General features: G+C 44.8%; 3 protein-coding genes across 3 annotated transcripts; all 3 read left to right on the top strand.

Moving 5' to 3' along the window:
- Positions 1-27413: 27413 nt before the first annotated feature.
- LOC140724082 (uncharacterized) lies at positions 27414-29927 on the top strand (the record flags this gene model as incomplete). Its single annotated transcript, XM_073038564.1, has 1 exon — positions 27414-29927. A coding segment is annotated over one exon (1359 nt), but the record flags the coding sequence as incomplete, so codon positions are not given.
- A 1798-nt stretch (positions 29928-31725) lies between these two features.
- Positions 31726-92682, top strand: LOC140724080 (zinc-binding protein A33-like). The gene is made up of 5 exons (XM_073038563.1): positions 31726-31740; positions 80344-80577; positions 82266-82288; positions 82376-82494; positions 92132-92682. Exons 1-5 carry the CDS (start codon positions 31726-31728, stop codon positions 92680-92682), a joined length of 942 nt encoding a protein of 313 aa, XP_072894664.1.
- A 21702-nt stretch (positions 92683-114384) lies between these two features.
- LOC140724079 (modulator of apoptosis 1-like) lies at positions 114385-115341 on the top strand. The gene has a single exon (XM_073038562.1). The coding sequence runs from the start codon at positions 114385-114387 to the stop codon at positions 115339-115341; it is 957 nt and encodes a 318-aa protein (XP_072894663.1).
- Positions 115342-141055: the final 25714 nt, after the last annotated feature.

Here is a 141055-nt window from a genome sequence, read left to right as displayed (position 1 = left end):
GCGCCAAATGGCCTGTTTTCTGTGCTGTAGTGTTCTATGGTTCTATGGAGTGAAATAAACACGACATGAGAATTGTCGATCGATTAATTTTAACTCGTTCACCGCGTCCGTCAACCGAACAGAAACACCGGGGATTCAGCAGCAGCTGCGGGCGGCGGGTCCTGAGCTCCCCCGGGTCCTAAAGTCCACCCGTAATGAGACAGGTTAAATGGGACAAGTGGGGGCGGTGCTGACCGGAAAAGACAGTGAAGATTGTTCATTAAGTTCATCTGCCATTTCTTTGTCCCCCATTACTACTTCACCAGCATCATTTTCCAGTGGTCCAGTATCAACTCTCCTCTCCCTTTCACTCTTCATGTAACTGAAAAGTAAACTTTTAGTATCCTGATTTATATTATTGGCCAGTTTTCCCTCATATTTCGTCTTGACCATTCTTGTGGCTTTTTTCGTTACATTTTGTTGGATTTTAAGACCATCCCAATAATCCAACATCCCACTCACCTTTCCTAGCTTATATGCCATTTCCTTAGGTTTAACACAATTATTACATGCCTTTTCCAGCTCAAACTGTGAATTAATTTAAAGTCAGTCCCATAATTTAATAAAGTTTTTACCTGAAAACTATCTACCCCCCCAAAGATTGTACTGAAGACTGCATTTGATTTTTCTTCAGCCTTATACGCTTCACATTGAAATAGTATGTGCTTCGACAGTTTCATAATGACAAAATGTACACGACACAGAATGAAGTTTTCCAATTTGATGCAAGGCATAATTAAGCACAGTGTGGGCATTTCTATGTCATGTCAATACCATACCTTCCCTTCTTTTAAGCCCTTCTTCTATAAACCAAATGTCCTTATGTCCATTATCCTACGTCTTGCCATAAGCCCCTAATTCTTAACACTACCAACCCTTTAGCTTCTAATCTGCTAAGTGGAAGGTCTATATCCACAGCTTAACATTTAACAGCTTTTGGTGCTAAACAGTCAACCCCATCATTTCCCTCAACAGTGTGATGTGCAGGGCCCATAATGTGCAGACATATAAATCAAACTTTATACATGAAATACCGTTTGACAAGTTTCCAACAGTCAATCTGACCGACTACCAGAATGACCTGTTTAAGACTCATCAAAACCGAAATGTATTCTGCGCAAATTATAAGGACCAATTTCCTCCACCCACTGTAAGCCTAAGCTGTTGGCAAAGAATTCTGCTTCTTCTGCTGATAAATGGCTCTAAGTCATTTCTTTATCATTACCTGCAATTCAGGCACACAAAAACAGCCACAGCAACATCCCCAGTTAACTTATCTTTTGATTCATCTGTAAAAATGTGTTACTGTATGATAATAACGTTCATTAATATACTGATGAACCAACAGACTCTCAGGCAGAACCGAATCGGATCGTGTAACCTAAAATCAACTGAAGTCATTGGAAAAAACAAGGTGGGGTTACAGAGAAAGCTACAGTGGGACATATTGTATCATCAAATACACCCATATTTCCAGCGTGATAAGAACCCAGTCACCCAAAACAAAAAAAACACTCTTCTTGTGATGTCCCCAACTGTCCGCCAGCACACCTTTAACAGGATGATCATTTCCTTGCCCCCGCAAATTAATCCAGTATGTTGACATCAACTTGAACCTCTGTTACTTTGAGGGCAATTGTCCCATTGCAATCAGTAAAGCCAAAACAGGAGACAACATTACTGCACTAGAAAACAATCTTAAAGTCTGTAATTGTATCACATAAAAACATTTTTAATTTGAAGATGAAGCTGATCCATAAGCCACACAGACATAATCAAGAACAGATCAAATTAAACAAATATAATTGGTCAACAAAGATTTTCATGTTGCACCCAAGAATACAAACAAAGATGTCTGAGGAGATTTAAAGCTCCTTTACATTTATCAATTATTTTACTGATAGGTGCTTCCATGTCAGCTTATTATCCATCCACATACTGAGAAATCTTACCACTGACGCTTCCTCAAGACATTAATCATATAATTTAAAATCTAGTGCAAGGCTATTAATCCTGTTTGTAATACACACAATGTGTTTTAGCGACTGAAAGCTTAAAATCCTCATCAATCTGCCCACTGTTTGACCTATTAATTGTAAATTGCAATTACTACCTCTAATCTATAAAGCTACATCATCTGTATATTGTGATTTATCCAGGGTATCCCATTTTCCCATCTCACAGAAAATATCATTAATCATAATATTAAATAATGAAGGGCTACAAATACTGCCTTGTGGGATCCCATTCTCTATCTCATAGAAACACAAACATAACATGCCGACCGGTACTTGCACAGTCCGTCCAAAAAAAACTCAGAAAAATTATACAATCTCCCGTCACTCCTAATTTCCATAATTTAATCAAAAGTCCTTTCTTCCATATCATTTCCCTTTTCAGTATCAAGAAATACTGCTATTACAACATCTTTATTTAATTGTGCTTTCCGAATATCATCTTCCAAACCTAAAACTGAATCTAATGTCATTTCACCCTTCCAAAATCCACTCTAATAAAACACTTTATCACCGCTCTTTCCAAAATATAACTCAAGCGCTTGTGTTATATATATTCCATAAGTTTACATAAATGAGACATTCACGATATAGGCCCTTAACTAGAAGGATCAAATGGGGATCTGCCAGGTTTCAGAATAGGCACTACTATTTCCATTTTCCATGAGGAAAGTAGACGCACAATTCAAACATTTAATATTTTCACAAAAGAGAAATATATACAATTACAATTTCAAATATCACTCTTTCCTGGGGACACCTGACCTGCATTATTAATAGACATCTTAAATTCATACAAAGAAATCTCTCCATCAGTGATACTATCATTGCTACAGCTGATTTCCAGCACATCAGGGTAATCACCGGAAAATATATCCTTACATTGTTTAATTTCTTCACTTAAATTATCCTGATTGTGAATCTCAGCAAATAACCCAGCCAGTAACACAACCTTCCCTGTTTCAGTAGCAATCTTGCCCTCATTAATCAACACTGGAAATATTACGATCCCCACAAATCCCCCCGCACCGTTTTCTAAATCATATCCCAAACAATTCCAAGTTTGATATCCCTTGCAATATTATCTCCATATAACTACCAGTAAATCACCTACTTCCTCACCACGGCCTTTGCCCATTTATTGTTAATAATGTAACTCGGAGACTGATGCACCATCACATAAAGACTCACATTTCTCCCAATTTGCTTCCTGTCCCGTTATAAATCCAAATCCAAACTCATAAAGACAGGAAGGCTGACTGACGTTCACATAAACTAATCACCCACCGAGTTCCCATTTGGGCGACAGGCCCGGCAGCCAATGATAGCAGGGGTCAGTGTTAAGTCTGAGCTACGATAGGCTGGAGGAAATCGGCCCATGATCAGCCCCTCCTCTTCCGCTCCATCGCCATGGCGGATATCAGCGATTCGCTTCTGTCGGTGCGCCGGCCTCGGCGCCCAAAAGGACGGGTGTGATTCCCCTTCGCGCCTCGGTGGGTCTGTTTCGGTGACGTCTGTGGTGGCTGACGAAACATGCTTTGACAGGGAGCGAGCGAGGACAAATGACTACAACTCCTAGAAGGCCCCACTGATGACATTGTGGTGTTGTTTAGGGGTAAGGTATCAAAGCAAAATGGAGGAAAATGTAATGCATTACGTTTTCTGTACTGTGTCATGCCTTCAATAAAAAATTAAATTAAAAGAGAGATTCCAGCGAGAAATAGATAGAACATAGAACAATACAGCAGAGTACAGGCCCTTCGGCCCACAGTGTTGTGCCGACCCTTAAACTCTGCCTCCCTAAGCTTAAATTCCTCCATATACCTGTCTAGTAATCTCTTAAACTTCACTAGTGTATCTGCCTCCACCACTGACTCGGGCAGTGCATTCCACGCACCAACCACACTCTGAGTATAAAATCTTCCTCTAATATCCCCCTTGAACTTTCCTCCCCTTACCTTAAAGTCATGTCCTCTTGTATTGAGCAGTGGTGCCCTGGGGAAGAGGCGCTGGCTGTCCACTCGATCTATTCCCCTTAGTATCAACTATATCTCTATCATTTCTCCTCTCATCCTCCTTCTCTCCAGAGAGTAAAGCCCTAGCTCCCTTAATCTCTGATCATAATCCATACTCTCTGAACCAGGCAGCATGATGGTAAATCGCCTCTGTACCCTTTCCAATGCTTCCACATCCTTCCTATAGTGAGGTGACCAGAACTGGACACAGTACTCCAAGTGTGGCCCAACCAGAGTTTTATAGAGCTGCATCATTACATCGCGACTCTTAAATTCTATCCCTGGACTTATGAAAGCTAACAACCCATAAGCTTTCTTAACTACTCTGTCTACCTGTGAGGCAACTTTCAGGGATCTGTGGACATGTAGCCCCAGATCCCTCTGCTCCTCCACACTTCCAAGTATCCTGCCATTTATTTGTACTCTGTCTTGGAGTTTGTCCTTCCAAAGTGTACCACCTCACCCTTCTCCAGGTTGAACTCTATCTGCCACTTTTCTGCCCACTCAATGTCTCAATGTTCAATGTCTCTCTGCAATCTTTGACAATCCTCTGCACTATCCACAACACCACCAACTTTTGTTTCTTCCGCAAACTTGCCAACCTATCCTTCTACCCCCACATCCAGGTCATTAATAAAATTCACGAAAAGTAGGGGTCCCAGAACTGATCCTTGTGGGACACCACTAGTCACAACCCTCCAATCTGAATGTACTTCCTCCACCACAACTCTCTGCTTTCCGCAGGCAAGCCAATTCTGAATCCACCTGGTCAAACATCCCTGGATCCCATGCCTACTGACTTTCTGACATCAAATGCATTACTAAAATCCATGTAGATCACATCCACTGCACTACCCTCATCTATATGCCTGGTCACCTCCTAAAAGAACTCCATCAGGCTTATTAGACACGATCTGCCCTTCAGAAAGCCATGCTGACTGTCACTGATCAGACCATGATTCTCTAAATGCCAATAGATCCTATCTTTGTGAATCTTTTCCAACAGCTTTCCCACCACAGATGAATGGCTCAATGGTCTATAATTATCCGGTCAATGGTCTATATAACCCTACTACCCTTTTTGATCAAGGGGACAACATTCGCCTCCCTCCAATCCTCCGGTACCATTCCCGTGGACAATGAGGACGTAATGATCCTATCCAGAGGCTCAGCAATCTATTTCCTCACCTCGGATGCAGAACTGGGAAGTGGCAGATGGAGTTCAACAGAAATGAAGAGATTCATTTCTGCAGGTCAAATTTGAACACAGAATATAATATTAATGGAAAGACTCTTGGCAGTGTGGAGGGTCAGAGAGATCCTGGGGTCCATGTCCATACGACACTCAAAGCTGCTGTGGAAGTTGGCAGTGTTGTTAGGAAGACGTCTGGTGTGATGGCCTTCATCAACCGTGGGATTGAGTTCAAGAGCTGTGAGGTGATGTTGAAGCTATATTTCTCCTAACCTGTACATAAGTAATTGTAATAAGATGATGCGAGGCTTTGACCATGTGGATAACCAGAGGCATTTTCAAAGGCTTGAAGTGACTAACACGAGGGGACGTAGTATTAAGCTGATTGGAAGTCGGTACTGAGGGAATGTCAGGGGTAAGTTTCTTACAGAGAGTGGTGGGTGCATGGAATGCACTGCCTGCAGCGATGGTGGAGGTGGATACAATAGGATATTTTAAGAGACTCTTAGATAAGTTCATGGAGCTTAGAAACATAGAGGGATATACGATAAGGAAATCCGAGGCAGTCTCTAGAGTAGGTTACATGGTCGGTACAATATTGTGGGCTGAAGAGCCTGTAATGTGCTGTAGATTTCTGTGTTCTGTGTCAAAGACAGGCAGAGGGATTAGTTTAAATGGACAGGAGGACAGCATGGAAAGATTGGGCCAAAGGGCCTGTGTTAGTGCCGTAAGGGAGGGGTTCTGTCCCAACCATCGACTCTATTCCCCTCAACAGGTGCTGCCTGACTTGACAACGTTCTTGAAAAGTTGCATTCAGTTCCGCCTAGCATTCTGTACAAAGGATGTTTTGTGCTGGAAGAGTGCAGAGGAGATTCATCATGATTGAGGGGGCTTGTGTTCATAAGTCCATAAGGCATAGGAACAGAATTAGGCCATTCAGCCCATTGAGTCAGCCACCTTACCATCATGGCTGATCCCAGATCGCACTCAATTCCAGATATCTGACCTCCCGCCATATCCTTTGATGCCCTGACCGATCAGGAAACGATCAACTTCCGCCTTGAATATACCCACACACTCGGCCTCCACCGCAGTCTGTGGCAGAACATTCCACAGATCCAATACACCTTGGCTAATAAAAAAAATAAGCTGCTTGCCTCTGTTTGAAAAGGTGGCCCCTCAACTTTGTGGCTGTGTCCCACCACAGGAAATATCTTCTCCACATCCACCTTATCCAGTCATTTCAACATTCGGTAGGTTTCAATGAGATGCCCCCGCATTTATTTGAGTTCCAGTGAGCACAGGGTCAAAGCTGCCAAGTGCTCCTCATATTTTAACCCCTTCATTCCCAAAATCATCCTAGTGAACCTCCTCTGGACTCTCTCCAATGACAACACATCCTGTCTGAGATTTGGGGCCCAACACTGTTGACAATACTCCGTGCGGCCTGACTCGTGTCTTATAAAGCCTCAGCATTATCTCGTTGCTGTTATATTCATGGGGCGAGATTGGACTGTGTTGATCTACAGGGAGATCTTGGAATCCGAGTTCATAACTCTCAGATAGTGGTTCCATTGTGAGGCAGTTATGTTGAAGTTGTATAAATCTCCAGTTTAACCACATCTGGAGAATTGCTTTCGAATACAGGAATAATGCGGAGGTTTTGGATGGTGAGTGGAAGAGGCTTAACAGGATGCTGCCTGGATAAAGTGAGACCGGACAATCTCGGGGAATTTTCTCCGGAGTGGCAGAGGCTGAGGGAGGTCTGACAGACATTTACAGGAATGTGAGAGGCACAGACAGAGTGGACAGCCGGGATTTTTTCTCTAAGGAGGAAATGTCCAATGCCAGTGGGCATGCACTTCAGGAGAAAGTGGGAACACATCCTCATTGGTCCTTTTTGCACTATTGAAGTATTTTTTAATTTAGTGTAATTTTGTATCTTTTCTCTGCATAGCTGCTGTTGAAAAAAAACAATTAGAAAAGACAATGATGTTAAAAACCTGACTGAGGATGTTTAAAGGAGATTTGCGTTTCAAGTTTTGGTTTTCATTCCTATAGTGGTGGGTGTCTGGAGTGAATATCGGGTGGTGGTGGAGGCAGATGTGAAAGAGGCTATTAGATACCACGTGGATGTGAGGAGAATGGAGGGATGTGTTCCTTGTGTAGGCAGAAGGGATTGGTTTAGTAAGGCATGAAGTGACCAGTTCAATTGGTTCAGAACAACACAGTGAGCAGAAGGGCCTGTTCAAGGACAAGTACAGCAAGCAGAGCAGGTAAACTGGATAAAGTGATCCCACTCAGAGAACAGACTGTGACGTCAGTGGATATATGCCGGCATCACAGTTCTCTCACCAAAGATACTTCACTGCTGGATAAAATGATGTTTGTGATGTTTATAACCGATGTGGTGAATTGTACTGCTCAGACATCTCATCCTACTGAGGAAATTAAAATTATTGTGAAAGCTGCAGAAAGGTATCTTGGTGTAACTGGTGTTTTGTGGGAAGCTTTAAATGAAGTTTTGTTGGGTGGGGTATCTGTATCCCAATCTACTTGTGAACATACATAATCAGATTACAATATTGAATGAAATGCAAGAACTCTGTTTTATAATGGCCAATACTTTAAGAAGTTTATTTCTGATTTGTCAGATTCTTCCGATGTTATATCGTTCAGGAAACCTGCACATTTTAAGTTTTTATTCCTGTGGAGGATTATATTCTCGTTAGGCTTGACAGGTTAGTTCATATATGTCAAACTCAAGGCCCGCGGGCCAAATCCGGCCCGCGGTGGAATTATCTTTAGCCCGCGAGATAATATCTAATTACTATAAAAGCTGGCCCCAGTAATCGAAGCGCCTATGGCGTATGATATGGCTAATGCTGAGTTTATTCAGGTACCAGGTTTTCAGGGTTTTTAGTGTTTATTCGGCAGTCTTGCTCGGCAGTCTTCTTCATAAGAAACGGAATTTGTAAAGTGAAACACTTTGTAGTTATAGCAGAGACTGAGACACATGAGAGCAGGCTGAAAAAACGGAGGCAACAAAAGCTGCATTCGCACACGTCCTACTGATCCGGCCCGCATGAAGCTGCATTTTGCTCAATCCGGCCCGTGACCTAAAATGAGTTTGACACCCCTGGTTGGTAGAGGGGTGGTGTTGCCAGTTTTATAAGAAAAGGGGCAGGGTATAGAGTTGTGAATGGCAATAAAATGTTTGAGGGAATTGTAGTAGAAATTCTTGATTCAACAAGTATGTATGTAATTTTCTTTTGTGAAAATATTAACTTTTTGAATCGTATTTGGAGGTTTGGCCATCCACTTTCCTGATGGAAAATGGTTGTAGTAGTGTCCATTCTAAAACCTGCAGCTCCCCGTCTGATCCTCCTTGTTATAGGCCAATATCATGAATGTCTCTTTTATGAATACTTCTGGAATGTGTGGTAATCGAGCGTTTGAATTATATTTTCGATAAAAGAGCTGATTTCACATTTTATCAGAGGGGAATTCAGAAGGGTAGAATAACATTGGAATCAGTTTTGGGTTTGGAAGATCATTTTAGGAAAGCACAGTTAAATGAAGATGTTGTAATAGCAATATTTTGTGATATTGAAAAGGCAAATGATATTTATTGCAGGATGGACTTCTGATTAATTTTTGGAAATGCAATTGAGGGGGCTATTGTACATTTTTTCTGATTGTTTTTATTTGGACGCTTTGCAAAGGTATGGATGGGCAAGTATGACATTGAATTCATTTTTATGTTTGGAAGATGATATTAGGAAAGCAGTTAAATATAGATGTTGTAATAGCAGTTCTTTTACTATTTAAAAGGCAGATGGTGTTTATGGTAGGAAAGACTTCTTATGAAATTGTGGAAATGAGGATGGAGGAGGTGATTATCGAACTTTTTCTCAGTTTTTTTTAATTGAGCATCTTGGCTCAGGTACAGGTGGGCAAGTTATATTCAGGTTGGTATGAGATAGAGATTGGGATCCTAACAAAGCAGTATTTATTACTTCACAATATAATTAATGATACTTCTTCTGAAATAGGTTTTGGAATGTGTAAATCACTGTATGCAGATGATGGAGCTTTGTGGATTAGAGGTAGGAATTTTGATTTCACTATACAAGGGGTGATTGATAAGTTTGTGGCCTACGGTAGAAGGAGTCAATTTTAGACAACCTCGCACATTTATTTTTCAACATAGTCCCCTCCTACATTTACACAGTCCAGCGGTCGTGGAACATACGGATGCCTTCTTTGTAAAAGTTGGCATCTCCAGAAAGTGGTCCGCAACAGCAGTGATTGATGAGTTCGTGGCCTAAGGTAGCAGGAGATGAGTTATACAGTTCTCGTTACATGCAAGTGCAGGTCAACTCCTTGAGTGATTATGCAGAAAGTTTGAAGTTTATAATTTTTGTGGTATTTCTGTTTCAGATAATTGAAAATTGCAAGTAAGCACTGTCTGAGAAAATGGACATCGGCCTCTGTGCAGTCATCTGCTACCTCAGTCTCAAGGGCTTATCACCCAAGGAGGTCCACAAGGACGTGGTGGCAACACTAGGAGAGGGTGAAAAATAAATGTGCTAGGTTGTCTAAAATTGACTCCTTCTACCTTAGGCCACCAATTTATCAATCACCCCTTGTATAAAGGATGGACTCGCAATTAATAAGCTCAAACAGTTGGCAAATTAGATGGGATTTAAACTTTTACTAGCTACAAGACAAGTTATGTTATTTACAAACAGGATGAACAGACCTGCACTTGATTGGAAATGATCTGGTCAAACTCCTTAAAAGGTGTCAGTGGTAAGATTTCCAGGCATGTGGACGGATAATAAGCTGACATGGAAGCATCGGATCAGAAAATAATTGACAAATGTAAAGAAACATTAAATATTCTCAGTTATCTCTGTGGGTAGTCTATGGTGTTACATGAAAATATTTGTTGACCAAATTTATTTGTTTAATTGGATCTGTTCTTGATTATGGTTGTGGTTTGTAGATCAGCTCCAGACAACAGGCCCCGATCCTCGGTGGGGAAAGGCCGGGCGCCCTCCGTGCAGCTGAAACATCTCAGGGTCTCTTCACCTCTGCTATCGGAAGGAATCAAACCCCCGGCCGGTGTTGCAGCCTTTACTCAAGATGCAACTCGCAATCTGCCGCCTCTCCCCGGATCCACTCGCTCCCGGTTCCATGTTCGGCAGCTCCGAGCGTTCAGCCCACCTACACTCCTCCACCAATGGGAACATGTGTCTCCCAGCGTCCCGCCCACCTACACTCCTCCGCCAATGAGAACATGTTTCTCCCAGCGCTCAGCGTCCCACCCACCTACACTCCTCCGCCAATGAGAACATGCTGCTCCCAGCGCTCAGCGTCCCACCCACCTACACTCCTCCGCCAATGAGAACATGCTGCTCCCAGCGCTCAGCGTCCCGCCCACCTACACTCCTCCGCCAATGAGAACATGTTTCTCCCAGCGCTCAGCGTCCCACCCACCTACACTCCTCCGCCAATGAGAACATGCTGCTCCCAGCGCTCAGCGTCCCGCCCACCTGCACTCTCCCGCCAATGAGAACATGTCAGTCAGTCAGTCAGCTGGAGTGGGTGGGTCAGAGTAATTGGAAAGTCTCCGGGATTAGCCATTAGCCAGCGCCACGGGCTCTTTGTGGCGCTGTGGAACATGGCCACTGATCTGGGCAGGAATCTTTCTGCATGGACTGAACACTGCACGGCACTTGCAATGAAAGGAAATTCCATCAGTGCCGCACCGACTGCGATCCGCGTGGGAGTGTTTCAGATACTGTAACACCAATGAGAGAATGAAATTGTGGTTCGTCACAGGCTGTCGTTTACGGTTAGTCCAGAGGCTACAAATCCCACAGATTCGCGACTCTCTTGGGAAAGAAATTCCTCCTCATCTCCTCTCTAAAAGGACGTCGCTCTATTCTGAGCCTCTGTCCTCTGGGTCACCACAGGAAACATCCTCTCCACATCGATTCCATAGAGACATTTCAACACCTGATAGGTTTTCAATGAGGTCCGCCTCATTCTTCGGATTTCCAGTGAGAGAGGCCCAGAGTAATCGAATGCTCCTCATATGACAAGACTTTAATTCCCGGAATCATTTTTGTGAGCAACACACACAAAATGCCAGAGGAACTCAGCAGGCCAGTCAGCGTCTATGGAGAGAAAGAACAGTCGACCTTTCGGGTCGAAACCCTTTGGCAGGACTGGAGATTTAAAAGAATCTCAGAGTAGATTTAAAAGGTTTGAGGAGCGGGGAGTGAAACAGCGTGATTGGTGAAATCGGGAGGGGGGATGGGGTGTGAAGGTGATTGGAGAAGGCATTAGAAGAAAAAAATAGGGAGTGGAACACCAGATGGGAGGGCAAGGAGATAACATGAGAGAGGAAAAAAGGAATGGGAAATGGTGAATGAGGGACATCACCGGAACTTTGAGAAATCGTTGTTCATGCCACCAGGTCGCAGTCTGTCCAAACGGGATATAAGGCGTTGGTTCTCCAGTGTAAGTGTGGCGTGATTATGACAGTGGGGGAGGCCATGGATTGACATATCAGAATGGGAATGGAAAGTGGAAATCAGGAAATCAGATAATCTTTTACTCGCTTAGCTATTCATAGTAACAGAATTTCTGAGCGGGGTGCCCAAACTTTTGCATGCCGCTGTAGGTAGGGAGAGACTGAACCGTGGGGGATTGGGGATAAGACAGAGTCGGGGTATGCTATGTGTTCATTGGGGAGGAACAAGCTGGAACAATGGGTCTACCTGGACACGGGGTGTTTAGGATTTTGCGGAGGAGGCAGAAACAGGAGCTTCGGGGTCCGGGAAGTATTGTCAAGTCAAGTCAAGTCACTTTTATTGTCATTTCAACCATAACTGCTGTGTACAGTACATAGTAAAAATGAGACGACGTTTTTCAGGACCATGGTGTTACTGTGTCATGTCACAAAAACTGGACTGAACTATGTAAAAAAAACAACACAGAGAGAAAAAAGAAACAACTACACTAGACTACAGACCGACCCAGGACTGTATAAAGTGCACAGAAACAGTGCAAGCATTACAATAAATAATAAACAGGACAGTAGGGCAAGGTATCAGTCCAGGCTCTGGCTATTGAGGAGTCTGATAGCTTGGGGGAAGAAACTGTTACATAGTCTGGTCGTGAGAGCCCGAAAGCTTTGGTGCCTTTTCCCAGACAGCAGGAGGGAGAAGAGTTTGTATGAGGGGTGCATACAAGGGGTCCTTCATAATTCTGTTTGCTTTGTGGATGCAGCGTGTAGTGTAAATGTCCGTGATGGCGGGAAGAGAGACCCCGATGATCTTCTCAGCTGTCCTCACTATCCACTGCAGGGTCTTGCGATCTGAGACGGTGCAATTTCCGAACCAGGCAGTGATGCAGCTGCTCAGGATGCTCTCAATACAACCCCTGTAGAATGTGATGAGGATGGGGGGTGGGAGATGGACTTTCCTCAGCCTTCGCAGAAAGTGGAGACGCTGCTGGGCTTTCTTTGCTATGAAGCTGATGTTCAGGGACCAGGTGAGATTCTCCACCAGGTGAACACCAAGAAATTTGGTGCTCTTTACGATCTCTACCAAGGAGCCGTCGATGTTAAGCGGGGAGTGATCGCTCTGTGCCCTCCTGAAGTCAACAACCATCTCTTTTATTTTGTTCACATTAAGAGACAGGTTGTTGGCTCTGCACCAGTCCGTTAGCCGCTGCACCTCCTCTCTGTAAGCTGACTCGTCGTACTTGCTGATGAGACCCACCACGGTCGTTTCATCGGCGAACTTGATGATATGGTTCGAGCTATGTGTTGCAGCACAGTCGTGGGTCAGCAGAGTGAACAGCAGTGGACTGAGCACGCAGCCCTGGGGGACCCCCGTGCTCAGTGTGATGGTGTTGGAGATGCTGCCTCCCGATTCGGACTGACTGAGGTCTCCCAGTCAGGAAATCTTGGATCCAGTTGCAGAGGGAGGTGTTCAGGCCCAGCAGGCTCAGCTACTCTATGAGGTTGGTGGTGGTGTGGGAGATCCCCAGAGTCAAAATGGTTGGTGACGGTGTGGGAGACGATGTCCTGGTGTTCCTTACTGGGGTCCTGTTCGAGGGGTCAGTAAGAGGAGGTGTCCGAGAGTTGGCGATGGGCCTCAGCAAGGTAGGGGTCAGTCCGACAGACAACTACAGCACCTCCCCTATCTGCGGGTTTGATGGTGAGGTTAGGATCAGTGCAGTGGGAGTGCAGAGTCCAACGTTCAGAAGGAGTGACGCTGGAATTGGAGAGAGGACTGTTGAAGTCCAGACGGTGAATGTCCCGTCAACAGACTTAGTGGGATGCTGTTCAAATTCCTGTGGCTCCTTTGAGCCCCTTCCGAGGTCAGCACATCTTTTCTTGGATATGGGGCCGGAAACTGCTCACAATGCTCCAAGTGAGGTCTCTTTGTAAAGCCTCACCAATGCATCCTTGCTTTTCCTCTCGAAGTGAATGTCAACATCACAGAGAACTTCCTCAACAGCGACTCAACCTGCAAATTATCCTTCAGGGAATCCTACACGAGGATTCAGAAGGCCCTTTAATTTTGAATGTTTTCTAATATTTTTTCCAGTTACAAAACAGTCTGCCCTTTTATTTCTTCTACCAAAGTACACGACCATGCCGTCCCCGAAATTCAGTCCTTCATCCATTGATGTCTTCTGTAAATCTTTCTACAGGAAAGAAACAGCAATTTGTGTCCGGGAATTCTCAAATACAACACACCTCTGTCCGGATATTTAAGGAGTGACCAGATGTTTCCATTGAAACACCGATATATCAGTTGTTGATCCTCGGGGATGAAGTAGTGTCTCATCTCAGCCGGAAACGTGACTGAAATATTTTCGATGTCACTCAATGAAATCCACTGGAACCGGGCGCTGAGAACACAAGTAACAGAAGTAAGGCTGTTCACAAGAAGGGGATGAGCGGTCTCCATTTTCTAAGGTAGCCGAGATCCTTGAATGTGTCAGGCAGGATGCTGGAGATGTTTTACCAGTCTGTTGTAGCGACTGCAGTTTTCTTTGCCGCTTTACGTTGGGGGAGCAGCATCGATGCAAAATAAACTCATCAGAAAGGTTGGAACCGTCCTTGGCCACAACCGGGGATCTTTGGAGTGAGTGGTGGAGAGGAGTGGTGTCACTAAACAAATGGACACCCATTACGGACAATCGGGCACATCCTCTCCATGAACGACTGCACAGGCAGCGGAGCACCCTTTCGAACAGACTCACTCAGCACCGCTGTCACAAGGACCGTTACAGAAGCTCTCTCCTATCAGATGTAATAACCACATACAACAGTCCATCTGCTAACCGGCCACCCACAGCTCCAATCTCTTCATTAAATTTGCCGACAGCACCACATTGATTGGCCCAATCTCAAACAATAATGAGGTGGCCTGCAAGGAAGAAGTCATCTCTCTGACACAATGGTGTCGAGAAAACAACCTCTCCTTCAATGTCGGAAAATCAAGGGAGCTGGTTGTGAATTACAGGAATGGAGACGAGCTAACCCCTATTGACATCAATGGATCTGGGGTTGAGAGGGTAAACAGCTTTACGTTCCTCGGGATCCTCATCACTGAGGACCTCACCTGGTCTGTACACACAAGCTGTGCGGTGAAAAAGGCACAGCAGCACCTCTTTCACCTCAGACGGTTGATGAAGTTTGGTATGGGCCCCCAAATCCGAAGATCTTTCTACAGGAGCATAATTGAGAGCATCCTGACTGGCTGCATCACTGCCTGGTATGGGAACTTTACCTCCCTTAATCGAAGGATTCTGCAGAGAGTGGTGCGGACAGCCCAGCGCAGTTGTGAACTTCCCATGATTCAGGAAATTTTCAGAGACAGGTGTGTAAAAATGGTCCGCAGGATCATGGGGCACCTGAGTCACGGTAATCACAATATATTCCAGCTGCTACCATCGGGGCAACGCTACGGCAACAGAAAAGCCAGGACCAACAGGCTCCGGGACAGCTTCTTCCACCAGGAATCAGACTGCTTAACTCACGCTGATTTGAGTGCATTTCTATGTTACCTTGACTGTTCTGTTTATTATAAATTACTATGAAATACTACGATTGCACATTGCACATTTAGACGGAGGCATAACGTAAACAGTTTTACTCCACATGTATGGGAAGGATGTAAATAATAAAGTCAATTCAATACATCTTTCTGCGACAGATCATAGTTCAATAGTCTCTGCAATATTGTTTCATACATTATTATTGCACATTGGTACAGTAATATTGTGTATGTTATTATTCTCTATTTTTAGTAAAGTCTTCACACTGCTAAGTGCGATTTTAAATATTGCTGCTGTAACGAAAGAATTCCCCACTCGGGACCAATAAAGTATTTATTATTATTATTATTATTATTCTCCAGCCCTATATCTCTTTCAGCGACTTCACCGCTCTTGACTTTACGCCTCCCCCTTTCCCGTTTTCACCTATCACCTCATGTCGCCCCACAGTCTGACTCCCTCCCTTCCTTTCCAGTCCTGAAGAGGGGTCTCGGTCTGAAACGCCGACTGTTCACTCCTCTCCATAGTCGCCGCCTGCCCCCCTGAGATCCTCCAGCATCTTGTCTGTGTTGCTTTGCGTTTCCGTATCTGCAGATTCTCGCCTGATAAATCATTGCGCATGCGTGGTCGGCGCCACCAATCCCGAGTATCGCGCATGCGCTGAGTAGCCCGGAGGCCGAAAACGACCGGACAAAGGTAAGAGCGGGTTCCGGGCGGGTTCGAATTCACCGGCGTCTGAAACGCGACCGAAGGACAATTACTGTGATTTCCAGCAACACTGGTGCTGCACCCCACGGCGGTCCTGGTCCTCTCCCGCTGTCGCAGCCCCACGATCCGTACCCGGCCCCAAAGCATGCTTACCGGCGCATGCGCATTCTTGGGCCTTTCGATGCGGCCAGGGAGGTCTCTCTCTCTCTCTCCCTCTCCCTCTCCCTGTCCCTCTCCCTCTCCCTCTCCCTCTCCCTCTCCCTCTCCCCCTCTCCCTCTCCCTCTCCCTCTCCCTCTCTCCCTCTCTCCCTCTCCCTCTTCCCCTCCCCCCTCTCTCCCCCTCCCTCTTCCCCTCCCCCCTCTCTCCCCCTCCCTCTTCCCCTCCCCCCTCTCTCCCCCTCCCTCTCTCTCCCCCTCCCTCTCTTGTTTTACAGCGGTTGGCACCCAGCTTAATGGTGCATTACCGTCACCTTCTGCTCCGGAGTATGCGATGGACTCACATTCTAAATCCCTTCATCCAATCGGACACATACACATAACCTACACTTTATCCTCCCCATCCTAGTACCCTATTTCTGTGTATCCATCATATCCTATAAAAAACCCCTGTACCCCTTAAGAAAGCTAAAAATACCCTGACCTGTGTTCTCTCACCCATGCCCAGCAACCCTTTTAATGTGAATTCCTGCACCCCCAGTTCCCTTAGATTAATTCTCATCATCTCTCTCTGTATCCCATACTTCCTGCAACTCAGAACTACATGCTCTACTGACTCCTCTTCCTGACATTCCCCACACAGTCCTGCCTGGTGTTTCCCTATCAATTTCAGTGTTTGGTTTAGTGCACAGTGCCCCAGCCTTAACCTAGTCCACACAATTTCCTCTATTCTGTATCTACTTCCTACCCTAGTACCTGCAACACTTTTTTGTATTTGATATAAATGCCTCCCTTTCCCCTCCCTGTCCCATCTTTCTTGCCACATTTGGTTAATTTTTTCCCAGATTACACACTTAACCTCTGCTTTACTAATACTAATGTGCATTTCTATATTTTCTTTCTTTATTGCCCTCTTTGCCAACTCATCCACCCTTTCATTGCCCTTCACCCCTACATGAGCTGGAACCCATAGAAATTTAACCTGACCTCCCTGATTTGCAACTCTTGTGACTGACTGAAGGACTTCATGAAGTACATCTTGCCAGCTGTTTGAGTGAGAAGACCTTAAACTTGCTAGTACTGAAGATGAATCTGAGCATATCAACGCTTTGACTAGTTTATTTTTCTCCACCCAACACAACACAACCAACACTGCCATCATCTCCACTGTATACACAGCTAACTTATCAGATGTTCTTCTGCTGATTGCAATTGCTTTTGCTGGTATTGCCACCCCAAACCCTGTCACTACTGTCTCAGGTTCCTTAGCACCATCTGTATAGACCTGAGTATAATCACTATACATTTCCATCACATAACAGTTAAATGCACTTACCAAATCAGTTTTATACTTTCCTTTCCTTTTTACCTCTAACAAATGCCAGTCTACGTCAGGCCATACCAGCTTCCATGGAGCTACAACCAGATAAACTACTGAAGGACTTATCCTTAGATCAAACACTCCACATGATCTAGCAATATCATTCCCTACCCGACTAAAGTTTTCCCTCTGAAACCTCCCATTTTCCCAGGACTCCGGCAACACTCCTTTAGCAGGGTGGGAATCATTGTGTCCCTGCAAATTAACCCAGTAGTTTGTCATCAATTGCATCCTTCATAATTCCAAAGGCATTGTTCCCATTTCTACCTGCAGGGCTGATACTGGTGATGTTTTAAAAGCCCCACTGCACACTCTCAAAACCTGAGCCTGAATCACATCCAGTTTCCTTATAAGAGACCTAGCTGCTGATCCATATGCTACACTTCCATAATCCAACACAGATCTTACTAAAGCCACATACATTCTCTTCAACGCTGAACAACTTGCTCTCCATTCCCTACCAGTCAAACATCTCATCACATTTATTACTTTTTTACATTTCTCCTCAACTTTCCTGATATGGTCTGCCCATGTTAATCGTGAATCAAATATAACTCCCAGAAATTTAAATGATCCAACCCTTTCTAAATCAATCCCATACATCCTTAACTTCTTCCCTACTTCAATTCTTTTCCTAGTGGAAAATACAGTTTGAGTTTTTTCCACTGAAAATCTACATCCCCAATCATAACCCCACTCTACCACTTCATCAATTGCTCCTTGTCGTTTCCTGATTATATGCTCCGTGTTCCTGCCTTTTTTCCACAAGGCCCCATCACCCGCAAACAGTGACCTACCTATATCCACTGGTACCTTTGTGAAGACATCATTGATCATAATGATGAAAAGTAAGGGGCTAATCACACTACCCTGAGGTGTGCCATTTCCCACTATGTACTGTTTTGATAATTCTGATCCAATCCGAACTTGAATTTGTCTACCAAACAAAAAATCTTTAATCCAATTAAAAACTCTCCCCCAACCCCCATGTGTGCAGTTTAATTAATAATCCTTCCTTCCACATCATATCATAGGCTTTTTCAATTTTCATAGGCTACTGCTTCTATATTTGCCTGGGCCTTTCTTATTTCAGTCTCTAACCTTATCACTGAGTCCATGGAATTCCTTCCCTTCCTAAAACCACTCTGATAACTTGCCAGCATTCCTCTCTTCTCAAGATCATATGATAACCTTTCAGTTATCATCCTTTCCATTACCTTACATATATTTGATGTTAGTGCTATTGGCCTGTAGCTAGTGGGTTTTGACGGATCCTTGCCAGGTTTCCTTATTGGAATTACTACTGCTTCTTTCCATGCACTTGGCAATCTTCCCTCCTCCCACACTGTTGTAAAAATGCAGTAACTTCAAGAGCGCTCCTTCTCCTAGATTTTTTAGCATAAAGTAGCATATTAGATCTTTCCCTGGTCTCGATCTCTTTATTGCTCTCACCATTTCTGCCAAAGTAAATGGATCATCAATTATATCATCTGTTTCTTCCCTCCTGTTTAACACACCTGGGTATTGACTCATTGTTCTTTCCCTTCTCCTTCTCCCTTCTTCAGACAAATTTTCTGAACTATATATCTTTACAAATGACTTGGCCATGATCTCAGCCTTTTCCCTGCTGGAAACTGCTGTTTCCTCCTCAGACATCATTATTGCATACTCCCAATCCTTTCTATCTCCCCGCATCCTCTTAATCATTCCCCATACCTCTCCCACAGGCGTTGTTCTTCCTATTTTGTTGCAAAAACTCCTCCAACTTGCCCTTTTAGCTTGACGTATAGTTCTTCTCACCACTGCTTGTGCCTTCTCATATTGAATCAAATGCTGCATATTATGGGTTCTTTTAACTAGCCTGATTGCTCTATTTCTGGTTTTTACAGCCTGACAACATTCCTCTGACCACCATGGCACTATTTTTCTATTCATCCTATTTTTACTCCTGGGTATAGATCCTTCTGCTGCCATAATAATTGCTGAAGTCACCTGACTGTTTAATTCATCTGTATCTTCAGAAATGTCAATCTTTGGCAATGCTTCTTCACTTAACTTCTGGAACTTACCCCAATTTGCTTTTCCAAACACCCACTTTGGGACTCCCCCACCTGGTCTTATTTCAACTCTTTCACCCACTGAACATAAAACTGGGTAGTGATCACTGCCTACTGTTGAAGCAGTCCAAACTCCCCAGTTACTGATGCCAGCTAAGACATTAGACACTAACGTAATATCTAATACCGACTCAGTTCCTGTTGTTATGTTTATCCTTGTTCCTCTACCATCACTCATACATACCAAATCCCTTTCTTCCATCAAATCTTCAATTACCGTTCCATTTGAATCTGTAATCGGATCCCCTCATATTGTGCTGTGAGCATTGAAATCTGAACACCACACTACTTTGTGTCTATTTTGTCCTTGTATCCTTAGTAGGCTGTCCAAATCCAACCTTTTACATGGATTGTAGTAGTTAATTATAACCACTCCCTCCCCTCTCTCCCATATTTCCACCACTATGTACTCCTGATCGACTCCTTTTTCCAGTTCTCTCTACGGTGTACTTTGCTTGATTAACATAGCACAACCTCCTCCTCCCCCTAGATTTCTATCTTTCCTTATCATTGTATACCCATGTACCACAAAGTCTAAAACTGGTTTCAACCAAGTTTCCTGAATACACACTACATCCGGTTTTACAACCATTTCCTTAATAAATTCCTTAAATTCCTGGCCATTGGCCAGTAAACTCCTTGCATTCCATTGCAAAAGAATCACCATAATGAGTACTAACTAACCTATGACACTTCCTGGCTTGACTGATTTGTGAGGTTCTCCCTCACTTCTTCCCATGTCAGTCCTGCTAACCCTAAATGGTTTACTGCTGCTTTGACCACCAGCTGAATTTTGTCACTTTTTGACTTTACCTCTGCCGTACTAATAATGACTCCTGCAATGAATGTTACTACAGCTTTTTTCCCCCACATTAATCCTGTCATTTACTCTTCGCTGCATCTCTTGCATCCCTATTGCTCTCTGGTCGTTAGGAGCATTATTCTGTTCTCTTGACATTCTTACAGCTTCTGCATAACGGATCTTTCTTTTCACTCTTATTTCTTGAATTTTATTCTCCCGTCTCATAACTTCACACTCACTATACGCCACATTATGAACTCCTCCACAATTACAGCATTTTGGATTTTGGTTGCACTCCTGTTCCGCACTTTCCATATTCATGATCATCCCCACATCTAGCACATCTCCTCTGCCTTTTACAGTTTTTAGCTATGTGTCCAAACCTTTGACAATTATAGCACCTCAGTGGCTTTGGCACATATACACTTACTGGGTAAGTCATGAAACCCTGGAACACTTTCCTTGGCATTCTTTCTTCTTTAAATTCAATCAATACTATTTCACTTTCCTTTTTCATTCCCTCCTTTATTGTTTTCAGTCTCAGAAAATTAATTACTTTCCCCCCTTTGATATTCCTCTTCAGCTCCTCCATGTTTATACTCATTGGTACACCCGTGATCACTCCTTTACAACCACCATTTCATGCTCCCACCTTCCCTGTATATTCCACCTTGCATTTTTCTATCTCTTTTAGCTTGAGTGCTTTCTCAAGTTGTTCCTCATTCGCACATCTTACTAATAGATTGCCATCATTAAGGACTTTTGCAAATACTATTTCCATTATCTTATTTGCCAGAGTTTTTGTTAGCACAAACGGGTTAATTATCTTCATGTGTCCTTGCACCTTCTCATTAAACCTAATTATGACAACACCTCCTCTCTGAACTTCTTCATCTTCCTCACTTTCAGAACTCTCTGCATTGTCATTTCTTATTCTTTTATTCCCTTTTTCATCCATCCCCTCAATATCTCCTTATTCCCTTTATTTCTCCCTTCACAATAATCCATTTCTCCACAGCTACCTACCTCTGATCCCAAATCCATATCCCGCTCCTTCTCCACTCTCTTTCCCTCAGCCCCTCCTCTCACCTTGTCTGCCATTACCAGACCCAGGCAATCCCCTCCCAGCAATTCCCTCTCCTTCCCGACTCTCTTTCCCTCAACAAGTTCCAAACCACATTCACACATGCACCACCACCTTCCAAACTCTCAGCCCAGCCCACGACCAGCCCAACAATACCGGGAGGTTTCTCTTCGTGAGGGTTTCTGGGTAAAGAGGCAGCCATGGGCGGTATTGCCGGTGTTGTTCCGTACAGTCGAAGGAAGTGCGAGCGGATGTATCTCCTAAACATTGCCGAGCTCCACTATGTAAATCCGAGGATTATGAACCCGAACGAAAATATAATTCCCAGTTAAGCTCGGTTGAAAAGTTTACCTTCCAGTCAGTGAAAATGTCAATTAGTGCTGTATGGAAATAAAACCTTTCATCAGATTTTGTTCTCTCTGGGTTAATAACGATATAAAACAGCTTTGCCTCGATGACAAGTGACTTCTGGCTTTCAGATCACAAAGGTGCCGCACTCCAATGAGAATAACCACTGCCCTCCACTATATATTCATTGGCATTGCCATCGATGGGTTCATCACTGTCAATCAGCAGATGGGGGGGGGGGGGGGGCGATCCAAGTAATTAGTAAATCTCCAGGATCGTACATGCAGTAACAAGTGATCTTTGTAGTATTGTGGAACATGACCAGAACTTGAAATAATACCAAAGGACAGAGACAGATTGAGCCAAGTCACAGGTTGATTGAAGTCAGAAACAGCCCATTCTCATAAAGACAGGGATATAGTCAGATAATTTGATGGTCAGTCAGAATGTCTGATCCGTGCCTTGTTAGAAGATGAGTGCATATGGAAACATAGAAATCTACAATATAATACAGGCCCTTCGGCCCACAGTGTTGTGCCGTCCGTGTAATCTATTCTAGAAACTGCCTCGTATTTCCCAACTGCATTGCACTCTGTGTATTCTAAGCTCCATGAAATTATTTGAGTCTCTCAAAAGACTGCATGGTATCTGCCTGTACTGTCATCGTTGGCTGTGTATTCCATACACCTGCTACTCTCTGTGTGAGAAACCTACCTCTGACATCCCCATCGACCCTACTTCCAAGCACCTTAAAAGAATTCCCCTTGTTTTTGCCAATTCAGCCCCAGGAAAAAGCCTCTGGCTGTCCACACGATCAATGCCTCTCATCATCTTATACACATCTATCAGGTCACCTCTCATCTTCCGTCACTCTAAAGTTCACTCAACCTATTCTCATAAGGCATGTTCTCCAATCCATGCAACATCCTTGTAAATCTCCTCTGCACTCTTTCTATAGTATCCACAACCTTCCTGTAATGAGGTAATAGAATGCTCTAAGTGGGGTATAAATCAGGTCTTATATAGCTGCAACATTACCTCACCACTCTTGGACTCAGTTCCATGGTTGATGAAGGCCTTCTTAACAACAATGTCAATCAGTGCTGCAGCTTTAAGTGTAACATTGACATGGACCCCAAGATCTAGCTGATCCTCCACACTGCCAAGAGTCCTAACATAATATTACATTCTGTCTTTAAATCTGATGTACTGAAATAAACCACAGCACACTTATCTGGGTTGAACTCCATCTGCATCCTATCGATGTCCTGCTGTAACCTCTGGAGAACTGTCCAGACTGCTCACAACACCCTCAGCTTTTGTGTCATCAGCAAACTTACTGACCCACCCTTCTACTTCCTCATCAAGATCATTTATAAAGATCACAAAGAGAAGGAGTCTCAGAACACATCCCTGTGGAACACCACTGGGCACCGTCCTCCATGCAGAATACGAACCATCTACAGCCACATTTTGGTTTCTGTGGGCAAGCCAATTCCGGATCCACAAAGCAAGGTCTACTTGGATCCTCGCGTCATTACTTCCTGAATGAGCCTTGCATGAGGAATCTTATCAAAAGCCTTACTGAAAGCCATGCATACTACACCCAATGCTCTACCTTCATCAGTGTGTTTTGTTACATCCTCAAATAAATCAATCAGGTTCATAAGGCACGATCTGCCCTAGACAGAGCCACGCTGACTATCCCACATCAGATGATGCTTCTCCAAATGCTCAGAAATGCTGCCTCTCAGGAGCTTCTCCAACAGCATGCCCTCCTCTGAGGTAAGAACCACTGGTCTGTAATTTCCTGGCGTATCTGGCTTACCTGAAAAGAGAACAATGTCTCCTCATCCTCTGGTACTTTTCCCCTCCCTACTGATGGTGCAAAGATCATCACCAGACGTCCAGCATTTTCCTCCCTCACTTCCCACAGTAGCCTGGGGTATATCCCAAGATGAGTACCCCCAACTTGAGTTGAAATTGGTAAAATTGTGATGCCAGAGCTCTCATTCAGAGGAGAACATATAGAAACGTGTAAAATTATGACAGGAATAGATAACATAGAGGTAGGAAAGTTTTTTCCACTGGTGGATGAGGCTAGAACTAGAGGATGTCACCTCAAGATTTGGGGGAAATTGGGATGGAGATGAGGAGGAACTGTTTTTCCCAGAGGGTGGTGAATCTGTGGATTTCTCTGCTCAATGAAGGAGTGGAGACTACCTCAGTGAATATATTTAAGACCAGGTTGGATAGATTTTGGCATAGTAGAGGAATTAAGGGTTATGGGGAAAAGGCAGGTAGGTGGAGATGTCCATCGCCAGATCAGCCACGTTCTTATTAAATGGCAGAGCAGGCTCGACGAGCCAGATGGCCGACTCCTGCTCCTATTTCTTATGTTCTCACCACAGACTATAATCTCTCCTGAAATACTGTCCTTCACCCATTGATGTATTTTGCAAATATTTTTACAGGTTTGAAATGACAGAACACTTGTGCACGGGAATCTCAAACACAACAACACATCAGTTTTGCTGACTCTGGATACTTAAGGAGTGACCAAATATTTTCTTTGCAACACCAACACATCTGTTGTCAATCCATTGAGATGAAGCATTATCTCATACCATCTGGTAATGTGTTCTGTCTCTGAAATCAAGTTTTCTGTTGTAACTCAGTGAAATCCACTGGAACCGGAGTGCTGTGAACACACCAGCATTTGTTCACTGGAGATCAGTTCTTCAACTGCATTCAAAACTTCAAAACTACAAGGGATTCAAAACTTCTGACTTTCTGAATTGCCAGAGAATTGATCGTAGTCAGGTATCATTCTCCTTCTCTCAGTGTGGTAAGGGATTCACTCACAGCCTACCCACAGACAGGCCAGTGAGTTCACCGTGGGGAGATATCATTCTCCTTCTATCAGTGTGGGAAGGGATTCACTCACAGCCTACCCACAGACAGGCCAGTGAGTTCACCGTGGGGAGATATCATTCTCCTTCTCTCAGTGTGGGAAGGAATTCACTCACAGCCTACCCACAGACAGGCCAGTGAGTTCACCGTGGGGAGATATCATTCTCCTTCTCTCAGTGTGGGAAGGGATTCACTCACAGCCTCCCCACAGACAGGCCAGTGAGTTCACCGTGGGGAGATATCATTCTCCTTCTCTCAGTGTGGTAAGGGATTCCCTCACAGCCTACCCGCAGACTGGCCGGTGAGTTCACCGTGGGGAGATACCATTCTCCTTCTCTCAGTGTGGGAAGGGATTCACTCACAGCCTACCCACCCACAGACAGGCCAGTGAGTTCACCGTGGGAAGATATCATTCTCCTTCTCTCAGTGTGGGAAGGGATTCACTCACAGCCTACCCGCAGACTGGCCAGTGAGTTCACCGTGGGGAGATATCATTCTCCTTCTCTCAGTGTGGGAAGGGATTCACTCACAGCCTCCCCACAGACAGGCCAGTGAGTTCACCGTGGGGAGATACCATTCTCCTTCTCTCAGTGTGGGAAGGGATTCACTCACAGCCTACCCACAGACACGCCAGTGAGTTCACCGGAGGGAGATATCATTCTCCTTCTCTCAGTGTGGGAAGGGATTCACTCACAGCCTACCCACAGACACGCCAGTGAGTTCACCGTGGGGAGATATCATTCTCCTTCTCTCAGTGTGGGAAGGGATTCACTCACAGCCTACCCACAGACACGCCAGTGAGTTCACCGTGGGGAGATATCATTCTCCTTCTCTCAGTGTGGGAAGGGATTCACTCACAGCCTACCCACAGACTGGCCAGTGAGTTCACCGTGGGGAGATACCATTCTCCTTCTCTCAGTGTGGGAAGGGATTCACTCACAGCCTACCCACAGACTGGCCAGTGAGTTCACCGTGGGGAGATATCATTCTCCTTCTCTCAGTGTGGGAGGGGATTCACTCACAGCCTATCCACAGACAGGCCAGTGAGTTCACCGTGGGGAGATATCATTCTCCTTCTCTCAGTGTGGGAGGGGATTCACTCACAGCCTACCCACAGACAGGCCAGTGAGTTCACCGTGGGGAGATATCATTCTCCTTCTCTCAGTGTGGGAGGGGATTCACTCACAGCCTACCCACAGACTGGCCAGTGAGTTCACCGTGGGGAGAGGCCATTCACCTGCTCTGTGTGAGGGAGGGGAACTACTCAGTCATCCAGCCTGAAGATACATCAGCAAGTTCACACCACAGTGAGATGCTCCACCTATTCTGCAAGTGGGAAGCCATTCCTTCCATTGTCGATGCTGAAGATATATCCTAAAGTTCACCAGTGAGAGGACATTGACCTGCTCGGATGGTGGGAAGACATTCACACGCTCAGCCAGACCACAGTGACACCAATGAGTTCACACTGGGGAGAAGCCGTTCACATGCTCTGAATGTGGGAAACGATTCACCCAGTCATCTCAACTGAAGGTACATCAGCGAATCCACACTGGAGAGAAGCCGTTCACATGCTCTGAATGTGGGAAAGGATTCACCCAGTCAACTAAACTGAAGTTACATCAGAGAGTCCACACCGGGGAGAAGCCATTCACTTGCTCAGAATGTGGGAAAGGATTCATTCGTTCATCTCAACTCCTGAGACACCAGCAAATTCACACTGGGGAGAAACCATTCATCTGCTCAGACTGTGGGAAGGGATTCACTCACTCGTCCAGCCTACAGAGACACCAGCGAGTTCACACTGGGGAGAAGCCGTTCACATGCTCTGAATGTGGGAAAGGATTCACCCAGTCATCTCAACTGAAGGTACATCAGCGAATCCACACTGGAGAGAAGCCGTTCACATGCTCTGACTGTGGGAAGGGATTCACTCACTCGTCCAGCCTACTGAAACACCAGCGAGTTCACACTGGGGAGAAGCCGTTCACATGCTCAGACTGTGGGAAAGGATTCACTCGGCGTTTTAATCTAATAACGCACCAGTTAGATCACAGTGAGGAGAAACCATTCACATGCTCTGAATGTGGGAAAGGATTCACTCAGTCATCTCAACTGAAGTCACATCAGCGAGTTCACACTAGTGAGAGGCCGTTCACCTGCTCTGAGTGTGGGAAGGGATTTGTTCGGTCATCTGAACTGAAGTCCCATCAGCGAGTTCATACTGCGGAGAAGCCGTTCACCTGCTCTGAATGTGGGAAAGGATTTGTTCGGTCATCTGAACTGAAGGTACATCAGCGAGTTCACACTGGGGAGAGGCCGTTCACCTGCTCTGTGTGAGGGAGGGGAACTACTCAGTCATCCAGCCTGAAGATACATCAGCAAGTTCACACCACAGTGAGATGCTCCACCTATTCTGCAAGTGGGAAGCCATTCCTTCCATTGTCGATGCTGAAGATATATCCTAAAGTTCACCAGTGAGAGGACATTGACCTGCTCGGATGGTGGGAAGACATTCACACGCTCAGCCAGACCACAGTGACACCAATGAGTTCACACTGGGGAGAAGCCGTTCACATGCTCTGAATGTGGGAAACGATTCACCCAGTCATCTCAACTGAAGGTACATCAGCGAATCCACACTGGAGAGAAGCCGTTCACATGCTCTGAATGTGGGAAAGGATTCACCCAGTCAACTAAACTGAAGTTACATCAGAGAGTCCACACCGGGGAGAAGCCATTCACTTGCTCAGAATGTGGGAAAGGATTCATTCGTTCATCTCAACTCCTGAGACACCAGCAAATTCACACTGGGGAGAAACCATTCATCTGCTCAGACTGTGGGAAGGGATTCACTCACTCGTCCAGCCTACAGAGACACCAGCGAGTTCACACTGGGGAGAAGCCGTTCACATGCTCTGAATGTGGGAAAGGATTCACCCAGTCATCTCAACTGAAGGTACATCAGCGAATCCACACTGGAGAGAAGCCGTTCACATGCTCTGACTGTGGGAAGGGATTCACTCACTCGTCCAGCCTACTGAAACACCAGCGAGTTCACACTGGGGAGAAGCCGTTCACATGCTCAGACTGTGGGAAAGGATTCACTCGGCGTTTTAATCTAATAACGCACCAGTTAGATCACAGTGAGGAGAAACCATTCACATGCTCTGAATGTGGGAAAGGATTCACTCAGTCATCTCAACTGAAGTCACATCAGCGAGTTCACACTAGTGAGAGGCCGTTCACCTGCTCTGAGTGTGGGAAGGGATTTGTTCGGTCATCTGAACTGAAGTCCCATCAGCGAGTTCATACTGCGGAGAAGCCGTTCACCTGCTCTGACTGTGGGAAGGGATTCACTCACTCGTCCAGCCTACAGAAACACCAGCGAGTTCACACTGCGGAGAAGCCGTTCACATGCTCTGAATGTGTGAAAGGATTCACCCAGTCAGCTCAACTGAAGTTACATCAGAGAGTCCACACCGGGGAGAAGCCATTCACTCGCTCAGAATGTGGGAAAGGATTCATTCGTTCATCTCAACTCCTGGGACACCAGCAAATTCACACTGGGGAGAAACCATTCATCTGCTCAGAATGTGGGAAGGGATTTACTCACTCGTCCAGCCTACAGAGACATCAGCGAGTTCACACTGGGGAGAAGCCGTTCGTCTGCTCTGAATGTGGGAAAGGATTCACCCAGTCAGCTCAACTGAAGGTACATCAGAGAGTCCACACCGGGGAGAAGCCGTTCACCTGCTCTGAATGTGGGAAAGGATTCATTTGTTCATCTCAACTCCTGGGACACCAGCAAATTCACACTGGGGAGAAACCATTCATCTGCTCAGAATGTGGGAAGGGATTTACTCACTCGTCCAGCCTACAGAGACACCAGCGAGTTCACACTGGGTAGAAGCCGTTCGTCTGCTCTGAATGTGGGAAAGGATTCACCCAGTCAGCTCAACTGAAGGTACATCAGAGAGTCCACACCGGGGAGAAGCCGTTCACCTGCTCTGAATGTGGGAAAGGATTCATTTGTTCATCTCAACTCCTGAGACACCAGCAAATTCACACTGGGGAGAAACCATTCATCTGCTCAGAATGTGGGAAGGGATTCACTCACTCGTCCAGCCTACAGAGACACCAGCGAGTTCACACCGGGGAGAAGCCGTTCGTCTGCTCTGAATGTGGGAAAGGATTCACCCAGTCAGCTCAACTGAAGGTACATCAGAGAGTCCACACCGGGGAGAAGCCGTTCGTCTGCTCTGAATGTGGGAAAGGATTCGCTCAGTCAGCTCAACTGAAGGTACATCAGCGAATCCACACTGGAGAGAAACCATTCATCTGCCCAGAATGTGGGAAGGGATTCACCGATTCAGCTCAGCTGAAAGAACATCAGCTTGTTCACACTGGGGAGAGGCCGTTCACCTGCTCTGAATGTGGGAAAGGATTCAGTCGTTCATCTCAGCTCTCGAGACATCAGCAAACTCACACTGGGGAGAAACCATTGTGAGGAAATGCGGATATATAAAAAATCATTTTGAACCCAAGTAACCTCTAGCTAAAAGAATACGTGGGTCTGAAAAGGAATTTTTGAACAAAAGTAAACTCTGTCTTCAGCAGTTAAGAAAGTAAACGGCTTATACTGGTTTCCTTTTAATTGTCAGAGGGACATCGAGAATTTGATAATGTATATTGTACCCGTGTTTGAGTAAGCACTCATTGATAAGGACAGCAATGAACATCTGTCTGGAATGAAGTCAGGACCTTGCAAAGGGAATAGCTGATAAGGACTGGACTGTATATCCATCTATATTCAAGCCGTGAGTTAGTGCACTCTGTTATCTAAGACCTTAAGTTTTGCACCAACAGACTTGGTGGGTGTACCAGTTCTAATAGCAGCTTGCAACAGTGATGTATGGGACTTACTATGTATAAATATACTGCTGTAACCTGACTGAGAGAGTCCACTTGTCAGATGGTTGGCAGCACTGACATGCCTTCCCTTTGTTAACTGGGTCTCAAACTCTTGCAAGAGAATCCAATAAACTGTGGTGCCGAGAGGAAACTGGTCTCCCGAGTTTTATTCAGATTCGACTTTAACATTGGGCGTCACGAACAGGATGCCAATACAGAGAGTGCGAAGCAGACAGACTGAGTAAGCGGCCGGACCACTACGGGGACTGCGGAGACTGACCGGGCGCCCAACGGGTATTTCACCTTTTGTCGCTCTCCGGTAGTTCCTTTGGAGGCACGGTTCCTCGCCGAGGGCTGCTTGCATATCTTGACAGGATCGGGAAAGTATCTGTCGGAAGACTTGTAGAAGCTAGGCAAATTTTATTAATTGAGTAGGAGTCGGATCCTGGTAAATATATTAATTGAGCAGAAGAAGGTACCAGGTAAATTTTACTAACTGGGCAGGAGACAGACGGGCTGGGTAAATTTATCAATTGAGCACGTGGTGCCTGCTGGGTGAATTTATCTGATTGTTAATCGAGCAGGAGGCTTTGTGCCGGGTAAATTACTTAGAGAGAATGGAGTCGAGTGATACGAGTGGGCCGAGAGCAGCCCTACACAATGTGTGTGAGAGTTTTCCAGACAAGGAAACAGATTTGTGAATGTTGACCGCAGCGCTGAATAAAAAGATTGGGGGGGGGGGGGGGGGAATGTGGCCACTGAGCGGGAGCCTGCGATATCACCTCTTGAGAACAAGCAGTAAATTTGATATGGAAGATGAACTGTGGGAAGAAGTGGAAATTGTTGAAAAGGCAGTGGAAGGATAAGGCAGATGCAAAGTGGAACAGTACATGATTAGCAAGTTGGAGGGATAATGCGTGTGACAAAGGGAGAGGGGTACGTACTGCAGAAGACGCTAAAGGCGGAGTGTGAATGGGTGAATGGGCGCCGAAAGCGAGAGCAGGAAAAACAACGTCAGCAAACCAAGGCCAGCCTAGATAGGAGAGAAGGGCAGGAACGTCAGTCTAAAGTTCGAACTGACAGGGAAACAAGGGATCCCGAACCCATGTCTGGGATACCGATCCTGTTTGAGGACGGTGACCGTGATGAGGAGTGGGCACACACCGTACTCCCCCCACCTTACCAGGGGCCGAGTGCACCCAGTGCTCCCGAACCCCAATCCTCCCAGTACTCAGATACGGTGACCACTCGGGTAAAACAGCGGCAGCGGGGAAGGGGAGGCTGTCTATATCCTCAGATCCAGAAAGGGAATACCGAGGATTATTCCGAGACAGGGAGGGGAGAATCCACTGAAACCCCAGAGTTAATGGCTCCACAGAGACAATTGCCCACCCGAATGCTGCCTAATCCATGAGCAGCGTAGGAGGGACAGCTCTCAGTGATTCCTGTGTATGCACCCTGGAAGCCTCAAAAGATGACTGGAGAGGTTAAAGGAAAAAGAGGGCAGTGCATTACTGGCCGAAGTTCCAGGTTTCCTTTGGTGGCAGACAGGATTGGTGCTTCCCCATACCACCGTTAGGGTTTGCCCGGGGTTCAAGCTAAAGAGCGTGGGTTTCTTGCCTACACCCTGACGAGACAGGCCTCTAGCACCAAGGGAGACTGGCAAGACTTGGCCAACTCCGATGCTGGAAGGAGTCAGAGGTGAAGACGGGACATCTTGTAAGACACTCTTAATATTGACCGAACCCAAGACGTTGTACCACATCTCCGGATAATTTCGGTCCATGAAGTCGGCCGCACCAAATTCACCCCACTGTTTGGATCACCGTGAACGAAGGACAGACTCTCCCACCCCTTCCGCATTACCCCCTCAAGCCCAAGGCAACGTTTTATGAGGATGGAAGGTCTCTGGTAATCCAGCGAGGAAACAATGTTCTGGCTATTCGATAATGACGGACAGTGACGTAAGCCTCTTTCAAAACAGCTGTTTCCGCCCAGAAGGCTGAGCTGCTCACTCTGACTCGTGCCTGTATCCTAGCAACAGATTTAAATGAGAACTTTTACACAGACTCCCGTTATGCAAAGACTACGGAGCTTTGAGGGTTTCCTGACTTGTTTTGGCTACCCCATTTTAACCTACCTTTGCAAACAACTTACTCAGCACTCTACAGCTACCTCGAGTTTTGGCTATTATAGAATGTGCAGCCCACACTGGGGAATCTGATGAGATATCTATTGCCAATGCCAGGGCTGATGCAGCAGCTAGACAGGCAGCCTCGAATCCCACACGTTTAGACCCCTCGGGAACCCAGCAAGCTCCTATTAGACACAATCGAAGGACGGGCATGCCAGACATGGGGGAGATACGTACGTTTCAGGAGGACGCCCCTGAAGGAGAGCGTGAACTATGGTCCCACATGGTTTGCCACCTTGAACCTCGGACTAATTTATGGGTGACCTCTGCAGGTCAGGTCTGTGTTCCTTCTGTGTTCTTACCTATTTTGATAGATTATGTACACGCCTGGGCAAGGAGGGAATGGTTGAATGGTTAATACATTATTACAATCTTGCTGGCACCCTGATTTCCAGAAAGCAGCTGCAAAGCGTGCACACGCCCAGCTAATCCACAGCCACTTCCAGGACAGCGGCGACACGAGGCGCATGTGGAAGGGCATCCAGGACATCACCAATTACAGGACAACATCACCTGCAGACCAGCTAGCAGATGTTCTCACTGACATCTTCAACATCTCCCTGAGCAGCGCCACCGTTCCAACGTGCTTCAAGGCCGCCACCATCGTCCCCGTGCCGAAGAAGTCTTCAGTGTCCTGCCTGAATGACTACCGTCCCGTTGCACTCACATCCATCATCATGAAGTGCTTCGAGAGGCTCGTCATGAGGCATATCAAGACCCTGCTGCCCCCCTCACTGGACCCCCTGCAGTTTGCGTGCCGTCCCAACCGCTCAACAGATGCTGCCATTGCTACCTCCCTCCACCTGGCCCTAACCCACCTGGACAAAAAAGACACATGCGTTCAGATGCTGTTCATAGACATCAGTTCAGCATTCAACACAATCATCCCTCAGAAACTGATTGGAAAGCTGAGCCTGCTGGGCCTCCCTCTGCAACTGGATCCTAGACTTCCTGACTGGGAGACCTCAGTCAGTCCGCATCGGGAACAGCATCTCCAACACCATCACACTGAGCACGGGGGTCCCCCAGGGTTGCGTGCTCATTCCACTGCTGTTCACTCTGCTGACCCACGACTGTGCTGCAACACACAGCTCAAACCATATCATCAAGTTCGCCGATGACACCATCGTGGTGGGTCTCATCAGCAAGAACAACGAGTCAGCTTACAGAGAGGAAGTGCAGCAGCTAACGGACTGGTGCAGAGCCAACAACCTGTCTCTTAATGTGAACAAAAACAAAAGAGATGGTTGTTGACTTCAGGAGGGCACAGATCGACCACTCCAAGCTGAACATCGACGGCTCCTCGGTAGAGATCGTAAAGAGCAACAAATTTCTTGGTGTTCACCTGACGGAGAATCTCACCGGATCCCTCAACACCGGCTCCATAGCAAAGAAGCCTGGCAACGTCTCTACTTTCTGCGAAGGCTGAGTAAAGTCCGTCTCCCACCCCCATCCTCATCACATTCTACAGGGGTTGTATTGAAAGCATCCTGAGCAGCTGCATCACTGCCTGGTTCGGAAATTGCACCATCTCGGATCGCAAGACCCTGCAGCGGATATTGGGGTCAGCTGAGAGGATCATCGGGGTCTCTCTTCCGGCATTCACCGATATTTACACTACACGCTGCATCCGCAAAGGAAACAACATTATGAAGGAACCCTCATACAATCTCTTCTCCCTCCTGCCGTCTGGGAAAAGGCTCCGAAGCATTCGGGCTCTCACGACCTGACGATGTAGCAGTTTCTTCCTCCAAGCCACCAGGCTCCACAATACCCGAAGCCTGGACTGACACCTTGCCCTATTGTCCTGTTTATTATTTATTGTAATGCCTGCACTGTTTTTGTGCACTTTATGCAGTCCTGTGTAGCTCTGTAGTCTAGTGTAGCTTTCCCTGTGTTGTTTTTTACATAGTTCAGTCTAGTTTTTGTACTGTGTGATGTAACACCATGGTCCTGAAAAACGTTGCTCATTTTAACTATGCACTGTACTAGCAGTTATGGTCGAAATGACAATAAAAGTGACTTGACGTCTTGAAAAGCGAGCTAAAGCATGTTTAATTTGTAAAAGAATGAATGCTGGAAAGAAAGTGCCTTTTGTTTCCGGAACTGTCCCCTTGCCTGGCGGGCCTTTTTTCTTGTTTACAGCTTGGTTTTATAGAATTTCCTAGAGTACATTGTTATCAGTATTGCTTAGTGACAGTAGATTGATTTAACAGATGAATTGACGCTGTTCCTACAACTAATAATACCACTATGACTGTTGTGAAAATATTTCTAAAATAAGTAATTCCTCGCTGTGGACTTCCAGAAATGATAAACTCGGTCAATGGGCCACATTTTATAGCCAAAATAAATGCGGAAGTCTGTAAAGAACTTGCTATAAAACAGCAGTTCCACTGCACCTGCCTTCCGAAAGCAGCCGGCATAGTGGAACCAGCCAATAGTACCGTGAATGTTCAGCTGCCCAAACTTACACCAGAAACTGGACTGACCTGGTTGAAGGTTTTACCCTTAGCCCTAGGTTGCCGACATCATGCCCCACGATGTGACGTCATTGATCTATGTTCCCACCTTTGTCTGTTGAAGTTTTACTGATGAAGCTAGAATTTGTCTGTAAGTAAAGCCTGTGATTTAGTGTACACTCTTATCTAATTAATTAAGTTTTGCTGTAACTGATTTGGTGGGAATATCCATGGAACGGAATGTTCTTTGTTCCGCCAGTTCTATAAATTGTCATGTTTCTGAGTGTTAGACAGAAAGCTCGTTGCGAGCTGCCGGGGAGAGAGAGAGAGAGAGATACTCAGTCTTCCTGATGATCGGCTCCGAGTCCTTTCTCGCCGGCTGAGTTCGAACAAATAAATGGGTGAAAGATTAAATAAAGACTTGTTTGTGGTGTAGTTATTTGGTCTGGTAAATTTCAGTTTACACTCACATCCAAGACTTCCATCCGGACCATCGGGACAAGCCTGGAGGATCGCCTGGAGGCTCCCGCTGAAGGGGGGGGGGGTTCGGTACTATCATGGACCCGTCTGGCAATTCCCCATCTTGCTATTACCTCCTTAATTGGGCATTAATCCCCTCGTCTGATTTCCGATCATTCTCAGTTCTACTAATTACAGAACACATGGTTCACATTAGCGAAAATAGGGTAAAACTCGGGCGTCACGGCCTTGCTTTGCCAGTTCGTTGTTCGACTCTCGTGTGAGTAAACCTCGTTTCCTGATTCCTCAGGACTGCCAGTTCTAAGCTCCGCATCAGTTCCTGGATACTCTACGTAAACACTGTCTCCGTGTAAAGACTCTGCTGGATACCGGTTCCCCGTTTGCCACGGTGCTAATGCCTCACAACTCTGCCTCCGCGCCTCTGTCCTGCGCTAGGGTTCATCCTCAGCTTCGTCCTTGCAGCCATAGCAGGGAGATAAAGAAAATAAATCAACAGCACTGGAAGCGTGGTTCCACAATAACAACCTGTTACCCAAGGAGCTGGTTATTGGTTTCAGGAGGAAGAAACCAGAGGTTCAGACGCCAGACTGCATCGGAGGTGAACGAAGTCAGGAACTTTCTGTGCATCTGGTTTTCGGTGCGGTGTATTTGGTAGAATCAAGAGCTTCGATGCGATCAGTCACTTCTCCTACGCCCGAGAATACAACATTATTTAGCTATGCTTGATTGTACAGAGAAGCACTGCTTCACTCACCAACTTAATTTCTGATAAGAACTCCACGGAGTCAGACTGCTAAACATGTCCATTTACCGGTGTTATGAGTGCTGAACAGACCTGATGGAAATGGGGTGTAGAGTTAACCTTTTGAGAGCTATGAACTATTGCTATTGCTATGCTGCTAATGAGAGAGAGAGATGAAGCACAGAGGCAGGAACATCTGCTACAGATAAGAGAGAGACACACATTTGATTTATGTATTATGGCTTCTTCCTGGATTGTAATACCTTTCGCTACAAGGACGTTACTTTGCTCCTTAACATTCCTAAGGAGACAGCAGGTGTGGCCTGATTTGATGGACATGGTCATTTTGAGTTGACGGATGGCTGATACCCCGTCAATGGAGATAAAAGGCAGATGTGGGGTGACACTCTCAGAAACACCAGAAGATCGGTCAACAAAGCTTACAGTGTGACGGCAGGGCCGGTGGGGACTTGTGTGTGTGTCCACTCATGCCAGAGTGATGAGTCCAGTACAGAAGAACGGTCTGGCCGAGAACGGAGGGTCATAACCGAATGACCACAACGGTACAACGGAATCAAAATACAACAGAAGGTTTGCTGGCTGCAGCTGCTCAATCTCTTGCTCTCTCTCTCTCTCTCTCTCTCTCTCTCTCTCTCTCTCTCTCTCTCTCTCTCTCTCTCTCTCTCTCTCTCTCTCTCTCTCTCTCTCTCTCTCTCTCGATTGCAACACAACCATAACTACCTCAGCACACATGGACTGAACTGAACTTTATATTCTTCTATGACAATTCATTTACTCCTAGACATTGATAGAGCTTGTTTATTATTGTTGATTATTATTCCTACACTTCTATGTTTATTATTGCTAACCTGTTTTATATGTATATTTGTATTTTTGATACTGTATTGTGTAGTTTACTAATAAACACCTTTAGTTTTTTGGTACCACCAGACTCCAACGGATCCTTCTATTTCTGCTGGTCTGTAAACCCAGTTACTGGGTACGTAACACAGGTCAAATGAGAGTTTCGTTTACCAGACATTTTAAACCAGTTTTCATAAAGAGCCGCGTGCTTCCTAAGCGAAACAACATTACAAATATCACTTTCACCAATAGAATCAAACCAATCGGGAATAAATCTGTAGTGACAACCATTAAATGTTCTTTATTTGATAAGCCATTCAATCCTGGACCATTTTAGTAACCGCCTTTGAACCGTCTCCAGTTTCAGCACATCCTTCCAAAGAGAAGCGGCTCTGATCTTAGAATTACCATGGTTCTAGATTGTGTATAAGCACCAAACCTCAGTGGAAGACAAACCGGCTTGCATTTACACGCCGCAGCTGCATAACAACCCAGAGAAGTCAGCTGCTAAGCATGTCCATTTATGGGTCGTTATTAAACTTCCGTTTATGTAAAGGACCACGCGTTTCCAGAACGAAAAGGCATTCGAAAAGCACCAATGCATTGGATGTTACAATCATTCTAGCTCACTTTAATCCTCATAGAGGGATCAGAGGTGGGTGTCAAGATCTCTGAGGATCTAACCTGGTCCAACATATCGATGCAGTTATAAAGAAGGCAATACAGCAGCTATACTTCATCAGGTGTTTGAAGAGATTTTGTACATCAAAAAACAACTTCTATAGATGTACCATGGAGAGCATGCCAACTGGCTGCATCACTGTCTGGTCTGGGGGGGGGGGTGGTGGGGGAGTCTTATTAAGAATGATCTTTCGAGGTACTTGGAGACGGATGATAAAATAAGTCAAAGTGAGCATGGATTCTGTCAAAGGAATCTTCCCTGATGAACCTGTTCGAATTCTTTGAGGAAGTAACAAGCTGTGTGGATAAAGGAGAGGCAGAGGTTGTCACTGACTTGGATTTTCAGAAGTCATTTGATGAGGGGCCGCACATTAGACTACGTAACAAGATGAAATCCAATGGCGTTACGGGAAAGATACTGACACGGACAGCGGAATGGCTAACAGGCAGGAGGCAGCGTGTGAATGAAATCCAATGGTGTTGCGGGAAAGTTACTGACACGGACAGCGGAATGGCTAACAGGCAGGAGGCAACGTCTGTGAATTAAACGGGCCTTTTCTGGTTGGTTTCCAGAGACTTCCAGAATGCGCTCTCACCCAAATATGTTGAAGGAAAGGCAATTAAAAATATTGGGCATTTTCCCACTGTGTTGTAAATTTATTCAGCAGATTATTCTTGATTTAAAAATCTTTTTGAAACTGACTGATTAAATTCTACAGCCAAATTAACCAAATTACCGTGAAAATTTACAATTTCAACTGAGATTTAACAAACGACATAATATAAATGCATGGTAATACAATATTTCAATTTTTCTTGTCATACACATTTGCTAAAAACTACCAAAAATGAAACAAAATTGATTTTTTTTTCCTCGCTAAATTGACAACATTGACGGGGAAATGGTTTAGGAAGGCTGTTTAAAAGCTTATGAATCGGGAATGAGCGCGCGAAATATAGATACATTACTGACAAAAATGCTGTCATCCAGACCTAGGGATTATTCGGTGACGTCATATGCAGTAATAAACACTTTTCACAACCTACCTTAACGTATAATACATCCAAACACATATACATTAAAGTTAACAGGGAGAAATTAAGCCTAGCAAGACACGCAGATCTTCGGAGAATGAAGCGCGGCGATAATGGATGCGAGAACCCTTGATTGAATATGTTGACCGGTGCAGTCTGATTCGCGACTGACTCTGAAGTGAGGCTGTGTGGGCGGAGCTTAAACAATGAATGTACCAGTTGTACCGAATTCAAACGGTGTGTTGGAAAGATATTATAAATAGGAGGGAAACTATTGACTCCAATGAAGTTTGATGTTTCGGTATTTCATCGGTTCAGTTACCAGGGCCCCCATAAACCCTCGGGGCTCCCCTTCTTACAGTTTTCAGTCGGTGGCCCCCTTCAAATATGCCAAGGCCCCCAAGGGAGCCATATGGCCCCCATTGAGAATCGCTGATGTACACGATTTATAGGTGCCTTTGAGCTAGATATTCGCGATCAGCTGACTGCAGGGAACTCTCACTCGATAATTTCCAAATTGAATTCTACGCAGAGAGGAGGAATTTCAAATATGGGTGTCTTGGGAATGATTAGGACACACAGTAACGATACCACTGTGGTCAGTCTGAAGGCTCCAGAGGCAACATTATCATCATGGTCAACGGTGCGCATGGAATAGTAATGACTTCGGCAGCTTGGCCTGCAGTGATATCATCATCTCAGTTCAGTGAGCTGAGATCCAGAGAAGCAATGACGACATCAGAGTGGTCAGTGACGTGCTTTGAAAGTACAGACCATTTTGCATATTGACTACAAGAGCCCGTAACCGTTCTGACGTTCCCTCTTCACACGCAATGTGTCTGTTCGTGTCCGCTGTCTTGCAGTTCCAATCCAGGAAGAGGTTTTCCAGGAGGTCAGAGAGAAGAGTCTGAATGTGACTAATGGAGAATTTGGGCGGATTCATCAAGTCTGTGTTTCACATCCTTCCCCATCTGCAGAGAAATCTTCGTTGGAATGTTTACTCCTATCAGAGCAACAAATATAATTATTACAAAACCTTTAATAATAATGTGTCCTATATGAATTTTATACCAACATGTGGTATATCCCGTATTTCAGCATGTGCTGAACTACAACGGGTTAAGAACATCTATTTCTGACTGTAATTAATCAGATTTGTGATGCGCAATAATTCTCTTTGTTGTGCACAGCCTGCTCGGAACAACATCAACCTGAACGTTTATTTGCAGCACTATTCACAATATTTTTGAGTGTTTAACTACGTTATACGTATGTTTACCTCCATGCGGGATGTTTTAACAATTATATTTATTTATTCTGTTCTTGGCAGTTTGCGAGATCAGAAAAAGAAGCAGCTGTGTAAAGCTGTAAGTGACGGAGACTCGATATTTTTATGTTCCCCAGTGTGTTTCATTATCTGCATCATTGAACCCAAGCTGCACCTCTTTTCATATTGTAGGTTCTTTTCCCACTACTCCACGGACAATGTCCGGAATTATTTCTGTGTAGGTAGACCTAATAGAATAGACGTGAGGCGCTCCATCCCACCACTAGCCTGCAGGTTACACCTGAGCATGCTGTCGCCCCTGCTCACTGATGTACACTGGATATGGTGGAAGACCTTATAGCAGAGTCACAGACTGACTGTGTTGCCTGCCTCTGCCCGGGTTCGGGACGCCTTATCTGCCCTGTAGAGGAACTTGCAGTGGGAGGTGCATGTGGGTACGAACAACATAGGTAGAACGAGGAAAGAGGATGTTTGCATTACCACCTGAGCGACATGCAAATTGGCATAGAGAGTTAAACACCAGTTCATGAAGGCTATTATAGATTACAGGGAGACCCTGACCATTTGGGGAAGAGGGCCACAGAGTGACAAATGGATTACAATACAGATATGTACTTTCTGATGAGGCTGATGAGAGCTGGACTGTGCACATCTCTACACACATCATTCTACAGGGACACAGTCGGGTACACCAAGCCCCAGTGTGTCCCTCAACATGTATTGCTGCAGCCTGAAATGTGGTAGTAGGAGACAGGGGGAAAAGGGCTAGTTTGATGTTTCGCGGGATATTAACACAGAGCACTTTAACGGCGGTATGCAGAAAGATAGCAGAAAGTGCTTAAACAGGTGATTAGAAAAGCCAAAACGGGACATAAACTGTCCTTGGTGAGCAGAATCAAGAAAAATCTCAAGGCATTTTAACCTTATTCCTTGGAGCGTATGAGAATGAGGGGAGATTAAACAGTGGTATACAAAATTATGAAGGGTATAGATAGGGTGAATGAATGCGTTGTATTGTGAGAAACGTGTTGGATCTTACAGCTCTTTAGGGAGATGGTTGCAGGCTGACCGGGAGAGGGACCTCAGTGTTCGAACATATTCAGTGTACCAGCACTGTCCAAAGCCCGGATGCAAATGGAGTAGAGTTAAACATCCTAACTCCAGCAAACCAATCCCACAAAAACCCGGAGCCACAGAAGCTCCAAAGTCTTCATCTCTGAGAAAGGATGTATCCACCACGAAGACTGGCTGCACCTGGGGACAGCTTGAACGACTGGCACAGCACTGAGAACTCGGGGCAGTGGTCTGTGCCCCAGTGGGCATGATGTGCGAAACTGACCACCGTCTGACTGAGAGATATAGAGCAACAGATTCCTGTTTAATCTCTGCCCTCTCGCAATCTGGTGCCCTGTAGTTGCGGATTCCACATCCCTGTTTTTCTATGTGGTGTCTCTATGCATCCACACTATCTGCGAACTTCCTTGATTCATACACCTCTATAATATTGCCCCTCGTTCTCCCACATTCCAAGAAACACAATCCTAAACTGCTCATAACTCAGTCATTTGTGACCCAACAATGACCTTGCAAACTTCCCCTTCCTTATTTCCAGCTTAATGACATCTTTCCTGTGACAGTGTGACCAAAACTAAACACGATATTTCAATGGAAACTCACATCTTATACAACTACAACATAACACCCCGACAACTATCCTCGGTGCATTGACTGATGAAGGCCAGTGTCCAAATGTTTCATCATCAACTTCCCAGACTTTCACCCAATTTGAGACCCTGTCACCTCAGTGAGTGAAAGGCAACTCATGTTTGATCAACATGAAAAAAGTTTGTCTAGCTGCTAGAAAGGATCCTATAGACGTGGTTGGGTTTTCAGAATGCATCTAACAAGGTGCCACATGAAAGGCTGGTGCACAACACCAGATATCACAAGACGAGTTCACAAGAATAGAAGACTGGTTTTTACATAGAAGACAGAAACTCAGTTATCAGGTTTGTTTCAGGATTGGAGGATGTAACCACTGGAATATCCATGGATAAAAACCACCCTCAATTACATACTATCAATATTAAAATTTTGGTGGAGTAGGCGGAGGCTGGGTTGGTATTGGATTTTCTAAGGGAGCAGGGGTAAGTTGAGGGCCGTCAATTATTCACAATCGATATTATTCACCCGGACGAGGGGACAGAGTGTGAGGTGTCCAAGGGTGTCTGTCAATGACATAGAATGTGGTGGGGGTAATGTTGTGATGGGACATTTGGTCTCTGCCACAGGATATAGAGACGCTGGGTAAAAGAGAGAATACTTGGAAAATGGTGTTTAATGTGGTAAACAGCGATGGCGTGTTCAGTGATGGAAAGAATCAAAACGCGGACTATTATTTATATGGAGAGAAACAGCACATGATTCAAGTACAGAGGGGTCCAAGTGTTCTCTTGTACAAGTTACACACAAACAGCAGACAGGTGCATAGAACGGTTGATGGACATTTATCTCTGTGTGATCTGTGCAGAGAGACGGAGAAGTGTTGTTACAGTGTCAGACAAGTACACAGCGATGGAGTTTGGGAAGGTAAAGCAGGCCAGGACATACACAATGTCCTGTGAAGTGTTAGTGAACAGAGAGATCTTGGGATACAGGTACATAGTTCCCGAAAAGTCACAACACAGATTGTCATGGTTGTGAAGTAGGTGAACAGCATGCCTCCCTTTGGCAGCAGAGGAGTTGCATTACAGTTGCACAAAATATTAATTACATCACAGCTGCAGTAACCTGTGCAATTCTGGTCAGCAAAATAAGGAAGAAGTGATTAAGCTGGAAAGGTGAAGAAAAGATTCACAGAAATGTTACCTGGACTGGGGTCTTGTGTTACAGGTAAAGATCAGACACTCTCGGGCTGCTTTTGCTGGAGTGAAGGAGGCTGAGGGGGGACCTGACCGAAGTTTATAAAACTATGCAGTTGTAGATAAGGGAAACAGTCAGAGTCATTTTCCCAGAGTGGAAATGTCAAATTCAAGAAGGCTGCCTTTACAGTGACAGGGTGATCATTTAAAGATGGTGAACAGGGCAAGAGATAGATCAGTTTTATTTACAGAGTGGTGGGGCCCGGTATGGGCTGCCATGGGGAGTGATGGAAGCAGATATGATAGTGACATTGAAGGGAGAGAAGAGATTCCGTTTAATGTGGCATTGTGTTCAGCACAGACATGGTGGGAAGAAGGATCTGTTCCTATACCGCACTGTTCAGTGTTCTGACTGAGCCCCAGTGACAGAAAACTATTTAACAGGGGGAACCGACAGGGGTATCTGTGGCAGCTAGTCAGATCTTCAAGAGTGTTGGAGAGCAGGCAGAACAAGGATTACAAGCACATAGTGCTCTGGAAGCGTAGGTAAGGTGGTGAAGAAGGCATTCATCAGTTAGAGTTTGGGGTACAGGAGATGGGACTTCATGTTGTGACAGTACAGGTCATTGGTGAGACCACAATGTATTGTGGGCAGTTCTGGTGTCTCATTTATAGGATAAAAATCACTGAGCTGGGAAAGGGCAGAATGTTTTGAAAGGGGAAAGATCAAAAGGGACACTCGGCAACTTCTTCCACACAGTGAGTGGTGGGTGTATGGTACGAGCTGCCAGGAGAAGCTGCAGAGGAGACACAATCACAATGTTTAGCAGACATTCGGACAGGTGAATGGATCGGAGAGGTTGAGAGGGATATGGGCCAAACACAGGTTAAATGGAACACTAGGGTACACACCTTGTTTAAGTTTTAGATGTTGTGAAAGAGACTGTAGCCATTCACTTTATCAGCCATGTCCCTCAGAGTTTATACACTTCTATACGCTCCACACTCAGCTTTCTACATTCCGGGAACAAAGACCGAGGCTTTCCAGTCTCTCCTTGTAACTCAGTCCCAGTCGCTCCTTGTGAATATTTACTGCACCCTCTCCAGCTGAATCGCATCCTTTCTGTTGCTGAGCAACAATCCAACTACAGTCTCAACGAAATACTGTATAGTTGTGAGGATACATCCTAACTCTTGTATTCAGTACCCTGACTGATGAAGGATTAATGTCAGAGGATCTCCTCACCACCCTGTGTACACTGCCACTACTTTCAAAGACCCACAGACTCTGAAAAAATAAATTAAGAAGTATAATCCTTTGGTGTTATTAATTTAATTGTATACTCTTATCTAGATTTAGGATATTGGTGATAAGATCACATTTAGATCATATTTATGCAGAAATAGAGAAAATCCTACAGGATTCACAAATTTCTCTCTCATCTCCATCTCTGTTGTGAGCCATTTGTCACTCTGGCCCTTTCCCCTAACTGATCAGGATCTCCCTGTAATCTATGCGAACATTCCTCACTGTAACCAACATGTCCGGACTTACTGATGAAGTCTTCTACATTTGTATGCAAATACATACTTAAAATAATGAACGACAAGAGTCTCAGCTCTGCCCGCTGGAGCACATCACTATTCCCCAGTCTGCTTTCTGCGAAACTGTTTTATTTATCTCTTCAAAAACATCTGTAGATCCATCAACCACAACTTCCCGCAAACAAAGCCACGCTGACTCCTGCTAATCAGACACTGTCCATCCAGATACAGGTGATTCCTGTTCCCCAGAATCCCCTCCAGTAGCGTCCGAACTACTGAAGTCAGGCCAACTGACCTGCAGTTCCCAGGCTTGTCGTTGACAGCTCTTTAAACAGTAAAACAACATTAGCCACTCTTCAGTCATTGAGGCAACCTTCAGTGGACCTCAATAATTTTCTCTGTCCTCCCACAAAGCAGTGGGTCAAGCCCTGATGATTCCCTCACCTTAATGCAGTGTAGGCTGCTAATAACTGCTCGCTGGTAATATGAATGCCCTCCAAATCAACTCCACGAGTTTGCATTATCCATTGAGCAACCATGATATTGTACTCAGTAAACACAAAGTAGAAATCATGGATCGATTCATGATCCCACCCATTCCCTGTGGCTCAAGACATGGAGACCCTGCTGTTCTCCATGGGGCCTCTCTCTCCCAATCCACACTGTTACTCCTAACAGAGCTACAGAACCTCTTGGTATTTTCCTGAATACCTGATCAATCACATAACATTGGCCTGTCCTCCTGGTTTCCCTCTTAAGAGTATTCTTAATCAATTTTATTTTTATCAGGTAATTTGCCCGAATCTGACCTACTACACCCAGTGTATGCTTCCTTTATTTCTAAACCCGACCTTTATGTCTCTCATTGGCCAAGGTTCCCTCAACTTGCCAGGTTATCCTTCACTCTAAAAGGAACATGCTTCTTCTGCACAGCTGCAATCACACTCATATAAAAAAAAACTCCCACTTGCCATCTGTTCATTTTCTGTCATAGAGATTCTCTCACTCCACCTCTGCTAGATCCAGTCAAATCCATTAAAATTCACCTTTTCTCCAGAATAGATCCCTAAACTGTGAACTTGACCATAGATTCCCATCACTATCTTCAAACCAATAGAAAGAATGAAGGTATTAACTAATACAAGGGTAAGACGTGGGAACACAAAACAATCCTCATAGAGGAATCAGAATAGGAGAGAGTGAGCAGTTTCAAGTTCCTGGGAGTTAGGATCTCTGAGAATCTATCCTTGTCCCAAAATAACAATGTAACTGTAAAGAAGACAAGACAGCAGCTATATTCCATTAGAGTTTGAAAGGATGTAATTTCTCAATGTGCTTTACAAAATGCTCACCAGCCGCAGCCCTGAAGACCTTCGCGCCATGCTGCTTTCATCTTATGAGAGACGGCGCACCACACGATCAAATTTATCTGTGCCTGCTCATGCCTTTTCTATGCCCAATGCGAGAATCTGCTCACTGGATAGAAACTTCCTTCACTGTGCTATCAGAATTGGGATCAGCCTTCCAGATGCTGTGATTGGAAACATCTCCGACGATGGGGTCCAAGCCTTCAAGAGTTGAGCGCACAAACACCTATCATCTCTGGGAGGGAAGTCACATGCTTCTTCATAAGCTATCATGAAGGGGACCAGGATGGCAATGCTTGGTTGTTGGGAGGTAGGGGTTAATACTTGACTTTCAAGAATACTTGTGAGTTATGTTCCGACTGGACTCAGTCCTTAAACTGCTGGAGAACAGTGCTGAAAGAACGGGTGCTGTTTTCTCCCGGTCGGGATTTGTTTTTCTTTCCAAGTGCTCCTGCCACGTTTTGTCACCCTGCAACCTTATCCTTCAATCTCTTTGAATTATTGAGGACAGAATGTGTATAAACGTCTCTATCCAGCAGACATCATCATGATCATCATGACTCCAGTATTTCTACTATTCTTTAATGTTTCTGAATAGTGCACATGATGTTTTTGTATTTTATCACTGAGCAGCAGTGAACCATCTGATTGGCCTACCAGAGTTCTCTTTGAGAACTAGTAATGGAAGTCGCTCAAAAACCTCTCTCAATGTACAGTGAAGGATATTCTAACAGGCTGATTCACTCTTTGGTAGGGATGGGGGCAGTTACTGCGCAGGACCAAAAGAGGCTTCCAGAATTAGTCAAATTAGTCAGATCCATCTTGGGCCCGAGCCTCCGTAGTATCCAAGACATCGTCAAGTAGCGGTGCATCAGAAAATCGACATCAACAATGAAGGACTTCCATCACCCAGGACATGCCCTCTTCTCATTGTTAAAGGCAAGAAAGAAATACAGAAGCCTGAAGGCGCACACTCAGTGATTCAGGAACAGCTTCTTCCCCTCTGCCATCCGATTCCTAAATGGACATTGTATCCATGAACACCACCTCACTTTTATAATATATATTATTTTTGTATTTGCAGCATATTTCATCATTTAAATATGCATATATACTTACTGTTATTGTTTTACTTGTTTTGTTTTTTCCCTTTCTATGTTTTCATGTATTGGATGAAACTGCTGCTGGTAAGTTAACAAATCAGAATCAGGTTTATTACCGCTGGCATGTGTCGTGGAATTTGTTAGCTTAGCAGCTGCAGTTCACTGCGATACATAGTATGGAAGGAGAAAACAAAATAAAATAATAATAACAATTACAGTGTCCAAGGTTTCAATGCCCGTTCAGGAATCGGATTGCAGAGGGTAAAAAGCCGTTCCTGAATCGATGAGTGTTTGCCTTTAGGCTTCTGTACCTCCTACCTGATGGTAACAGTTTCCAAATTTCACAACACATACAGGTGATAAAAAAACCCGGTTCTGATTCTGATACAAGTGACTCTTGATCAGCTTGTTGAGTAGGCTGAGGAATGGCAAATGGTGTTCAGTCCAGATCAGTGAGGTGTGGCAATTTGTGAAGTCATGTCAGAGAAGGACTTTGTGATCTCAGCACTGTCTGTCACAGAAACATTACTCCCCTCCATTGACTCCAGCTGCATTTCTAGCTGCCCCTGGAAAGCAGTTAACATAAACAAAGACCCTTTCCACCCCGTCACTCTGTCTTCTCACACCTTCCATTGGGCAGCAGACATAAAGGAGTGAGAACACACAGCACCAGGATCAAGGACAACATCGGTCCTAATGTTTCTTAATTGTACGCAGGATGTTTTGTATTTTACAGCACTTTAAGAAGTATTCATACCCACTTTGGAAGTTTTCATGTTTTATCGTTTTACAACATTAATCCACAGTGGTTTTATTTGGCTTTTTGACACTGAATAACAGAAAGACGATTTCGTGTCAAAATGAAAGTGATGTCTAAAAAGTGATATTCACCCCTTTAATATGACAAACCAAATAGTCACTGGTGCAGTCAATCTGTTTTAGAACTCATATAATTAGTTAAATGGAAATCACGGTGTGCAGTCTGGATGCTTCAATCAACTGTCGTAAAAATGTCAATTGCTGTTGCGTCAGTGTCTGATGTTCTCTTCCATTTTTATACTCCATGAGCACCTCATTTGTTCCGGTCTGCTTATACCTGCAGTGAACCTCCTTTTATATCTTCACCAGGGCCTCAACATCTAAAAGGACCGAAGATGCCTACATCTTTCAACTTTACCTTTTATTCAGTCAGACATATATAAGAATTTTACTCCCAAAGTTACACTTTTTGAAGTTTCCCACTTCCCAAGTTCACATTCGCCAGAAAACAGCCTGTCTTAATCCACACTTGACAGATTACTTCTGATTCCATTAAAATTGACCTTTCTCCAAGTTAGAATCTCACCCCGCACACCAGACCTAACTTTATGCGTATTTACCCTGAAACAAATGACCTTGTGATCACTAGATGCAAAGTGTTCTCTACACAAACCTTTGCCACCGCCCTCTCTCATTCTCTAATCGCAGATCAAGTATCGCACTCTCTCCAGTTGCAGTTATTTCCATGTTCATAACAAAATTGAATCTTACTCAGATCCTCAATGGCCTGCTAAATGTCAGTCAAAGAACTATTTCGGAATGCCACCGAATAATGGGTCTCTGGATATGTCCATCTATTCCCATTCATGCACAGTGACCTCATAGTCTGACGATTCTGGCCACAAACCCATCAAATGCGTCATCCAAGTCACTGAGAGAGAGGTTAAAAAGAAATACTCCCAGCACAGGCACTACTGGAAGTCAACCAGAAAGGTTTTAGTTTGTTCCCAGTCTCTGTGATAGATAGCAGCTGACAGATGTGTGTAAGGGAACATTTTGAGACCTGCACAGAAGGGACGATTTGCACCTGAATTGCAAGGGAACTAATATCCCACGATAACACCAACCTTATGTTTCTTGCGATCTACGATCTCTCTGCAGATATGTTCCTCTAAATCCGTCGGGGTGTTGAGTTCTCTGTAATACAGCCCCATGAACGAGGTCATAGCTTTTTTTTATTCATCGGTTCCACGCAAAACGCATCATTAGACGATTTTTCCAGTCTGGCCTGATTGCATTGCCATAGACTCCAATCTTGCTAGGAATTTCCAAATACACCATATCTACTGCATCTCTTTTGTCTATGAGCTTGTAATTACCTCAGAAATTGTAGTAGGTCTTTATCAGGCTGGATTTTCCTTTCAGGAACCCATGCTGCCTTTGGCCTATCTCGTCATGTGCCTCCAGGTACTCCATGATCTTATCCCTAACAATCGTTCCCAACAAGTTTCTAAACACTGGTGTCAGGCTAACGGGTCTATAGTTTCATTTATGCCGCCTTCCACCCTTCTTAAATAGCAGAGTAACATTTGCAATTTTCCAGTCATCTGGTACTTCGCCAGAACCTACCGATTCTGGAAAGATCATTATTAACGCCTCCGCAATCTCTCAGCTGCTTGTTTCAGATCCCGAGGGTGACAAGGTGCCGGACATGAGGCTGCTTAACAAACAAGGAGGATTCCAGCATTGTCTGAGTAGCAGAATGCAAAGTGTCTGAAGTGAGAGAGCATTTTCTCGTTTGGCTTCCGTGACTGGTGTTGTTCCACAGACGTCTGTGTTGGGACCGATCACTGTTACATTATATGTCAGCGAATTGGATGATGGCATATGGTCGGTGAAGGGGCAGGTAGCCTTGTCATAGGGTTTACGGACGATATGAATGTCGGTGAAGGGGCTGGTAGCTTTGTGGAAGCAGAGAAGCCTCTCTCAATAATCTGCAGTATATCCTACCAGGCTCTGAGTAAATAATCCACCTTACTGCTCGATAAGAGACTAAACACTACCTCCTTTGTGGTCCTGTACTGATACAAATTTAAAAAGCATTGTGATTAAGTATACAATAAGAAAGGTTTAGTTAAAGACTCCTGCAGCAGGGAAAATAAACTTTCAGCACCTGTGCCCATGTGACTATTCAAGCTGACTCATGTCCAGAGGAAATGGCTCACACGCAGGCAGATGGGATAATTTTGGTGGGCACCAGTGCAGCCTGGAAGGGCCACTCTCAATGCTGAAACTGCAGGGTTTTATCCAAACCTTCGACATTATTCCTCTCAGGAGATTGTGCCTGACCTGGTATGTTTCTTAAACTGTTGCATTCTATACAAAGTATATTTTGTGCAGGAGGTCTCCACAGGAGATTCACCAGGAGTGTGGAGGATCGTAGTTCATAACTCCCAGAGTGCCTGCTGCCGGCTGCTGGCGCAATTTTCTCTGCATCGGCGGAGGCTGAGGGAGGTCTGACAAACATCGCCGGAACAGACACTCGGAGGTGTGGACGGAGAGCCACGCCCGTCCCTGTAGATGCCGCGGCCGGCGACCACCGACATCAGCATCGCTGAACTCCGCCGTAGCGATAGAGCAGACGAGGAGGGTCTAAGTTTGGGGCAGATTTCCACCAGGCCTATCGTAGTTCAGACCCTTCACTGTCCCCTGCTGTCACTGGCAGAGGAACCTGTCGGTCAAATGAGATAATTAGTTAATGTGAATTTCAGTCATGGAGAGAGGTGGGAATGTGAAAACAGCAACTATGTTGCCTCAGGAAAATTGAGGCGGATCAGTTCAGCAGGTTAAAGTACAGTTGGGTGTGTCTTATGCAGAGACCTTGCAAAAAGTTAAACCTGACTCTGACTGCTAAACTTAATAAAGTGTTCCGAGTCAGAGAATAGACTAGAGGGTCAGTGGATATATGTCCGCATCACAGTTCTCTCAGTAAAGATACTGTACAATGGATACAATGGAGTTTGTGATGTTTATAATGGATGTGGTGAATTGCACTGATCAGACATCTCGTCCTACTGGCAAAAAATAAAATGATTGTGAAAGCTGCAGAAAGGTATCTCGGTGTAACCGGTGTTATGATGGAAGCTGTAAATGAAGATCTGATGGGTGGAGTATCTGCATCCTAGTCTATCCCAGCCTGATTTTTCATCGACAACACATTGAGAAGTCTCTTGCTCATTTGTCAGAATCCCCCGATGGTTTGAGTATTCAGGAAAAGAGATTATTTTCACAGTTAAGTTTTTTTCTGTGCAGGATTGTATTGTCGTTTGGCGTGATTGGTCATTTGATAGAGAGGTAGTGCTGACAGTTTTATAAGGAAGGAGGCAGGGTGTAGAGTTGTGAATGTGAATGAACCGTATGTGGGATTTGCCTTAGAAATATTTGATTCAGCAGATAGTTGTATTAAACTGAATGTGGTTTACAACGCTTGTGGAAAACTTTCTACTGAGTTGTGAGAAAGTATATTTTGTTCTCGCTCAGGAAGAGTTGTCTGCTGCTGAGATTTTAACGCAGTTCACTGAGGGTTTGTTTGCGGAATGATGGTAATGGTTTGATTAAAGAACAGTTTTTCAACTTGTGTGTCTGAATGGGTACGAGATTTAATAATCACAGTAGTTCTAAAACTGCTGCAGAATATTGACGAAGATGTGTATTTTTACAATGAAAGGTTATGTCACGTTATTCAGCAAACTGCGATGGAAGTGATTCCCATTACAAACGGAATTAATAGGAGAAAGACTGTACCACTGTGGACTGAGGAGTGTGCAGAGGCGATTAGGGAGTGGGACAAGGCGTTTAGGAAAGTGAAAATGTATCAGTGTCCCAGTAACCTTATTAAGTATAAAAGGGCAGAAGCCGTGGTGAGGAAAGTGGTGAAGATTGCGAAAAAGATTTTCTGGGGACATACTGTGACAATATTGCAGGGGATTGGTAGGTCAGACGTCACCAGGACAGGATGATACGTGTTATTGTTTGGTCAGATAAATGGGGATGCAGGCTTATTTCTGGGTTTGCCAGTGAATCTAGTGGAGCGGGCGGGTATGGCGGAGCATCCAGCTTTGCGGATGTGCTCAGCTTCAGGGGTATGTCAGCGAATGTGTGAGTGCACAAGGATTTCGTGGTGTCGGAGGCTTTGGGGTGGACACTGATTTGAAGGTTCATTGAGGGTTTTCTGGTGAGCACAGATTTGTGGATGCACGCTGATCTGCACAGAGTTGCGTGTGGATTTGTGGATTTGGGAGTGAACACTAACTTGGGTGAGCCGGAGCATTTGGAGTGTGTCGAATCTCAAGGGTTTTCCGTTTATCCAAACTTATATGGATATAAATGCAATATCAACTTTGACCTTTGTTCTTGCTATGTTTTAAATGGAGACGAACTTCTTGTGAACTCTTTGAAATGATTCTTGCTTTGGGATAATTTAATGTGCATGTGGGGGTGCCTCCTGATTTGGAGCTGCGACAAGTCTCACAGTTAGTCCATTTGTACATACATTACTAATAAATGCAATTTGAATTCTGCCCTCTGTTCTTACATTATTATTGTTCAGGCAGCCATTTTGTGAAGTGTTGGAACTGTGCAGTTTGCGGATACAGATGAGAAGGGACTAAACCAAGGCGATAAAGTGAATTGGAGATGGACACGTGTATAGTCCGGCAGGGTCAGGCAGAGACAGTCAGTCTACCCACACTCACACACTGACACACAGTGAGAGACGAACACACGCGCGCGCACACACACAGACAAACACACACACACACACACACACACACACACACACACACACACACACACACACACACACACACACACACACACACACACACTTTCTTCTCGACCTCTCCAGCCCTCAATCATGTTCTTTGAAACACAGAGGGTGAGATAATTAAAACATACTCCCCCACACTAGACTGCTGAGTTTGATGCCATGCGTTACGGTTAGGGATGGGTCCTGGACGAACCATCCAATATTCTGTCTGTGACTGAGTCACTGAAGTCGTTGGAGGGTTTCATGTACATGAAATCGTTTATTCATCACCAGAGACGTACTGTTTATGTAATCCCTCTCGGTTGGGCCCCCAAACAACAGTTTATACTACTCAGGATAATAGTAACAGTACGAGTGTGTGTGTGTGTGTGTGTGTGTGTGTGTGTGTGTGTGTGTGTGTGTGTGTGTGTGTGTGTGTGTGTGTGTGTGTGTGTGTGTGTGTGTGTGTGTGTGTGCGCGTGCACCCTTAAGTCCTGGTGGAGTCGGCGGGCGGGGCGCCGTTACGAACTTTTTGCTCCGATCTTTTTGGTGATTGCTCATCACACGACGTGTCTTGGGCATCTGAAACCTGGTGGAGCCCATCCCTCTCCAGGCGTTTTTGGAACCGGCTGGATTGGAACTCGGGAGCCCGGCGCTGATGCCGCTACGTCACCAGCCGATGTAGTGTTCGTGATTCAATACATTTTCACAAGCTACAATGGCATAATTTATTTCAATATTCTGTTTCTGATAAATGGTTACTTTGAAGTGCATATTTACAATGGAAGCATATTTAATGGATAAGATAACTCGGACGGTTCAGTCACCTGGGTTGGGAAAAATTAATTCCCAAAGGTCTTCCTATTAATTGAATAGTTTAATCGCAATCCGTCACCGCGGGTATTTCACCTGTCTGATGTAATCGATAGTGAATAATTTAAAATCTTTATTTTTAAATCTGTTGAAATCTGTCCCTGTGGAGTCACTGAATTGTATTAAAAACCCGAGGCATGTGCTGCCTCAGCATTTCATTCCGAGAGATCGCGTGTAACACAGGGGGGCCGAATCACTGGACAGAGAAAATGTCTGCATTGTTCGATATGTACAGGAGTGTGGAGAAAATATTGTACGTGTTCGTCGCCATCATTGGAGTTCTTGGTGAGTGAGCAGAAGGATTCATGTTTGGAATTTCTGATTGTTACCGTTGTAATCCTATCCATGATCATTTTACAATCTTCCAACTTGATGATCATTGTACAAATATCCGTCAGAGATATCGATCCTGTCAATTCGACTTTCCGATTTATCATATTCAATGACAAAGGGAACTAAACCCCTGTCTCTCCTCTAACTCACGGGATCGACTCATACGCTGTTCTTGCCTTTAATGATACCTTGTCCAGATTTGTCCCAGTGCTGAGGACAGGTAGCTCTCCGAGAAGGTGTGACTTGGGGGGGGGGGAGGGGGGGTTCATTGTTTCTGAATTATCGATCAAAGAGAGCCCCTGGTGCTGTGTTTCGCGTCTCCCTGTGGAGTCTGTCTCAGTCGTATCCCACTGCCTTTTGGTGAATAATTTGGTCTGATCATCTGATCCAGTGTCCAGTGATCTGCTCACGAGTGTTATTGAATTGAACAGTGGTGTAGACTTAATCCATTTGCTAAGCCACTCAGGCTCTGTTTGCTAAGTTGTCCCTCTAGTACTTTCATTGTGTTTCTCCCCTCTGTCTCTCATCTTGTAAATATCAGATGCTGAGTGTCCACAGGCCTGGTCAGCCACGGTTAAGTCAGTGAAACCGGCCCCATCAGCGACTGGAATCGGGATCAGCAGCGATCGTTGTTGCTCATTCAGCTCGTTTATATCGCCGACGATTGCCCACACATTGCTTTATCTCCACACTGAAGAAAACAGTTCAGAGATAGTGTGACCCGTCTGGTGCGAGATTAGCAGCCGTTCACAGACATCTTTAGCTGCAACTCAATCCGGTGTTAATTCCCGGAGAATGTGTCAAGTAATGCCCAGTGTCTGTTTCTCTCCATCTCTCTCTCCAGTGAATGTAGTGGCGATTGTGATCCTGTCCCGGGGAAAGTGCGGCCTCTCTACCTGCACCACTCGCTACCTGGTGGCCATGGCAGCGGCGGATCTACTGACCATTGTCACTGAGGTCATTTTGTATCGAATCAGAATGAATTACTTCCGGTGGAGTTTTCTGGGTATCACCCCTGTGTGCAGTGTTATCGATGTACTGAGCTTCACAGCCACACACTGTTCTGTCTGGTTCACCGTCACTTTCACCTTTGACCGGTTTGTCGCCATTTGCTGCCAGAAGCTGAAAACAAAATATTGCACCGGGAAAACTGCGGCTGCGGTTCTAACAACAACCGGCGTACTGTCCTGTCTGAAAAACGTTCCCCGATACTTCACTTGGGAACCTTTAATAATCATCGACAATATACCGTGGTTCTGTGATCTCTTGGACAATGTTTTCACTGACCCTGGGTGGATAGGATATGACTGGCTCGATACGGTTTTAACCGCGTTTCTTCCTTTCGCTGGGATCCTGCTGTTCAACGCTCTGACAGTCAGACACATTTTAGTGGCCAGTCGTGTCCGTAAGGGGCTGAAGGGTCAGAGCAAGGGAACGAACAGCAGTGACCCGGAGATGAAGAGCAGGAGGAGGTCTGTGGGTTTACTCTTCACTCTCTCCGGCAGCTTCATCCTCCTGTGGATGACACTGGTTGTAAATTTCATATATTATCAGGTCTCAGGAAAAGGACGGGATTTCAACTATTCTGAATGGATCTTCATCTACGTCGGGTATTTATTGAGAGATTTCAGCTGCTGCACGAACACATTTATTTACGCGGTGACTCAGTCGAAATTCAGGGAGCAGGTGATCAGCGCGGTGAAATATCCCGTCACTTCGATGTTTCAGTTCATTAATAAAGCCGCGACCTGAGCACAAGCCAAAAGCGGTTGCAGTGAGGGTTCCAGCTCCTCACATTCACCCCCTGATCACCCAGGTGTTATTCCCGGCAGGTTGTCGCATCGACCGGCAGCTCTGGAACGTTAGGATAGTATGTGTTTTGTGAGGGGCAAGATCCCGTCCTGGAGACTCAGTACCGCATTGACCTGCCAGATGACAGTCAAAGACCTGCACGGAAACGCTGTCCAGCCATTGGTCTGTGCATATGTCCATCTATTCCCTTTGCGGCCAATCAACCTTACAGACCACAAAACGGCGTGAATCTAGTCGATTACCGGCTACCTAATCCAATGTCAATCACACTACTCTCCGCCTTCCCCTTGAATGATTTGCTAATGTAACGAAATGGGGCGGGTTTTGGTTAAAAGGCGTTTGACAGATCAAATTAAAGTCGCATTCCCGCCATTAACTGGACTGGAGTGTGGTGCAGAGAATTAGAAAATAAAACCTTCACTGCTTCTTTTTTGAATAAAATTCTTTCCCTTCTTGTTTACTTCTTTCCCCCATTAAGCTAACAGTTACGCATTCTGCAGTGGTGTTTCCTTTATGCTCATTATCCCAACAGTCTTGCTATAATTCTCAATCCCACCAACCATTTAGCTTCTGATTTGCGGGGTGGAAGGTCTTTATCCACCGCTGGAGTTGTATCAGCTTTTGTAACTCAACCTCTCCGTGCAGGTTGAGACCCATAAGAAGACCCATAAAACTCATAAGAAGTGAGCCAATGAGTTTCCAACAGTAATTCTGACCGACCGCTAGAATAAATTGTTTTAAGGAACATCAAATCCGAAAAGGCATGTGAATAAATTAGAGCTTTACACGGACAAATTTCCTCCACCCGGTGTAAGCTTAAAATGATGGCAACAAACTCTTCTCTATGTACTGATATAATGGTTAGTAAGTTGTTTCTTTGTCGTTATCTGTAATTAAGGCACAGAAACAGCCAGAGGAACATCTCAGTTGTTATCGTTTGATTCTTCTGCAACAGTTAATATATCATAATAGTTTTCCAAAATACACTGATGAATCAACAGACTCTCGGACATTGCAGAATTCTCAGACTTATTAAGCTCTGTGACCCAAAATCAGCTAGTCAGAGGCAGAACAAGATGGGGTTTCAGAGAACGTGACATTGGGGAATATTGCGTAATCCCACATTCCCATCTTCCCAGTGCGATAAGATCACAGCCACCTAAACTTGAAAACGCTCTTCGTGTGACGTTGCCAACCGTCCTCGAACACAACTTCAACAGGATGGTAATTTATTTGTCCCGTCTAATGAATCCAGTTTGTTAATATCAACTGCAATCTCCGCAATTACACTTGGCTCATTTCATCCAGTAAAGCTGAAACAGGGAACCACCTTATTGCGCCAGAACACTTCCGAACACTTTAAAATTGAAGATGACGCTGATCTACAAGTCACACAGACATAATCAAGAATAGATCCAATTAAACAAATGAACATGGTCCACAATGGTATTCATGTAGCTCCCCAGAATACCCATATAGACAATTGAGAATATTTAATGTTATTATTTTCTGATATGGCGCTTCCATGCCAGCTGATTATCCCTCCACATGCCTGGAAATCTTACCGTTGTCACGTCTTGAAGAGTTTGACCATATAATTTCAAATCAACTGCATGCCGATTAATCACATTTATAAAACACAGAAATTGTTCAGGAGCGACTAAAAGCTTAAATTCTCAAGTATCACCTGTGTTTATGATTCCCCAAGTGTGGTTTCAACAGTGTCCTAAGCAACTGCACCATAACAGCCAACCCGTTACTCTTAGTGCCCTGATTTATGAGGGTGAGGGTGCCAAAAGCTTTCTTCAGCACCCTGTTAGGTTTGGACTCAGGTTTCAGGAAGCCATGGATGTGTACTACAAGATTTTACTGCCCTGCAATACTCCGCAAGACTGTCCCATCCACTACGAAAGTCCAACCTGAATTTGACGTCCCAAAATGCAACATCCTGGACTGATCAGAAGGAAATTCCAGTTGCCAGTCCTCAGCCCATGTACTCAGCTGGTCAAGATTGCCCTGTAATTTTTGATAACCTGTTTTACTGTCGACTATACCACCTATTCTAGTGTCATCTGCAAACTTACTAAAACTGTCTTGTATATTCTCCTCCCTTCTGGATTGTTGCATCTGCCACGTACCAGTGAGGGTAGGAACAGGATGATTTGGCAGGTTAATGCATGGCTGAGAAGCTGATGCAGGGGGCAGGGATTCAAGATCTTGGATCATTGGGATCTCTCCTGTTCAAAAGTGATGGGTTACTCCTGAAACCGAGGGGAGCTAATATTCTCATGGGCAAGTTTGTAAGAGCCGTTGGGGATGGTTTAAAATAATCCGGCAGGGGGCGGGTGGGAAACTCATGGTAGGATGGATGCTAAAAAAGCAAAGTTGGTGTGCAGTCAGACTGTCACGAAGGCATAATTATGATAGGACATAATTGCAGCGAGCAGGGTGAGTATCAGGGCATTCGGGATGCAAAATCAAAAAGGGTCGCAAATAACATACTCAATGTGTGATATTGCAATGTGCAGAGTTTAAGAAATGAGGATGATCATGTTGCACAGTTGCGAATTGTCAGGTATGATGTTGTGGTCATCACTGAATCGTGCTGAACAATAGTTGTAGTTGGAAGCTGAATGTCCACGGTTACTCGTAATGGAGGGATAGGAAGGAAGGCAGAGAGGACGGCATGGATATGCTGGTATAGAATTTCATCAGATCTGTAGTAGGATGTGACGTAGGATCGGAAGATGTCAAATGCTTGTGGGTTAAGTTCAGAAGCCATAAGTGTAAAAGAAGTCTGATGGCAGTTATATACAGGCTTCACAACAGTATCTGGGATGTGGACTGCAGATTACAACAGGAAATAGAAAAGGTGTGTCAAAAGGGAAATGTAATGATAGTCATAAGAGATTTCAACATGCAGGTCGATTGGGAAAATCAGGTTGGAAATGGATGTCAAGAGAGTGAGTTTATTGAATGCCTATGAGAAGGCTTTTTACAGAAGATTGGTGTTGAGCCTACTTGGGGATAAGCAATACTTAACTGGGTGTTATGTAATGAACCGGGAGTGAATAAAGAGTTTAAGGTAAAATAACTATTAGGAGGCAGTGATCACAATATGATTGACTTCAGCTTGAAATTTGACAGGGAGAAAGTGAAGTCTGATGTTGCAGTATTTCAGTGGAGTAAAATAAATTACAGTGGTATGAGAGAGGAGTTACCAAATAAATTGGAAGGAGATGCTGGAAGTGATGAAAGCAGAGCAACAATGGAATGTGTTTCTGGGGGAAATGAGGAAGGTGCAGGATAGATATATTCCAAACATTAAGAATTACTCAATTACAGTCTCCACGGCACGCTGCTGGTTAGAGGTCTACAGTCAGAGGAATAACCTTCCACCTTTGTCATCTGTTTTCTACCATCAATCCAATTGTGTATCAGTTTAGTCAGCTATCCCTGGATTCCCTGTGACCTCTACCTCCAGAGCTGTCCACCAGTGGGCAAAATACATTTTCTATCAAGCCGTGTATAATATTTACAATCTTGAAATTGGGCTCCTTACAGGCAGTCACAACACAAAGAAACCCTGTGGAAGCCATTCAAAAAAAAAACAAAACTGTCAAACACCTTCTGTACAGAAAAATATAAAATTGCTCAAACAATAGCAGTGAGCAAAGAGCATTCAGAACTGAAGTTCAGGGAAGTGAGTCCACAGACATAAAGCCAGGTGCTGCTGTAGGAGCCCGTTAGTTGCAGGGCACAGACTTCGTTCAGCACAGGGAAGAGTAAAACTAAACACTGGCCCGTCCCTCACCTCCAACTCTAATTGCTGGCGTTTTCTATTAGGCCCATTGCTTAAGTTATCCAAATCCCCGGTCATTTCTTGCTCTCAGATCTGCGCCATGCTGGTACGCTGCGATCTCGGGCCTATACCCACTGCTTCACCTTTCCAATTCTGGTCCACGTATTCAGATACTAAACTGAAGAAAGGTCAATTTTAACGCTGTGAGCAAAGATCTGGAAAGTGAAAGACTGGGACACGTGGTTTTCCTGCAAATATGTGAAGTTTTGAGAGTGAAAAGCTTGCATGTGTCTGTCAGGGAAAAAAAAGAAAAGATAACTGGTTTAGGGAATATTGGCTTTGAAGAGGTGTTGAGGCCCTGGTTATGAAGAACGGAGGTGCGTCATAGCTGCAGGCGGGTTGTAACAAATGAGGGATGTTTGCAGTAGAAGGCATGCAAGAGGCCGCTTTAAAGTATCCAGGTATCTAAACAAAGGCGTGGTGTATCCCTGTTAGGGTAATTCCGGAGTGCTGGTATACAGTATAGCAAATGTGAATTTCAACAGGAACCAGTCTTCAGACCTGAGTATCAATTGTTGATGAGTTTAAAGTGCAGACCAGAACAATACTTTTCCTGGACAGACTGGCTGATCGCAAGCAAAGAAACACTCCATGGTCCTGAGACGCAAATTCATGAATGCAGCCCAGAGTCAGCGGTGATTCAAATTCATTCTCGGTGTCGTGAGTGTTGCAGGGGAGATTGCGGTGTTTCAAAAGTGTATGTAATTCAAAGGAAGCATTATGAAAACATTGTAAATGTAAAACAGTCCTGCTGATCTTCAGCATATAAAGATGTCGTGTAATATTGGTTCGGGCAGGTCCTAACTCCAAAGGGTGTCTGATTCTTTTTGCTGATTAATGTCTTCTATATCCACAAGGTTCAGTGATTTCATTCGGTCTCAATAGCCCGAGGAAAGGTGAATCCTGAGCGACTCCACAAATACGTTAAGAGCAACGAGGTTGCAAAGGAGAGAAGTGCAAGATCAGATCGGTAATCAATTTCTGGAGACGAGAGAGATAGGGGAGACCGTAGATAGTTTTTTGCATTTGTATTTAATTAGGAGATGAACACAGGGTGTATAGAAGTTCGACAAAACGGCATCATCTTCATGAACCACCTACAGATTATGGGGGTGGGGTAGGGTCTTGGCTGTGTTGAGGCAAATGAGGGTGTACGAATACCCAGGGCCTGACAAACTGTTCCCTAAGGTCCAGTGGGAGGCCAACAGTGGCAGAAATATTTCAATTAGAGCATTGAACACTACAGCACATGAACAGGCCATTCGGCCCGCCGTGTGGTGCTCAACCAGCTACAGAGCAAATCAAAAGCACCCAAACACTATTCCCTCCGACCTACACCACATCCATATACCCCCATTCTCCTTTCATCTACGTTCCTGTCCACACTTCCCTTAAAAACCTCTTATATATTTGTTTCTAACATCATACCATGCATTCATGGCTCTCTGAGTAAAAACATCCCTCATATCAAACTTCAACATACCTTCTCTCACGTACAATACATGGCCTGTGGTATTAGACATTACAATCCCGGGATACGGATACTCTCTATGCCTCTCACGTTCAATACATGGCCTGTGGTATTAGACATTACAACCCTGAGATATGGATACTCTCTATCCACAACCTCTATGTCCCTCACGTTCAATGCATGGCCTGTGGTATTAGACATTACAACTCCGGGACACGGATACTCTCTATCCACACCCTCTATGTCTCTCACGTTCAATACATGGCCTGTGGTGTTAGACATTCAAACCCCGGGATACGGATACTCTCTATCCACACCGTCTATGTCTCTCACGTTTAATACATGGCCTGTGGTATTAGACATTACAACCCCGGGATACGGACACTCTCTATCCACACCCTCTATGCCTCTCACGTTCAATACATGGCCTGTGGTGTTAGACATTACAATCCCGGGATACGGATACTCTCTATCCACACCCTCTATGCCTCTCACGTTCAATACATGGCCTGTGGTATTAGACATTACAACCCTGAGATACGGATACTCTCTATCCACACCCTCTATGTCTCTCACGTTCAATACATGGCCTGTTGTATTAGACATTACAACCCTGAGATACGGATACCCTCTATCCACACCCTCTATGTCTCTCACGTTCAATACATGGCCTGTGGTATTAGACATTACAACCCTGAGATACGGATACTCTCTATCCACACCCTCTATGCCTCTCACGTTCAATACATGGCCTGTGGTATTAGACATTACAACCCTGAGATACGGATACTCTCTATTCACACCCTCTATGTCTCTCACGTTCAATACATGGCCTGTTGTATTAGACATTACAACCCTGAGATACGGATACTCTCTATCCACACCCTCTATGTCTCTCACGTTCAATACATGGCCTGTGGTATTAGACATTACAACCCTGAGATACGGATACTCTCTATCCACACCCTCTATGCCTCTCACGTTCAATACATGGCCTGTGGTGTTAGACATTCAAACCAACGGATACGGATACTCTCTATCCACAACCTCTATGTCTCTCAAGTTCAATACATGGCCTGTGGTATTAGTCATTACAACCCTGAGATACGGATACTCTGTATCCACACCCTCTATGCCTCTCACGTTCAATACATGGCCTGTGGTGTTAGACATTACAATCCCGGGATACGGATACCCTCTATCCACACCCTCTATGTCTCTCACGTTCAATACATGGCCTGTGGTATTAGACATTACAACCCTGAGATACGGATACTCTCTATCCACACCCGCTATGCCTCTCACGTTCAATACATGGCCTGTGATATTAGACACTACAATCCCGGGATACGGATACTTTCTATCCACACCCTCTATGTCCCTCACGTTCAATACATGGCCTGTGGTATTAGACATTACAACCCTGGGATACGGATACTCTCTATCCGCACCCTCTATGTCTCTCACGTTCAATACATGGCCTGTGGTATTAGACATTACAATCCCGGGATACGGATACTCTCTATCCGCACCCTCTATGTCTCTCACGTTCAATACATGGCCTGTGGTATTAGACATTACAACCCCGGGATACGGATACTCTCTATCCACACCCTCTATGTCTCTCACGTTCAATACATGGCCTGTGGTATTAGACATTACAATCCCGGGAGACGGATACTCTCTGTAACGGGGGTTTCTTTTTCTTTGTTACTGTGTATGTAATCAAAATGGCGTCTTCGTTTTGTTAAAAGTAGGAATGCTGGCGCCTGTGTTAATAGTAGGAATGCTAGCGTCTTTGTTATGATAAGTGCTGGAAGCTTGTTTGGGACTGTAAACTGATTGTTGGCGGGGATTTTGGGGGAGCCGGCGCGATGGAGTGAGAGAGAGAGGACGGGATGCTGGAAGCTGGGCGACGGTCCCCAGCCCAAGGTTTTCAGGGATGAGAGGAGACGGAGACAGAGGAGTGTGGAGCGTCTGGTCGAAAACCGTGGGGGTCCCAGGAGGCGGGTCGAGGAGTCGGAGGGGATCGAATGCCAAAATACTTCAGTAATTGAGCTCCAACGATTGTGCACGAAGTGGTTTGGACTTTGATAAGTCTGGCGCCTTTTCTTTTTTTTTCTCTTATTCATATATACTGTATCGTTAGTAATCGCGTAGTTATAGTAGTCTTTATAAATTGTACTTATTTAATCGCATAAGGTGTACTGTCTGTTTTTTGGGCGAGGCGGGGACATCACACAGCATCCACACCAGCTGATTACCCAGTTGGCGTGGCCGAAGGCTGCTCCCCCTAGACTAGAACGAGTTTGAGCGATGCCTGAGGCGACCCAGGGGTTACATTGTGGGGGTGTTCGTCCGGGATTGATTTCTGTGGAAGCTGTGTGATCGCCCTCTTTGAATTGTGTCTGCGGCGAAGAGCTGGTGTGCCTTTGTGGGTGTGCGATTGCCGGTTGTTTCTGCATGTGTGTTGGGTGGGGTGGCTGCTGTTGGTAGCCCGGAGGTCGTTGTTCGAGTTCCGACTAGCGCTGACGAAATGGTGGTGGTACCATGGGGTGTCCGTACTGTTTGGAGAGTGAGGAGTGACAGGTTGGGATGTTTCAGCTATGGTGGGCTCCGCCCGGTTGTTGGAATAATGTCTAGCCCTAAAGGGGCTGAGACGTGGGCGGAGCAGACCTCTCAGTTGTTGGGTGAGTGGCAGTGCTTGGCTGAGGGAAAGCGACAGGGATTGGTTGAAAGTTTGAGTAGGCGGGCTGGTAGCGTTGTTAGAACTGTCGGGCGAAATTATCTCGAAGTGACAGCTGCCAGTTCTGGGAAAGTGTGGGAAAATGCGTGTGGTTCGACTGGAAGTCAAATACCGCAGCTGGGGGTCTTATCATATCAGTGGCAGGAGATTGGTGGGAAGTTTTTAGGGTATCCCTTTTGGTTAGGAGGGCAGATAAATTGCTTGCGGAGACAGGGGGATTTGTCAAGGGGATCAGTTGTTCCGTTGATCCGAGAGGTGTCGGGAAACTTAGAGGAGGCCCAGTGGGCGAACGGCTTGGGGTCTCTGGGGGAGCACGTTGCCAGCAATGTACCAAGGAACTCCCGCAAGGAACAGACCCTATTCCTGAAGGCTTAGAGGGACCACGCACTCAGGTGTTGTTACGGATGGATGGAAGTCAAGTTAAAGCCATCCTCGGCACCGGGGCACCGGTTAAGTTGCTGTACAGTTTGTTTTATAACCGTTTTTGGAAGCCTTTACCCTTGATGACATTGACGGCACTGGAGATTTGGGGTACCAGTGCCGGTGATTATAAAGACGACGGTTGTTGGTCAGTGAAAATGGAGTTCTTAGAGGCAAATGTGGAGGTGACTAGGTTCGTGAATCGTTAATGCTGATGTGTCCGGACACTGTTGAGACGGGCAGCGTTTCGGTTATGGAGAGAACCAATATCCTGTTGGTGCGCTTGGGGGCCTGCCCGGAGGAGGCGGGTGAGAGCTGTTTGGAGGCATTATCGATGCACCCAGAGTTTCGAGCTGCTTGTGCGGACGTGTGTAGCAGCCTTGGGCCGATACCGAATTCAAACAAGAGCCGGTGGTGGTATGGCCTGGAGGAGTATCTGAGGGTGAGACCCTCTTAGTGGACGCTGCGAAATACCACCAGGGAGGGGAGTTGACTGCTGAAGACACTTCGGTGAGGCAGAGGTTGCGGCGACTGGCCCCTACAGCGTGGCAGACGTAGGCAGCGTGTGTGTGGATTATATTGGGCCGTAGAGGCGATGCCTATCTGAGTGGTGCGAAGAGGTTTAAGGTGCTGGATCTGAGGAGTGGATGTTGCCAGATCCCGATGAGTGAGGCCGACAAGGAGAAGACGGCAGTTAAAAGTTCCCTAGGAGTCTTTCCGGTCCGAAAAGATACCACAGGGTATCTCCGGAGCCCTTGCAACCTTCCTGCAGGGCATGTGGAAGATCATGGGGTGTGGAGGCGTTTGGAATTTTGACGTATGTGGATGATCTCCTGGTATTTGGATTTGCCTCAGGAGAATATGAAGTGAGGTCGTTGCCGGAGCGGCTGAGAACTACAGAGTTAACGTGTTTTCTGGACACGTGCCAGGGCTGGCGAAGGTCGCAGCTCGTGAGTGTCTGTCTCTACGGAATCAAGTTTGAAATGAAGACTGAGAGACCGGAGAGAGTGATCTGGAACCATTTGAAAGATGTACAAGTTGGAGAGAACGAAGAAAGTTGTTTGACTGAGGGCCACAGCAAACTGAGAGCCTGGAGAAGGGAGCTTGCGGAGGTGAAGAAATTGCGGACAAATCTTGGAAGGGGGAAGCGGTAGCTTGAAGGGAACCTGAAGATGACCATCGACAGTTCAAATGAAGTGCAAAACCTGAAGGTTGATCTGGAAGAAGTCATGAGGAGAAAAAAAGCAGGAGAGAAGTGCAGTGAATACTGAACTGGAGGGTGACCAATCTTTAACTGCTGCTTTTCAGGTCGGGGTGGAAGAAGCTATTGGAGTAACTGCTTTCCAGATTGAGATGGCCGGGATGCGGGAGTCAGAACTGCTGAGCCAGGGGCCAGAGAAGATGATAATCTCAATTGCAGGAAGCTGAAGAGACTGCAGGAGCAGTGCAGGTCACAAGTTTCCGTTTGGAGAAGGTCAAACAGCAGCTACTGATCAAAGAAATGAGGAAGAATACGGATTCAAAGGCTGATATGCTGGATGTGTGGTACATGCTGCCTTTTGCTGACTTTCCCTCGATTGAGGAAGAGACCTTTGGCCCTTCTTCCACTGAGTCAGGTGTAGTGGGGAGGGTTAGCTGTGTGCAGTGTGGGGCATGAGTGAGAGGTTGAAAGAGGAGTTGGTAGTGGACCCAAGGTATCCCCAGCTGTGTCCTAGCCTAAGGGTTTAGGTGAGGGGGGTACGGAGGTCTCAGAAGGGTTAGGGAACGCCCATTAAGTTGGCCTATATAGCGCCTAAGGAACAGGGCGTGAGGTTTACTGTGTGGGGAGGAGATGTCATTGCTTGTGCTTGGGTTACGGTGTGTTGGCAGGAAAGGTGACGAGTTATCTAATAGTCATGAGGACATGACTTTTATTTGGTGGGGGGAGAGTGTAACGGTTTTTTTTTCTTTTTCTTTGTTACTGTGTATGTAATCAAAATGGCGTCTTTGTTTTGTTAAAAGTAGGAATGCTGGCGCCTGTGTTAATAGTAGGAATGCTAGCGTCTTTGTTATGATAAGTGCTGGAAGCTTGTTTGGGACTGTAAACTGATTGTTGGCGGGATTTTGGGGAGTGGGGGCGATGGAGTGAGAGAGAGAGGACGGGATGCTGGAAGCTGGGCGACGGTCCCCGGCCCAAGGTTTCGGTGATGAGAGGAGACGGAGACAGAGGAGTGTGGAGCGTCTGGTCGACCTCCGTGGGGGTCCCAGGAGGCGGGTCGAGGAGTCGAGGGGATCGAATGGTGGCCAAAAGACTTCAGTAATTGAGCTCCAACTGTTGTGCACGAAGTGGTTTGGACTTTGATAAGTTTGGCGCCTTTTCTTTTTTTCTCTTATTCATATATACTGTATCGTTAGTAATCGCTTAGTTATAGTAATCTTTATAAATTGTACTTATTTAATCGCATAAGGTGTACTGTCTGTTTTTTGGGCGAGGCGGGGACATCACACAGCATCCACACCAGCTGATTACCCAGTTTGGCGGGGCCGAAGGCTGCTCCCCCTAGACTAGAACGAGTTTGAGCGATGCCTCAGGCGACCCAGGGGTTACATATAAAACACAGAACTTGTTCATTAGCGACTGAAAGCTTAAATTCTCATATATTTGCTGACTGTTCAAAATTATTAGCTGCTAATTGGATCCATAGACCTCAATCATCTGCATATAGAGATTTACACACCTCAGTGCGTTTCTCAGAGAGAATATCATTAATCATAACATTAGATAATAAAGGGTTACAAATACGGCGTTGTGGGTTCCCACCCGTACCAGAACCGACCGTCCAAATATAAAACTTAGACAAAGTCTCGCAGTCTCCTGCTCGATCCTCATTTCCATAAAGCCATAAGACATGGAAGCAGAGTCAGGCCATCCGGCCCATTGACTCTGCTCCACCATTCACTCATGGTTGATCCTTTCTTTCCGTCCTCCTCAACCCCAGCTACCGGCCTTCTCCCCTGAATCTTTGATGCCATGTCCAATCGAGAAACTATCAATGTCTGCCTTAAATGCACCCAACGCCGTGGGCTCTGCAGCGGCATGTGGCAAGAAATTCCACAAATTCACCACCCTTTGTCTGAAAGAATTTCTCCACATCTCTGTTTTGAAACGGCGCCCCTCTCTCCTGAGGCTATGCCCTCTTATCCTAAACTCTCCCACCATGGGAAACATCCTTTCCATAATTCAATCCAAAGTCCTTCCGGACTCCGCCTCCCGCTACGGACATGTAAGACTTAGTTGCTTATTGTCCGCCTTTAATCTCTCCCTTTCCCGATTTAAATTTCGAAATTTTAACTCTATTCAGTCAAATTTGTATAACAATAGTTATAATTGGGGGACATCACGTGATGACGTAGGATCGAGACGCAGGGAACCAGCTCTCCCGTAAAAAGTTATTAAATTAATGTTTAAATGAAGAAAAGTTAGTCAATACTTTCTAAAAGTTACTTATAAACGACTCCGGACTGTGTCAAGCTATGCCTCAAGGAAGGAAGATGAAGAAAACTAATACCGGGAAGACTACGCAAGTTGGAACAAGAACAAGGCCCACGTCTACCGAGGAACCGCGGTCTCAGGTACATTATATCACCGGCGATACGGAACAGGAGACTGTGGCAACATTGGCCACAGGAAAAGACCATCGTGAGCTGCGCAAACGCGAAGGATGGAGCATGCGCAAACGGGAGCAACAAAAACTACAAAGCCCAGCGACCACTGCAACTGAAAGTGATAGCGAATCGGAGGGAGAGTCAAATCTCTCGGAAGGATCAGCTGAAGAAGGAGATAAAAGTCCTTCTAGAAATATAGAAAAGACTTTGAGGCAAATAATGCGTAAATTAGACACATTAAAAGTAATTAAAAATAATCAAAAAATACTCGAAAAAAAATGACCAATATGGAGACTATGCTTGATAAAATGGCAAAGAGACAGGAAAAAATGGGAAAAAGAATTACGGACTTGGAAACTACAACGGAAGACATGGTTGAAAGAATGGACAAAATGGAAAAGGAAAATACTGCTTGGACATCAGAAAGAAAACAATTTATGGAAAAAATTGATAAGCTTGAAAATCTCAGTAGACGAAATAATATTAAAATTGTTGGATTTAAAGAAGATATAGAAGGAGAAGATCCAATATTTTTTTTTCAAAAATGGATCCCTAAAAAATTGAAAATGGAAAGAGAAACTCCAATTGAGATTGAAAGGGCTCATAGATCTTTAAGGTCAAGACCTCGAGCTGATCAAAACCCACGATCAATTTTGATAAAATGCTTACGATACCAAGACAAAGAAAAGATCCTGAAGGCCGCTGCCCAAAGTGCCAAAAATAGAAACGGGCCACTGATGATGGCAGGGAAACCAGTTCTTTTTTATCCGGATATAAGATACAACCTGTTGAAGAGAAAGAAGGAATTTAACCCAGTGAAAAAAGCCTTCTGGGAAAAGGGTTATAAATTTGCAATGCGTCATCCAGCAACACGGATAATTTTTTTGGAGGAGGGAAATTTTTTTTTTCCGATTATCGAAAAGCGGAGGAGTTTGTAAAAGAACTTCCATCTATTCGCTAATTACACATAGAGTCTTCCAAACGTAATGGATTAAAGATGAAGATAGAGCCAAGGAACAGAGGTGATGGACATTTATGGATATTTTAGAAGAGAAAAGCAAAATTTTAGAAATACTAAATGAGAATAGTATTTTTTTTTCTCTTCTTATACATATACTTTTTTATGTTGCGGGGGGGCTGGGAGGCTGTGGATCGGTTACTGCGGGATTCACGTGTGTAATCATGGCGGTTGCCATGACCCGTACAGCAGAGGGGGGTAATGTTGTGTTTTTTTTCCACAACATTAGTAGGGGGGTATTTTGTTTTTTTTTTCTTTATATTTTAATTTTTTTCTATCTTTTTGCCTGGATGATTGGTGGGGACACATATAGCAACATGGAGATTTTTATAACGATTTCCCAGGATACCACGAAAGTGGAAAGATTAGGTATTATTATAGATTGGAGTAATATAATAAAAAATAATGACTAATCTACTAATTTTTTTAAGTTTTAATGTTAATGGGCCAGTAAAAGGAAAAAGAATTTTAACATATAGTAATGTGGGGATCTTCCAACATCCAGGCATTCCTTTTTTATTCTTTCTTATTTTTTTAATAGGGATGTTAGGGGGGAGGGGTTAAGGGGAGGGGGGCTAGGTAACACTTCATACCATTTATTCTGTAACTATTTGAAAACAATAAAAAAAGTTTTTTTTTAAAAAATAGTTATAATTATGGCTACTTCGAAGAGCACCAGACGAAATCCCGACCCCTCTAATGGAAAATCTAAAACAAAGCTGTCGAGTTCTCGGAAGAAGCCCCTTGAGTCAAGAGATTGGGATCACGAATCACCAGTATCTGCACTGAAATAACTCACCTAAAAGAGAAATTTGAAGAAGAAATTGACTCTCTGAGCCTCGATCTTAAAGAAGTTAATCGAAATGCGGCTGACCTTTCTTCCCGTTTGGAAAAGGCTCAACAACGGATCGTGGATTTGGAAGCTCGATCGCGTCGGAATAATATTCGAATTGTTGGATTAAAAGAGAAATCAGAATCTGCCGACACACTGGATTATTTTGCTAAACTGTTTCAGTCTTTATTTCCGGAGGTTTGTTCGCAACCCCCGGAGCTTGAATCGGCTCACAGAACCGGTGCTTTAAAATCTTTGGATGAAGGTAAAAACAGGCATGTCGTTGTGCGTTTTCTCCGTCTTAGAGACAAGGACCGCATTATTAAACTTGCAAGAAAACAGAAATTTTTCAATTTCAAGGTTCAGAAGTTCGTTTTTTTCCCCAAGATTTTCCACATGAAATTGTTAAGAAACGTGCTGTATTTGTCTCTTCTATGAAATTAGCCTTTCAAAAAAAAAGCTCTTTCCATTATTACAATAGCCAGCCAAATTAAGGCTTTTTGTTAAAAATTCTGGAGTTCATATTTTTGATGATCCAGCCGAGGCATTGCGTTTTATTAACTCTTTGTCTGACGAGTCCAATGGCGAGTCTGAAGTCTGAATAATTTATAATAATTTGATTGCCTCGTGGTGTAAAGCGATGAAATTTGAAGATTTGATGGTTATAGAAAGTTTTTACTTTAAAATGTATTCTTAGCTTCGAAAAAGACTGGTTCGGATGGTTTTAACCTTCGAAGATATAGCAGGAGGACTGTTGAAAGAGTGTAGATAATTCTGAAACATCTCATTTTTTTTCACTGCAGCATTTAAATGAACCAACTGAATTTTTTTGTTCTGTATGCTTTTTTAAAGTCTTTTTTTTGAGTAATTGCTTGGATTTCTTTACGTTTTAAAGAAAGACTGGATAATTCAAAGATGGCGAGTGCTTTTCTTTTTGTGCAAATACTTCATTCCCGACGAGTCTGAAGCCTGAATTTGAATGATTTATAATGGCTTGAGTGTCTCACGGTGTAAAGACTGATAAGACTGGAAGATCTTTTGGTCACAGAAAGTTTTTAGCTTAAAATTCCTTTTTATTTCTGAAAAAGCCTGGTTTGGACGGTTTTAACCTCAGAAGATATAGTAGGAGAACTGTTGATAGGCTGTAGTTAAGTTTGAACTATCTAGAACTTTTTACATTTTGCAGCATTTAAATGAATTAATTGTTTTTTTATTATGTATGCTTTATTGAAGATCTTTTAAGTCATTATTTGCTTTTTCTTGTGTTTTAAAAATAGATTGGATACTTTAAAGATGGCGATTTTTTTTCTTTTGTGTAAATATTTCAAGAATTGATTTGGATGTGTTTTTCTTCCCTTATCAAATACTATGAAGGTAACTTTCAAATTGAAGGTCGTTTTGTTTGATAAGAAAAACACTATCCTTTCCAGTTAACTATATGTCGACTGTAATGAGGTTTATGTCCGGGAGAGGGAGACAGAGATTACTTTTTTCATTATTCACGTCGGCGGAGCTATAACAGCATCGATGCTTTTCCTGGGGCTTGCGTCGATAGATACCGACTTTTTTTTCGGGCTTTGTAATCTGTTTTTTTTTCTTTTTTTACCCCCATTGTGGAATCCCGGATTATTTTTATTGTTGTTCATCTCCGCCATTTTCGATCACTTTATCTGAAAATATTTTAACTTAAATCATCTCTATGAATCAAACGGGCTTTATTAAAGGCCGTCTCCCCTTCCCCCACCACCACTCTGCAATCCCCTCTCCCTCAGATCCCATCGTCAGCTCCTGGGCCCTCAGAGGCTCCATCTTCCTCTCACCCCAACCCTTCCCTCTCCACTGGCACTACCAGCCTCCCTCCCCGCTCTGTTCCCATCTCTCATCCGTGCCGGGTCTTTACCATTCCCTCCGACCTTCAACTCTCTGAGGCAGAGCGCTCTGTCCTCAGTAAGGGCCTCGGATTTACACCTCAGCGAGTTCCGCGTACGCCAGGACGCTGAACTCATCTTCCGCCGGCTACTTCTCCGAGCTTACTTCTTTGGCAAGGTCTCTCCTACCCACAACGATGAACCCTTCTCCCGTCTTCAACCCTCCTCCTCTTCATGGACACTCCGCTTTGGTCTTCTGCCTGCTCTGGATCTCTTTATTACTAATTGCCGACGGGACATCAACCGTCTCGACTTCACCACACCCTGTTCCAATTCCAGCCTAACTCCTTCCGAACGCTCTGCTCTCCACTCCCTCCGCACCAATCCCAATCTCACTATAAAACCCGCTGATAAGAGGGCGCTACTGTTGTCTGGCGTACCGACCTCTACCTGGCCGAGGCACAGTGACAACTCTCTGATATCTCCTCTTATTTACCCCTTGATCATGACCCCACTAAGGAGCACCAGGCCATTGACTCATATACCATCACCAACCTTATCAGCTCTGGGGATCTCCCATCCACTGCCACCAACCTCATAGTTCCCATGCCCCGCACTTCCCGTTTCTACCTCCTACCCAAGATCCACAAACCTGCCTGTCCAGGTAGACCTATTGTCTCAGCTTGCTCCTGCCCCACCGAACACATTTCTGCATACCTTGACACTGTCTTATCCCCCCTTGTTCAATCTCTTCCCACCTAGTTTCGTGACACTTCTCACGCTTTGAATTTTTTCAATGATTTTAAGCTCCCTGCCCCCCACCGTCTTATTTTCACCATGGACGTCCAGTCCCTATACACCTCCATCCCCCACCTGAACGATCTCAAAGCTCTTCGCTCCTTTTCGTATTTCAGACCAAACCAATTCCCCTCTACCACCACTCTCCTCCGTCCAGCGGAAGTAGTTCTTACACTCAATAATTTCTACTTTGGCTCCTCACGCTTCCTCCAAAGCAAGGATGTAGCCATGGGCACCCGCATGGGTCCCAGCTATGCCTGCCTTTTTGTTGGCTTTGTGGAACAGTCTATGTTCCAAGTCTATACGGGTATCCATCCCCCTCTTTTCCTTCGCTACATCGACGACTGCATTGGCGCTGCCTCCTACACGCATGCTGAGCACGTTGACTTCATTAACTTTGCCTCCAACTTTCACCCTGCCCTCAAATTTACCTGGTCCATTTTCAACACCTCCCTCCCCTTTCTTGATCTTTCTGTCTCCATCTCTGGAGACTGCTTATCTACTGGTATCTACTATAAGCCTACAGACTCTCACAGTTACCTGGACTATTCCTCTTCCCACCCTGTCCCTCGCAAAAATGCTATCCCCTTCTCACAATTCCTCCGTCTCCGCCGCATCTGCTTTTCATTCCAGGACGAAGGAGATGTCTTCCTTTTTTAAACAAAGGGGCTTCCCTTCTTCCACCATCAACTCTGTTCTGAAACGCATCTCTCCCATTTCCCGCACATCTGCCCTCACCCCATCTGCCATCCACCCCACTCGGGATAGGGTTCCCCTTGTACTCACCTAGAACCCCACCAGCCTCCAGATCGAACGTATAATTCTCCGTAACTTCCGCCACCTCCAACGGGATCCCACTACCAAGCACATCTTTCCCTCCCCCCTCTTTCTGCTTTAATATTCTTTTCTCGCTTTAAGTAGCCAAGCGCAAGTCATACCCGGTTTTCTGGTACAGACCTGTGTCGGCGGATTTGAATGCCACAGATTTAGGCTTCAGCAGACGATATACCTCATGGTGCATCCACAGCTTTTGGTTTGGGAATGTACAGCAAGTCTTTGCTCTTTGCACGTTGAACTTTGTTTTTCCTATTGTTCCATGCGGCGGAAAATATTTTGTGAACTGTTTGAAATGATTGTAAACTGTTGTGCATGTAGGGAAGCCCTCGGCTTTGGGGGATGCACAAAGATTTGGGGATGGGCATGGCGAGCATGGATTGAATTAGAATTTCATTGTCGAGGCAGCCATTTTCTGAACTGTGACACGATTCTGCTTCTGAGATAATCTAAAGTGCATCTGGAGTGTCAGCGGATTTGGGGTGCGCACTGAAATGGGGATAGCGCACATTTAGGGATTTGGGGTGCGCACTGAAATGGGGATAGCGCACATTTAGGGATTTGGGGTGCGCACAGAAATGGTGATAGCGCACATTTAGGGATTTGGGTTTGCGCACGGACACAGGGTGTATTCATTCTCCAATATGGCGGCGCGCACTGATTCGCGAATTGTGCAGACGTAGGGCTGTGTCGTCAAATATGGAGGTTCACATGTGGCTGTACACGGATTTTGAGTGACTCCCAGAATTGGATGTATCGGCCGATCTGGAGTGGCGATTTTTAATACTGAGACCGGCATTTCGGGAACTGTTTGAAATAATTCCTGCTCTGAGGGCTATGTTTGCGGGGGATGTCAGCATGTGTGGGTGCGCACTGAGTTGGTGATTGAGCTATGGATTGGTGGTTTATAGGCACATGACTTTGGGGGATGCAGACGGATTTGGGGGTGTGCGCAGAATAAGGGGTTGTGTCGGCGAACATGAGGGCTCTCCACTCAGCCTTAGATCTCTCGGACAATAGCAATACACAAGTCAGGCTGCTGATTACAGCTCAGCGTCCAACACAATCAGACCCTCAATTGTAATCAACAAGCTCCAAAACCTGGGCCTCTGTACCTCCTTCTGCAACTGGATCCTCACCAGGAGACCCCAGTCTGTGTGGACCAGAAATATAATCTGCTCCTTGCTGACAATCAACACTGGCACACCTCAACGATGCGTGCTCAGCCCACTGCTCTACTCTCTCTACACCCACGTCTGTGTGTCTAGGCTCATCTATAAACTTGCTGACGACACAACTATTGTTGGTGGAATTTCAGACGGTGACGAGGAGGAGTACAGGAGTGAGATAGATCAGCAAGTTGAGTGGTGTCGCAGCAACAACCTTGCACTCAACATCCTGAGGACAAAGGAATTGATTGTGGATTCAGGAAGGGGAAGTCGAGGGAACACACACCAGTCCTCATCGTGGGATCAGAAGTGAAAAGGGTGAGCAGTTTCCATTTCCTGCCTGTCAACATCTCTGAGGAACTATCCTGGGCCCAACATATTGATGCAGTTACAATGAAGGCACAATATCTGCTATATTTCATTCGGAGATTGAGGGGAATCGGTCTGTCACTAAAGACACTTGCAAATTTCTACAGATGTACTGTGGAGAGCATTCTAACTGGTTGCATCACTGCCTGGTGTGGAGAGGCCACTGCACAGGATCGGAAATTGCTGCAGAAAGTTGTAAACTCAGCCAGCTCCTTCATGGGCACTGGACTCCACAGCATCCAGGACACATTCAAAAGATGATGCCACAAAAAGGTGGCATCCATCATTAAGGACCCCCATCACCCAGGACATGCCTTCGTCTCATTGCTACCATCAAGGAGGATGTACAGGACCCTGAAGACACACTCAATGTTTCAGAAACAACTTCGTCCCCTCCACCGTCAAATTTCTGAATGGACAATGAACCCATTAACACTTCCTCAGGATTTTCCCTCCCGTTTTGTACTAACGTTTAAATTTAATTTATAAATACTTACTGTAATTTATACTTTTTATTACCATGTATTGCAATGTACTGCTGTCACAAAACAACAAATTTCACCATTTATGCGGGTGATATTAAACCTGATTCTGATACACAAACACACACAGCTGGGCTCAGACATACAACACTCCCACATTCCTCCCTTTGTGACAGTCTGCTTGCTCCGTGGCCCCCGGTATGAAGCTCAAACTATTGCAACACATGCCCTTTAAATTCATGGCTGAGGCTGTGTTGTGTCTGTTCACTGTTTGAGTTCGATATTAAATGAAGAGCATTGAATGGGAAGGAAGGTTTGAATACAAGAATAAAGATCTCCTCTGAAGGTATATGGGGTCCTGGTGAGAGCGTACATGGAACACTGTGCACAGGTCTGGTCTCCCTCCCAGTCAGAGAGATTACACTGACTGGCCCTGTCTCAAAATTAGAGCGATAACAAGTGGTCTGACTGAGACAGACACAGTCTCACAAGGTATTGACAGGGTGGGGGCAGGAATGACGTTTTTCCTCACTGGGTGTTGAATCAGGGGTCACAGACTCAGAATCAGATGTCAGCTCACAGAACTTAGAAGAAGAGTGCGGCGAATCTTTGGATTTTTTCCATAAGTTTTCTAAAGTCAAAAGGCATATTAGAGGGCTCAGCGAAGATGGGAACGTTGCAGGAAAGTGGCGCTGAGATCAAAGATCAGCCATGATCGGAGTGAAATGTCGAACTGGCGCAAGGGGCCGAATGGCTACGCCTACTCCTGTTTCCTATTTTCGAAAGCACGAATTTACCTTTGCGCCTTGTTCTCCTTGGCCTTCAGCCTGTCCGATTGCACAGGGGAGCGGTGAGAGCACCGGAGATCCATCGGCAGCCGCTGCGGGTCAGACCCGGGCTCCCAGCAGCAGGGGACAGGTCTGGGAGGAAAGTCCAGACAACAGGCCCCGATTCTCGGCGGGGAAAGACCGGGCACCCTCCGTGTAGCTGAAACATCTCACGGAATCTCCACCAGTCGCTTTACCTCTGCCATGGGAAGGATTCACCCGGCTGGTGTTGCAACCTTTACCCGAAATTTAACTCCCAATCTCCGGCCTCTCCTCGGGTCCACTCGCTCTCAGTTCCAAACCTCGGACCGCTCCGAACATTCAGCATCCCGCCCACTGACACCCCTCAGCCAATAGGAGGAAGACTTCCCCGGCGGTGCCGTTGATTGGCTGTGAGTGTGTCTGAAGACGGGCTGCTGCTGGGAGCTGGAGATGTCAGTCACAGTTTGTTCACCGAATCAAAGCAAGTTCCCCGAGGCTCAAAGTTCAAAGTAAATTTTATTGTCAGAGCACAGATAACTCACCACATACAACCCCGAGAAGCATTTTGCTGCGGCGATGGGGAGAAAATCTGCAGGATAGTAACTATGACTGGATCAGTGAAAGACCAGCCAGAGTGCGGACGACAACAAACTGTGCAAATGCAAACATTAATAAATAGCAATAAACAACAGGAACATGAAATAACCGCAGCGGCTGCCGACGGATCTCCGGAGCTCTCACCGCTCCCCTGTGCATTCTGACAGGTTGAAGACCAGGGTAGAACAAGTCGCAAAGGTAAACACCTGGATTAGCAAATAAGAAACAGGCTATTCGGCCCCTTGCGCCTGTTCTGCCCTTCACTCGGAACATAACACTATAAGACCATAAGACATAAAGGCAGAATTAGGCCATCTGGCCATCGAGTCTGCTGCGCCATTCAATCACAGCTGACCCTTTTTTCCCTCCTCACCCCCAGTTCCTGGCCTTCTCCCCGTAACCTTTTAATGTCATGTCCAGTCAAGAACAGATCAACCTCTGCCTTAAATACACCCAACGAGGTAGCCTCTACAGCTGCATGTGGCAACAAATTCCACAAATTCATCTCGCTTTGCCTGAAGACATTTCTCCGATTCTCAGTTTTGAAAGGGCGCCCCTCTATCCTGAGGCTGTGCCTCTTGTCCGAGACTCTCACACCATGGGTAACATCTTTTCCACATCTAACTCTTCTACCTGTTAACATTCAAAAGGTTTCAATAAGGTTCCCCTCACCATTTTGAATTCAACCGAGTACAGACCCAGAGCCATCAAACGTCCCTTTCATACCTGGAATAATCCTTGTGAAATTCATCTGAACCCGCTCCATGTCTGACCTTTGACCTCAACACCACTTTCCCGCAATGTCCCCATCAGCGCTGAGCCCCAGAATATGTCTATTAAATTTAGAAACCCTTTGGAGGAAATTCCAAAGATTCGCTGCACTGGTGAGGAAATTTCTCCTCATCTCAGTCCTGCTGAGGTGAACTGTGATATTCAGTCTGTGAACCCTGGCTCCACAGCCCAGCCCGGGGAAACATCATTCCTGCCCCGACCCTATCAATATCCTGTGAGATTGAGCCTGTCCCTTTTACTTCTCTAATTCTGAGACAGGCCCAATGCGATCAGTCTCATTCACACTACCTCCGATTTCACTCATCTTGATACGATGATTGGTTGTGGGAGCATCTCAACGGACGGTAAGTGAGTGTAGTCATCCTGTGTTGTTCCCGAGCCTGATGGTTGAGGGGTAGTAACTGTTCCTGAACCTGGTGTTGCGAGTCCTGAGGCTCTTGTACCTTCTCCCTGATTGCAGCAGCGAGAAAAGAGCCTGGCCTGGGTGGTGAGCATCTCTGATGATGGATGCTGCTCTACTCCGACAGCGTTTCATGTAGATGTGCTCAGTGGTTGGGAGGATCCACCCGGGATGTACCGGGCCGAAACCAATACCTTGTGTCGGTTCATCAGGAAGGCGATGAACTACTTTGATGATCGGGAGACATACTGGGGATATGGGGGAGAGGGTCCCTCCCCGTCTGATCCTTGCTGCATGCCCGGAGATCACTCCCACAGCGCGCTGCCCCGAGATTACTGCAGTGGAGACGAGACGGTCACTCACCTCTTTGCGGACTGTGGGCTGGTGAAGATCTGTGGAGAAAGATGCAAGGGCCTGTGCCACAGCAGCTGCGTGACAGAAGGCTCACTGATCCTCGGGTAAAGACATTGCACGATTTATCCCTGTGAATATTTCATGGCAAATAATGTTTATGTTAAAAAAAACATCAACATCTGGGCTCTGTCCAGAATTGTGGAAACTGGCCTTTCACTGGAGCTGGGACAGTCATGGGTAAAGTCAGAAAGTTTCTTCAGGACTTCACCGACCAAAATTATCTTTTCCACCCTGTGACGTAGAATGTCCAGTCCTGGACGTTTCCCTGCAGACACAGCATCTGTCTTGTCACAGCACAATACGCTCTCGACATCCCCACTTTCATGGCATGAACTAATTTAATAGTTGTTTTAAATAGTTACTTAACCCCGGTTTTATACCCCAGTCTGACTCTGTACACCGCGAGAAAAAAATTAAAAACCGAGATGCTGGAGGAACTCAACGGGTCATGCAACATCTGAGGGAAATGGCAATCGAGATTTCAGTTTGAAACAGTCCAGCTGAAGGATCTCGACCTGAAAGTCGATTTTACATTTCTCTCCACAGATGCTGCCTGAACCGCTCAGTCCCTCGAGTTCCTTACTCGATATTCCAGCATCTGCAGTCACTTGTGCCTCTCTTTTCAGAACTTGTCCCTTTCCGTCCTGCCTCGGACTGAACCAGGCTCTTCTCTCCGGCTTCATTTCTGTTCTGCTTCTTCTTTAGTCAATCACTCCTATGGAGCACAGGCCGCCAACAGCAGCTCGTCAGAGTCCCCTGTCCAGGGCGAAGGGTACTGGCCCTGTGGCTTCTCCTTTCACTACACGACTTCAATCGTCTTCCAGGGGAAGGTCCGTCCGATGTCATGGATGAGGCCTTTCAGTTTGAGTTCTGTGCACTGCCACTTTTCGGGATGAGGTTGCAAACCGAGGCCCAACTCCTCTTCTTTCGCAGCCGGGCGTAGGCAGTCCATGGCCGAGTTTTCATTTATGTTCTGATCTGTTTAATCTATTGCTGATCCCACCCTGCGATGGAGATTACCACTATTACTTCCCACTGAACACATCCAGCAGCAGAATGTTCATTCCCTGAGACTGTTCCGACATGCTTAATCTGTGTTGTGTCTGAGTTGTTTGATTCCACGAGTCTGCAGCGCGCGTAGTGGACAGTCGCGGTACTGCAGGGGATCAGCAGCTCCCGGAAGTGAAAGCATTCTGAATCAGGAAGTGCTGGAAGTTAACATGGCTTCGAAAGGACAGGTCGAGAGTTGGACCGAGGAGACAATTTGTCCCGTCTGCCTGGATTTCTTCACCGATCCGGTTATATTGGAGTGCGGACACAACTTCTGTCGCTCTTGTATCACACGGTGTTGGGAAAGGGGGGAGAGAAACTCCTGCCCAGAATGTAGAGCGGTGTTTGCTGACCGCACCCTCAAGGTCAATCGGGCCTTAGCAAATCTGGCCGAAAAAGCTCGAAATCTAAACCTGAATCCGAAAGGGAAGGAAAGTAAACGTCACTGCGAGGAACATGAGGAAGAACTGAAGCTGTTTTGTGAAACGGACAAGACACTCATCTGTCTGATCTGTAGAGACGCGCAGGAACACAGAGAGCACCGCTTCAAGCCGATTAAAGAAGCTGTTAAAATCTGCAAGGTAAAACTAACCCTGAATCGATACTCACTCCATCCTCAACACCGCACGAGCCTCCATAACCAACATATCGTTCTTCGCAACATATCGTTCCCCATCCCCAAAGGGATTCCACCACCAAGCACATCTTTCCGTCCAACAACCCCCCTCCACTCCCTCCACACAAGTCTCCAGGCTCTGTAGGGATCGCTGTCTACATAACTCCCTTATCCACCAGATCCTCTCCACTGATCTCCCTCCTGTCACTGATGCCTGCGAGCGGGACAACAGCAACATCTGATTCCTACACCTCCTCCCTCGTCATCACGCAGGACCCCATCAGTTGCATTCCTCACGTTTCTAACATTATCGATTGTCCTTTCGTATCAGATTCCTTCTTCTCCAGCCCTTTACCTCTTCCACCTGTCCCCTCTCAGCTCCTCACTTCATCACCCTCCCCCACGTTCCCCCTCACGTTGTCTCACCCGTCACCTGTCAGCTGGTTCTCGTCCCCAACCTTTTTATTCTGGCTTCTGTCCCATTCCTTCCCAGTCATAATGAAGGGTCTCATCCCGGAACACCGACTGTTTATTTCCCCTGAATAGATGCTGCCTGACTCACTGAGTTCCTCCGGCATTTTGTGTGATAATCGGGTTTGATCACCTGTTTATTTTGATGCATCTTTGTTTCTATTTCCTTCACTCTCTGACTTCCAGGATCAGCTAAAATCTTCCTTAGACTCTCTCACAAAAAAGAAATCAGACTTCCAGGAAAAGGAGCAGCAACAGAAAGAGAAGATATCCGGAGTTCGGGTGAGGCTTCCTGAGCGGAATTTGTGATATTACTGTCGAGCTTTGCTCCATTTAATGCAGAATAGCCGAGTGTCGCAGCTCCAGTGACCTAGGTTCGATCCTGACCTCTGCTGCTGTCTGTGTGGAGTTTGCATGCTCTCCCTGTGGCCATGACAGTTTCAGACACTTTCCAAGGACAGGCTGGATGAATGGTTAATTAAAGTTAACCCTGTGAGGGTGGGGAAGGGTGTATGTGAATCAGGTGGGAGTTAATGGGTCAATGGGGAGAATAGGTTTCAGGAAAACGTGAGGGAATGGGGTTGATGGGAATGTCTCAGAAGTAGTATGGACCCAAATGGACCGAATGGTCACCATAATGTCATAAGGAAATACAACACAGCAATACAGCAAACTAATCTTCACCTTTCATTTGACAGAAACAGTCACAGAGTCTTCAATCCCACATCACATCCCAGTTTGATGAACTGCGACAGATTATCACTGAGAAAGAGCAGAGCTTACTCAGGGATCTCAGGGAAGAAGAGAAGAGGATTCTCAACCCAATGGAGAAAAATTTTCTTAAGATTCAAGAGACTATAAGGATTATTCAGGAGGAAATCTCAGAGTTAAAGGAACAGATAGATCAAAAAGACGGTGTGATATTTCTCAAGGTGAGGGATTACATTTCAATTTGTTTCTTTAAAATTGAACTAAATGAACAGTGGTATATTTGAAATAAACACAGCACAGCGGCCAATTCTACCAAATCAATTGCCGCTGCTGGTGTCCTCACACAGAGTGTTAGACAGATCGGAGACAGATTGATATTCGATTCTTTATCAGCAACATACAATATTTAAGCAATGAAATTTCAGCATAATTCATCGTAAATTAAACTGCAATGAATCGGTCAACAAAAGATACAGCATCTGCCAGTCGCAGGCTCAAAACAGCCCAGAGCAAAGTACAAATATGTAACTTATTCCCTTCACTTTCACCAGGTCCCCACTCACGTGACTGATTATCGAAATAAACACGTAACACAGAATACAATGCAGACAGAAAACAGATGCGTTGCTCCTGCACACAGCATTTACAAATGGCAGTAAACAGTTTCTCACCATACAATTGATGCAACTTTTCAGGGTTGTTGTTTCCCCAAAACTGGACTTCCACAACATCTGTACATCCCAGGACAGAAAGCAATCTTTTCTGAAATGATTTACTCTGATCATAACACAGAGCTGCTGACTGTTTCCTTAATTACCACATTAAATATCCTCTAAAACTCCCATTAACACCCAGTTCCAGTCACAGGCTGCGAGTGTGTCTGGTGCGGTGGGTGTGAGGGTCTCTCTGTCAATCAGTGAGAACAAAGAATGTGACCCACACATCAGACTTATCCTCCATATCCGGTTTCCATCAGATTACAGAAACTTTCACTGTCTCTGCATTTTCAGATAAGTTTTACATGGGATTGTGTCCCATTCTCCTTCATGAGCAGGCCATTCTGTCCATCTTCTATCAGTTTCCCCTCTGTCACAATCCTCCTGCCACCTACTCACCACAACCAGCAACAGTGCCCCGAACTCCCTGGTCCCTCACGTGTTTATCCAGCCTCCCCATCACAGTCATTTCCATTTCAACCACTCCTGTGTCACTGAGTTCCACATCCTCTTCACTAAATTTCTTGTGGGATTTACTAAAAACCACCTGGCATTTTATCTTGGACTGAAGGTCTGTCCATAAATCGAAACATAGAAACAAAGAAAACCTCCAGCACAATACAGTCTCTTTGGCCCACAGTTCTGTGCCAAACATCTACTTACTTCAGAAATTACTTCCAGTTAGCCATAGCTCTTTATTTTTCTAAGCTCCATGTACCTATGTAGAATCTCTTGAAAGACCCTATCGCATCCACCTCCACCTTCGTTGCTGGCAGCTCATTCCACCCATTCCAAAACACTTACCCTGGCCATCTCCTCTGTACTACTTCCAAGCACCTGTGTCTTCTCGTGTGAGCCATAATCGAGGTACTTTTTCCACCTTCGCGCAATCAAATCCATCACTGATCTTAAATTGTTCCATTTTATCATTCTGACGTCTTATCCAGATGGTAATGCACAGCCTGTCCTGTCTTTCCTGTCAGTTCCATCCTGTCAGTTCCATCCTCTCAGTATTGGTCTAATTTTGAGAAATATTCCCTGTAATTTTCCCCATGGTTCTGTATTGCTGGTGTGTGTGTGTGTGTGTGACTGTGGGAGTGGGAATTTTCAACACCTTGTAATGATTTGGATGAAATTCAGGATGTGGACAGTAAGTCCAAGTCTAATCAGATTTGTGTTTTTATTTATTTCAGGAGGAAGCTCGTCGGAACAGAAGGTAGGACAGGCTCTTTACTGAAACCCTGTATGGATTTGTAAAAATGTTCAAAATTCCAGTTTATCACCAGCAGTTTAATATTTACAGAATCAGTGACGATGTCCAGGAATTGTCAGTGACAGATGAGACCCTACCGGTTGAAAAATTCGATCACCCCTATTTGTTGAAAACAGTGCTGAGAGAAACGCTTGATGCTATTAATCGAGGTAAAACTTACAAAGATTCTTTCCTCCCCACTCATGAGGGTTAATTTAGTTCCAATCTGAGGCAAAGATTGTCTGTAATACTGGGCTGAAGGGGAACTGAAGTTTATTTCACATCAACCCCACTGACTGGGAGGCATCACTGTCACATGGTCAGCTGGAGATGTCAGACCCCTGGACACACCAGCACAGGGTCACAATACAACCAATACACGGACTGGCTGATGAACCACTGTGTCCTGATCCCAGACACACTGCACTAACACACCAGGACATGAATTTGAATCCTACCTCAGTAGCGGGGAATTTAATACTGACTTGATGATATTGTAGGGAATAAAAGCGGGTATCAGTGTGGTGACCGGGATTGTCAGGAAAATACGCAAGTCCTTCATGTGCCCTGTGAGTGCAGACTCTGACTGACACAGGTCTTCCCCCTTCCGGATCAGCATCTCTCACTGTTGTTAGAGGCAGAAGAGGGGAGTGGTCGTGATCGGGGACTGAAGCGTCAGGGGAACAGACAGGAGAATCTATTAATGTGAATGGGACACCCGAATGGTATGTTGCCTCCTGGGTGCCAGGGTCAGGGATGCCTCGAATCGCGTCTGCAGCATTTTAGAGAGGGAGGGAAAACAGCCAGATATCTTGTTGCATTTTGGGACCAATTACATAGGAAGTAAAAACAAAGAGATCCTGATAGGAAAATGAAACATGAAATTGAATTGAATTGAATTGAATTGACCTCTTTACTTACATCCTTCATACGCATGAGGATTAAAAAATTTTATGTTACATCTCTGTCGCAATGTGCAAGGTGCAATTTATAGTAATTTATTATAAACAATATGTATAACATGCTGATCAATATAACATAAAAATACAGTTGTGTCCACATGAGTTAAGCAGTCTGATGGCCTGGTTGAAGAAGCTGTCCCGGAGTCTGTTGCTCCTGGCTTTTATGCTGCGGTACCGTATCCCGGATGGTAGCAACTGGTACAGTTTGTGGTTGGGGTGACTCTGGTCTACAAAGATCCTTCAGGACCTTTTTACACACCTGTCTTTGTAAAACAAGTTAGCAAACAATATCAAATTGTTATTCAAGTATTGCTAAAAAAATACGTTTGTAAAACAGATGAGAGTGGGTATAGGACTGCTGGAAAATGACGCCGGATATATAATAACTCGGGATAAAGATGAACTAAATGAGTATATTGCATCATTCTTCCCCGTGGAAGACACTAACACTGTGCCCGGTGTTGTAGGGTTCGAGGGAAGAGAAGTGAGTGCAGTTACTGTTACAAGGGAGAAGGTGCTCAAAACGCAAAAAGACCTAAAGGTACATAAGTTACCCGGACCAGATGAACTGCACCCTAGTGTTCTGAAACAGGTTACAGTAGAAATTATGGAGGCATTTCAAATGATCTTTCAAAAATCACTGGACCCTGGCATGGTGCCAGAGGTCTGGAAAATGGCAAATGTCACTTAGCTCTTTAAGTAAGGAGGAAGACAGCAGAAAGGAAATTATAGACAGTCAGCCTCACCTATGTGGTTGGGAAGAAATTGGAGTCAATTGATAAGTATGAGGTTATGGAATACTTGGTGACACTGGACAAGACAGGACAAGTCAGCATGGCTTCATTAAGGGAATATCCTGCCTGACAAACCTGTTGGGATTCTTTGAGGAGATTACAAGCAGGATAGATAAAGGGGATGCAGGGGATGTTGTATATTAGGAATCTCAGAAGGCCTTTGAAAAGTTGCCACACATGAAGGTGGTAACCAGGTTAAGAGGCCATGGTAATACAGAAAAGTTACAGGCATGGTTAGAACATTGGCTGATTGGTAGGGAACAGCGGATGAATGTAAAGGGATCCTTTTCTGGTTGGCTGCCAGTGACTCGTGTTCCACAGGGATCAGTGCTAGGGCACCATCATTTTATGCTGTATATCAAGATTCAGCTGATGGAATAGACCGTAAGATATAGGAGCAGAAATAGGCCTTTCGGCCCATTGAGTCTGCTCCAACATTCAGTCATGGGCAGACCCAATTCTTTCAGACATCCCCACTCCCCTGCTTTCACCCCATACCATTTGTTGCCCTGGCTAAATGAGAACCGATATACCTCTGCCTTAAATATGCCTTGGCTTCCACAGCCACTTGTCGCAACAAATTCCACACACGAACTAAAGTAACTTCTCCGCATCTCAGTTCTAAAAGGACGTCCTTCAATCCTGAATTCATACCTTCTTGTCCTAGAGTAGATGGCTTTGTTTCCAAGTTTGCAGATGATATGCGTGCGCGCACACACACACACACACACACACACACACACACACTATCAGAGTGCGACACACGGCCACAGAAATAGGCACAAATTCCCATTTAGGATTGAAATCTGCCGTCCTTACCCAGTCTGTCTGTTCTGTGGCACTGAGCTGCCCTCTGACGTGACGTCACATCAACACTTCACAGACAGACTCCGGGGTGAGATTCCTCAGGAGGATGATCAGGGAGGGTTTGATGGATGTTGAACTCACGGCCCACTTCATCAATCTGCAAGACTAAGATGTCTTCTTGAGCATGTCCCATTTGTGTTTGTTTGCCCCCCCCCATCCCTCTAACCATTTCCTATATGTGTACCTGTCTAAATTTATTTTACAGTATTTTATTTTTACCTGCTTCTACAGCGTCTGAGGGCAAATTCCATTTACCAACCTCCCTCTCTATGAGAATGTTACCCGATAGACCACTCATAAAAATTTCCCGTCTCACTTTCAATCTGAGGCCTTTGGTTCTGTACTCCCATTTCTTGGAAAAAGAAACGTTATTTAAGCTCCTTATGAATTATTTACCTCGATAAGGGGTCATACCTGAACATCCTACACTACAGCTGAATAGCCCAAGCCTTTAAGCCAAGCCCCCCCAGTCCTGGTAACATCCCCCTGAAGCCTCCTGTCCAGTGTAATGACAACCTCCCCATATTCGGGAACCGGAAATGCAGACAATACTCCAAGTGTGGTCTATCATCGACATCAAAGGCCTTGCTGAATTTCATGTGGACAGTGTGGAACAGGGTGATGAATACAGGACTGAAGGTGTTTTATTAGATTGGGATGCCTTGTGCAGGAAGGCACAGAGTCGAATGTACTTCCTAAGAAGGTTGGTGTCATTCAATGTCTGCAGTGAGATGCTGAAGATGTTCTATAGGTCAGTTGTGGAGAGCGCCCTCTTCTTTGTGGTGGCGTGTTGGGGAGGAAGCATTAAGAAGAGGGACGCCTCACGTCTTAATAAGCTGGTAAGGAAGGCGGGCTCTGTCGTGGGCAAAGGACTGGAGAGTTTAACATCGGTAGCTGAGCGAAGGGCGCTGAGTAGGCTACGGTCAATTATGGATAACTGAACATCCTCTACATAGCACCATCCAGAGACAGAGAAGCAGTTTCAGTGACAGGTTACTATCAATGCAATGCTCCTCAGACAGGATGAAGAGGTCAATACTCCCCAATGCCATTAGGCTTTACAATTCTACCTCCAGGACTTAAGAACTTTTTAAAAGCTATTAATGCTTTTTGAGACGGTGATTTAGATGCATATCATATTTTTTTTACTGAGTTAAGTATTGTATGTAATTAGTTTTGCTACAGCAAGTGTATGGGACATTGGAAAAAAGTTGAATTTCCCCATGGGGATGAATAAAGTATCTATCTATCTATCTATCTATCTATCTATCTATCTATCTATCTATCTATCTATCTATCTATCTATCTATCTATCTATCTATCTATCTATCTATCTAAGAAGGGCGGCGTGGGAGCTAGATTCTGAAGGAAGGAAGTTTTTTTAAAAAAACTTTGCGTACAAGAACGGCGAGACTGCGTAGGACAGCGCGGAGAGTTTGAAAAGATGACCACCCTATACAGCGGGCAGCGGAGTGGGTGGCAGCAGAGTGTAGGGCTTTGGCTCAACGGGCTTAGGCGGTAACGGGAAGAGGCGAGAGCGAGGCACCGACTCTTTTTCTCCCCTTGGCAAATCGGCCCGGACGGACGGGGGAACAGAGGGGCACATTAGCTAATGGTTTAAAAAGTCCGTGTGCTTGGCGAAGTAAGTGGGTGAGTAGACCTATCTTTCTTTGTTTCATTCCTGTAGAATTAGGTAGCATGTCTGCAGGGTTAGTGCTTTGTTCAGGGTGTCAGATGTGGGAATCCTGGGAGACCTCCAGCCTCCCTGATAGCCACATCTGCACCAGGTGAACCGAGATTCAGCTCCTCGGAGACCGTGTTAGGGATCTGGAGCTGCAGCTTGATGACCTACTGCTTATTAGAGAAAATGAAGAGGTGATAGACAGGAGCTACAGGGAGGTAGTCATCCCTAGGCTACAGGGGTCAGAAAACTGCGTGACTGTCAGGAGAGAGAAGGGAAATGCCCTGATAGTGGAGTGCACCCCTGTGACTGCCCCCCTCAGCAACAAGTATATCGTTTCGGATGCTGTTGAGGGGGATGACCTGACAGGGGACGGCCACGGTGACCGGGTTTCTGGCACTGAGCCTGGCGCTGTTATGCAGGAGGGAAGGAGGGAGAAGAGGAATGCGGTAGTCAGAGGGGATTCCATAGTCAGGGGAACAGACTGGAGATTCTGTGAGCCTGGTAGAGATACCCGCATGGTGTGCTGCCTCCCAGGTGCCAGGGTATGGGATGTCTCGGATCGGGTCCAGAATATTCTGAAGGGAGAGGGCGTGCAGCCAGCTGTCTTGGTACATGTTGGTACCAATGACATAGATAGGAAAAGGGAGGAGGTCCTGAAGAGAGATTTCCGGGAGTTAGGAATGAAGCTGAGAAGCAGGACCTCTAGGGTAGTAATCTCAGGATTGCTACCTGTGCCACGTGCTAGCGAGGGCAAGAATAGTAGGATCAGGCTGATGAATGCGTGGCTGAGAGACTGGTGCAGGGGGCAGGGCTTCAGATTCTTGGATCATTGGGATCTCTTCAGGGGGAAGTATTAACTGTTCAAAAAGGACGGGTTACACCTGAACCATAGCGGGAATGTTTAATAGAGCTGTTAGGGAGGGTTTAAACTAATTTGGCAGGGGGATGGGAAACCGGAATGATAGAGCGGAGGAGGGGGAAAACAGAAATAAATCTAAGATAGTGAGCAGTAAAGATGTCAGGAAGGACAGGCAGGTGATGGGGCAAATTTGCAGCCACTGGGATGAGTTGCAGTGCAATCAAAAGAAAAAGTATTAAATACTGGACTTAAGGTGTTATACTTAAGTACACACAGCATAAGGAATAAGGTGGATGATCTTGACGTACAGCTACAGATTGGCAGGTATAATTTTGTGGCCATCACTGAGACGTAGCTAAAGGATGCATGTCTCTGAGAGCTGAACGTCCAAGGATACAGGGTTTATCGGAAGGATAGGCAGGTAGGCAGAGGGAGTGGCATGGAAATGATATTAAATCATTAGAAAGAGGTGACATAGGATCGGAAGGTGCAGAATCTTTATGGGTTGAGCTAAGAAATCGCAGGGGTAAAAGGACCCTGATGGCAGTTATATACAGGCCTCCTAACAGCTGCAGTGTGGTGGACTACAAATTACAACAGGAAATAGAAAAGGCTTGCCAGAAGGGCAGTGTTATGATAATTGTGGGGGATTTTAACATGCGAGTGGATTGGGAAAATCAGGTCGACACTGGATCTCAAGAGAGAGAATTTGTAGAATGTCTACGAGATGGCTTTTCATAACAGCCTGTTGTTGAGCCCACTAGGGGATCAGAGGTACTGGATTGGATATTGTGTAATGAACCAGAGGTGATTAGAGAGATTGAGGTGAAGGAACCGTTAGGAGACAGTGATCGTAACATGATTGAGTTCACTGTGAAATTTGAGAAAGAGAAGCCGAAATCCGATGTGTCGGTATTGCAGTGGAGTAAAGGAAATTACAGTGGCACGAGAGAGGAACTGGCCAAATTTGACTGAAAAGGGACACTAGCGGGAGGACAGCAGAGCAGCAGTGGCTGGAGTTTATGCGAGAAGTGAGGAAGGTGCAACACAGATATATTCCAAAAAAGAAGAAATTTTCGAATGGAAAAAGGATGCGACCGTTGCTGACAAGAGAAGTGAAAGCCAAAGTAAAAGCAAAGGAGAGGGCATTCAAGGAAACAAAAATTATTGGGAAGACAGAGGATTGGGAAGTTTTTAAAAGCTTACAAAAGGAAACTAAGAAGGCCATTAAGAGGGAAAAGGTGAACTATGAAAGGAAGCTAACAAATAATATCAAAGAAGTTACTACAAGCTTTTTCAAGTACATAAAGAGTAAAAAACGGGTGAGAGTGGATATAGGACAGAAAGAAAATGATGCTGGAGAAATTGTAATGGGAGATAAGGAGATGGCTGAGGAACTGAACGAGTATTTGCATCAGTCCTCACTGAGGAAGATATCAGCAGTATACTGGACACTCAAGGGTGTCAGGGAAGAGAAGTGTGCGCAGTCACAATTACGACAGAGAAAGTACTCAGGAAGCTGAATAGTCTAAGGGTAGATAATTCTCCAGGACCAGATGGAATGCACCCTTGTGTTTTGAAGGAAGTAGCTGTGGAGACTGCGGAGGCATTAGCAATGATCTTTCAAAAGTCAATAGATTCTGGCATGGTTCCGGAGGAGTGGAAGATTGTAAATGCCACTCTGTTATTTAAGAAAGGGGCAAGGAAGCAAAAAGTAAATTATAGACCTGTTAGCTTGACATCGGTGGTTGGGCAGTTGTTGGAATCAATTGTCAAGGATGAGGTTCCCGAGTATCTGGAGGCATATGACAAGATAGGCAGAACTCAGCATGGTTTCCTTAAAGGAAAATCCTGCCTGACAAACCCATTGAAATTTTTTGAGGAGATTACAAGTAGGCTAGACAAGGGAGATGCAGTGAATGTTGTGTATTTGGATTTTCAGAAGGCCTTTGACAAGGTGCCACACATGAGGCTGCTAAACAAGATAAGAGCCCATGGAATTACGGGAAAGTTACATATGTGGATCGAGCGTTGGCTGATTGACAGGAAACAGAGAGTGGGAATAAACGGATCCTATTCTGGTTGGCTGCCGGTTACCAGTGGTGTTCCACAGGGGTCCGTGTTGGGGCCGCATCTTTTTACGTTGTATATCAACTATTTGGATTATGGAATAGATGGCTTTGTGGCTAAGTTTGCTGATGATACAAAGATAAGTGGAGGGGACGGTAGTGCTGAGGAAACAGAGAGTCTGCAGAGAGACTTGGATAGATTAGGAGAATGGTCAAAGAAGTGGCAAATGAAATACAATATTGAAAAGTGTATGGTCATGCACGTTGGTAGAAGAAATAAACGGGCAGACTATTATTAAATGGAGAGAGAATTCAAAGTTCTGAGATGCAATGGGACTTGGGAGTGCTCGTGCAGGATACCCTTAAGGTTAACCTCCAGGTTGAGTCAGTGGTGAAGAAGGCGAATGCAATGTTGGCATTCATTTCTAGAGGAATAGAGTATAGGAGCAGGGATGTGACGTTGAGGTTGTATAAGGAACTGGTAAGACATGACTTGGAATACTGTGTGCAGTTTTGGGCTCCTTATTTAAGAAAGGATGTTCTGACATTGGAGAGGGTTCAGAGCAAATCCACTAGAATGATTCTGGGAATGAGAGGGTTAACATATGAGGAACATTTGACCGCTCTTGGACTGAACTCCTTGGAGTTTAGAAGAATGAGGGGGGACCTCAGAGAAACATTTCGAATGTTAAAAGGCATGGACAGAGTGGTTTTGGCAAAGTTGTTTCCCATGATGGTGGAGTCTAGTACGAGAGAGCATGACTTAAGGATTGAAGGGCGCCCATTCAGAACGGAGATGCAAAGAATTTTTTTTTTAGCCAGAGGGTGGTGAATCTGTGAATTTCTTGTGGCAGTGGAGGCCAGGTCATTGGGTGTATTTAAGACAGAGATTGGTCGGTATGTGAGTAGCCAGGGCATCAAAGGTCATGGTGAGAAGGTGGGGGAGTGGGATTAAATGGGAGAATGGATCCGCTCATGATAAAATGGCGGAGCAGGTTCGAAGGGCCGAATGGCCGGCTTCGGCTGCTTTGACTTATGGTCTTATTTGAATGCACCAGTATACATAATAAGGATCTTGTAGCACAGGTAGAGTTTGGCAGGTACAAACGTAGGCAGGTACGACTTTGGTCGAAAAAATTAAACGCATAGACAATTCTGTAAACAGGGCGAAATTCAAAAATCAGAGGTGCAAAGGGACATGGGTGTCCTTGTGCAGGATTCCCTGAAGGTTAACTTGCAGTTTGTGTCAGTGGTAAGATTGGCAAACTCAATGTTTGCTTTCATTTCGAGAGGATTAGAATACAAGAGCAAGGATGTAATTCTGAGGTTTTATAAGGCATTGGTCAGATCACACTTGGAGTATTGTGAGCAGTTTTGGGTCCCTTCTATCGGAAAACATGTACTGGCACTGGAGGGGGTGCAGAAGATTCACAAGAATGATTCCGGGAATGAAAGAGTTAACAGATGAGGAGTGTTTGATGGTTCTGGGCCTGTACTCACGGGAGTTTAGAAGAATGGCTGATTTATTATCCCTCTCAACCCTATTCTCCCGCCTCCTCCCCATAACTTTTGAGACTCTGACTAATCAAGAACTTTACTTATTAACTTCTGCTTTAAAAATCAAACAGGAGAAAATCTGCAGATGCTGGTAATCCAAGCTACACAGGTCCTGATGAAGGGTCTCGCCAGATCTCTCTGACACCTGTCTGGAGAGAGTTGATGTTGGGAGGATGTGGGTGGGTCGAGAACGGTAAGCACAGCCTCCGACTATAGGGATGTCCATTCAGGACAGAGATGAGGAGGAATTCCTTTATCCACAGGATAGTGAATCTGCCACAGGCAACTGTGGAGGTCAAATAATTGAGTATATTTTAAGCAGAGTAACACACACAAATTGTTGGGGGAACGGCAGGCCGGGAAGTTTCTATGGAAAAGAGTAAACAGTCCATGGTTCAGACTGAAACACTTCATCAGGACCTGTGTTGCTTAAGGGTCACTGCAAATTCATCCCGTCCTAATGAGGGGCTGCGGGGGATGGGGTTGTGTGAAAGGGGACAAAGTCATCCTCATCTGCCATCGTTGCCCCCTCCAGCTTCTCATTACCTCTACACACACAGTTCACCCACGGGGTTTCCACCCCTCCCCCCTCCTGGTTCAATCTGCCATTCATCTCTCCCCTACTGGTTCCCATTATCACCTCCTTTACTGTCACAAATCATCACACTGCCCCACTGCACACTCACAAATGAATGTGAACATTGAATGAAGGGCCTGTCCCTGTGCTGTACTGCTCTATGTTCTCTGTTCCCTGTTTCGAAGAATGAGATGAGATCTCATGGAAACACAAAATTCTTTCAGGGGTCAACAGGCAGGAGTGAGGGAGGATGTTTCCCCTATTCAGTGGAAAACCCTTGGGGAGACATTAGTTGTCCACCCGCTTTCGTCGGGTCAAACCTCCCCCCGATCCCCGGGGCCGCGCTACCCGAGTCTCCCCCCCCGATCCCCGGGGCCGCGCTGCCCGAGTCTCCCCCCGATCCCCGGGGACTCTCTAATTCTCTGCTTCTCCCTCCAGTCTCTGTCACCCTGGATGTGGAAACGGCGGGTCCGTATGTCGAGGTGTCTGAGGATCGGAAGAGTGTGAGATGGACGCGGACCTGGAGGGATCTCCCTGACTCCGGGAAGAGATTCACAGACCGGCCTTGTGTGCTGGGATCGGAGGGATTCACATTGGGGAGACGTTACTGGGAGGTGGAGGTGACGGGGATTCGGGGCTGGTGGCTGGGAGTCGCCGCAGAGTCTGTGAAGAGGAAGGGATGGGTCAGTCTGAGTCCGGAGACCGGATTCTGGGTCATCGGGCGGGATTATGACGTGTTACATCGGGATTGTGACGTGTCCGGTCTCCCCTCCCCCGAGTCCCGTCTCGCTGCCGGTCCCATCCCCGGGAGGATGGGAGTTTATCTCAGTTACGAGTCCGGGACAGTTTCATTTTACAACGCGGAGACCAAGTCCCGTCTCCACACCTTCACTGGGAATAAATTCACGGGTAAACTTTATCCTTTCTTCGCGCCCTGTGATAGAAACCAGTGGCTGAGAATTTGCTCCGTTTCCGCTCCGGGTCTGTAATCGGGTCGGGTCCCGTGTCCGGCGTCAGGAGTAAAGTCCCTGTAAATATAAATGTGCGGAGAGTGCAGCTAAATACGTGGCTAAGGAGATGGTGCAGGAGGGAGGGCTTCATGTTTCTGGACAATTGGGTTTTGTTCCCAGGAAGGTGGGACCTGTTCCGACGGGATGATTTGCCCCTGAACTGGAGGGGGACTAACAACGTTGCGGGTAGATTTGGAGTGCTGCTGGGGGGCGGGTGGAGGGGGTTAAACTAGATTTGCAGAGGGAGGGGAACCAGAGTGTTAGAGCAGATAGTGAGTTGGAGGAGGATAAAGGTCATGCGAGGACTGCATGTATAGACAGAAATCAAAGGTTTGTACATTAGGTTGTAAATTAATTTTCAGAGCTTTAGAAATTGTAGAAAATAAAGATTTCTAAAAAGATTTTGATGAAGAACATGACCAGAACATATGTGAAAAATTGGCTACTTCAGTTTTACACCTATCGCAATAATTGTCTATGTTAGGAAATATTTTGGATAGTCTCTCCTTTGTTAAATAGTAACAGTGAACAATTTTAAATTGAATTAAACACTGATTGGTTCATATTAAAGAAGAATTGACCATCTTCATTAACAAAGGTCATATTAAGTTCTCTTTCCCAAACTTGTTTGTTCTTTAGTGATTAAGGGGATCTGTTTTTTTTTGCAGATTTATTTATTTTTATTTTCGTTTATTTTGTGATGGTCGATTGATGACATTTGAAGAGTTAATTAGTAAATATTCTCTCTCTCATACACACTTACTGCAATATCTTCAGGTTAGACATTTTTACAAAAATAATTATCTCAGTTTCCATATATGCAAGAATCTGATTTGTTGGATAATATTTTGAATATGAATCCTTAAGTAAGAGAATTTGTAATTCTCATTGGTAGAATTTATAATTTATTTTTAATACATTATTACAAAAAGATAACCTCCCACCTAAGGTTTATACATGATAGAAATATTCGTTGTTTCAGACGTGATAGAGGGGGAGGGATGAAAGGGAGAGGAGTGGCATTACTAGTCAGGGAAAATATCACAGCTGTGCATAGACAGGACAGACCGGAGGGCTTGTCTACAGAGGTCATATGGTTGGAGCTGAGGAACGGGAAAGGTGTCTCAACACTAATAGGGGTGTATTATAGACCGCCCAATAGTCAGTGAGAATTGGAGGAGCAAATCTGTATAAAGATAGTAGACCTACTTTCATACCCTTCCTCTTAACTAAGGTTTTTTTTCGGTCCCTTGCTTTCAGCTCTTTTTTTTTTTGGTAGTCGGCATTATTATTTTCTGTTTTTAAGTGTATTTACAGTTTTGGGGGTTTGAATGTCCTGATTTATGGACTGGAGTTGTGGTTGGACTGCAGTTTTTTTTGTTACGGGGCTTGGGGAGGAAGTAATTTTACATGTCTTCAATTTGGCTGCTTTCTCAATTATCTTTTTTGTATTATATTATTATTGTATGTTTATTTTTGCACTGTATTTATTTTCTTCATTTTGATTTGGGGTTTTTTTTCTATCTGTAGCGATGTAGAAAATGCATAAAAAACTAATTAAAAAAGATAGTAGACCGATGTAAGAAACAGGAAGTTGTAATAGTAGGGGATTTTAACTTTCCACATATTGACTGGGACTCCAAAAAACTGTAATAGGGCTCGATGGCTTGGAGTTTGTGAAATGTTTTCAGGAAAGTTTTCTAAATCAATATATAGAAGTACCTACGAGAGAGGATGCAATACTTGATCTCCTATTAGGAAACCAGACAGGTCAGGTGACAGAAGTATGTGTGGGCGAACATTTTGGGTCCAGTGACCATAATGTCATTAGTTTCAAGTTAATTACGGATAAGGATGTGTCTGGTCCTTGCGTTGAGGTTCTAAATAGCAGAAGAGCTAATTGTGTGGAAATGAAAAAAGACCTCGGAAGAGTGGATTGGGATACGTTTTTTTTTTCCTGACAAGGATGTGTTCAGGAAGTGGAATGCCTCCAAATGTGAAATTTTGAGGGTGCAGAGTTTGCATTTTCCTGCCAGGATTAAAGACAAAGTTAGCAGGCATAAGGAACCTTGGTTTTCAAGGGATATTTGTGATCTGGTTAAGAAAAAGAGAGAAGTGTATAGCAGGTAGAGGCAACAAAGAGCAAATGAGTTACTTAAAGAGTATAGAAAACATAAGAAAATACTAAAGAAGGAAATCAGGAAGGAAAAAAAGAAGACATGAGGTGGCTTTGGCAGATAATGTGAAGAAAAACCTGAAGGGTTTCTACAACTATATTAAGAGTAAAAGGATAGTAAGGGACAAAATTGGTCCCCGAGAAGATCAGAGTGGTCGTCTATGTGTGGAGCCTTACGAGATGGGGGAGATCTTAAACAGTTTTTTTTGCATCAGTATTTACTCAGGAAACAGGCATAGTGTATATGGAAGGAAGGGAAACAAGCAGTAGTGTCATGGAACATTCGTAGATTAAAGAGGAGGAGGTGCTTGCTGCTTTACAGCGCATAAAGGTAGATAAATCCCCCGGGCCTGACTTGATATTTCCTCGGACCTTGAGAGAGACTAGAGTAGAAATTGCAGGGGCCCTGACAGAAATATTTAAAATTTCTTCAGCCACGGGTGCAGTGCCGGAGGATTGGAGGGTATCTCTTGTTATTCCATTGTTTAAAAAAGGCTCCAATAGAAAACTAGGTAATTACAGGCCAGTGAGCCTGACATCAGTAGTATGTAAGTTATTGGAGGATGTTCTGAGAGATCGGATTTACAAGTATTTGGACAGCCAAGGGCTGATTAAGGATAGTCAGTACGGCTTTGTGCATGGTAGATCATGTTTAATGAATCTCGAAGAGTTTCTCGAGGTGGTTACCAACTAAGTAGATGAAGGAAAGGCTGTGGATGTTGTCCACATGAACTTTAGTAAGGCCTTTGACAAGGTCCCACATGGGAGGTTAGTTCAGAAAGTTCAGACATGAGGTATCCATGGAGAGGTTGGAGAGATTGAAAGAGTGCAGAGATTTACTAGGATGTTGCCAGGTCTTCAGGAGTTGATGTACAGGGAAAGATTGAACAGGTTAGGACTTTATTCCTTGAAGCGTAGAAGAATGAGGGGAGATTTGATAGAGGTTTACAAAATTATGTGGGGTATAGATAGTAAATAGGAGTAAGTTCTTTCCATTTAGATTAGGAAAGATAAATATGAGAGGACATGGTATTAGGGTGAAAGGGGAAAGGTTTAGGGGGAACATTAGGAGGATCTTCACTCAGAGAGTGGTGGGAGTGTGGAACGAGCTGCCATCTGACGTGGTAAATGCAGGCTCACTCTTAAGTTTTAAGAATAAATTGGATAGATAACTGGATGGGAGAGGTCTGGAGGGTTATGGGCTGGGTGCAGGTCAATGGGACGAGCAGAATAAAGTTTCCGCACAGACTAGAAGCACCAAATGGCCTGTTTTCTGTGCTGTAGTGTTCTATGGTTCTATGGAGTGAAATAAACACGACATAAGAATTGTCGATTGATTAATTTTAACTCGTTCACCGCATCCGTCAACCGAACAGAAACACCGGGGATTCAGCAGCAGTTGCGGGCGGCGGGTCCTGTGCTCCCCCGGGTCCTAAAGTCCACCCGTAAAGAGACAGGTTAAATGGGACAAGTGGGGGCGGTGCTGACTAGAAAAGACAGTGAAGATTGTTCATTAAGTTCATCTGCCATTTCTTTGTCCCCCATTACTACTTCACCAGCATCATTTTCCAGTGGTCCAGTATCAACTCTCATCTCCCTTTCACTCTTCATGTAACTGAAAACTAAACTTTTAGTATCCTGATTTATATTACCGGCCAGTTTGCCCTCATATTTCGTCTTGACCATTCTTATGGCTTTTTTCATTGCCTTTTGTTGGATTTTAAGAGCATCCCAATAATCCATCATCCCACTCACCTTTGCTACCCTATATGTCATTTCCTTAGGTTTAACACAATTATTACATGCCTTTTCCAGCTCAAACTATGAATTGATTTAAAGTCAGTCCCATAATTTAATAGTTTTTATTTGAAAACTATCTACCCTCGCAAAGATTGTACTGAAGACTGCATTTGATTTTTCTTCAGCCTTATACGCTGCACATTGAAATAGTATGTGTTTCGACAGTTTCATAATGACAAACTGTACACGACACAGAATGAAGTTTTCCAATTAGATACAAGGCATAATTAAGCATAGTGTGGACATTTCTATGTCATGTCAATATCATTCCTTCCCTTGTTTTAAGCCCTTCTTCTATAAACCCAACAGGTTTATGTATTCTGTAAAGGTGTCTGTCCTTATGTCCATTATCCTACGTCTTGTCATAAGCCCCCAATTCTTAACACTACCAGCCCTTTAGCTTCTAATTTGCTAAGTGGAAGGTCTATATCCACAGCTTAACATTTAACAGCTTTTGGTGCTAAACAGTCAACCCAATCATTTCCCTCAACAGTGTGATGTGCAGGGCCCATAATGTGCAGACATATAAATCAAACTTTATATATGAAATACCGTTTGACAAGTTTCCAACAGTCAATCTGACCTACTGCCAGAATGACCTGTTTAAGACTTATCAAAACTGAAATGTATTCTGAGCAAATTATAAGGACCAATTTCCTCCACCCACTGTAAGCCTAAACTGTTGGCAAATAATTCTGCTTCCTATGCTGATAAATGGCTATAAGTCATTTCTTTATCATTACCTGCAATTCAGGCACACAAAAACAGCCACACCAACATCCCCAGTTAACTTATCTTTGGATTCATCTGTAAAAATGGTTACTGTATGATAATAACTTTCATTAATATACTGATGAACCAACAGACTCTCAGGCAGAACCGAATCCGATCGTGTAACCTAAACTCAACTGAAGTCATTGGAAGAAACAAGGTGTGGTTACAGAGAAAGCTACAGTGGGACATATTGTATCATCAAATACACCCATATTCCCAGCGTGGTAAGAACCCAGCCACCCAAAACAAAAAACACTCTTCTTGTGATGTCCCCAACCGTCCTCCAGCACACCTTTAACAGGATGATCATTTCCTTGCCCCGCAAATTAATCCAGTATGTTGACATCAACTTGAACCTCTGTTACTTTGAGGGCAATTGTCCCATTGCAATCAGTAAAGCCAAAACAGGAGACAACATTAGCGCACCAGAACACAATCTTAATGTCTGTAATTGTATCACATACAAACATTTTTAATTTGAAGATGAAGGTGATCCATAAGCCACACAGACATAATCAAGAACAGATCAAATTAAACAAATATAATTGGTCAACAAAGATTTTCATGTTGCACCCAAGACTACCCACATAGATGTCTGAGGAGATTTAAAGCTCCTTTACATTCATCAATTATTTTACTGATAGGTGCTTCCACGTCAGCTTATTATCCATCCACATACTGAGAAATCTTACCACTGACACTTCCACAAGATATTAATGACATAATTTAAAATCAAGTGCAAGTCTATTAATGCTGTTTGTAAACCACATAATGTGTTTTAACGACTAAAAGCTTAAAATCCTCATCAATCTGCCCACTGTTTGACCTATTAATTGTAAATTGCAATTAATACCTCTAATCCATAAAGCGACGTCATCTGTATATTGTGATTTACCCAGGGTATCCCATTTTCCCATCTAAGAGAAAATATCATTAATCATAATATTAAATAATGAAGGGCTACAAATACTGCCTTATGGGATCCCATTCTCTATCTCATAGAAACACCAACATAACATGCCGACCGGTACATGCACAGTCTGTCCAAATAAAAAACTCAGAAAAATTATACAATATCCCCCTCACTCCTAATTTAATCAAAAGTCCTTTCTTCCATATCATTTCCCTTTTCAGTATCAAGAAATACTGATATTACAACATCTTTATTTAATTGTGTTTTCCGAATATCATCTTCCAAATCTAAAACTGAATCTAATGTCATTTCACCCTTCCAAAATCCACTCTAATAAAACACTTTATCATCACTCTTTCCAAAATATAACTCAAGCGCTTGATTACCATACATTCCATAAGTTTACATACATGAGACATTCACGATATAGGCCCTTAACTAGAAGGATCAGATGGGGATCTGCCAGGTTTTAGAATTGGCACTACTATTTCCATTTTCCATGAGGAAAGTAGACGCACAATTCAAACATTTAATATTTTCACAAAAGCGAATTAGAAACAATTACAATTTCAAATATCACTCTTTCCTGGGAGCACCTGACCTGCATTATTAATAGACGTCTTAAATTCATACAAAGAAATCTCTCCATCAGTGATACTATCATTACTACAGCTGACTTCCAGCACATCAGGATATTCACTGAAAAACATATCACTACATTGTTTAACTTCTTCACTTAAATTATCCTGATAATGAATCTCAACAAATGACCCAGCCAGTAACACAACCTTCCCTGTTTCAGTAACAATCATTTTGCCCTCATTAATCAACACTGGGATATTATGATCCCCACAAATCCCCCCATTTTCTAAATCATATCCCAAACAATTCCAAGTTTGATATCCCTTCCAATATTATCTCCATATAACCTCCGGTAAATCACCTCCTTCCTCACCACGGCCTTTGCCCTTTTATTGTTAATAATGTAACTCGGAGACTGATGCACCATCACATAAAAACTCACATTTCTCCCAATTTGCTTCCTGTCCCGTTATAAATCCAAATCCAAACTCATAAAGACAGGAAGGCTGACTGACGTTCACATAAACTAATCACCCTCCGAGTTCCCATTTGAGCGACATGCACCACAGCCAATGACAGCAGGGGTCAGTGTTAAGTCTGAGCTACGATAAGCTGGAGGAAATCGGCCCATGATCAGCCCCTCCTCTTCCGCTCCATCGCCATGGCGGAGATCAGCGAGCTCGCTTCTGTCGGTGTCGACGGCCTCGGCGCCCACAAGGACGGGTGTGATTCCCCTTCGCGCTTCGGTGGGTCTGTTTCGGTGACGTCTGTGGTGGCTGACGAAACATGCTTTGACAGGGAGCGAGCGAGGACAATGACTACAACTCCCAGAAGGCCCCGCTGACGACGTTGTGGTGTTGTTTAGGGGTAAGGTATAAAAGCAAAATGGAGGAACATGTAATGCATTACGTTTTCTGTACTGTGTCGTGCCTTCAATAAAAAATTAAATTAAAAGAGAGATTCCAACGAGAAATAGATAGAACATAGAACAATACAGCACAGTACAGGCCCTTCGGCCCACAATGTTGTGCCGACCCTTAAACTCTGCCTCCCTAAGCTTAAATTCCTCCATATACCTGTCTAGTAGTCTCTTAAACTTCACGAGTGTATCTGCCTCCACCACTGACTCGGGCAGTGCATTCCACGCACCAACCACTCTCTGAGTATAAAATCTTCCTCTAATATCCCCCTTGAACTTCCCTCCCCTTACCTTAAAGCCATGTCCTCTGGTATTGAACAGTGGTGCCCTGGCGCTGGCTGTCCACTCTATCTGTTCCCCTTAATATCAACTATACCTCTATCATTTCTCCACTCATCATCCTCCTCTCCAGAGAGTAAAGCCCTAGCTCCCTTAATCTCTGATCATAATCCACACACTCTAAACCAGGCAGCATTCTGGTGAATCTACTCTGTACCCTTTCCAATGCTTCCACATCCTTCTTATAGTGAGGTGACCAGAACTGGACAGAGTACTCCCAAGTGTGGTCCAACAAGAGTTTCATAGAGCTGCATCATTACATCGCGACTCTTAAACTCTGTCCCTCAACTTATGAAAGATAACACCCCATAAGCTTTCTTAACTACTCTGTCTACCTGTGAGGCAACTTTCAGGGATCTGTGGACATGAGCCCCAGATCCCTCTGCTCCTCCACACTTCCAAGTATCCTGCTATTTACTTTGTACTCTGCCTTGGAGTTTGTCCTTCCAAAGTGTACCACCTCACCCTTCTCCAGGTTGAACTCTATCTGCCACTTTTCAGCCCACTCCTGCATCCTATCAATGTCTCTCTGCAATCTTTGATAATCCTCTGCAATATCCACAACACCACCAAACTTTGTGTCTTCTGCAAACTTGCCAACCCATCCTTCTACCCCCACATCCAGGTTGTTAATAAAAATCACGAAAAGTAGGTGTCCCAGAACTGATCCTCGTGGGACACCACTAGTCACAAACCTCCAATCTGAATGTACTCCCTCCAGCACAACTCTCTGCTTTCTGCAGGCAAGCCAATTCAGAATCCACCTGGTCAAACATCCCTGGATCCCATGCCTTCTGTCTTTCTGAATAAGCCTACCGTGTGGAACCTTATCAAATGCATTACTAAAATCCATGTAGATTACATCGACTGCACAACCCTCATCTATGTGCCTGGTCACCTCCTAAAAGATCAGGCTTGTTAGACACGATCTGCCCTTCAGAAAGCCATGCTGACTGTCACTGATTAGACCATGATTCTCTAAATGCCAATAGATCCTATCTTTGTGAATCTTTTCCAACAGCTTTCCCTCCACAGATGTAAGGCTCAATGGTCTATAATTATCCAGACTATCCCTGCTACCCTTTTTGAACAAGTTGACAACATTCGCCTCCCTCCAATCCTCCGGTACCATTTTCCTGGACAATGAGGACATAATGATCCTAGCCAGAGGCTCAGCAATCTATTTCCTCGCCTCGGATGCAGAACTGGGAAGTGGCAGATGGAGTTCAACACAGATAAAGAGATTCATTTCTGCAGGTCAAATTTGAACACAGAATATAATATTAATGGTAAGACTCTTGGCAGTGTGGAGGGTCAGAGAGATCTTGGGGTCCATGTCCATACGACACTCAAAGCTGCTGTGGAGGTTGGCAGTGTTGTTAGGAAGGCGTCTGGTGTGAAGACCTTCATCAACCGTGGGATTGAGTTCAAGAGCTGTGAGGTGATGTTGAAGCTATATTTCTCCTAACCTGTACATAAGTAATTGTAATAAGATGATGAGAGGCTTTGACCATGTGGATAGCCAGAGGCATTTTCCCAGGCTTGAAGTGACTAACACGAGGGGACGTAGTTTTAAGCTGCTTGGAATTCGGTACTGAGGGAATGTCAGGGGTAAGTTTCTTACACAGAGAGTGGTGGGTGCATGGAATGGGCTGCCTGCAGCGATGGTGGAGGTGGATACAATAGGATATTTTAAGAGATTCTTAGATAGGTTCATGGAGCTTAGAAACATAGAGGGATATACGATCAGGAAATCCGAGGCAGTCTCTCGAGTAGGTTACATGGTCAGTACAACATTGTGGGCTGAAGAGCCTGTAATGTGCTGTAGATTTCTGTGTTCTGTGTCAAAGACAGGCAGAGGGATTAGTTTAAATGGACAGGAGGACAGCGTGGAAAGGTAAGGGAGCGGTTCTGTCCCAAACATCGACTCTATTCCCCTCAACAGATGCTGCCTGACTTGACAACGTTCTTGAAAAGTTACATTCAGTTCCGCTTAGCATTCTGTACAAAGGATGTTTTGTGCTGGAAGAGTGCAGAGGAGATTCATCATGATTGAGGGGGCTTGTGTTCATAAGTCCATAAGGCATAGGAACAGAATTAGGCCATTCAGCCCATTGAGCCAGCCATGATGGAAAGGTGCCTCCACTGCAGTCTGTGGCAGAGCATTCCACAGATCCAATACACCTTGGCTAATAAAAAAAATAAGCTGCTTAACTCTGTTTGAAAAGGTGGCCCCTCAACTTTGTGGCTGTGCCCCACCACAGGAATTACCTTCTCCACATCCACCTTATCCAGTCCTTTCAACATTCGGTAGGTTTCAATGAGATGCCCCGCATTTTTCTGAGTTCCAGTGAGCACAGGGTCAAAGCTGCCAAGTGCTCCTCATATTTTAACCCCTTCATTTCTGAAATCATCTTTCTGAACTCTCTCCAATGACAACACACCCTGTCTGAGATGTGGGGCCCAACACTGTTGACAATACTCCAAGTGCGGCCTGACCCGTGTCTTATAAAGCCTCAGCATTATCTCGTTGCTGTTATATTCATGGGGCAAGATTGGACTGTGTTGATCTACAGGGGGCTCTTGGAATCCGAGTTCATAACTCCCAGATAGTGGTTCCATTGTCAGGCAGTTATGTTGCAGTTGTATAAATCTCCAGTTTAACCACATCTGGAGAATTACATTCGAATACAGGAATAATGCGGAGGTTTTGGATGGGGAGTGGAAGAGGCTTAACAGGATGCTGCCTGGATAAAGTGAGACCGGACAATCTCAGGTAATTTTCTCCAGAGTGGCAGAGGCTGAGGGAGGTCTGACAGACGTTTACAGGAATGTGAGAGGCATAGACAGAGTGGACAGCCGGGATTTTTCTCTAAGGAGGAAATGTCCAATGCCAGTGGGCATGAACTTCTGGAGAAAGGGGGAACACATCCTCATTGGTCCTTTTTGCACTATTGAAGTATTTTGTAATTTAGTGTAATTTTGTATCGTTTCTCTGCGTAGCTGCTGTTGAAAAACAAAACAATTAGAAAAGACAATGATGTTAAAAACCTGACTCAGGATGTTTAAAGGAGATTTGCGTTTCAAGTTTTGTTTTTCATTCCCATAGTGGTGGGTGTCTGGAGTGAATATCGGGTGGTGGTGGAGGCAGATGTGAAAGAGGCTATTAGATACCACGTGAATTTGAGGAGAATGGAGGGATGTGTTCCTTGTGTAGGCAGAAGGGATTGGTTTAGTAAGGCATGAAGTGACCAGTTCAATTGGTTCAGAACAACCCAATGAGCAGAAGGGCCTGTTCAAGGACAAGTACAGCAAGCAGCGCAGGTAAACTGGATAAAGTGATCCCACTCGGAGAACAGACTGTGACGTCAGTGGATATATGCCGGCCTTACAGTTGTCTCACCAAAGATACTTCACTGCTGGATAAAATGAAGTTTGTGATGTTTATAACCAATGTGGTGAATTGTACTGCTCAGACATCTCATCCTACTGAGGAAATTAAAATTATTGTGAAATTTGCAGAAAGGTATCTTGGTGTAACTGGTGTTATGTGGGAAGCTGTAAATGAAGCTCTGATTTGTGGGGGTTTCTGCATCCCAGTTTACTTGTGAAGATATGTAATGGGATTGAAATATTGAAGTGAAATGCAAGAATCCTGATTTTACATGGTCAACACTTTAAGAAATTTATTTCTGATTTGTCAGATTCTGCCGATGTTATATCTGTTCAGGAAACCTACACATTTTTATTTTTATTCCTGTGCAGGATTATATTGTCATTTGGCTTGACAGGTTAGTTGGTAGAGCGGTGGTGTTGTCAGTTTTATAAGGAAAGGGGCAGAGTATAGTGTTGTGAATGGGAATAAAATGTATCATGAACTTGTAGAAAATCTCGATTCAACAGGTATGTGTGTAATTTACTTTTGTGAAAATATTAACTTTCTGAATAATATTTGGAGGTTTGGCCATCTACTTTTCTCATGGAAAATGGTTGTAGTAGTTCCCATTCTAAAACCTGGATCTCCCCGTCTGATCCTCCTTCTTGTAGGCCAATATCATTAAAGTCTCATTTATGTAAACTTGTGGAATGTATGGTAATCGAGTGTTTGAATTATATTTTCGATAAAATAGGTAATTTCAGGTTGTATCAGAGGGGAATTTGGAATGGTAGAATAAGACCATAAGACAAAGGAGCAGGTCGGTCATTCGGCCCATCGAGTCTGCTCTGCCATTTTATCATGAGCTGATTCATTCTCCCATTTAGTCCCACTCCCCCGCCTTCTCACCATGACCTTTGATACCCTGGCTACTCAGATGCCTACCAATCTCTGCCTTAAATAACATTGGAATCAGTTTGGGTTTGGAAGATCATATTAGGAACGTACAGTTAAATAAAGATGTTGTAATAGCAATATTTTTGATATTGAAAAGGCAAATAATATTTATTGACGGATGGACATTTGATTAATGTTTGGAACTGCAATTGAGAGGGCTATTGTACAATTTTTTTCTGATTGTTTCTATTTGTACGTCTTGTAAAGGTATGGGTGGGCAAGTATGACATTGAATTCATTTTTATATTTGGAAGATGGTATTAGTAAAGCCAGTTAAATATAGATGTTGTAACAACAGTATTTTTACTATTCAAAAGGCAGATGGTATTTATGGAAGGAAAGAATTTTTATAAATTGTGGCAATGAGGATTGAGGGGCTATTATCTAACTTTGAGTTGTTTTAATTGAACGTTTTGTGTCAGGTATGGGTGGGAAGGTTATATTCAGGTTGTTATGAGATAGAGACTGGGATCCCACAGGCAGTATTTATTATTTTATATTATAATTAATAATATTTTTCTCTGAGATAGGTTTTGGGGTGTGTAAATCCCTATATGCAGATGATGGAGGTTTATGGATTAGAGGTAGAAATTTCAATTTTACTGTATATAGGATGCATTCGCTATTAATAAGGTCGAACAGTTGGCAAATAGATTGGACAAGTTATGTGTTTTACAGACGGGATTAATGAACCTGCACTTGATTGGAAATGATAGGAACTGATATGGTTAAACTCCTTAAAAGGTGTCAGTGGTAAGATTTCCAGGAATGTGGACGGATAATAAGCTGACATGGAAGCACCGGATAAGAAAATAATTGATAAATATAAAGAAACATTAAATATTCTCAGTTATCCCTGCCGTTATTCTAGGGTGCTACGTGAAAGTATTTGTTGTTTAATCTCGTTTGTTTAATTGGATCTGTTCTTGATTATGGTTGTGGTTTATAGATCAGCTTCAGCTTCAACTTTATGAGTGTTGTTGACAGGGTAAATGCAGGCAGGATTTTTCCTCTGAGTTTGGGTGAGATGGGAACTGGAGGTCGCAGTTTAAGGGTGAAAGGTGAAATATTTATGAGAACCTGAGTGGGAATTCCTTCACTCAGAGGGTGGTGAGGGTGTGGGAAGAGCTGTCAGTGGAAGTTATGGATTTCACTGCAGAGAAGTTTGGATCAGTACATGGACAGGAGGGGTATTGAGGGCCATGGTCCAGCTGCGGTTATGGGACTCGGCAGAATAACAATTCGGTACGGACCAAATGGGAAAACGGGTTTGTTTGTTTGTTATAGTGCTCTTCGACTCTGGCGGTGTACTTTAATGGTAGAGATCCCGCACATCTGCCCTCACCCCATCCGCCCGCCACCCCACTCGGGATAGGGTTCCGTTGTCCTCACCTACCACCCCACCAGCGTCCTGGTTCAACGTATAATTTTCGTAACTTCCGCCACCTTCAACAGGATCCCACTACCAAGCACATCTTTCCCTCCCCGCCTTTCTGCTTTCCGCAGGGATCCCTCCCTACGCGACCTCTTGTCCACTCGCCCCCCTCCCAACCTTCCCTTCCCACCGATCTCCCTCCTGGCACTTATCCTTGTAAGCGGAACAAGTGCTACACCTGCCCTTACACTTCCTCCCTCACCACCATTCAGGGCCCCAGACAGTCCTTTCAGGTGAGGCGACACTTCACCTGTGAGTCGGCTGGTGTGGTATACTGCGTCCGGTGATCCCGGTGTGGCCTTTTATATATTGGTGAGACCCGACGCAGACCTGGAGACCGTTTCGCTGAACACCTACTCTCAGTACGCCAGAGAAAGCAGGATCTCCCAGTGGCCACACATTTTAATTCCACGTCCCATTCCCATCCTGATATGTCTATCCATGGCCTCCTCTACTGTCAAGATGAGGCCATGCTCAGGTTGGAGGAACAACACCTTATATACCGGCTGGGTAGCCTCCAACCTGATGGCATAAACATTAACTTCTCTAACTTCCGTTAATGCCCCTCCTCACTTTCGTACCCCATCCCTGACTGATTAAGTCTTTTTTTCTCTCTCTCTCTCTGCACATCACTCTACCTGTTCTCCATCTCCCTCTGGTGCTCCCCTCCCTCTTTCTTTCTTGCCTGGCCTGCTGTGTTCCACCAGCATTGTGTGTGTGTTGTTTGAATTTCCAGCATCTGCAGATTTCCTCGTGTTTGCCATTACTTAAGAAAGCTTTTAAATGAAAAACAACACGATCCAGAGTAATGTTTTCCAACACGAACGAAGAAATAGTTCTAATTCTAATTCTAAGTCGTGTCACTGTAATTCCTCACCTTCTTGTTTTACCCCTTTCCCCCATAAACCTGACAGTTATATATTCTGTAAAGGTGTCTCCTTTGAGGCCCATTATCCCAACAGTCTTGCTATGATTCTTAACCCACAAACCCCTTTGCTTCTGAATTGCTCGCTGGAAGGTCTTTATTCACAGTTGAAATTTCTGTAGTTCTACTTTGAGTAGGAAATAATCTTTGGTGAGTTTTCAACAGTAAATCTGTCCTACTGCAAGAATTACCTGTTTTAAAACTCTTCAAAACTGAAAAGGCATCTGAAGAAATGACAACTTTACTTGAACAAATTTCCACCTCCCACTTAAGTCCAAAATAATGGCACAAATTCTGCTGTATGTACTGATAAATTGTTTGTAAGTTGTTTCTTCATCGTCACCTATAATTCATGCACAAAGAAACAGCCACATTAACATACCAGTTATCATCGGATTCTTCTGCAGCAATGTTTAACGTAGCATAATAATTCTCCTCAGTATACTGATGAATCACCAGATTCTCAGGCATAACAGAATCCTTAGACTTTATTAAATCGTATGTCTCAAATGAGCTAAAAACATTGAAAAAAAAACAAGGTAGGATTACCGACAGCGCGACAGTGGGATATATTGCAAATCCAAAAACCCATATTCCCAGCGTGATCTTGTCAAATGCTGGTGGGCTAATCCAATGTCAATCACACTAGTCTCCGCCTTCTCCTTGAATGATTGGCTGACGTGAAGAACGAGGGCGGGGTTTGTATAAACGGCGGGGGACACTAATTTAAGGATTAATAGACTTGCACTTGATTCGAACTTATACGTTTAAACTCTTGAGGAAGCATCAGTAGTAAGATTTCCAGACATGTGGATGGATAATAAGCTGACATGGAAGCAGCTTATCAGTAAAATAATTGATTTGTGTGTGTATTGTTGGGGTGCAACATCAAAATCTTTTTTGATCATTTACATTGATTTAATTCGATCTGTTCTTAATTCTGGCCTTGTGGCTTTAGGATCAACTTCATCTCTAACTTTAGAATATTTGGGTGTGACACCAGCACAGGCTTTGAGATTGTGTTGTGGTTCAGTCAGGTCGTCTCCTATTTCGGCTTTTTACTGGTTCAAATGGGACAATTGCCCTCACGATGGCAGAGGGTGAAGATGATGTTAACATACTGGATTAATGTGAAGGTAAAGAAATATCATCCTGTGAAATGTGTGCTAGAGGACGGTTGGGAACATCACAAGAAGAATGCTTTTAGTTTTGGGAGGCTGGGTTCTTATCTCGCTGGGAATATGGGTGCATTGGGTGATACAATATGTCCCATTGTAGCTTTCTCTGTAACCCCACTTGTTTTTTCCCGATGACTTCAGTTGATTTTAGGTTACACAATAGGATTCTGTTCTGCCTGAGAGTCTGTTGGTTCATCAGTATATTAAAGGAAGTTATTATCATACTGTAACCATTTTTACAGATGGATCAAAGATAATTTAACTGGGGATGTTGGCTTGGCTGTTTTCTTTTTGTGTGTGCCAGAATTGCAGGTAATGGTAAAGAAATCGTTTAGCAGCCAATTATCGGTATATAAAGCAGAATTCTTTGCCAACATTTTAGGGTTACAGTAGTGCAGGAAATTGGTCCTTGCAAGCTTGTAATTTGTTCAAATTCCTTTTCGGTTTTGATGAGTCTTCAAATAGGTCATTCTAGCTGGGCCCTGCACATCAAATTGTTGAGGGAAATGATCAGGCTGACGATTAAGCAACAAAAACTGTTAAAAGTTCAATTGTGGATATAGACCTTTCACTTAGCAAATCAGAAGCTAAGGGGTTGGTAGTCTTAAGAATTCGGGGCCTATGGCAAGACTTGTAGGATGATGGAGATAAGGACAGACACCTTTACAGAATACATAAACCGGGTGGGCTTATAGATGAAGAGCTTAAAACAAGAAGCAATGATATTGACACAACTTAGAATTGCCCACACTATGCTTAATTTTACCTTGTATCTAAATATCATTCTGTGCCGTATCCATTTTGTCATTCTGAAACTGTTAAACACATACTATTTCAGTGTGAAGCATATAAGGCTGAAAAATCAATTCCAGTCTCCGTACAATCTTGGGGGGGGGGGGGGGGGTGTAGATAGTTTTCCGATAAAAACTTTATTAAGTTAGAGGAGCGTCTTTCAGTTAATTCACAGTATTGAGCTGGAAAAGGCATGTAATAAGGGTAATGACACAATTGTGCTAGACAATCTCAAAGGTCTTAAGGTAGACAAGTCACCTGGACCAGATGGACTACATCCCAGAGTCCTGAGAGATGTTGCTGAAGGGATAAGGGGTTCATTGTTCACTTGATGCTGACATGGTCCTGGAGAACAGGAAAATGGAAAATTGCATTCTGTAAGAAGGGAGGAAGGCAAAAGAAAGGACATTATAAGCCAGTTAGCATGATCTCTGTGGTGGGAAAAATATTGTAGGATGAGTTTTCAAGGTATTTGCAGACTAATGACAAAACAAGTCAATTTCAGCATATTTTCTGTAAAAGGAAATGGTGCTTGACAAATCTGTTGGAGGTCTTTGAGGAAATGAAAAGGAGGGTGGACAAATGAGAGGCAGTGAATATCATTTACTTGGATTTTCAGAAGGCCTTTGTTAAGGTACCACACACGAGGCTGCCAAACAAGCTAAAATCCTATAGCTTTACAGAAAGATGCTGGCATGAATAGTGGAATGGCTGACAGGTGAGGCAGCGAGTGGGAATAAAGTGTTTTCGGGTTGACTGCCAGTGACGAGTGTTCCTCAGCGGTCAGTATTGGGACCGTTACTTTTCACGTTGTTTGTCAATGATTCAGATAATGGAGTTGATGGCTTTCTAGCAAAGTTTGTGGATCATACAAAGATAGGTGAAGGGGTAGGTAGTGCTGAGGAAGCAACGTGATTACAAAAGGACTTAGACAAATTAGAAAAATGGTTTTAAAAAGTGGCAGGTTGAATACTGTGTTGGGAAATGTATGATCATCTACAGGGTGGAGGTGGAGAGGTTGTTTCATGTGGTGGGGATATCCAGACTAGACGGCACAGCCTCCACACTGAGGTGAGATATTTTTGAACACAGGTAAGGATGAATATTTTTAGCCAGAGAGTAGTGAACCGGTGGAACACTTTGCCACAGATTTGCCACAGTGGCTGTCTGTGGGTATATTTAAGACGGAAGTTAATCATTTCCTGATCCGTCAGGCGATCACAGGATATTGCGAGGAGGTTGAATGAGATCTGGGATCTGCCATGATGGCATGCCGGAGAGGAGTCGATGGGCTGAATGGCGTAATTCTACTCATATGTCCTATGGACGTACCAAGTGTCACCCTGACGCTCCGTTACCGATCAGCACCTCCCCCATTTGTCTCATTTCACCTAGCACACTGTGGGTGGACTTTAGGACCCGGGGGAGCTTAGGACCCGCCGCCCGCGGCTGCTGCTGAATCCCCAGTGTTTCTGTTCGGTTGACGGATGCGATGAATGAATTAAAATTAACGGATCGATAATTCTCATCTCGTGTTTATCTCAAACATTTATATTTACAGGAAATTTACTCCTGATGCGGTCGGAACAGGTCCCACCTTCCCAGTAACAAAGCCTAATTGTCCAGAAACATGAAGCCCTCCCTCCTGCACCATCTCCTTAGCCACATATTTAGCTGCACTCTCCGCACATTTATATTTACAGGGACTTTACTCCTGACGCCGTTCCCGGGACCTGACCAGTTTACAGACCCGGAGCGGAACCGGAGCAGATTCTGAGCCAGTGGTTTCCATCCCAGGTAGCGAAGAGAGAATAAAGTTTCCCCGTGAATTTATTCCCAGTGAAGGTTTGCAGATGGGACTTGGTCTTCACGTTGTAAAATGGAACTGTCCCGGACTCGTAACTGAGATAAACTCCCACACTCCCGGGGATGGGACCAGCAGCGAGACGGTGGTTAGGGGTGGTGAGATCACTGGACACATCACAATTCCACTGGATTAGGTTATTAATCCGCCTGATGATCCAGAATCCGGTCTCCGGACTCAGTCTGACCCCTCCCTTCCTCTCCCAGATTCTGCGGCGACTCCCTGATGGGAATCCCTCCGATCCCAGCACACATTCCCAGTATGTGAATCTCTTCCCGGTGTCGGGGAAATCCCTCCGGGTCCCGGGTCATCCCACACTCTTCCGAACCTCAGACACGTCGAGCCACGGATTAGCCGTTTCCATATCCCGGGTGACAGAGACTTGGGGGAGAAGCAGAGAATTAGTGAGTCCCCGGGGATCGGGGGGAAGCTCGGGCAGCATGGTCCCGGGGGTCGGGGGGAAGCTCGGGCAGCATGGCCCTGGGGATCGGGGAAAGGCTGTTGGACCTCAGGCGTAGTTGGGTGGCCGACAGGAAACTTTCCCGTGGTTTGTCCCAACGAAAACTAAGGACAACTAATGTCTCCCCAATGATTTTCCACTGGACGGAGATCAGAGATTTCCTGATCAAACAGACACAAAATGCTGGATATGCTGGAAAATACTGGATACTCTGATTGCACGGATTCTCATCCTGCTGGCTGCAGATTTGTCCTCGTATCTGTCCGCCCGGACAGTCTGACTGCACGCTATCTTCGCAATCTTACCATCAGCCCTATCCCTTCACTCCATTTCCCAAACTCACCCCACCACCAAATTAATTCAAGCCCTCCCCAGCAGCTCCATCAAACCTCTCTAGGGGACTATTGATCTCCCATGGGTCCAGGTGCAAGCCATCCCTTTTGAGCACGTCATTTCTCCAGCAGAAGAGATCCCAATGATCCAAGGACCTGAAGCCCTGTCCCTTGCACCAGCTTCTCAGCCATCTTTAATCTGCCAGATTATCCTGTTCCTACCCTCAGCATCACGTGGCACAGGCAGCAATCCAGAAACTACAATCCCGGAGGTACTGCTTCTGAGCTTTCTACCAAGCTCTTCAAATTCTATTTACAAGACTTCTTTGCTTTTAATTCCTATGTAATTGGTCCCAAAATGAACCAGGATATCTGGCTGTTTTCCCTCGCTCTCTGAAAAGCTTCAGACACGATTGGAGACGTCCCAGACCCTGGTACCGAGGAGGCAACATACCATTCGGGTGTCCCATTCACGTCCACAGGTTCTCCTGTCTGTTTCCTGAGTCCCCGATCACTGCAATTCCCCTATTCTGCCTTTAACAACAGTGAGAGTGCCGATCCAGAAGGGGGAAGACGGGAGTCAATCAGACACTGGACTCATAGGGCACATGAAGGACTTATATATTTTTCTGACAATCTCGGTCACCACACTGATACCCGCTTTTATCCCCTACAATATTATCGTCAGTATTAAATTCCCAGCTCCTTTGGTAGATTCAAACTTATGCCTCGGTGTGTCAGTACAGTGTGCCTGGGATCAGGACACAGTGGTTCATCTGCCAGTCCCGTGTATTGGCTGTATTGTGGCCCTGTGCTGGTGTGTTCAGGGGTCTGACATCTCCAGCTGACCATGTGACAGTGATGCCTCCCAGTTGGTGGGGTTGATGTGGAATAAACTTCAGTTCCCCTTCAGCCCAGTATTACGGCCAATCTTTGTAAGTTTTACCTTGATTAATGGCATCAAGTGTTTCCCTTAGCACTGTGTTCAGCAAATAGCGGTGATCGGATTTTTCAACCAGTAGGGCCTCATCTGTCACTGTCAATTCCTGGACATCATCATCAGTTCTGTAAATATTTAAACTGGTGGTTATAAGCTGCTATTCGGAACAATTTTACGAATCCATCCAGGGTTTCTGTAAAGAGCAGGTCCTACCTCCTGTTCCGTCGAAATACCTCCTGAAATAAATAAAAACACAAATATGATTAGACTTGGGCTTCCTTTTCACATCGTGAATTTCATCCAAATCATTACAAGGTGTTCAAAATCCCCACTCACGCAGTCGGTCACACACACACACAAACACCACAGAACCACGGGGACCCTGTGCTGGTGTGTTCAGTGGTCTGATATCTCCAGCTGACCAGGTGACAGTGATGCCTCCCAGTAGGTGGGGTTGATGTGGAATAAACTTCAATTCCCCTTCAGCCATTTTTACAGCCAAACTTTGCCTCAAATTATCACTTAACTGCTTCATGACAAAGCTCAGTCTTTTCACGAGGAAATCTGCAGATGCTGGAAATTCAAGCAACACACACAAAATGCTGGTGGAACACAGCAGGCCAGCAACATCTATAGGGAGAAGTACAGTCGACGTTTCGGGCCGAGACCCTTCGTCAGGACGAACTGAAAGGAAAGATAGTAAGAGATTTGGGAGGAGAAGGGGGAGATCCGAAATGATAGGAGAAGACCGGAGGGGGAGGGATGAGGCTCAAAGCTGGGAAGTTGATTGGAAAAAAGGATACACAGCTGAAGAAGAGAAAGGATCATGGGACGGGAGGCCTAGGGAGAAAGAAAAGGGGAGGGGAGTACCAGAGGGAGATGAAGAGCAGGCAAGGAGTGATTGTGAGAGGGGCAGAGAAAATAATAAATAAATACATGAGGGATGGAGTAAGAAGGGGAGGAGGGGCATTAATGGAAGATAGAAAAATCAATGTTCATGCCATCAGCTTGGAGTCTACCCAGACAGAATAAAAGGTGTTGTTCCTCCAACCTGAGTTTGGATTCATTTTCACAGTAGAGGAGTCCATGGATAGACATATCAGAATGGGAATGGGACGTGGAATTAAAATGTGTGGCCATCGGGAGATCCTGCTTTCTCTGGCGGACAGAGCGTAGGTATTTAGCGAAACGGACTCCCAGTCTGCGTTGGGTTTCAACAATATATATGGCGTGTTCTCAGATTATTAACTATAATGTTAACTGTTAAGTGCATATATAAAATGGCTTCTCTGTAGCGTTATAATGAAATGGTTTATTTGTGGGTAACTGATTTGGTAATGCTCTGTTTAGTTGGAATGTTTGGGTTATAATTATTGATAACCGAGGAACTAACCACTGGAAGCGATGTTGTTCTGTCTGTATGTGTGGGAGCCTGGAGTCAGTGCGCGGGTTTTTCGGGAGGAGAACCGAAGAGGAAGGACGTGCTGGACACTTTGGTCCCAGGTTGGACCCAGGCGGCGGGTCGAGGAGGTCGGAGAAGATCGAATGGTGGACAGAAGGCTTCGATAACTGAGCTCCAATGGTTGTGCACGAACTGATTGAACTCTGATAAGTCTTTCCCCTTTTTTCTTTTCTTTTTATATTGTATCGCTATTAATAACCTAGTTCTAGTAAGATTTATAAAGAGTAATCTGTTAAACGTACATTGTGTGCCGTTTTATATTGAATGTGCGAGTTTGTACCAGTGTGCATTTCACAGCATCCACGCAAACGGGAGACACGGTTTGGCGGGTGGACGGATTTTCTCCTGGACAAATACAAGCCGATAGCCCTGGGGGTCACATTTGTGGGCTGCTCGTCCCGGGATTGAATTCCGTGGATGCTGTGTGACCACTCTGCTTAAATAAAATACAGTCGGGATGGCTGCAGCTGCTTTTCGGCGATGGTGTGCGGCTGCGAAGGTGGCAGAGAGCAATGCATGCGTGCTGAGGGGGGTGGAGACTAGCGTACCGGATGAAGTGTTACTTCGAGGTTTGAGTGCGGTTAAAAGTTTTGGCAAAGTGGAGATTGTATCGCGGAACTTTGATTTTGAGTCAGGTACAGATATAGTGTTAGTGCAGACAAGTGAGGACATAACAGGGGCGGAGTTGGCAGAGGAGATTGGCGTCCCCGGGGAGGCGGGGCCATGGCGCCTGCAGAGTGTCGGGGAAGGAGGGGTCAAAGCTCAGCGAGCGGAGTTGCCTGCAGAGGGGGGAGGAGATCATAGGGAACGGATTCTTCCGGTGTTGGAGGATGAAGGGAAAGAGTGGTCAGATTTGGAAAAGTTGGTCAGTTCCCATTCCACCGTGAAAGGCGAGAGCTCTGAGTTGGCCTCTGCACTTACCTCCTTAGCGAGAAGGGCAGAGGGGCCCCGCCAGAAGATAGGAGTTTTCTCGGGGATAACGCCCACTCCCGAGGGTGAGGAGGATTATGAGACATGGGATGAGCAAACGTCACAGTTGTTGAGGGAGTGTCAGTGCTCGGATGAGGAAAAGCGACAGAGATTAGTTGAAAGTTTGCGGGGAGAGGCGGCTGGGGTAGTGCGAGGTGTGAAGGTTAACCAGCCTTTGGCCACTCTGAAGGACGATATGGAGGCTTTGGAAAGTGCTTTTGGGTTGACTGGGAGCTCCTCGGGGAGTTCTAAAACATTTATCAGGAGGAGGGTGAGAAGCTCTCTGCGGACCTTTTTCGGCTTGAGAGACAGCTTAATGGATTGCGGCGCCGGGGGCAGGGGGGTCATTCGGGCTGAACAAGTGGATCAGTTAAGGATGGATCAGGTATTTCGGGGTGTCCAGTCCGAGGACAAGATTGCTTGGAGTCTCCGGCAGTCTTATTAAACGCCCCCTCCTCCGTCCGACGTTCGTTCAACTGATCAGAGATGTGAGGGGGGATGAGGGCGTGTTGAGGGCTCGGGAGGACTCTGTCAGTAGGGTGAGATCCTCAGTTGTAGCCCCCGGTGGGGATGGGAGAGGAGCCGGCTCCACCCGGCAACTGATAGAGGATGTGGTGGCCGAGCTGAGGGCTGAGGGGTCGGTAAGGAGGGCTTTGCCCCCCCCCCTCCCCCAGAGGACGGACAGCGCAGGATGCTGCGAGTGGCCGGAGGTTTGCGAGAAGAGGGGTGGCTGGAAGCGTGTGCTATAACTGTGTGAAAGAGGGGCACTTCCGGAGAGACTGTGAGAGGCAGGGGTGTGCTATAACTGCGGGGAGGAGGGTCACTTCCAGCGGGAATGTGAGCGGCAGGAAGCCTCTAGGAGGACGAGTCCCCGGGTATCCAAAAGGGAGAGGTGTCGGGAAACCTAGAGGAGACCCAGTGAGGGAACGGCCTTGCGTCTCTCGGGGAACCCGTTCGCAGGAAATTACCAAGCAACCCACGAAATCACACGACTCTATTCCGGAAGGATTAGTGGAACCCCGCTCGAGCGTGTCGCTACGGATCGAGGGAATCTCCGCGAAAGCCATACTCGACACCGGGGCGCAGGTCTCGCTATTATATCGTTAGTTTTACAATCAATACTTAAAGCATTTGCCATTGTCCCCATTCCGTGCACTGGGGATTTGGGGCGTCAGTGCTAGGGATTACCCGTTTGAAGGGTATTTGCTGGTGAAACTGGGGTATTCCGAAGCCGATGTGGGAGTGTCCGAAGTTCTGGAGACGTTAGCGCTGGTTTGTCCAGAGCCAGTTGAAACGGCGGATGCTTCAATACTGGTGGGGAACAACATCCCTGTGGTGCGGAGTCTCATGGGGGCCTGCAGGAGAGGACTGTTTGGGGGACCGAGCCGAGCACCGAGCGTTTCATGCTGCATTTGAGCAAGTGCGACGCCGCCCTGGGCCGGAGACTGAATTTAAAAGGGGGACTGTCTGGTCCACCCAGTCGAAGCCTGTGATAATAAAGCCCAGGGAAGCAGCAAGAGTGATGGGAACCCCCAGATTTCCCGGAGTGCCTGATGGCGAGGCCCTCGAGGGGGAGTCACGATTTCCGGCTGGGGTGCTGGTGAGGCCCGAAGTGCAGAGGCCCTCGGTGGTAGATGCCAGGCGGATAGCGGTGAGTGTCAGGAACACTACGGAGAGAGAAATCACCTTTAAGAGAGGGATGCCGCTGGGGCATTTGTTCCCGGTGACGGTAATGTCTAGTGCCCCTGTGAGGCCCACTAAGGGGGAAGGATTGGAAAACAGAGGAAAGCTGACCGCTGAGGCCTTTAACTTTGGGGACTCTCCTGTGCCGCCAGAGTGGAAACGCAGGCTGCTGGAGAAGATGTTGAAGCAGGAAGATGTTTTTTTCACTTGGTGAGTTTGATATGGGTTGTTCCAAGAGCACTCGCCATATCACCCAGTGACTGAGGACACCTCGTTCAGGGAGAGGTCGCGGCGACTGGCCCCTGCAGATGTGGAAAACGTGCGGCAGCACTTATGCAAGTTGAAGAAAGCTGGAATTATCACTGAGTCCCGAAGGCCCTATGCGTCCCCAATAGTAGTGGCCCGGAAGAAGAACGGAAAGGTACGCATGTGTGAGGACTATAGGACCCTGAACCGGCGCACTGTCCCTGACCAGTATACGGTCCCGAGGGTTGAAGACGCGTTGGCCTGTCTGAGTGGAGCGAGTTGGTTTAGTTTGCTGGACTTGAGGAGTGGATTTTACCAGATCGCGATGAGTGAGGCCAACAAAGGGAAGACGACATTTATATGCCCACTGGGGTTTTTCCAGTTCGAAAAGCTGCCCCAGGGCACATCGAGAGCTCCTGCCACCTTCCAGAGGGTCATGGAGAAGGCGGTGGGGGATATGAATTTGCTTGAAGTGTCGATGTATTTGGATGATTTGGTAGTATTTGGAGCCACCTTGGAAGAACACGAAGCGAGGCTACTGAAGGTGCTAAGTCGGCTGAGGGAGGAAGGGTTAAAACTCTCCCTGGACAAGTGTCAGTTCTGCAAGACGTCTGTTAGCTATGTTGGACACATAATCTTGCAAATTGGAGTACCTGCAGACCCAGATAAGATAGAAGCGGTGACCACGTGGCTGAGACCCCAGACTGTGAGCGCTCTGCTCTCGTTCTCGGGGTTCTGTGGTTATTATTGGAGATACGAAAAGGGCTACGGCAAAGTGAGTCACCCGCTGAAACAGCTTCTGCGTGGTTACCCTCCCATGGGGAAGAAAGGAAAAGGGGGGCGGGAGGTTGCAGAATATCTGAACCCGTCGGAACCCTTCGGACAGAGATTGGAACCCGCTGTTCCTTCGGTCATTATGGGGAACGTGAACTCGCTGCCAAATAAATTGGATGAGCTAGCCTCACTAGTAAGGAATGTTAAAGCATACAAGGAATGCAGTTTAATGTGTTTTTCCGAAACATGGCTGACGGCTAACATCCCGGATGTAAATGTAGAATTACCTGGTTTTACTACGGTAAGATTTGACAGAGATGCCAAAAAGTGTGGGAAGAAGAAAGGAGGGGGACTCACTGTCTACATTAACGTAAGATGGTGTAACCCCGGGCATGTGAGTACAAAGATCTCCGTTTGTGAAAGAGATATTGAGCTGATCGCCGTGAGTATGAGGCCATATTACCTGCCTCGAGAATTCGCAAGCGTCATTGTGGTGAATGTGTATGTCCCGCCGCGTGCCGACGCAACGGTAGCGTGTGACGTCATCAGCTCCGCTGTTGCTAGGCTTCAGACACAGCACCCTGAGGCACTGGTGATAATTACAGGGGACTTCAACCATATGACTTTGGACAAGACACTACCTGCTTTCTCCCAGTACGTGGATTGTTACACCAGGGGTAATAGGACTATTGACCTACTGTATGCAAACGTAGAGGATGCATATAGTGCATCCCCGCTGCCTTCACTGGGGAAAGCTGATCACAACCTGGTTTTGTTACAGCCCAGATATAAATCAATTGTGATGAGGCATCCCACTACCACACGCTCTTTTAGGAAGTGGACTCCTGAAGCTGAACAGGCCCTGAGAGACTGCTTCGGTACTACTAACTGGGATGTACTGCAAGGGGGGCTCTGTGGGGGCGTTGAGGAGGTCACTGAATGCACAACGGACTATATTAACTTTTGTGTGGATGCCGTTGTTCCTGTTAGAACTGTTCGCTGCTATCCCAATAATAAGCCCTATATCACTAGTCACATCAAAGGCCTCCTAAACCAGAAGAAGAGGGCCTTTAAAGATGGTGATCGGTTGGAGCTTAAAAGAGTTCAGAAGGAACTCAGAGTACAGATAAGGGGGGCAAAGGAGCAGTATAGGAGGAAGCTAGAACAAAAGCTGCAGAAAAAAAGCATGAAGGAGGTGTGGGATGGGATGAAGATCATCACCGGATGCGGTGCAAAGCGGGGGGCAAACATAAGTGGAGATGTGGAGAAAGCGAACCAGCTGAACAACTTCTTCAACAGGTTAGACAGCACAATCTCATCCTCACCGCAGAAATCCACACCAGGCTTACTTCCCTCACAGGAAAAATAGCCACTCACAGGAGACCTTGCCCACGCCCAGGATTACGGCTGCACAGGTGGAAGGTCAACTGAGGAAGATCTGTACCAGCAAGGCGGCTGGAGCGGATGGAGTTTCCCCACGATTACTGAGGGCCTGTGCGACTGAGCTGGGACAACCACTACAGCGCATCTTCAACATGAGCCTGGAGCAGAGAAGAGTACCCAGACAGTGGAAAACATCCTGTATTGACCCGGTACCGAAGAAACCACAACCAAAGGAGTTGAATGACTTCAGACCTGTTGCCTTGACGTCGCACGTGATGAAGACCATGGAGCGGCTGATAATACAGAATCTGAGGCCACAAACCAGGCACGCCCAGGATCCTCTTCAGTTTGCGTATAAGGAGAAGGTGGGAGTGGAGGATGCTATCACGTATTTGCTGCACAAATCACTCTCTCACCTAGATGGGGTCTGTTGTGCTGTGAGGATTACATTCCTTGACTTCTCTAGTGCCTTTAACACCATCCAGCCCAAGATCTTAAGGCACAAACTAACGGAGATGGGAGTAGACTCTCACATGGTGGATTGGATAGTGAACTACTTGACAGATAGACCTCAGTATGTGCGGTTGGGAGACTGTAGGTCTGACACGGTGGTCAGCAGCACAGGAGCGCCGCAGGGAACCGTACTCTCTCCGGTCCTGTTCACCCTGTACACATCAGACTTCCAATATAACTCGAAGTCCTGCCATGTGCAGAAGTTCGCTAATGACACGGCCATAGTGGGGTGTGTCAGGAATGGACAGGAGGAGGAGTATAGGAAACTGATACAGGACTTTGTGATATGGTGCAACTCAAACTACCTGCGTCTCAATATCACCAAGACCAAGGAGATGGTGGTGGACTTTAGGAGATCTAGGCCTCATATGGAGCCAGTGATCATTAATGGAGAATGTGTGGAGCAGGTTAAGACCTACAAGTATCTGGGAGTACAGTTAGACGAGAAGCTAGACTGGACTGCCAACACAGATGCCTTGTGCAGGAAGGCACAGAGTCGACTGTACTTCCTTAGAAGTTTGGCGTCATTCAGTGTCTGTAGTGAGATGCTGAAGATGTTCTATAGGTTAGTTGTGGAGAGCGCCCTCTTCTTTGTGTTGGCGTGTTGGGGAGGAAGCATTAAGAAGAGGGACGCCTCACGTCTTAATAAGCTGGTAAGGAAGGCGGGCTCTGTCGTGGGCAAAGTACTGGAGAGTTTAACATTGGTAGCTGAGCGAAGGGCGCTGAGTAGGCTACGGTCAATTATGGAAAACTCTGAACATCCTCTGAACATAGCACCATCCAGAGACAGAGAAGCTGTTTCAGCGACAGGTTACTATCGATTCAATGCTCCTCAGACAGGATGAAGAGGTCAATACTCCCCAATGCCATTAGGTTTACAATTCAACCGCCAGGACTTAAGAACTTTTTAAAAGCTATTATTAATGCTTTTTGAGATAGTGATTTAGATGCATATCATATTTCTTACTGAGTTAAGTATTGTATGTTATTAGTTGTGCTACAACAAGTGTATGGGACATTGGAAAAAAAGTTGAATTTCCCCATGGGGATGAATAAAGTATCTATCTATCTATCCATCTATCTGGATACGAAATGTGAGGAAGCTTTTAAATCGCTGGAAGAGTTGCTGACCCAGGCACCGGTGCTGGCTTTTGCGGACCCCGTTTACCCTGTGTACCACACACCGATGCCAGCCAAGAGGGATTAGGGGCCGTCTTGTATCAAGATCAGGGCACCGGGTTGAGACCTGTCGCGTTTGTCAGCCGGAGTTTGTCGCCCTCCGAGAGAAACTCTCCCATCCATCAGTTGGAGTTCCTGGCGTTGAAGTGGGCAGAGGTGGATCAGCTGACTGACTATCTCTCCGGAGCCAGGTTCGAGGTGAGGACGGACAACAACCCATTTAGTTATATCCTGCCTTCGGTGAAACTGGATGCTGCAGGCCATCGGTGGTTGGCGGCCCTGTTGGTATTTGATTTCAGCTTGAAGTGCTGGCTGGGAAGCAGGAATGTCGCTGCGGATGCTTTGTCACGACGGGAGCATGAGGAACAGGAGACGGGCGAGGAGTGGGAGAGCGTTCCTGCCCCTGCTCCGTTGTCACACTTGCAAAGTGAGGGGCCGTTGACCTGGTGTGTCCGGATTTCTTGGCCATTGAACCCGATGCCAGCAATACGGCGAATATCTTGGTCTTCAAAGACCACTACACCAGGTATGCTCAGGCGTTCCCTACCAAGAAGCAAAGGGCGACTACGGTGGCGAAAGTCACTGCAAAGAGCTTTTGAGCTGGCTCGGGAGGCGGCCGCCGAGCAGAATCGGGAAATAAGATGAGGTATGACCAGAAGGTGAAGTTCTCCCAACTACTGACGGGAGATCGAGTCCTCATAAGGAATTTGGGACTACCAGGGAAACATAAACTGGCTGATCGTTGTAGTTCTTCCCTGGGGCGAGAAGTACAGGTAGTGCGGGAGCCTGAGATGCCGGCTGCGTCTTGTACCAGGACTCTGGTCTACGCATGGTGGAGGAAAAGCCCACACCGGGAGAGTCGGGCCCGGGCCCAGACCCTGTGAGGGATACTGACTCGGAGGATGATGACTCGGACGATCGGTACATGCTGCCGTTCGCTGACGCCCCCGAGATGGAGCGGAGGATCCTGGCCCTTCTCCCACTGGGTTAGACGTGGTAAGGTGGCCAGTGATGGGCAGTCGGGGGTACCACAGGGCGTTGGAGTAAAGGATGTAGTGTTCAAGCAAGAGATAGTGGTTCCGAGGTGCATCGGGGTTTGGGTGACCGCTCGCGGGAGGGTTCGCCTCATAGTTCCCATGAGTCTCCCGTATTGTCCGAGGGGGAGGAGTTAGAAGCGGGAGTGCGCAGGCCTCAGAGAAGTAGGCACCTCCCAGACAGGTTGGCCTATGTGGCACCTGGGGAACAGGGTGTGATCACCACTGTTTTGGGGAGTTATACCACTGCTTTCTGCACTTGGATTGGGCGGTGTGTTCTGCAGGAGAGGTTGGCGAATTATCTGAACGTCATGAGGGCATGACTTAATTCGGTGGGGGGAGAATACACGGTTCTCAGATCATTAACTGTAATGTTAACTGTTAACTGCATATATAAAATGGCTTCTCTGTAGCGTTATAATGAAATGGCTTCTGTGTAGGTAACTGATTTGGTAATGATTTAGTTGGAATGTTTCAGTTATAATTATTGATAACGGAGGAACTAACCACTGGAAGCGATGTTGTTCTATCTGTATGTGTGGGAACCTGGAGTCAGTGCGCGGGATTTTCGGGAGGAGAACCGAAGATGAAGGACGTGCTGGACCCTTTGGTCCCAGGTTGGTCCCAGTCGGCGAGTCGAGGAGGTCGGAGAAGATCGAATGGTGGACAGAAGGCTTCGATAGTTGAGCTCCAACGGTTGTGCACGAACTGATTGAACTCTAAAAAATGTTTAGCGCCATTTTCTTTCTTTTTATATTGTATCGTTATTAATTACCTAGTTCCAGTCAGGTGTATAAAGAGTAATCTGTAAAACAAACATTGTGCGCTGTCTGATATTGTGTGTGCGAGTTTGTACCAGTGTGCATTACACAGCATCTACGCAAACGGGAGACACGGTTTGGCGGGTGGACGGACTTTCCCCGAGACAAATACAAGCCGATAGCCCTGAGCGTTACACAAATCATGTCAAGTTTTTAAAATTTTTACAGATGGTGCCCATTTTTGTGCCTGAAGTATGGACAATGACAGAGAAATTACTTTGCAACCATATATCAGTAAATACAGCAGAATTGGTTGCCATCATTTTTGGCTTAAGGTGGGTGGAGACATTTTCTCCCACGTAACCTTATAGTTGTTCAGATTACTTTTCGGTTTTGATGACTCTTAAACACGTTATTCTAGCAGTCGGTCAGATTTACTGTTGGAAACTCACCAGGCATTAATTCATATTCAAGTACTTGTTTATATATTTTCTTCTTATAGGTCCCTGAACACAGAGGTATTGAGGGGAATGAGTAGGTTGACTGTAAGTTACAAAAGTTCAACTGTGGATAAAGACCCTTCAGTTAACAAATCAAAGGTTCAGAGTTATGTATGTTGGGAATTAGGAGCTGATGGAAAGACTGATGGGAAAATGGGTACACCTTCACAGAATACATAAACGGGTTGGGTGTATGGGGAGAAAGGGGTAAAACAAGAATGGACGGAATTATATTGACATGAACCAGACTGGGAACATAATAGTGCTGGGTTTACGGGATAAACCAGAAGGGAAGGAATTATATCGCCATGACTTACTATGCTTAATTATTCTGTTTGTCCTGTTGCAAAACAAGCTTCCGGATCGTGTAGGTTTTCTCATTATGAAACGGTTGAACACAGGTGAAGGATATCAGGAAAGAAATCATGCAGGCTTCATTGCAATTTTGGCGGTCTTGGTTGACTTCATTTAACCGCTTTCTTAGTAATGGGTGTGTCTTTAATTAAATTCGCAGTATTCTGTTTCATTACATACAATCGATAGGATTTGTTGCGAGTAATTTAGCTTTCATTTGAAGACCGAAGCAGTGAGGATTTTATTTCCCAGTTCTCTACACCACAGCCCAGTCCAGTTGATAACGGGAATGCGCCTTTAAGTTGGAGTGTCAACCGTCGTTAATCCAAAGCTTGACCTATTTCTTAATTTAGCCAATCATTCAAGGAGATGGCGGGGACTGGTGTGATTCATATTAGGTTAGTAAATGATCATCTGACTCGCCCCGCGCCGTCTTGTTGGAAAGTCTGACAGTGAAGTTGGTGAGCGGAATGGGAATAGATGGACATATCCGCAGACGAATGTGCGGGCGGCATTCCGGAGTAGTTCTTTGTCTGGCATCTGGCGGGAAGAATGAGGTACTGACTCTCTAGGACGGTGCTTTGCCCCTCCCGACACACACACTATCTTAACGTCCCGGACTGCCGGATGATGGGACAATCCGTCCGGGAATAACAGTAGGGAGATGAGGTGGTGAATCTGAGGAGCTGGAGCCCGGACTGGAGACTCTGCCGCCGCCTTTGACGACTACTCAGGATGCGGCGCCATTAATCAACTGAAGCATCGAAGTGACGGGATATTTCACCGCGCTGATCACCTGCTCCCTGAATTTCGACTGAGTCACCGCGTAAATAAATGTGTTTGTGCAGCAGCTGAGATCCATCAGGAAAAACCCGAAGTAGTGAAAGATCAATTCAGAGTCATTGAAATTGATTCCTGTCCCTGATACCTGATAATGTATGAAATTTACAACCATTGTCATCCACAGGAGGATGAAGCTGCCGGAAACGGTGAAGAGTAAAATCACAGACCTCCTCCTGCTCTCCATCTCCGGGTCACTGCGGTTCTCCCTCTTGATCTGACCCTTCAGCCCCTTACGGACCCGACTGGCCACTAAAATGTGTCTGACTGTCAGAGCGTTGAGCAACAGGATCCCAGCGAAAGGGAGGAACGGAGTTAAAACCATATCGAGCCAGTCATATCCTACCCACCAGGGGTCAGTGAAATAATTGTCCTTGGTAATACAGGACCACGGTACATTGTCGATGATCACTCCGGGTTCCCATGTGAAGTATCGGGGAACGTTTCTCAGACAGGACAGTACGCCGGTTGTTGTTAGAACCACAGCCGCAGTTTTCCCGGTGCAATATTTTGTTTTCAGTCTCTGGCAGCAAATGGCGACAAACCGGTCAAAGGTGAAAGTGACGGTGAACCAGACAGAACAGTGTGTGGCTGTGAAGCTCAGAACATCGATAACACTGCACACAGGGGTGATGCCCAGAAAACTCCACCGGAAGTAAACCACTCTGAGTCGTTTCAAAATGACGCTGATGATTATGGTCAGTAGATCCGCCGCTGCCATGGCCACCAGGTAGCGAGTGATGCAGGTAGACAGGCCGCACTTTCCCCGGGACAGGATCACAATCGCCACTACATTCACTGGAGAGAGGGAACAGACACTGGGCATTACTGAAAACATTCTCCAGGAATTAATACGGGATCGGGCTTTAGCTAAAACTCGAGAGTGCTAGAGTCTGTAAACGGCTGCTAATCTAACACCAGAAATGGCTCGCACTGTCTCTGACCTTTCTTCTTCATTGTGGAGATAAGACGATGTGCCGGGAATCGTTGGCGATAAAAAACGAGATGCATGAACAACAACGATCGGTTCTGATCCCCATTCCAGTCGCTGATGGGGCCAGTTTCACTGAATTAACTGTGACTGACCAGGACTCTGGAAAGTCAGCATCTGATGAGGCCGAGAAGGGATACAGAGAGGAGCAACACACACAAAAGTGGAGGAACTCAGCAGGACAGGCAGCATCCGTGGAATTGAATCAGCTTTCGTTTCGGGTCGAGACCCTCCTTCAGGACGAAGCGCTGCCACGATTTATGACGGGTTTTAGAGGGAGAGAAGGAACCACTTAGTGACCTGTGGCTGAGTTGCTACATTAATGGATTAATTCTACAGCGCTGTTTAATTCCATAACATACGGCAGCAGATCCGTGACACTGGTTCAGGTGATCAGACCCAATAACTGACCAACGGACAGTGGGATCCGACTGTGAGAGACTCCACAGGGAGACGTGAAGCACAGGACTAGGGTTTCCCTCTGATCAATAACTTAGGAAAAGTGTACTTCAGAATGCAAACGTATCGCAGTCACAACTTCCCGGAGAGATCCCTGGCCCCAGCACTGGGACATCTCTGGACAAGGTGTCATTCAAGGCAAGAATAGCGTTCTATTCGATCCCGTGAGTTAGAGGATACTCATAGACTTAGTTCCACGTTTTTAAATACGAACATTCAGAATGTAAAATTGACAGGATCGATATCTCTGATGGATATCTGTGCAGTGATGATCAGGTTGTAAGCTTGTAACATTATCTTAAACAGGTTAACACACAGAAATATCGAACATGAAATGCTCTGCTCACTCACCAGGAACTCCAATGGCGGCAATGAACATGTACAATATGTTCTCCACACTGATATACCTATAGAACATTGCAAGCATTTTCTCTGGCCAGTGATTTGTCTCTTTGTGCGACAGGGGATCTCTCGGAATGAAATGCTAAAGCAGCAAATGACTGGGATTTTTAAAGCCATTTAGCAATTCCACAGGGACAGATTTCAACAAGATTTAAAAATAAAGGTTTGTAAATTATTTACAAACCAATTACGTCAGACAGGTAAAATCCCTGCGATGACAGACTGAGATTAAATTAATGAATAATATTTAGATCATTTGCGGGGTTAGTTTGTTACAACAAAGGTGACTGAGCCGTTCCAGGTGTCTTATCAATTACGTGTGCTTCCACTGTAAATATGTACATATATAAATATATAAAGGTACCAGTTGTCGGACTGAGAATATTGAAGTAAATTATGTCATTGTGCCTGTGAAATTGTACTGAATCACCTACTGTTCTATTCTCCACAAGAGTATAAACTCTTGATGTAGTTTGTGCTTGTGGGACTCTACTGAGAGGGCCTCGAGGAAAATGTCTGCTTGTGTCACGCAGATCATTTGGGGACTCATCCGTGACCCATCCCTAACCTGAACACATGCCATGAAATTGAGCCGTCTTGTTATTAATGTAAATAGAAATGAAACAACCTTGAGACTCGTCACAGCTCCATTTCAGCAGACACCCCCACATGCACATTAGATCATCCCGGAGCAAGAATCATTTCAGACAGTTCACAAAATAGCTGTCTCCATATAAAAAACAAGAACAGAGGTCAAAGTTCATCTTGAATTAAATAATATCGCATTAAAGACGGAACAACCCTGAGTTCTGACACACCTCCAAATCCACTGGCTCCCCCAAACCAGTGCTCACCCCCGAATCCGCCAACACTCCCAGCTCTGTGCAAATTAGTGTGCATCCACAAATCTGTGCTCACTGGCAAAACCTCATTCAACCCTCAAATCAGTGTGCACCCCAAAAGCAACCGACACCCGACTATTCCAGTGCAATCACACGTTCTCTGACATACCCCTAAATCTGTGCACATCCTCAAAGCAACATTCGCCGCCAAATCCGCATGCACCCACAGATTCACCGACGGGTCCCGAAATGTGCGCACATCCGCAAATCCGTGCGCACCCCAAATACGTGCGCACACCTACACATTACACTATCACAGAGCAGGATTCACTTCAACCACTTTACAAAATAGCTGCGTCCACCTTAAAAATAACAAGAACAAAGTTTAAATTGCAAACACACACCCACATGCATATTCCTCGTATAATCATTGACATCCCCTTAAATCTGCGCACCTCACCAAACTTATCATTATCCCCTCATCAGTGGGTTTCCCAAATCCACCGAGTCCCATTATCGCTGACAAACCCCGATGTCTGCTCACATCCACAAATCCCTGTGCATCCCCATATTCACCAAAACATCCCTAATCAGCACAATCCTCAAATCTGTGTACAGCCCCATATCCGTGCCTACGCCGAACCAGCAGACACCCCTAAATACATCGACATACCCAGACAGGTGCACACACCATGCCTGCTGAATCCTCCACATGCAAGTAACATTATCTCAGAGGAAGAATTATTTCAAGCAGTTCTCGAAATATCCGCCTCCACCCTAAAAAATAGGAAGAACAGAAGTCAAGGTCAAATTGCATTGATTACTAAAGTTTGTATCAATGAAACAAACTTGAGATTCGACAACCTCCGAATCCACCGGGATTCCCAAATCTGCGCTAATGTGCAAATCTGTGTGTACTCCTAAAACTGTGCACACCCGCAAAGCCGCATGCAAACCACAACTCAGTGTTCGCACCCAAATCATTGTGTGTCCCCAAATCCATGCGCACCCCAAACCTGCCGACACTCCCAAATCCACCTACATACCCAGATCCGTGCGCACCCCAAACCTGCCGACACTCCCAAATCCACCTACATACCCAGATCCGTGCGCACCCCAAACCTGCCGACACTCCCAAATCCACCTGCATACCCAGATCCGTGCGCACTCCAAACCTGCTGACAACTCCACCTGCTCATTAGATTATCCCAGAGCAAGAATCACTTCAAACAAACCACAAAAAAGCTGCCGCCACCTTAAATCAAACAGCAGGAACACAGTTCAAAGTGTATTTGTTATTAAAGTGTCTATAAGTGAAACAATCTTGAGATTCACATCACACCCCTAAATCCAAGGTTACCGCAATCTGTATGCATCCTCAGGAACCGGGTATTGATAGGAATTGATCAGCCATGATCTCAAAATGGCGGTGCAGGCTCGAAGGGCCGAATGGTCTACTTCTGCACCTATTGTCTATTGTCTATTGTCTATAATCCGCCGACACTCCCAATTCTGTGCGGTGCCTCAGATAGATTTGCACACCCTGTGCACCCTCACATGGCAAAACTGTGGGCACCCCGAAATTCACTGACACTCCGAAATCAGTGTGCACACCCGTATTCGCCAACATGCCCTGAAGCGTCCGGACATCCGCAAATCAATGTACAGCCCTATTTCCATGTGTACCCCCAAACCCGCTGACATCGATACAGACACATTAGATTTTCCGAGAGCAAAACTCATTTCAAACAGTTCGCGAAATAGCTGCCTCCATCTTAAACAGACCAAAGTTCTGAATGTGTTCATTATTAATGTATCTTTGTGTGTCTGCATCTCTGAGTATTTATATGAGTTCCCGTGTGTGTCTTTGTGTCAGAGAGTAGCTAGCAGACAGCTATGGCGCTTTGTCATGTCGACTTGGATACCGAGAACACTTGGCGAGGACAAAAGAGAGATGTGTGTACACTGGTTCGGGGAACTATATAGCTTTGCATTGTTTGTAAGGGATACAGCAATATCATGGGCTTAACTCTGAGGAGGTTGAACAGAGAATGAAAGAGTGAACCTTTGAGGCGCGTTTGATGGTTCTTGGCGAAAAATGAGGGAGAAATCAGTTTGAAAGCTATCGAATATTGAATGCACACGGGACGGGACACAGTGGAGACCCGGGGAGGCAGGAGTGATTCGGCGGCTGATCTTGCTTTACGGATGTGCTAAGATTTAGGGGTATGGAAGCGAATGGGTGGGTGCACATGGATTTTGAGGTGTCCGTTGCTTTCGGGATGCACTCTGATTTAAGGGTTGAATGCGCGTTTACCAGTGAGCACAGATTTGTGGGCTCACAGTGATTTGCACAGAGTTGGGTGTGTCGGCGGATTCGGGAGTGCACACTGACTTGTGGGAGCCGTTGGAATTTGAGGAGTATCGAATCTCAAAGTTGTTCCGTTTATACAGCCTTCAAAATTAAATGCAATATGGACTTTGACTTCGTTTCTTGTTTTAGTTAAAAGGAGACAGCCGATTTGTGAACTATTTGAAATTAATCTTGCTCTGTGCATGTGGGAGTGTCCGCTGATCTGGACAGGTGACGAGCCTCAAGGATGTTTCATTGGTACAGAAAATAACAATAAATGAAATTTGAATTTTGCCCTCTGTTCTGGATTATTGGGCAGAATGGCCTACTTCTGCTCCTAAATCTTTTGGTCTTATGGGCGTATAACAGATTCCTGAGGCAAAGCTCTGGTCACCGGCCTCCGTGCGGAATATGACCCGTCTGCAACCACTCTTTGCCTACTATGGGCAAGCCAGTTCTGGATCCACAAATCAATGTACCCTTGGATCCTATGCCTCCTTACTTTCTCAATAAGCCTTGCATGGGGCACCTTATCAAATGACTAGTGAGATTATATTAGGGGCATGAACGAAGGGGGATATACAGAATTGGAGTAAGAGACGCGAAAAGTCATGCAGGGTCAGGCAGAGACAATGGGTCTTCACACACACACACACACACACACACACACACACACACACACACACACACACACACACAAACACACACTACACACAGAGACTATCTTTCCGCCTCTTCGACTGTCATCCGTGTTCTTGACACATACAGGGTGCCCTGATTAAAGCATCCTCCCCAACACCAGACTGGTGAGTTTGATGGCGATATGTCAGGTTTACGGATGGGTCCTGGACGAGCCCCCAACTAGATAGATAGATAGATAGATAGATAGATAGATAGATAGATAGATAGATAGATAGATAGATAGATAGATAGATAGATAGATAGATACTTTATTCATCCCCATGGGGAAATTCAACATGTTTCCAATGTCCCATACACTTGTTGTAGCAAAAACTAATTACATACAATACTTAATTCAGTAAAAATATGATATGCATCTAAATCACTCTCTCAAAAAGCATTAATAATAGCTTTTAAAAAGTTCTTAAGTAGTTTACTTAAATACATTAAATACAATCAACCCCGGCACTTAACATATCTTACTCCTGGCGGTTGAATTGTAAAGCCTAATGGCATTGGGGAGTATTGACCTCTTCATCCTGTCTGAGGAGCATTGCATCGATAGCAACCTGTCGCTGAAACTGCTTCTCTGTCTCTGTATGGTGCTATGTAGAGGATGTTCAGGGTTTTCCATAATTGACCGTAGCCTACTCAGCGCCCTTCGCTCAGCTACCGATGTTATACTCTCCAGTACTTTGCCCACGACAGAGCCCGCCTTCCTTACCAGCTTATTAAGACGTGAGGCGTCCCTCTTCTTAATGCTGCCTCCCCAACACGCCACCACAAAGAAGAGGGCGCTCTCCACAACTGACCTATAGAACATCTTCAGCATCTCACTACAGACATTGAATGACGCCAACCTTCTAAGGAAGTACAGTCGTCTCTGTGCCTTCCTGCACAAGGCATCTGTGTTGGGTATCTACGGGGTATGTAACACCTCCCTCCAAAAAAAAAGAATGGTAATGAACAAAATTTTAACAATTAACTACTTACAAAAAAAAACAAATATATAAAATTTACAACATGCACAGTACTGCACAGTACACATAGTATTATCATACAGCACCTTAAAACTTACTATACAGTAGGAGTGTTACAAATCTTAAAATATCACTCCATAAATGCAGAAATCTCTCTACCTCTCCTCCTTAAAGGAACACACCATTTCTCTTTCAATAAATCAATCTTGGTCAGGAACTTTGCTTTTCCAACTTTATCCACACAATCATCTACTCTAGGAATTCGATATGCACCTGTTTTCGACACAGCATTCACCTTCCTGTAGTCCGTACAAAACCTAATACTCCCGTCTGATTCAAGCACCATAATACAAGGTGAACTCCAATTCGAGTTAGAAGGTCTAATAATATTATTCTCTAGCATATATTTAATTTCTTTCTCAGCAAGTTCACATTTTTCCATGTTGATCCTATATGGATGTTGTTTAATAGGTTTGGCATCTCCAACATATACATCATGTGAAGCTGCTGTAGTTCTTCTCGAAACGTCTGGAAACAAATCCTTATATTTATAAAAAAAATAAATGCTTCATTTGCTGCATCTGCTCTGTCTGTAAATAAGCTGATTTCTCATCAATATTTTCGAGAATGGTTGAGTTTGGTAATCTTACAGAAACAATGTTTACTTTAGAATGAGTTTCAGGTGAATCATCCATTATGTTCCTAGTGAGATCAGACTCATTATTATGGACCACAACGGTCATAGTAGCAAACTGCTTCTCTTAATATGGTTTTATCATATTTCTATGGCAAAATTGTGTTGGCTTTCTACGAGCTGGAGTTTATATCGCGTAATCCACATCACTGATATTAGACACAATTACATAAGGACCATGAAAGTAGATTGTAAAGGATTTGTTTGTAGTGGGAAAAGAATCTGCACCTCATCTCCAGGCTTAAACGTCCTTAAACTAGCGTTTTTATAGTACCACGTTCTCGTTTTCTCCTGAGCCAATTTCAAATTCTCACTGGCTAAACTACAAGCTTTATGTAATCTGTACTTAAATTTTAAAACATAGTACAGCAAATTAGTGTGCACCTCTTTATTAATCAATTGTTCTTTTAATAAAGCCAAAGGTCCTCTAACTCTTTGCCAAATACAAGCTCAAATGGACTGAAACCCAATGATTCTTGGACCGACTCCCTTAGTGCAAATATATACCCCCAACACAATCATTTTCTTTTTTCACACAATACATCCTAATCATAGACTTGAGGGTAGAATGAAACCTCTCCAAGGCACCTTGCGATTCTGGATGGTATGCAGACTAAGAGATATGCTTTGCTCCAAATTTATAAATTATCTGTTGAAACAGTCCAGTTGTTATATTCCTAGAAACCTAGACGCAGTGCACCTGATAGACAGCCAGTACTGATGACCAGTTTTTGTTTTTTGGTAATGGACGTACGCAATCCATAATAATTTTGGAAAACGGTTTACTGAATGCGGGAATAGGTTTTAGTGCGGTCACTGGCGTAACTTGATTTGCTTTACCCACAATATGGCAAATATGAATCGTTCTAGAAAACGTCGCCACATCTTTTCTCAAACCAGGCCAGTAAAAATGTTTTAAAATCTTGGCCATAGTCTTCCTTATCCCTTGATGTCCACTCAAAGGCCTAAAGTTAAAAAAATCATTAGGTCCACTATGGCCTAAAGTTAAAAATCTCATTTCGATAAACTTTAGGAACAAATACCTTGGGAACAATATTCCATTCATCACTTGCAGGAATTGTAGGCGCTCTGCACTTCCTCATCAACTCTCCGTTCTCAAAATAATATTTTACTGGCAACTTATCAATTTCACTATCCAGTAGAGCTTGTTCTATTAATTTGATAATCTTAGTGTCTCTACTCTGCTCTGCTATCATCTCCTTCCGAGACAGAGATAAATCTTCATGGTCAGACTTACTCCAAGAATCTTGTTCAAACAAAGAAGGTAAGCGAGTTTCTGACAAATCCTCAAAACTCGAATCCTGAGTTAAACAGTCGCGGGTAACAACCTCATTCTGTACATCAAGCTTTTTAGCCATAGCTCGGGTTACAACACTGGAGGAATCTGTCTTAGAATTTATCCGTGATTCCTCTGACTTTATTGTTAAATGCACCTCAGGAAAGACTTGTTCACCTGCCCAATCATTGCCAAACAATAAAGAAATATCCTTCACAGTTAAGCTAGGTTACAGTCCTACTTAAACATGTCCTATAACTAACACTGAACTTAAATTTACTTTACGCAAATGTGCAGGCAGAAAAGCACTCCTAACACGTCGTATATAATATACCTCACCAGTATCACACTCATCGTTAAACTTTAACACATTCTGTAACATCAGTGACTGAGAAGCTCCAATATCCCGAAGGATTTTTCTTGGCACCGGAGTCGATCCTTCTTTGAAAGATACAAATCCTTCAGTTATAAAATGATCATATCCGTTCCTAACTTGGTCAGACTCTAACAAAGCCTCATTTGTGTTTATCAAACCGTGTGGATTTACAAGTGTTTCAGTAAGCTGCGCACAGGCATCTGGGGCAGCTTCCTTCTCCTTTTTCAATCGGAAACAGTCAGTTATTACATGACCAGGTTCCTTACAGTAATTACAAACGGGACCAAACTGTCTTTCCTTCACAGCCTTTCCTTCCTCCTTACCTTTCTCACTAACATCTGACTTAATTTCTGGTTTACCTTGATTCACTGTTATTTTTTCCTTTTTAAAGTTCTGCTCTGAGGAAATGTATTCTTATGGATTAAAGCATACTCATCAGCTAAATTAGTGGTGTCCTGCAATGTGGCAGTCTGTCTCTCATTTAATTATCTCTTTATTCATCGGGTATGCTCCTTTTAAATTCCTCCATTAAAATCAACTTCTTCTATTTATTATAGTACCGATTGTAGTTTTAGACGAAAGCTATCTCTCAAAACACACAGCAATATCGTATGCAAATTCCACATAAGATTTTTCCACAGATTTCTTCAAGTTTCTGAATCTTACTCTATATGCTTCCTCAATCGCTAACTCAATCGCCTTTAATATGTGGAGTGTCACAGTATCATAATCAAATGCTTGCTTAGCAGTTAAAGCTGTATAAACCTTTTGTATTTTGTCTATAATTACACTCTGTAATCAGAGCAACAGTTTCGAAATGTTTAAAATATTTCTCTACTTCTGTTTCACTAAATGGAGGGACCAATTTAATTTCCTAACTAACAACGAACGTTTTTCTAGAACCGGAGGACTCATTCTCAGACTTTAATTCCACCATCGCAAGTTAAAATTCCCTCTTTTTATTTTCAGCTTCTAATCGACTTAGTTTCCAGTGAGCTTCGAATTGTGTCTGTTTAAATTGAGCCTCTATTCTAAGGTTTTCTAACCTTCCTGTTCCAGGTGTAACTGAATCGCTGCTTTACTTACAGGGAAACTATCTAAAATCGTTTCATCAAAAACACCTGAATCTAAAGAATATTTCGCGATTTTTATCTGAACTACAGGCTTTGTTGTGAACTTCGAAATACCTTTAATTTCCAACCTGCTAGCAATCTCAGATACATCACTTTTATTCGCCTTCGCTAATAACTGTGTAAGTCGTTAATATTCATTGTTGCCAGATAGCACTCTAAAGCCAATCAAACAAAAGAATCGGGTATTCTCCTTTTCCAAAACACCGGTCGTTAATTAAACAAGCATTTAAAATCAAAATGGTACATCTCATGTGCCCCCAGTTGTTACGATCCAGCAAAAATGAATAGAATTGAGGCAGTTTTTTTAATATAACAAATAAAACATTTATTAAACACTACTCAAAACACCCAGAAGTAAACAAACGACTAACTTAACCGCAAACTGGCTGCTATACGGCAGCTCGAACAGTTCATAAAACGAGAAATTTGAACTCAATTCTTTAAAGTAGTAGATGCAAAAGTCCAAATGATTTAGACAGTCAGTTAGGAGAGGCTTTCCTCGAAGTAATGTATTCTCTTACGTGTTGTTACTGCTGATCCCATCGTAAGTATGCCTTGACCGGAGGATTTTCGATGAAGGAAATAAAACGACTTAAAGACACTGATCTTCCCATGGCGGATAACCTTGTTCCAGTCCGTTCTGCTCTTTAGCAGGGACTACCTTTGATTCAGGTTGCTAATTCCATTCGAATTAAGATCAAATAAGGTCAAACCTGTTTAACCGCCGACGACACCAACTTTCCTCGATCTTACGGGTTTTCCGAACTTCGATATTTTTTTACTCTCCGACTGGTCTTTCACCGGCAGCGATTTCCAGAACTGCCAGCACACAGATTCTTACAGTGGAAACTAAAATTCCGCTTTTAAAACGAAAATGCGTCATAAGATCAAATACGCAGCATAACAGAGTCACGGACGAATTAAACCAGGAATTGCCCTGCGTCACAGGGAGGGATTCTCCCTTTATACCCTGTTGAAACAGGCCATCACAGGAATTCTCCCTGGCTGGAAGATTACATCACTCCACCATCACAGGACTATTACATCATGCCAGGCAGAGCCTCAATTACATCATGGTCATCTGACTGTCACAAGATACCCACGGGTACGTAACACCTCCCTTCAAAAAGAAAAAAAGGTTATGAACAAAGTTTTAACAATTAACTATTTACGAAAGAAAAATACAAATGTATACAATTTACTACATACAGAGTATACATAGAATTATCATACAGCATCGTACAAATTACTATACAGTAGGAGTGCTACAAATATAAAAAAAGAATCACTTCATAAAAAAATTACATTGTACATTCAAAGGCGAGATAGACAATCAGCTTATCTTTTATCTTTCACTTTAATATGAGTTATCGAAATACAGTGGTGGTGTAACATTAAACTTTTGTTGCTAAATTGGAGTTTGATTTATTTCCGTAACCAATCCCGGACCAATATTCCTGGATTTAGTTACTTCAGGTGTGATAGACTAGGAGGGGCCAGAGGAGGAGGTGTTGCATTGCTTGTCGGAGAAAATCTTATGGCGGTGCTTTGGAAGGATAGATTAGAGAGCTCCTCCAGGGAGGCTATTTAAGTGGAATTGAGGAATGGGAAAGGTGTAGTAACACTGATAGGAGTGTATTATAGGCCACCTAATGGGGAGCGTGAGTTGGAAGAGCAAATGTGTAAGGAGATAGCAGATATTTGTAGTAAACACAAGGTGGTGATAGTGGGAGATTTTAATTTTCCACACATAGATTGAGAAGCTCATTCTGTAAAAGGGCTGGATGGTTTAGAGTTTGTGAAATGTGTGCAGGATAGTTTTTTGCAACAATACATAGAAGTACCCACTGGAGATGGGGCAGTGTTGGATCTCCTGTTAGGGAATGCGTTAGGTCAGCTGACAGATGTATGTGTTGGGGAGCACTTCGGGTTCAGTGGTCACAATAGCATTAGCTTCAATATAATTATGGAGAAGGACAGGACTGGACCTAGAGTTGAGATTTTTGATTGGAGAAAGGCTAACTTTGAGGAGATGCGCAGGGATTTAGAGAGCGTGGATTGGGTCAAGTTGTTTTATGGGAAGGATGTAATAGAGAAATGGAGGTCATTTAAGGGTGAAATTATGAGGGTACAGAATCTTTATGTTCCTGTTAGGTTGAAAGGAAAGGTTAAAGGTTTGAAAGCGCCATGGCTTTCAAGGGATATTAGAAACTTGGTTCGGAAAAAGAGGGATGTCTACAATAGATATAGGCAGGATGAAGTAAAGGAATTGCTCGAGGAATATAAAGAATGTAAAAGGAATCTTAAGAAAGAGATTAAAAAAGCTAAAAGAAGATACGAGTTTGGTTTGGCAAATAAGGTGGAAGTAAATCCGAAAGGATTCTACAGTTATATTAAAAGCAAGAGGATAGTGAGGGATAAAATTGGTCCCTTAGAGAATCAGGGTGGTCAGCTATGTGTGGAGCCGAGGGAGATGCGAGAGATGTTGAACGATTTCTTCTCTTCGGTATTCACTAAGGAGAAGGATATTGAATTATGTAAGATAAGGGAAACAAGTAGGGAAGTTATGGAACCTATGACAATTAAAGAGGTGGAAGTACTGGCGCTTTTAAGAAATTTAAAAGTGGATAAATCCCCGGATCCTGACAGGATATTCCCCAGGACCTTGAGGGAAGTTTGTGTAGAGATAGCAGGAGCTCTGATGGAGATCTTTCAGATGTCATTAGAAACGGGGATTGTGCCGGAGGATTGGCGTATTGCTCACCTGGTTCCATTGTTTAAAAAGGGTTCTAGAAGTAAGCCTGGCAATTATAGACCTGTCAGTTTGATTTCAGTGGTGGGTTAATTAATGGAAAGTCTTCTAGGAATCTACGAATAACAGTGCATATTTCCCTGAAGGTGGAGTCTCATGTAGATAGGGTGGTGAAGAAGGCTTTTGGAACGCTGGCCTTTATAAATCAGAGCATTGAGTACAGAAGTTGGGATGTAATGTTAAAATTGTACAAGGCATTGGTTATGCCAAATTTTGAATATTGTGTACAGTTCTGGTCACCGAATTATAGGAAAGATATCAATAAATTAGAGAGAGTGCAGAGACGATTTTCTAGGATGTTACCTGGGTTTCAGCACTTAAGTTACAGAGAAAGGTTGAACAAGTTAGGTCTCTATTCATTGGAGCGTAGAAGGTTGAGTGGGGATTTGATCGAGGTATTCAAAATTTTGAGAGGGATAGATAGAGTTGACGTGAATAGGCTGTTTCCATTGAGAGTAGGGGAGATTCAAACGAGACGACATGATTTGAGAGTGAGGGAGCAAAAGTTTAAGGGAAACACGAGGGGGTATTTCTTTACTCAGAGGGTGATAGCTGTGTGAAATGAGCTTCCTGTAGAAGTAGTAGAGGCCAGTTCAGTTGTATCATTTAAGGTAAAATTGGATAGGTATATGGATAGGAAAGGAGTGGAGGGTTATGGGCTGAGTGGGACTAGGTGAGATTAAGAGTTCGGCACGGACAAGGAGGGCCGGAATGGCCTGTTTCCGTGCTGTGATTGTTATATGGTTATATGGTTATGACTAAGGTAAGTCACAGTGGCCTGTCCAAATTAACTAGGTTCATAGCTAAGCTTGCTTTGGATAGTTTCTCCACCGCAGTTCTGTGTGCTGTCCAAGTATGATTTCCTGTAACTAAATCGTCAATATAAGCATCTTCAACATCTGCCTCATGTGATGCTACTGTGATTCTTCTAGGAACGTCTGGAAATAAATCTCTATATTTAAAAATGAATTGCTTCATCTGCTGCTTCTGTTCTGGCTGTAAATGAGCTAATTTCTCATCAATATTTTCCAGAATGGTTAGGTTTGGTGATCTGACAGAAACAACGTTGGGTTTGGAATGAGTTCTGTCTGAATCATCCATTACGTTATACTGAGATCAGACTTATTATTATTGACTACAACAGTCATAGCAGCAGACTGTTTCACATAATATGGTTCTATAATATTTATATGGCAAAGTTGTGTTTGGCATTCCACGTCCTGTAACTTTTATCACATAATCCACATCATTAATTTTAGACATAATATCATAAGGGCCATGAAATTTAGCCTGTAAAGCAGTCGTTTGCAGTGGGAAAAGAACCAACACCTTACCTCCACGCTTAAACGTCCTCATTCTAGCTTCTTTATCATACCAAGTTTTCCTTTTCTCCTGAGCCGATTTCAAATTTTCCCTGGACAAGCTACAAGCTTTATGTAATCTGTCTTTAAATTTCAACACATAGTCCAGTAAATTAGTGTGTACCTCTATATTAATCCAGTGTTCTCTAATAAAGCTAAACGTGCTCTAACTCTATGTCCAAACACAAGTTCAAATGGACTGATACATAATGATTCCTGTACCGACTCCTTACTGCAAATTGAAGTAAGAGTATATCCACATCCCAATCATTTTCATTTTCCACACAATACGTCCTAATCATATTCTTCAGGGTAGAATGAAAACTCTCCAATGCTCCTTGCTATTCTGGATGATATGCAGACGAAGTGAATTGCTTAGCTCACAATTTATAAAATATTTGCTGAAACAATCCAGACATAAAATTACTGCCTTGATCAGAATGTATTTCCTTAGGCAACCCAAAATAATTAAAGAATTTTATAAGAGCCTTTGCTACAGTTTTAGTTGTTTTATTCCGAAGTGTTAATGCCTTTGGAAACCTAGACGCAGTGCATATGGTAGTCAGCCAGTACTGATAACCAGATTTTGCTCTTGGTAATGGATGTACACAATCTATATTAACTTTAGAAAACGGTTCACCGAATGCTGGAAGAGTAACTTGACTAGGTTTACCACAATCAATTTGGGAAGTATGACACGTTCTGCAAAACGTCGCCAAAACTTTTCTCAAATCAGGTCAGTAAAAATGATTTAAAATCTTGTCCACAGTTTTCCTTGCACCCTGATGTCCTCCGAAGAGCACCCTATGTGATAAAGTTAAAACCTCATTTCGAAAAACTTTAGGAACAACTACCTGGTGAACAATATTCCATTCATCTCTTGCATGAATTGTAGGCGTTTCCACCATATATAAAACCATATATAACCTTTGAGAATAGGGGAGATTCAAAGAAGAGGACATGATTAGAGATTTAAGTGGGAGAGGTTTAAGGGTAACACGAGTGGGAATTACTTTACTCAGAGAGTGGTAGCTGTGTGGAATGAGCTTCTATTAGAAGTGGTAGAGGCAGGTTCGGTATTGTCATTTAAAGGAAGATTCGATAATTATATGGACAGGAAAGGAATGGAATGGAGGGATATGCGCTGAGTGCGGGCTAGTGGGGCAAGGTGAGAGTAAGATTCGGCACGGACAAGAGGGGCCGAGATGGCCTGTTTCCGTGCAGTAATTGTTATATGATTATATGGTCACTTCCTCATCAACAATACTTTCTCAAAATAATATTCTATAGGCTCCTTATCAATTTCACTATCCAGTAGAGCTTGATCTTTCAATTTGATCATCTCAGTGTCTCTATTTTGCTCTGCTATGATCTGCTTCCGAGACAGAGAAAAATATTCATGGTCAGACTTACACCAAGAATCTTGTTCAAACACTGAAGGTAAGAGAGTTTATGACACATCCTCAAAACTCGAACCCTGAGTTGAACTGTCATGAGTAACAACCTTATTCTGCACATCAAGCTCTTTAGCCATAGCTCGGGTTAGAACACAGGAGCAATATTTGTTAAAATCCATCCTTTGTTCCACTGACTTTATTGTCAAATGTACCTTAGGAAAAATTTGTCCACCTGCCAAGTCATTACCTAACAATAAAGAAATAACCTTCACAGGTAAGCTAGCTTGTAGTCCGACCTTAACAAGTCCTGTAACTAACCCTGACCTAAAATTTACTTTATGCAAATGTACAGGCATATTGGCAGTCTCTGCACATCGTATATAATTTACCTCACCAGTATCAGTCTCATCATTACACTTTAACACATTGTCTAATATCAGTGATTGAGAATCTCCAAAATCCCTAAGGATTTTTATTGGCACCTGAGTAGATCCTTCTTTCAAGGATACAAACCCTTCAGTTATAAAATGATCAGATCCACTCCTAACTTGGTCAGACTCTAACAAACCCTCATTTGTGGTTTTCAAACCCTGTGGATTTACAGGTGTTTGAGAATGTTGCACACAGGCATCTGGAAATGCTTCCTTCTCCTTCTATTTCAATCGGAAACAGTTAGCTATTACATGACCAGGTTTCTTACAGTAATTACAGATGGGACCAAACTGTCTTTCCTTCACAGCCTTTCCGTCCTCCTTATCTTTCTCACTAACATCTGATTTAATTTCTGGTTTACCTTGATTCACTGTTATTTTTCCTTTTAAATGTTCTGCACTGAGGAAATTTATTCTTATGCATTAAAGCATACTCATCAGCTAACTTAGCAGAGTCGTGCAATGCAGCAGTGTCCCTCTCATTTAAGTATGTCTTTTCTTCATCAGGGATGCTCCTTTTAAATGCATCCATTACAATCAGACCCTTCAATTTATTATAGTCACCATTTGCATTTTTAGAGGAAACCCATCTCTCAAAACACAAAAGCTTTATCGTACGCAAATTCCACATACGTTTTTTTTTCCACAGATTTCTTCAATTTTCCGAATCTTACGCTATATGC

This window comes from Hemitrygon akajei, unplaced genomic scaffold (genome assembly GCF_048418815.1).
Source record: "Hemitrygon akajei unplaced genomic scaffold, sHemAka1.3 Scf000159, whole genome shotgun sequence".
Taxonomy (NCBI): Eukaryota; Metazoa; Chordata; class Chondrichthyes; order Myliobatiformes; family Dasyatidae; genus Hemitrygon; species Hemitrygon akajei.
The sequence above is the reverse complement of the archived record's forward strand: the minus strand, read 5'-3'. Positions and strand labels throughout refer to the sequence as shown.

Excerpts from the sequence above, each read along its gene's own strand:
- LOC140724080 (XM_073038563.1), top strand. Across the intron at positions 82,289-82,375 it reads GAAGCTCGTCGGAACAGAAG|AATCAGTGACGATGTCCAGG; the intron begins GTAGGACAGGCT and ends TAATATTTACAG. Across the intron at positions 82,495-92,131 it reads GCTTGATGCTATTAATCGAG|TCTCTGTCACCCTGGATGTG; the intron begins GTAAAACTTACA and ends TTCTCCCTCCAG.
- LOC140724079 (XM_073038562.1), top strand. The coding sequence starts at position 114,385 with ATGGCTGCAGCTGCTTTTCGGCGATGGTGTGCGGCTGCGAAGGTGGCA.